Source organism: Oncorhynchus masou, chromosome 24 (assembly GCF_036934945.1).
Source record: "Oncorhynchus masou masou isolate Uvic2021 chromosome 24, UVic_Omas_1.1, whole genome shotgun sequence".
NCBI classification, from domain to species: Eukaryota; Metazoa; Chordata; class Actinopteri; order Salmoniformes; family Salmonidae; genus Oncorhynchus; species Oncorhynchus masou.
The window spans coordinates 65,864,048-65,977,752 of NC_088235.1; the positions used below are offsets into that span (position 1 = coordinate 65,864,048).

General features: G+C 42.4%; 3 protein-coding genes across 4 annotated transcripts; 2 read left to right on the forward strand and 1 right to left on the reverse strand.

The window, feature by feature from the left end:
* Positions 1–4,393: 4,393 nt before the first annotated feature.
* On the reverse strand, positions 4,394–15,491 carry LOC135512506 (histidine protein methyltransferase 1 homolog). Its single transcript, XM_064934596.1, has 2 exons — positions 15,291–15,491; positions 4,394–7,000 (listed from the first exon to the last, which is right to left on the reverse strand). The coding sequence occupies exons 1-2, from the start codon at positions 15,390–15,392 to the stop codon at positions 5,987–5,989; spliced, it is 1,116 nt and encodes a 371-aa protein (XP_064790668.1). The 5' UTR covers positions 15,393–15,491; the 3' UTR covers positions 4,394–5,986.
* A 38-nt stretch (positions 15,492–15,529) lies between these two features.
* On the forward strand, positions 15,530–37,590 carry LOC135512507 (palmitoyltransferase ZDHHC16A-like). Its single transcript, XM_064934597.1, has 11 exons — positions 15,530–15,670; positions 31,600–31,858; positions 32,357–32,551; positions 32,665–32,753; positions 32,986–33,014; positions 33,163–33,296; positions 33,495–33,578; positions 33,856–33,941; positions 34,403–34,526; positions 34,603–34,673; positions 34,830–37,590. The coding sequence occupies exons 2-11, from the start codon at positions 31,607–31,609 to the stop codon at positions 34,930–34,932; spliced, it is 1,167 nt and encodes a 388-aa protein (XP_064790669.1). The 5' UTR covers positions 15,530–15,670; positions 31,600–31,606; the 3' UTR covers positions 34,933–37,590.
* Positions 37,591–54,038: 16,448 nt separating this feature from the next.
* Positions 54,039–70,242, forward strand: LOC135511681 (ubiquitin domain-containing protein 1-like). Of its 2 annotated transcripts, XM_064933161.1 has the most exons (5): positions 54,039–54,090; positions 55,459–55,545; positions 66,277–66,504; positions 67,566–67,751; positions 69,043–70,242. In XM_064933161.1, exons 1-5 carry the CDS (start codon positions 54,039–54,041, stop codon positions 69,264–69,266), a joined length of 777 nt encoding a protein of 258 aa, XP_064789233.1. In that variant the 3' UTR covers positions 69,267–70,242. The 2 variants fall into 2 exon arrangements, with proteins under 2 accessions (XP_064789233.1, XP_064789234.1); XM_064933162.1 differs by lacking the exons at positions 54,039–54,090; positions 55,459–55,545 and adding an exon at positions 57,373–57,445.
* Positions 70,243–113,705: the final 43,463 nt, after the last annotated feature.

A 113,705-nucleotide genomic window follows, 5' to 3' on the forward strand; every position in this document is an offset into this window, starting at 1 on the left:
TGGATCAGAAGTTTACATACACTAAGTTGACTGTGCCTTTAAACAGCTTGGAAAATTCCAGAAAATTATTTTTAGAAGCTTCTGATAGGATAATTGACAACATTTGAGTCAATTGGAGGTGTACCTGTGGATGTATTTCAAGGACTACTTTCAAACTCACTGCCTCTTTCCTTGACATCATGGGAAAATCAAAAGAAATCAGACAAGACCTCAGAATTTTTTTTGTAGACCTCCACAAGTCTGGTTCATCCTTGGGAGCAATTTCCAAACGCCTGAAGGTACCACGTTCATCTGTACAAACAATCGTACGCAAGTATAAACACCATGGGACCACGCAGCCGTCATACCGCTCAGGAAGAAGATGCATTCTGTCTCCTTGAGATGTACATACAACAGCAAAGGACCTTGTGAAGAATCTATAGCCACAGTAAAACGACTCCTATATCGACATAACCTGAAAGGCCACTCATCAAGGAAGGAATCACTGCTGCAAAACCACCATAAAAACCCAGACTACGGTTTGCAACTACACAAGGGGACAAAGATTTTTTTTAAGTACAATGTCTTGGTCGCAAATGGGTCTTCCAAATGGTCAATGACCCCAAGCATACTTCCAAAGTTGTGGCAAAATGGCTTAAGGACAACAAAGTCAAGGTATGGAGTTGCCATCACAAAGCTCTGACCTCAATCCTATAGAAAATTTGTGGACAGAACTGAAATAAATCAAATCTGAAATAAATAATTCTCTACTATTATTCTGACAATTCACATTCTTAAAATAAAGTGGTGATCCTAACTGACCTAAGACAGGGGATTTCTACTATGATTAAATGTCAGGAATTCTTAAACTGAGTTTAAATGTATTTTGCTAAATTGTATGTAAACTTCTGACTTCCACTGTACATCTGTAAAATTATAGTCTAGAAACTAAAGCTTTGGTTGTCTTCCATGTCTTCTCCCTGGACCTCCTCAATGACCACCTCTTGAACAACAGACTTTGAGAACTCACTGTCCCTTTCCAACCTTGTTGAGGATGGCTCATTGTCAAGCTCAAAAAGCCTCAAATTTGCTCAGATGGCCATCGATTTTTCAACCCTTGTATTGGTCAGCTTGTTGCGTGCTTTGGTGAGTGTGATCCCAAACAAGGACCAGTTAGCTCGCTGAGGCGGCTGATGTTGGTGGGATTTGGAGGATGATGAAGGCAACAGGGGAAAGAACCTCAGATCCACAGTCTCTACCACCAGGTGGCTGATGAGATATGTTTGCACGACTGCCATATTGTATCTGCATCCCAACGCCCTTGCTTGGAAGTGTACTTCGCCAGACTGCCAAGAACGTTGCCCTCATCCAGGCCAAGGTGGCGAGATACGGTAGTGATGACACCATAGGCCTTGTTGATCTCTGCACCATCATACAGGATGCTCTTGCCAGCATACTTGGGGTCCAACATGTACCTGCGGCGTGTATGGGCTTCAGGCAGAAGTCTTCACGCTTTTTGATGTATTTCACAACTGCAGTTTCCTCTGCTTGGAGCAACAGTGAAGTGGGCATGGCAGTATGGATTTCTTCTCTTACACCTGCAAGCAGAGTCTGAACATCCGACAGGGTGGCATTGTCTCCCTCAATCTGTGCAATGCCTACTGCTATAGGTTTCAGGAGTTTCGGGCTGCTTACCACTCTCTCCCAAAATACATAATCCAGGAGGATCCTCTTGATGGAGCTGTCCATATCGGCAGACTTTGATATGGCCATTTCTTGGAGAGACCAGTGTTGCCAACTAATTTTCAGTGTAAGTTGCTAGAGGAAGGTTGATTAGTTGCTAAAAGTTGCTAAATGACGTTGTCATGTCATTGCGTGATAACGTAAAACTGCGTCATTACGTAGAATACACAATAACGTTACTCAAATTGACTGGCCATCTCGGCAAAAAACATGATTTGATATTTGTTCAGGTACAGACTCCCACTCTTTTCTGTACTTCTGGCTGTACATTTTTGATTGAGGCATGTTGATTGATGTTGTAAGTTCTGTTCAAGATCAAACATTCGTGACCAACTATATGGAGTTTGGCTCGTCGAACCCGTAATACTCCTGCTGCAGTCAGCCAACAACAACTTGCAATTTGCTGAAATTGCTGCTGCCTGTGCACAAGCTGAGCGCCTGCTGCTGACATCACTCACAATGCACTTTTGCAGCCAGGCACGTGTGTTGTGACTGAGTTTGTGACAGAGAAAATCATGCGTGTGTCATTTAGAGGGGAAATGCTTGCATTTTAGCATTTGAGTCACTTTTCAAACGTTGCTAAAAAGTTCCAAACACAAGTAGCTAAATTAGTTGCTAGGTGATGTTTGGAAAAAAAGTTGCCAAGGTAGTCTGAAAAGTTGCTAAATCTAGCAACAAAATTGCTAAGTTGGCATCACTGGGAGAGACTCCTTCCCTCCAGGAGACTGTCAAACATGATGACAACACCACCCCAACAGGTGTTGCTGGGCGGCTTCAATGTGGTGCTCTTAATTCTTCTCACTTTATAATTTGATGATCCTTCACATGCCTAACCATTTCCTTGGATCTCTTGTAGTGTATCCACTGTTTTCAGTGCCATGATGTCCTTGAGGAGCAGATTCAAATCATGAGCAGCACAGCCAATGGGTGTGACGTGAGGGTAGGACTCCTCCACCTTAGACCAAGCAGCCTTCATGTTCAGAGCATTGTCCGTCACCGGTGCAAATACCTTCTGTGGTCTAAGGTCATTGATAACTGCCTTCAGCTCATCTGCAATGTAAAGACTGATGTGTCTGTTGTCCCTTGTGTCTGTGCTCTTGTAGAATACTGGTTTATGTGTAGTTAATTATTTCTTGCCCACGAACATTCAACCACCCATCAGAGAAGATTGCAATTCAGTCTGCTTTCTCTATGATTTGCTTGACCTTCACTTGAATTCTGTTGAACTCTGCATCCAGCAAATTAGTAGATAAAAACATGTCTGGTTGGAGGAGTGTATGCTGGGCGAAGAACATTCAGAAATCTCTTTGAATAAACATTGCCTGTGAGCATCAGAGGTGAAACCGTTACAGACACAGCTCGAGCAAGACATTCATCAGCATCTCTATGTTCCTCCATTGAGTCAAAAAATTTCCAGGAGGACCATGAGCTGTTACTATCGATAAGGTGTGATTCATAATTTTCACCTTCAATAAAAGTAGAGGGACTTTTGTCAGAGGTTGCTTGTTGTGAGCGCAGAGGGAACATTATGCACTTGGCCAAATGATTCTGCATCTTTGATGCATTCTTCACATATTATTTGGCACAGTATTTGCAAATGTACACAACTTTTTCTTCTACATTAGCTGTAGTGAAATTTCTGCACACATTTGGCATTTTCCTGTAAAGATTAGAAAAATAATTGTAAAAAAACAAATACAATTCCATGTACAGATAAATAGTTAAGCAGTTAGATTAAACAACTCCTTTGTAAGATATTGTTTTTAAATGAAAAGGGTAAATTAACACTCCTCAGTTAGCAGGCTCAAGCAAGCTAAAAACCCACATGGTAGCAAAAACTAACAAGCAGAAACTGTTAACAAGTTAGAAATTATTTAAACACTTTGTTGAAGGCTAGTATTTACTAGTTAACAAAAAATGATCTGTGTCATAAAAGCTATTCACCTCACCCAGTGTTGTAATTAAAACTTACCAGAAGGCATGTAGTCATTGCCTCAGTGTAGTCGTGTGGGCTCAATAGCATCTCATTAGTGTGCAAGATCTTGAGAATCAGCTGTATGTGTAATGGAAGAGTGCACTGCACATGATGGAAAAATGAACTGTGCATGCAAAGGGTTGCAATTCCATTGAATTGGGGATAGTTTAACCAAAATATGCCACAAGACCTAGAATTGCCTTGTGTAACCCACAAAAAAAGTTCACTGTTATAAGATAATTTTTTGATGAATTTAAGGAAAATTCACAAAATTCATGGGCTTAACTTCCCATGGAAAATTTCCCAGAAAGTTTCTGACCCTTTGCAACCCTAATGGCAAGACCTGAAAACAGTTGTATAGCAATGATCAACATTTCCATGACAGAAGTTTAAGAATTATGAAAATAATAAATGGGCAAATGTTGCACAATCCAGGTGTGGAATGCTCTTAAGAGACGTACCAAGAAAATAGGTGCTTCTAAAGTTTATGGATGAAATTTTTTTTTTTTTTTCTAAAAGCATGTTTTCACTTTGTCATTATGGGATAGTGTGTAAATGGGTGAAAAATGTATTTAATCAATTTTGAATTCAGGCTGTAACAACAAAAATAGGAAATAAGTAAGGTGGTATGAATACTTTCTGAAGGCACTGTATGTATATCTTTCTGAGGGGTTGGTGGAAACAGGGGAAGTCAAATTTCAGTTAGAATTGACCAATAAAGTCATCTTAATCTTATTGGATGAAACAGGCCACTCGAGTTGTGCAAGTGTCAACAACTGGAACAGATTAGTCATACATAGAGATCAATGTGAAACACAGAACACAGATGAAAGTGTACACAAACTATCAGTAAGTGGAAGTTGACACATAAGATAACCGTAAAAAAAAACATGTTAATCCTTCTTCCTCATGTTACATTGACACCAACACAGGTGTAACCCGCTTAGGTGGTGCTGCCCTGTTTATTATTCTTCCTAGGATATCCCCCTTTCTCTCCCACCGGTTTTACTGTGCATTATCCTCCCTTCTCTCAGTCTGTGTTACAGTATTTCCACAAGCTTTAGATTTCCACGACAGAGCTAAAAGGGAATTCCACTTCTAGCTCCACCACTCTGTCACCATGCTTAAAAGAATCTACCCTGGTTTGTTCCTACTCATAGATTTACCGTAATAAGTTAAGTGAATATTTTACATTTAAAAAGTTTCAATCATGATTTGTGACACTTTATAATATTTATTCGATGACATCCAATATGGTCACCCTTCTAGAAAATTGCCACATAAGACATTTTGATATGCGTCTATCTTTGATAACAAGTCTTTAAAGTGTATACAAAATAATACTGATGGGCAACAAAATGTGAAAAGGTGAACTAGGAGACAGAAACCACAAAGCCCTACTGCAGAATAGATGTGCTACACTTACACTCCACTTTCAGACCTCGTCCTTACGCAGATGAGATAAGTCGCAATTGACATTTTGCAGCAGACTTCAGAAACAAGTCTAGCTTTCATGGTGCTATTTGAACAATTTGGGAATCACCTGCAAAGGTCACTGAGCCTATTTCCTTTCCTCCTCCCTACCCCCTATAAAATACCTTAATTTCCTTTCCACCTTTCTCATACACTAGCCCTATTCTAAATAAATATAGAAAGTTAGAGAGATGTGAACAAAGGGTAAAGTTGACCTGAAACGGTATCTTCTTTCGGGTACTATATTGCACCTACTTCAACTACCACTTATGTCCTGTTAAAAACCGACCTGCACCAAATACACTTGCCAAAATAATTTGAAATACTTGAGGTACGCTTGATATTGGCCTAGTTTGCACACTACAATGGAATATCTGCTCATCTCTTCAATCTTCATTCTCAGACTTCTGCTTCTTTCCCTCCATTAGTGCAGCTATCCTGTTGTCCTCTTCAACTGGCGAATATTCAAACTCCTCCTTAATCTACATTCTTTGTGAAGCACATCTCCAGTATTTGACATACAAGGTTTTACCACCAAGGTAAAATAAGCCAGACTGACAGACCTACAGAAAGTCTTAAATATTCTATGTCTTTTCATTATCTGTCAAACAATCAAACATACGGTCATTTTAATTGTGTGAAAGTCCTGTTTCTTTGTCCCAATTGACACAGGTGATCTTTATTGGAAAAAGTTTATTTGAAACTGACTGATGTTAGCACACCTTAGGTAGCATAGAAGTTCCAGGTGCATTGAGTAGAAATTAACTTTAAAAACATTATCCTTTTTAGTTCTTTGAAACTACACAAAGTAAAAAGTCAAGACTTGTTTGTTGTTTTGAAGTGCATGGCCACAACATGTCTCTGTAACCCCTGGTCCACGTCCCACAGTTTCTCCATATCAAACACTCCCTTGTCCTCTATAAATTGTTCAAATAGGAGCAGCCCACCCCCCACCCCAAAGTAGTGGGCCTTGGTGGCCAGGTAGACCACTCCCCTCGGGGCCAACAGTCTGTGGAGGGTGTCGTGAAGAGCTGAGTAGTACGCCGTGTTGTAGATGGTCTCTGAGGTGAAGATGATGTCATATTTAGGGAACAGGTCTTCCTTGAGGACCAGCGCTAGGAACGTTGTCCAGTCGCCCGAGAAGAAACGACAGCAGGTCAGCTTCGAATGCTGGGATAGGTCCAGGGCTTGCCTCTTGGGCGACGGGCTGCCATCCTCTCCCTCTTTTTTCTGTTCATTCTTCTTCTCATCGGACTTTGCCTCTTCATCCTTTTTCATTTTGTCCTCTTCTATAATTGTCTCATCGTCCTCCTCCTGCAGCCCCCGTTTCTTTCCCTTCACTTCTTCCTCCTCCCCTTCCACCTGACAGTTGAGCAGTGCGTTAGGCAGTGTGAGCTGTTCTATAACAGTACTATTATAGTCCTGGAAATGGACCTGACTTGCTCCGCTCTTTAGCGCCAGTAGGCCCAGCAGTCCAGCACCACAGCCCAAATCCAGAACCATCTTCCCCCTGAACGTCTCCCCCCCCCTCTCTAGCAGCTCCAGGAGGTCATAGGTACACTCCCACACCTTCAACCCTCCCTCGTACACTCCGGAGATGAGATCCGAGCTCTGGGCGGCGGTCCGCGACAGGATCCTCTCGTCGTCATCTCGCTCGCTGGCCGTCCGCTCGAACACAGACTCATTCAGGAAGTGGAGGGGTGGAAGCGTTCCTATGGTAACAGTCTCAGAGACAGCATCGTTGAGGAGAAAGTGGGGATCTGCAGGGGGATGGTGTTCAACAGCTGCTTTGACAGTTTCTGCTGGAGTGGTGGTGTTGTTGCCAGGCACCTGTTGATTACACACAGGTAAAAGATGCCCATTGTCATGTGCAATGCAAAGTACAATCTGCATGCATACACAAGTGTTGTAACTGTCTTGTCTCCTGGTAGTCAACTACATACACATGAATATAACAGACATAGTGTGAAGAAAAATTGTGTGAACCCTTTAGAATGACCTGGATTTCTGCATAAATTGGTCATAACATTTTATCTAATCTTCATCAAAGTCACAACTACAGACAAAACACAGTCTGCTTAAACTAACGCACAAACAATTGTTTCATATCTTCATTGAACACACCGCGTAAACATCCACAGTGCAGGCTGGAAAAAGTATGTGAACCCTTGGATTTAAGAACAGGTTGACCCTCCTTTGGCAGTAATAACCTCAACCAAATGTTTTCTGTAGTTGTGGATTAGACATGCAAAATGGTCAGGAGGAATTTTGGACCATTCCTCTTTACAAAACTGTTTCAGTTCAGCAATATTCTTGGGATATCTGGTGTGAACCGCTCTCTTGAGGTCATGCCAATCGGGTTGAGGTCAGGACTAACTGGGCCACTGCAGAAAGCGTATTTTCTTCTGTTCAAGCCATTCTGTTGATTTACTTCTGTCTTTGGGTTGTTGTCCTGTTGCGTCACCCAACTTCGGTTGAGCTTCAATTGGCAGATAGACATTTTGCAGGAGACTGTTGGGCTAAACTACGATGATAGCAAGTTGTCCAGGCCCTGAGGCAGCAAAGCAGCCCCAAACCATGATGCTCAATTTGTCTTACCCTGTACTGACTGAGATGCATAGATCTGGCAACCATTCTTAATCTTAAGTATTCTGAGATCTCTTTTGTTTGAGGCATGGTTCAGGCAATGCTTCTTCTTCTTTTGGGGGCAGGGCAACTCTCACCAACATCTCCGATCTCGTCTCATTGATTGGACTCCAGGTTAGTCAACTCCTGACACCAATTAGCTTTGGAGAAGTCAATTAGCCTAGGGGTTCACATACTTTTTCCAACCTACACTGTGAATGTTTAAATGTTGTATTCAATATAGACAAGAAGTATACAATAATTTGTGTTATTAGTTTAAGCACACTGCTTGTCTATTGTTGTGATTTAGATGAAGATCGGATCAAATTTTATGTCAAATTTATGCAGAAATCCAGGTAAATCCAAAGGGTTCACATACTTTTTCTTGCCACTGTAGCAGCATCCTAATGCTTACGCACAAGCAAAGATGCCTAATGTCATGAAGGACACAGAATAACACGGACTCCCTCTTGTGGTTGGCCGCATACTGTCCCAGTATCTGTGTGTTAGAGATGTTGATGAGTATGACGCATCTAGTCTCTAACACCCAGGAAGCTCAGATTCAAACTTCCACTCAAATTTCTTTGGATGTACATCGCCAAACTCCATATCTGGTGAACAACAAACTAATTTTGACAAAACTTGCAGAGCTGTCTAATAGGAGTTTGAATAAGAAAACCAATAAAATAAAATAAATTCTAGGCAGAGACAATATATCAGGCTTTTATTGGCCTTTTCTAGTCTATCGGCTTTGCCAATATTCCCGCTAAATAGCAAAGCTGCTGCTATGCTAGCCTCCACTCACGTCTGAGCCACGAGCATTGCACAATGCCGTGGAATGTCTAGCTGGGAAAAATCAGCAGCAGCAAGCTCGCTCATTTTCCAACAGAAATAGAAATTAATGGACTTGGATGAATGTACAGTGACCAAAATTGAGCTCCTGTTGCAAATATTAGTTTAGTTAATTCACTAATAATGCTTGCGTTGACGTGCCCGGACATGCATACAATAAGCAAGCTAGATAAGCAGATATCCTAATATTTGAAAACAGATCACATAGCTAACTAATCCTTTCATCTGTGGTGTTAGCTAGCTATATAATTTATCCTATCCGTAAATTGACAGCTGATTGTCTTGACCTGGAAAGGAGGAAGCGTTTTAGCTACAGTGGCTTCACACCCCTTGACGTTTTCCACACTGTTGTGTTAAAGTTGGTTTAAAATGGATGTCCTTTTTTTGTCAACGATATACACAAAATACTCTGTGAGAGTGTGAGAAAAACTTGAACATTTGTAAAAGAAAAAATGAATATCTTGATTAGGTAAGTATTTAACCCCAAGTCAATCCATGTTAGAGTCAACTTGGTAGCAATTACAGCTGTGAGTCTTTCTGCCTAAGTCTCTAAGAGCTTCCGCACCTAGATTCTGCAACAGTCGCCCATTATTCTTTTCAAAATTCTTCAAACTCTGTCAAATTGGTTGTTGATTATTTCTAGGTCTTGCCATAGATGTATGTCAAAACTAACTTTATCACTAAGGAACATTCAGTCTTCTTGATAAGCAACTCGTGTAGATTTGGTCTTGTGTTTTTGGTTATTGTCCTACTGAAATGTGAATTAATCTCCCAGTGCCTGTTGGAAAGCAGAAACCAGGTTTTCCTCTAGGATTTTGCTTAGCTGCATTGTTTATTTTTTATCCTGAAAAACTCCAGTCCTTAACGATTACAAGCATACCTACAACACGATGCAGCCACCACTATGCCTGAAAATATGGAGAGTGGTACTCCATAATGTTTGTATTGGATTTGCCCAGCTAATTCAAATTCTAAACTCATTAATAGACTTTGATGATTTGAGTCAGGTGTGTAGTGATAGGGCAAAAACAAAAAGGTGCCACCCTGTGTGTCCACAGGACCAGGATTGAGAACCACTGCTTTAATAGCTTGTTGCAAACAGGATGCATGTTTGGGAATATTTTTATTTTGTACAGGCTTCCTTTTAACTGTCAATTAGGTTAGTATTGTGAAGTACCTGCAATGCTGTTGATTCATCCTCAGTTATCTCCTATTACAGCCATTAAACGAACTGTTTCAAAAAGTCACCATTGGGCTCGTGGTGAAATCCCTGAGCGGTTTACTTCCTCTCCAGCAACTGAATTAGGAAGGACTCCTGTATCTTTTAGGTGACTGTATGGATACACCATCCAAAGTGTAATTAATAACTGTACCATGCACAAAAGGATATTCAGTGTCTGTTTTTTCTTCTTCTACACATCTACCAATTGTTGTCCTTCTTTGTGAGGCATTGGAAAACCTTCCCGGTCTTCGTGGTTGAATCTGTGTTTGAAATTCCCTGCCTCGACAGAGACCCTACAGATAATTTGTATGTGTGGGGTACAGAGTAGAGGTCGACCAATTAATTGGAAGGGCCGTTTAAAAAAAAACAACCTTTATTTAACTAGGCAAGTCAGTTAAGAACACATTATTTTCAATAACGGCCTAGGAACAGTGGATTAACTGCCTTGTTCTTAACCGACTTGCCTAGTCAAATAAAAAGGTTACATAAAAAAATGTTGACCACCAAAAATCTCAATCGTCTCACAAAAAAACCCATATCGGACATGTCTGGTTTAAATCTGAGTTTACTGGGCGTTAGTGATGAGACCTGTCATACTCATCGTCGACAAGGTTAACTAAAAAAAAATATATACAAATATCTAAAGGGCTATCCACACCAAGGACAATAACTATTATGAAAGTACGGTTGATATTTTATTTATTTATCAGGGGGTAATTCAGGAAGTAGCACCCCTTCTTCCTGTAACTACGTGATCAACAGCTACTTTTTAATAGGCCAACAGCATGCAGTAGGATGCGTTGATCAGTTGATTTACAGGTATACTGCAGAACAATAAATGACCCACTGGTGTGGATACTCACCAACGTTTATAGACTGAGGTAAAAAGAGTTTCAGGTTGGATATTTGTGCTTTCAAACCACAACAGCTTTCAAACCACTTGAGTCAAACTCCAAATAAGTGTCATGATGTTGGAAAAATTGCACAACATTGCAGAGGTCTTATTTTCACGATCTGGCCCTTAATTTGCTTTGCAAAGCTAATAAACATGTGAGCAGCATTTTGTATTCCTATTTGAATTAGTTAGGGAGCGTAAACAAAGTACAAGCTTTGTTTTTTTTTTTTACATTTCAATTTCAATAGCTCCTTGGTCATGAATTCTGCTTCACAATGATAGGAAGATGCCCCACTTTCACGGTCTGTATTCATACTGAAAATCAAAATCATGAGAGCTTCTGCTTTTCTGCTCCACAGGAAGTTTCTGTACTCCCCAAGCTCGCCTTAGGACACCTGCATTACTGTTTGACAGGTGTACCGCCCCAGTCAAACTCACCACCTGCCACTGTCCCTGGAACAGGTCACACCCGGCGCGAGCACCCGGATCTCACATCCCGACCTCACCGGGTAAGTGAAAAAACGATAAGAATAGTGGTATTTCATCGGCGGTCGAGGCCTCCCACTTATTCTACACCCCATGTTTCTTCACAGTGCCAGAGTCAAGATCAGCAAGGACTTCTTTCCCGGCTGATTCAGCAAAGCCCGTTCCCTTGGCTGTGGTTTTGCTAGATAGTAGGCAGGGACAGTGGGAATCGCATTCATCCAGTCATGCGCGTCACTAACTGGATGACGAGGCATTTGGCTACCTCAAGACTTAATTATGTCCCGCCGTTTACCCCCACTTCATCTAATTTCCTTACTTTGACATGAGCCGGTCACAGCCACCCCGAAGGTGTTTTGAGTGCAACCGCAAAGGGAAGCATGCTACGGTCAGATATCATCAAATTGGCATTCATTCGAATCACGCCCGGTGGCATCAGAGGCTTTTTTGTCTTAAACTGGACATCAGTTGCCGCTACTAAACATCAGCGGGCCTTTAACTTGGTTTTTACCTCCAACCGACATCAGGTTCCAGCGCAATCATTTGAGAACCAAATACCCCTCGCAGTATAAAGCTGCGCCATCGGCCGATTGTCGGATGAAGCAACAGAAAATAATCATCCCCTTTCAATCATTTGCTTGCCCAGTCAACCCTCCGGGACAGAGCCATAGGAACCACCTTTACCCGCACTTCAATATTCCTCACTTTGACATGAGTGGGTCACAGTCACTCCAAGGGTGATTTGAGCGCGACAGGTGTGTACACTCCTTTGAATTTCACCAAGTTGACATTCAGTGATCTGTGCCCAGTGGGAACCTAGGCTTCTGCTGTCTGTTTATGGTTCCGCTGGCAAATCAATGGGCTTGGATGGTACTACCCACATCAGGTGTTGGCCTCCCTCCCCAGACAAGCTGGAGATAACTCTCCCCACTTCGTCGGGCATGAGCCAGATCCATGCAATGGCCCATCACTGCAGGGCCAATGGGTTTGGTCTCCTCCTCAAGCCCAGTGAGCGAAGGAGACCCCCCCACCTCCAATGTGTGGAGCCGGCGAGTGCCATAGCTGGGGTGATCTGCGAGAAGGGCCCGGCACGCGTTCCAGAGTTGCTGTCGCTAACCACCGGACCCAAACCCCCACCGGTCCACCTTCGGCCCACCAATGGACACCACCCAAAAGAAACCACACACACAGCCCTTTGCAAGTCAATGCAAGAGAGACAGCGAGATGGGCCGCACAACAAACTTCCAATGTTGGTGAGAGGAGGAAAACGGGAGTGACTGGCCCGAGCTCAGCCCCGCCCTCACACCCCACACTGACTGACCCAGCCCTTAGAGGCAATTCTTATCCCGAAGTTAGGGATCTTTTTTGCCAACTTCCCTTACCTACATTGTTATAACATGACAGAGGCTGTTCACCTTGGAGACCTACTGCGGATATGGGTACGACGCGAGTATTACACCCTCTCCGCCAGATTTTCAAGGACCAGGGAGAGCTCACCGAACGCTGCAACGCTTTCCAGGGCTTGGGCCTCTCTCAGGGCGAACCCATTCCAGGGCACCGTGCCCTTCACAAAGAAAAGAGGACTCTCCCCGGGGCTCCCGTCAGCTTCGCAGGGATCGGTCGCGTTACCGTACTGGATGCCTTGCGGTGCCCATCTCCGCCAGTCCGTGGACATTCTGAAAGTCAGTCGGTCACATTAACAGGTAGCTATTGAAATTTAAAAGTTTACAAAATTAATGTAATAACGTGAGATGAAAATGGACAAACTTAAGGGTATGCAATACAGAAGGGTAGTCAGTGGACATTCTGAACCTTCATTGAGTCCAGTAGGTCACATGGTCAAGGAGCTATTGAAAATATTTAATTTTTAAAAATTAATGTAATGCGTATGCGATGAAAATGGACAAACTAAAGGGTGTGCAATGTGTAGGCCCACTGAGTGTACATTCTGAACCTTGTTTGAAGTCAGGTCACATGACCAAGGGGCTATTGAAAGAAACATCGAAAATTCATGTAATTTTGCATGAGATGAAAATGGACAAACTAAAGGGTGGCAATATAGAAGGGTATTCAGTGGACATTCTGAACCTTGTTTGAGTCCAGTAGGTCACATAACCAAATTAGAGGTCGACCGATTATGATTTTTCAACGCCGATACCGCATTTTGGAGGACTATAAAAGCCGATACCGATTAATAGGACGATTTTTTATTTATTTGTAATAATGACAGTTACAACAATACTGAATGAACACTTTTTTTAAACTTAATATAATACATCAATAAAAATCAATTTAGCCTCAAGTAAATAATGAAACATGTTCAATTTGGTTTAAATAATGCAAAAACAAAGTGTTGGAGAAGAAAGTAAAAGTGCAATATGTTCCATATAAAATATGTGCCATGTAAGAAAGCTAACGTTTCAGTTCCTTGCTCAGAACATGTGAACATGTGAAAGCTGGTGGTTCCTTTTAACATGAGTCTTCAATATTCCCAGGTAAGAAGTTTTAGGTTGTAGTTATTATAGGACTATTTCCCTCTATACCATTTGTATTTCAGTAACCTTTGACTATTGGATGTTCTTATAGGCACTTTAGTATTGCCAGTGTAACAGTATAGCTTCCATCCCTCTCCTCACTCCTCCCTGGGCTCGAACCAGCAACACAAAAACAATTAGCGCACGCTAACTAGCTAGCCATTTCACTTCGGTTACACGAGCCTCATCTCGGGAGTTGATAGGCTTGAAGTCATAAATAGCGCAATGCTTGACGCACAACGAAGAGCTGCTGGCAAAACGCACGAAAGTGCTGTTTGAATGAATGTTTACGCGCCTGCTTCTGTCTACCACCGCTCAGTCATATTATATGCAACGCAGGACACGCTAGATAATATCTAGTAATATCATCAACCATGTGTAGTTAACTAGCGATTATGATTGATTGTTTTTATAATTTAAGTTTAATGCTAGCTAGCAACTTACCTCGGTTTACTGCCTTCGCGTAACTCCTTGTGGAGTGCAACGAAAGGGAGGCAGGTCGTTATTGCGTTGGACTAGTTAAGGTTGCAAGATTGGATCCCCCGAGCTGACAAGGTGAAAATCTGTTGTTCTGCCCCTGAACAACGCAGTTAACCCACTGTTCCTAGGCCGTCATTGAAAATAAGAATATTTTCATAACTGACTTGCCTAGTTAAATAAAGATTAAATAAAGGTGTACAAAAAAGGGGGGGGGTCAAGGCAAATAGGGGCACAAAAATACAGATTTCCGATTGTTATGAAAACTTGAAATCGGCCCTAATTAAAATCGGCCATTCCTATTAATCGGTCGACCTCTAAACCAAATAGCTATTGAAATTAGAATGTTTACAAAATTAATTTAAAACCATGTGAGATTAATAGGGTGTGCAATATAGAGGGGTAGTTAGTGGACATTATGAACCTTGGAGGTCAGGAGGTCACAAATTATTAACATTGGAAAACCATGTAAAATTGTGTGAGATGAAAATGGACAAACTAAAGGATGTGCAATGTGTAGGCTCACTGAGTGTACATTTGGAACCTTGTTTGAAGTCAGGTCACATGAAATGAAGAAAAAAAAATGTAAGTGTGCAATGTGTGTCTATGCCATCGGTCAAAACCAATGGTTAAATGGGGTAATGGTTAAAGAGCTATTGAAATGTGTGATTTGTCACTATGTTGTCAGTCCCTAACTGCCGTTGTGGACGTGTAAGGAAAACTGCAGGCGAATATCCAACCTGAATCGGTCTTTACCTCGGGCGTTCATGTTGCTCTAATTTGTTGTTATAGTTATCATACCTGGTGTGGATGGCCCTTAACGCAGATACAGGGGCAGCTGCACACAATCCCTTTTAAACAAGAATATAAAGCCAGGGTTACCTCTACTTCGTCAATAAATTATATTCAGTTCCACTTAATTAACGTAGTAGGAATTCTGCTCTTAGGTAACAGCCCAAAAAGCCTGGGGAATTCTTTGGGACCTCATAACTAAGGTAGTCGTGGCTCGAGCTAGCTAGCTCTGTAACTCACAGGTTTGACTGCATAATCCTGCTTTCCAGTTTGTGATTGACTTTCTTCACCTTGTTGCCCCTTTGTCGTCAACTGCACGTCGAAGTTGAAATTGAAAGACATAGTTCTGACGAAGCAGTATATTTAACTTGTATAGCTATAAAAGGCAGGGAATAAATTCTGCAACCTACACGCGGACTGGAAGGAAAATGAGTTAGCTAAATACCCAGAACACCTTGCAGCACTGAGTCTGCGCAGTAGAGGTGTAGCGTTTGGCTAAAAACGAAGCCCGCGCCAGAGTATCTATCTTTCAAGTATTCGCCTCCGAATAATTTAAACCTACTTCGGTATAATGGCCAGAGATAACACCTTTCTCGCGGGTGGCGTGCGATCCTAAGAAAGTGAGTAAATACATTCAATGTATTTGTGCAATGGTAGCTTGCAAGCAGCATACAATGCTACTCTCGAAGCTTGTTACTGGTTAGCTCACGACACCGCTGGTCTGTGCCAATGGGTTTATCATTTCAATAGATTATTTTTGGCAGACAGGGCGGTGAAGAAGATGTCAGCGTTTAAATTGATATGAATGTCTGCATATTATTGTTTAGCTATCTTTTATAAATAGCCTTCGTTCCGTCGTGCTGTCACATTGAACCCTCATCCTTTTGTTTTTACACTGCTGCCACTCGCTGTTTTATCTATGTATAGCCACTTTTTAAATTGTCTCGACTACCCTGTACCCCCTGTATAATGGCTCGTTGTTCTGTCATTTTATTGTGTTATATCACTTTAGTTTGTTTTAATAAATATGTTCTTAACTATATTTCTTTAACTGCATTGTTGGTTAATTAAGGGCTTGTAAGTGAGCGTTTCAGCTAAGGTCTACTACACGTGTTGTATTCGGTGCACGATACAAATACAATGTTCAATTGAAATCAAATTGTATCACGAAAAAGCTTTATTATTTCTGTGACAGTGGCAGACCGAGGTAAAGACAGTTTCAGGTTGGTTATTCGCCTGTAGTTTTCCTTACGTCCACCAACAGCAGTTAGGGACCGTCAACATAGTGACAAATCAAAATATTCAAATTCCTATAGCTATTTAACCATTACTCCTAAAACTTTCAAAGCTGGTTCTAACTAACCCGATGGCTTAGACACGCATTACACACATTTATTTTTTGTCGATTTACATGTTGCACTATTTTAAATTTATTTTTTTACATTTTTGAATTTCTATAGCTCATTGGTCGTATGTCCTACTGGACACAAACAAGGTTCAGAATGCCCACTGACTACCCTTCTATATTGCACACCCTTTAGTTTGTCCATTTTCTATCTCACATGTTTTTAAATGAATTTTTCCAAATTTAAAATTTCAATAGGTCCTTGGTCATGTGACCTAGAGACTTCAAACAAGGTTCAGAATGTCCACTCAGGGGGCCTCGACATTGCACACCTGCTAGTTAGTCCATTTTCATTTCAAGATTTTACATGAATTTAAAAAAAAATGTAGGATTTCAATAGCTCCTTGGTCATGTGACCTACTGACTCCAAACATGGTGCAGAATGTACCCTTATTTATTGCACACTTTTGTTTTTGTACTGTAAAATCACGTGGTTTAATGTACATTTTTCGTAGTTTTAAACTTCATGTCAATTACACACCTAAGAAGTGTGCAGTGGATATACACCCATATTGCTTAACCTCGAGTTATGTCTCTTCTATATTGTTGTACATTAATATTAGTATGACAATTAGGGGGTTCAGTCCAGTGTTGTGTTTACCCTTTTCTTTAATATTTATCTATAATTATTGGTAGTTCTAAGTACTTATTTTCCCAGTTTTACTGTGTGTCCCCCCCCCCCCCCCCACAGTATTTAAGACGCACACAATAGGAGAGAGACAGATAATATCTCCTTTCGTCGTTAATATCAACCATAAAGGAAAAGGACAAAGTACGAGAGTCATGCTATTAATTGTCTAAAGCAGGGATGGAGAGTGAGATGGTGAGGTAGGCTGCAGTGAGTTTACTGGTCAATACATATACTGAACATGTAACCACAGTAATGTTGGCTAGTAAGTAAATCAATGAATAAAAATGTAATATTGACAAATGAAACAGAAATTGTAGACCTTTAATCCTTTCCAACATGTCAGACACTTCAAATCAAATGTATTTGTCACATACACATGGTTAGCAGATGTTAATGCGAGTGTCGCAAAATGCTTGTGCTTCTCGTTCTGACAATGCAGTAATAACCAACAAGTAATCTAACCTAACAATTCCAAAACTACTACCTTATACACACAAGTGTAAAGGGATAAAGAATATTACATAAAGATATGAATGAGTGATGGTACAGAACGGCATAGGCAAGGTGCAGTAGATGGTATCGAGTACAGTATATACATATGAGATGAGTAATGTAGGGTATGTAAACAAAGTGGCATAGTTTAAAGTGGCTAGTGATACATGGATTACATAAAGATTACATAAAGATGAGAACATTTCAGTGTTAACTTTCTCTTTATCCCTGGTTGATGTACATTTCAGAGCCTCTTCAGTGTGGATGGGGTATAGCATACATTTTCAACAACAAATACTGCACTTCAAGTTTGTGTTCTCTACTCTGTTTAACTATTTTGTCTTCATCCCAAGTTACGGCACATGGAGCCATCGTTGGCATGCAAAACATTCAATCTAAAACAAAACAAAGCGTAACACGTTATAAATAACATCAAATATCAATGTAGAATGACGAAGTAGCCATCCATTGTGTTACATCATAAATTGTCTTACATGGCGTCACTGTTGTCAAAAGATTATAAACATGTTAAATAATGTTACTAACCCAGTCAGTCTTTGGGCCACATCCAGGTTCTTTATCAGTGGCACACATGAAATAGTTGTTGGCTTTGTTGAACTCTGAAATCATAGGCATGAACTGAACATAGGGCTGTCTGACACAACTACATAAAAATATTGAATTTACATTTACTTTGAATTAAATGTCATTACATACCAGACATGTTTAGTATATCCTCAGCCATTTCTTTTCTCAACTTCCTTGGCCATCTACCGTAATTGCTGGACTATTAAGCGCACCTGAATATAAACCGCACCCACTGAATTATTAAAAAATATGTACTTGGTACATAAATAAGCTGCACATGTCTATAAGCCGCAGGTGCCTACCGGTACATTAAAAACCAATGAACTTTACACAGCATTTAAACGAAACATGGCTTGTAACAAAAATTAAACCATAGCCTACCAAGAAAGTCATTGGTCACTATCTTCCTCCTCCTGTGCACTGAAACCACTGAAGTCATCTCCTTCGGTGTCGGAGTTGAATAGCCTCAGAATTGCTTCATCCGATGTTGGATCGTTTTCATTGTCGCTCTCATCACTTTCATCCAGGGGCAAATACCCTGCTGAGCTCATGCTGCCCCTTCAACACGCAGCAGTCCAAACTTTTCAAAACCCGTTGATGATAGTGGATTTTTTGACAATGCTCCACGCTGTCAGAACCCACTGGCAGACTTGACCAATAGTTGCTCTTCGCATGCGGCCTGTTTTAGTGAAGGATTTCTCCCCACTTGTCATCCAAGCCTCCCACTGAACAAGGAGCGCCACCTTAAATGCACGATTTACACTGATGTCGAGTGGCTGAAAATACTTTGGGCCATCTGCTTTTCTTCCCTCTGAAAGCTTTTGTTGTCTTTTTGCACTGAGTCAGTTCCTCACACTGCTGTTTCCAACGTCTTATCATCGACTCATTAAGGCCAAGCTCCCGTGCAGCAGCTCTATTTCCTTTTCCAACAGCCAGATCGAACACCTTCAACTTGAAAGCTGCATCATATGCATTTCTCCGTGTCTTTGCCATGATGAGGGTGACAAAATTACTACCGTAATCAGAATGATGGGAAGTTTGAGCGCGCTCGATTCGCTCAGTTTTTTGGCGGCATGAATCTTGTGAAAGCGGGAAAGCGAGGTTCAAAGTGTGGGAATAAAGTAGCGGCTTATAGTCCGGAAATTTCTCCTCCATTCCACTTTACGTCCACCCAGTCGTCTTTTCCATGGCAGGATCAGGATCACACACAGCCTAAATTATAGCCACTGAACCAATTACAGGACAATAATAAAAGTAGTATATGGGATCCAACCCTATCACAGAGTGAATAAATGTAGAGCATTTGTAGACTTTTAGAAAAAAATATTAAGTGACCGTTTCATCAGTACGTGCTTAAAAAAAGTCATGACAGTGCCCACCAAATCTATGACTATAGAGAATGAATTGTAAGCACCAAAGTGTGTTTGTAAAAATAATAGCTGAAAATGTCAGTTGTTGAACATAATACTTCTATTCGCAATAGCAATTTATGATATATGCAGTTGAGGAATATTCCATGTACCAACAGTACATGTAGGACAGACAATAGAAATTCCCACATACAGTATTTCTATTCTTTTTTTCTCTCACCTTTATTCATCCAGGTAAGCCAGTTGAGAACAAGTTAATCCCTATCGGCTTTTTTTGGTCCTCCAATAATAGGTATCGGCGTAGAAAAACACATCAGTCGACCTATAATAAGAATTTGTTCTTAACTGACTTGCCATGTTAAATAAAGGTCACACACACACCACACTGACCAAAAAGTTAATTTGTTGGCATTTACGTATGTCCCTACTGGGCATTTACGTATGTCCCTATTACCAGTAAAACATAATCAAAACCTATTTCTTTCACTTACTTGCTGTGCTGTTTTGTTGTTCATTTGTTTTGTCGTTTGTTTTGTCATTGAACTTCCGGCGCCGACAGAGATGGCCGCCTCGCTTCGCGTTCCTAGGAAACTATGCAGTTTTTTGTTTTTTTTACGTGTTATTTCTTACATTAGTACCCCAGGTCATCTTAGGTTTCATTACATACAGTCGAGAAGAACTACTGTATATAAGATCAGCGTCAACTCACCATCAGTACGACCAAGAATATGTTTTTCGCGACGCGGATCCTGTGTTCTGCCTTACAAACAGGACAACGGAATGGATCGCATGCAGCGACCCAAAAAAACGACTCCGAAAAAGAGGGAAACGTGGCGGTCTTCTGGTCAGACCACGGAGACGGGCACATCGTGCCCCACTTCCTAGCATTCTTCTTGCCAATGTCCAGTCTCTTGACAACAAGGTTGATGAAATCCGAGCAAGGGTAGCATTCCAGAGGGACATCAGAGACTGTAACATTCTGTGCTTCACGGAAACATGGCTCACTGGAGAGACGCTATCCGAAGCGGTGCAGCCAACGGGTTTCTCCACGCATCGCGCCGACAGAAACAAACACCTTTCTGGTAAGAAGAGGGGTGGGGGTGTATGCCTTATGGCTAACGAGGCATGGTGCGATGAAAGAAATCTACAGGAACTCAAATCCTTCTGTTCACCTGATTTAGAATTCCTCACAATCAAATGTAGACCGCATTATCTACCAAGAGAATTCTCTTCGATTATAATCACAGCCGTATATATCCCCCCCAAGCAGACACATCGATGGCTCTGAACGAACTTTATTTAACTCTTTGCAAACTGGAAACCATTTATCCGGAGGCTGCATTCATTGTTGCTGGGGATTTTAACAAGGCTAATCTGAAAACAAGACTCCCTAAATTTTATCAGCATATCGATTGTGCAACCAGGGGCGGAAAAACCTTGGATCACTGTTACTCTAACTTCCGCGACGCATATAAGGCCCTGCCCCGCCCCCCTTTCGGAAAAGCTGACCACGACTCCATTTTGCTGATACCTGCCTACAGACAAAAGCTAAAAAAAGAAGCTCCCACGCTGAGGTCTGTCCAACGCTGGTCCGACCAAGCTGACTCCACACTCCAAGACTGCTTCCATCACGTGGACTGGGACATGTTTCGTATTGCTTCAGATAACAACATTGACGAATACGCTGATTCAGTGTGCGAGTTCATTAGAACGTGCGTTGAAGATGTCGTTCCCATAGCAACGATTAAAACATTCCCTAACCAGAAACCGTGGATTAATGGCAGCATTCGCGTGAAACTGAAAGCGCGAACCACTGCTTTCAATCATGGCAAGGTGTCTGGTAACATGACTGAATACAAACAGTGCAGCTATTCCCTCCGTAAGGCTATCAAACAAGCTAAGCGTCAGTACAGAGACAAAGTAGAATCCCAATTCAACGGCTCCGACACGAGGCATGTGGCAGGGTCTACAGTCAATCACGGACTACAGGAAGAAATCCAGCCCAGTCACAGACCAGGATGTCTTGCTCCCATGCAGACTAAATAACTTTTTTGCCCGCTTTGAGGACAATACAGTGCCACTGACACTGCCTGCAACGGAAAAATGCAGTCTCTCCTTCACTGCAGCCGAGGTGAGTAAAACATTTAAACGTGTTAACCCTCGCAAGGCTGCAGGCCCAGACGGCATCCCCAGCCGCGCCCTCAGAGCATGCGCAGACCAGCTGGCTGGTGTGTTTACGGACATATTCAATCAATCCCTATACCAGTCTGCTGTTCCCACATGCTTCAAGAGGGCCACCATTGTTCTTGTTCCCAAGAAAGCTAAGGTAACTGAGCTAAACAACTCCCGCCCCATAGCACTCACTTCCGTCATCATGAAGTGCTTTGAGAGACTAGTCAAGGATCATATCACTTCCACCCTACCTGACACACTAGACCCACTCCAATTTGCTTACCGCTCAAATAGGTCCACAGACGATGCAATCTCAACCACACTGCCCTAACCCATCTGGACAAGAGGAATACCTATGTGAGAATGCTGTTCATCGACTACAGCTCGGCATTCAACACCATAGTACCCTCCAAGCTCGTCATCAAGCTCGAGACCCTGGGTCTCGACCCCGCCCTGTTCAACTGGGTACTGGACTTCCTGATGGGCCGCCCCCAGGTGGTGAGGGTAGGTAACAACATCTCCTCCCCGCTGATCCTCAACACTGGGGCCCCACAAGGGTGCGTTCTGAGCCCTCTCCTGTACTCCCTGTTCACCCACGACTGCGTGGCCACGCACGCCTCCAACTCAATCATCAAGTTTGCGGACGACACAACAGTGGTAGGCTTGATTACCAACAACGACGAGACGGCCTACAGGGAGGAGGTGAGGGCCCTCGGAGTGTGGTGTCAGGAAAATAACCTCACACTCAACGTCAACAAAACTAAGGAGATGATTGTGGACTTCAGGAAACAGCAGAGGGAACACCCCCCTATCCACATCGATGGAACAGTAGTGGAGAGAGTAGCAAGTTTTAAGTTCCTCGGCAAGTTCCTCGGCATACATCACAGACAAACTGAATTGGTCCACTCACACAGACAGCATCGTGAAGAAGGCGCAGCAGCGCCTCTTCAACCTCAGGAGGCTGAAAGAATTTGGCTTGTCACCAAAAGCACTCATAAACTTCTACAGATGCACAATCGAGAGCGTCCTGGCGGGCTGTATTACCGCCTGGTACGGCAACTGCTCCGCCCTCAACCGTAAGGCTCTCCAGAGGGTAGTGAGGTCTGCACAACGCATCACCGGGGGCAAACTACCTGCCCTCCAGGACACCTACACCACCCGATGTTACAGGAAGGCCATAAAGATCATCAAGGACATCAACCACCCGAGCCACTGCCTGTTCACCCCGCTATCATCCAGAAGGTGAGGTCAGTACAGGTGCATCAAAGCTGGGACCGAGAGACTGAAAAACAGCTTCTATCTCAAGGCCATCAGACTGTTAAACAGCCACCACTAACATTGAGTGGCTGCTGCCAACACACTGACACTGACTCAACTCCAGCCACTTTAATAATGGGAATTGATGGGAAATGATGTAAATATATCACTAGCCACTTTAAACAATGCTACCTTATATAATGTTACTTACCCTACATTATTCATCTCATATGCATACGTATATACTGTACTCTATATCATCGACTGCATCCTTATGTAATACATGTATCACTAGCCACTTTAACTATGCCACTTTGTTTACATACTCATCTCATATGTATATACTGTACTCGATACCATCTACTGTATCTTGCCTATGCTGCTCTGTACCATCACTCATTCATATATCCTTATGTACATATTCTTTATCCCCTTACACTGTGTATAAGACAGTAGTTTAGGAATTGTTAGTTAGATTACTTGTTGGTTATTACTGCATTGTCGGAACTAGAAGCACAAGCATTTCGCTACACTCGCATTAACGTCTGCTAACCATGTGTATGTGACATAAAATTTGATTTGATTCATTCTCAACCAGGATTTCTATGGAATGCCGTTTGGGTCTTTGCTTGTCAAAAAATATACTATTTGACCAATCAAGACCTGAATATGTCTGCACGTCACATAATAATGTAACGCATTCATTTATTCTTTATGTAGTTATTACACATTGATTACACTATCACTCGTATTTCATATGTCACAACGATTAATCCATACGTATGCTGTGATGCTGGTAATGTTGTCTCGCGCACCTACAATGCTGGTCATTAAAAATAAAGCTAGCTAGCTCATGGATGCAAACAATCTAGGTGTCATCTAAAATAACCCTAATTTATAAGACCGTTCTTATTTGATTAATGGTGGTCGGACCATCTATGTGAAGCTAGCCACAATAAAGATGAGTCACAATAGTGGACTTTGTGTTTAGCCTTCAAAATAAAAGTATGGCATAATTCTACTATTCATATTTATTTGCGTCACTGTCAATGACACTTTTATTTTGAAGGCAAACTGCAAATTCCACTATTGTGCCTAACCCTCATTGTGGCTAGCTTCACAACACATAAACCGGTCCTGTCGAGCCAGCCAGATGAAGTTGGCTGGCTGCTTATAACATAAGCTTTGGGCAACAGGGTTAAGTAGCTGGCTAGCTATTTATTTTCATGAACTGAAATTTAATTTCAATAGGCGAACAACAAGAGGCAACCTAGCTAATACTTGCTCACAAGGATTCCTAAATCATTGCTAAGAATAATGAAACTGACTGCAGTTTCTACTGGTCATTGTTTTCAGGATAGTTGTTGTATTGGTGCTAGGTAGGTACCAAGCTAAAGGTAGCTACCTCAGAAGTTGCGGTCAAACAAATTATTCTTTATTATCAATGCGGTATTGTAAACACATAATTTGTGGCCGGTGTTCGGTTGTTTGCAGACTTTTTTTGTACAGCTTTGAGAGGGCTACTGTATCCTCTGACACCCAAAGACCCAAATGGTGTTCCACAGTATGTTGTGAAGCTAATAGCAGTGACGGTATTACTGTGTAGCTCCGGTAGGGCAACATCTGAAAAATAGCTCAGTTGGTAGTAGAGGTTGACCGATTTATGATTTTTCAACGCCGATACCGATTATAGGAGGTCCCAAAAAAAGCCAATACCGATTATTCAGGCAATTTTAAATTGATATATATATATATATATATTTGTAATAATGACAATTACAACAATACTGAATGAACACTTATTAACTTAATATAATACATCAATAAAATCAATTTAGTCTTAAATAAATTAATGAAACATGTTTAAAAAATGCAAAAACATTGTTGGAGAAGAAAATAAAAGTGCAAAAGGTGCCATGTTAAAAAAGCTAACATTTAAGTTCGTTGCTCAGAACATATGAAAGCTGGTGGTTCCTTTTAACACGAGTCTTCAATATTCCCAGGTAAGAATTTTTAGGTTGTAGTTATTATAGGACTATTTCTCTCTATACCATTTGTATTTCATATACCTTTGACTGTTGGATGTTCTAATAGGCACTTTAGTATTGCCAGCCTAGTCTCGGAAGTTGATAGGCTAGAAGTCATAAACAGCGCAATGCTTGAAGCATAGCGAAGAGCTGCTGGCAAATGCAGGAAAGTGCTGTTTGAATGAATGCTTACGAGCCTGCTGCTGCCTACCACCGCTCAGTCAGACTGCTCTTTCAAATCATAGACTTAATTATAATATAATAACAAAGAAATACAAGCCTTAGTTTCCGGATTTGACCATATTAATGACCTATCATTTCGAAACAAAATGTTTATTTTTTCAGTGAAATAAGGAACCGTTCTGTATTTTATCGAATGAGTGGCATCACTAAGTCTAACTATTGCTGTTATATTGCACAACCTTCAATGTTATGTCATAATTATGTACAATTCTGGCAAATGAATTACGTTCTTTGTTAGGAAGAAATGGTCTTCACACAGTTCGCAACGAGCCAGGCGGCCCAAAATGCTGACTCTGCTTGCGCAGAACGCAAGAGAAGTGACACAATTTCCCTAGTTAAAAGAAATTCATGTTAGCAGTCAACATTAACTTCTTGACGCTACCCATCTTTAGCGGGATAATTGTCATCAACAACAGCTGAATAGCATAGTGCCACATTCACATAATATTATTAAAAATATTTCTATTCATGAAATCACAAGTGCAATATTGTAAAACACAGTTTAGCCTTTTGTTAATCCACCTGTCGTCTCAGATTTTGAAAATATGTTTTCCAGCGAAAGCAATCCAAGCGTTTGTGTAAGTTTATCGATCGCCCAACAAAACATTATGTACAGTTAGCATTAAGTAGCTTGGTCACGAAAATCAGAAAAGCAAATTAATCGCTTACCTTTGATGATCTTTGGATGTTTTCACTCACAAGACTCCCAGTTACACAATAAATGTTCCTTTTGTTCCATAAAGATTATTTTTACATCCAAAATACAGTGCGGCAAAAAAGTATTTAGTCAGCCACCAATTGTGCAAGTTCTCCCACTTAAAAAGATGAGAGGCCTGTCATTTCATCATAGGTACACTTCAACTATGACAGACAAAATGAGAAAAGAAAATCCAGAAAATCACATTGTAGGATTTTTAATGAATTTATTTGCAAATTATGGTGGAAATAAGTATTTGGTCACCGACAAACAAGCAAGATTTCTGGCTCTCACAGACCTGTAACTTCTTCTTTAAGAGGCTCCTCTTGTCCTCCACTCGTTACCTGTATTAATGGCACCTGTTTGAACTTGTTATCAGCATAAAAGACACCTGTCCACAACCTCAAACAGTCACACTCCAAACTCCACTATGGCCAAGACCAAAGAGCTGCCAAATGACACCAGAAACAAAATTGTAGACCTGCACCAGGCTGGGAAGACTGAATCTGCAATAGGTAAGCAGCTTGGTTTGAAGAAATCAACTGTGGGTGCAATTATTAGGAAATGGAAGACATACAAGACCACTGATAATCTCCCTTGATCTGGGGCTCAGTGCAAGATCTCACCCCGGTGTGGTCAAAATTATCACAAGAACGATGAGCAAAAATCCCAGAACCACACAGGGGGACCTAGTGAATGAAGTTGAGACGTGGCTGGGTCTTTCAGCATGACAATGATCCCAAACACACCGCCTGGGCAACGAAGGAGTAGCTTCGTAAGAAGCATTTCAAGGTCCTGGAGTGGCCTAGCCAGTCTCCAGATCTCAACCCCATAGAAAATCTTTGGAGGGAGTTGAAAGTCTGTGTTGCCCAGCAACAGCCCCAAAACATCACTGCTCTAGAGGAGATCTGCATGGAGGAATGGGCCAAAATACCAGCAACAGTGTGTGAAAACCTTGTGAAGACTTACAGAAAACGTTTGACCTCTGTCATTGCCAATAAAGGGTATATAACAAAGTATTGAGATCAACTTTTGTTATTGACCAAATACTTATTTTCCACCATAATTTGCAAATAAATTCATTAAAAATCCTACAATGTGATTTTCTGGATTTTTTTTCTCATTTTCTTTAAGCCTCCAAATTTGTCATTTGTATCTGGTCAAGAGTCTGTCCCGACTTAGGCGCAGATCAAGTTCTCTCCACTTAATCATATTGTTTGTGTGTTCAGGACTACCCTCCTGGTGTTTCAGAATGGTGTTGATATTTGACCAGTCATTCACGCCTTTTATTATTTTGTAATCTTTTGTAGAAAAGAGCTTGCAGCAAAAACAATACACAGTTGTTTTTGAGTATGAAAGCCAGCTTCTGGTAATCTTTTCCCCATTTGACAGCTGTCTGTAATAAGCCTGAATGGAAACCTATTCTATACTTGTTTTTAGGGTTTGAGTGCGCAGCGGTCCATTAACTCGGTCCTCATAAAGTCTGTTAAGACTGGGGCCCAATCTGCTGGGTCATTTGATGGAACATAAACTGTTCTAGAATGGTCTGAACTGCTTGTATCTGATGCTGGCTGTACACCTCTGGTTGCGCTAGTACTGGATGAGGTTGCCTGTACTTCACCTGGGTCTGTGTTAGTTCTTGCTGAAGACTGCTGTATTGGGTCTGTGTTAGTATTTGCTGAAGCCAGCTGTACTGGGTCTGTGTTAGTACTGTACTTGCTGAAGCTGCCATTACTAGGTCTGTGTTAGTATTTGCTGAAGCCAGCTGTACTGGGTCTGTGTTAGTACTGTACTTGCTGAAGCTGCCATTACTAGGTCTGTGTTAGTATTTGCTGAAGCCGGCTGTACTGTGTCTGCGTTAGTACTGGCTGAAGCTGGATGTGGATTACCTGAGTCTGTGCTTGTACTGGCTGATGATCCAGCACCTCCTCTACTGACACATGTAAGCATAGCACCTGTAAATTATAGTTAACAATACTATTATACATTTTATCAGCTGTATCAGGCCCATTTTAACTGGCTCCCCCAGATTTCTTTTATACACTTTTTAAAATATAAATACTATTTATACTATGGCTTGGCTGAATACTTGATGGTTATTATTTACTGAGAGATGTGCATCCATATTGCCCAGTATTCCTAGCTAGCTAATCAACATTTTTTTAATTCAATATATAAATCAATAGTCAATGTCAATCCATTGCTTTCCATCTTGCATTAGCCCAGAGTTTAAACTAAACCTTGACAGAGAGACTAAATAATAATTGCCTTGTTTTAAAATTCTGTACACCTATGAGTGCCATCACGCCCATATATTGTCTGGACTGGTACCCACAGAGGTTGCTGCTGGAAAGCACGAGTTCCATTTCATGAACGCATGTTCACACGTGACGCGGTTATCTTTTCCGAGCTGCAGTTTACACCGTTAACGCTTATCAAACGTAATAAATAGTTGTATTTCACTCTCACTTTGGTCAGGCACAAAGTCACAGAACACAAACCTGGAAGTGGCTGGAAAGCAAGCAAGACAGAAGGACCAAGAGATGCACTGTCCAGCTAGGTTAGCAAGACAGACAGACTAGAGAGGGATGCACATCAACTTAACGTTACTGTTATTTGCTGACATCAAACTTGGAGAGAACACAGGTTTAGCTGATTGCTGTTCCCGCAATTCACTCTCATGGTGTTTTTTTCTTCTTGTTTTGTGACCAGAAGGATAGTTCCGCTCATCCTCTCATCGAAGTTGTAAACATTGACACCAACTTTGACATGAGGGGGAGGTGAGGCTCTTGCGTAATTTGCGGGCCCAACGCAACTTGCGCAATGAGCGTATAAGGGCCACTCTGCTCTGACTGGGAATACAGATGTGCATCTGGTCATATATACCGTAAAAAGAAAGTAGGGGCATGGATCAGAAAACCAGTCAGTATCTTGTGTGACCACCATTTGCCTCCATGTAGCGCAACACATCTTCGCATAAAGTTGATCAGGCTGTTGATTATGGCCTGTGGAATGTTGTCCCAATCTTCTTCAATGGTTATGCGGATTTCCTCTATTGGCGGGGACACACTGTCGTACACGTCGATACAGAGTAACTGAAACATGCTCAATGTCTGGTGAGTATGCAGGGCATGGAAGAACTGGGAAATTGTCAGCTTCCAGGAATTGTGTACAGATCCTTGTGACATGGGGTTGTGTATTATCATTCTGAAACATGAGGTGATGGTGGCAGATGAATGGCAGGACAATGGGCCTTAGGATCTTGTCATGCTATCTCTGTGCATTCAAATTGCCATCTGTAAAATACAATTGTGTTAATTTTCCGTAGCTTATGCCTGCCCATACCATAACCCCATCGCCACCATGGGACACTCTGTTTACAACGTTGACATCAGCAAACCCGCTCATAAGCAAGGCCTGTGATTGTGAGGCAGGTTGTACGTACTGCCAAATTCTATAAAATGTTGGAGGTGGCTTATGGTAGAGAAATTAACATTAAATTCTCTGGCAAAAGCTCTGGTTGATATTCCTGCAGTCAGTATTGAGTTGTGTGACAACTGCACATTTGTGTCCTTTTATTGTCCCCGGCACAAGGTGCATCTGTGTAATGATCATACTGTTTAATCAGCTTCTTGATATGCCACACCTGTCAGGGGGATGGATTATCTTAACAAAGGATAAAATGCTCACGAACAGGGATGTAAACAATTTGGTTTCACAAAATTTGAGAGAAATTAGCTTTTTGTACATTTTGGAATATATCTAGGATATTTTATTTCAGCTCATGAAGGCATGTTGTGTTTTTTAATAATTTTGTTCAGTGCATTTTTTTGTTTGTTACTCAGACACCTGTGACCCTTTTTAAAATCTTGGTTTGTGACCCACAAGTTGAGAATTGCTGATTTTTAAATACCTAAATATACTTGCATTCACTGAGTATTTAGTATTTGAAAGTCAAACATTAATTTCCCAACTGCTTTTTCTATAATCCTACAGGCTCTTTATCATTCTCCATACCTTATATTCTAATGCATCCAACATTATGCACGCTCACCATGGTATAGGGATGCTGCTGGTTTAGAACTCTGGTTTAGAACTCAAACTCTGGATTTCTTATTGCAGAGCTCATTGTACAACTGTTTTTAGAGAATATTGTATTGCAAGGTGTGCTATATGTGTAGGCTATGCCATACGGATTGGTTAATATGCATTTCCAGCTGTCGTTTTTAAATCTCCATTCTAGCATACATAACACAAAGCCCACTGCTAGTTTTCAGTTTCCTCCATTTTTCTTCAGAAATGGCTCTTGCTAGAATCTATTTTTGTTACTTTTTGATTGTTTTCAATCACAGTACGGTACTTACTTGTTACCCCAAAATTATTTGATATTGAGATTAAAAATGGCTTCATTGGGCCTTTTAAGAACATCTGGATATTGGAGAGGAAGAGGCGAAGCGAGAGGGTTTACTCCGCCCAAAATCTGCCCACAAACATAAGACTACAATGTGAGGCTTATTTGAATAAAAGCTTCCTGGTGGTTATGTTGTTACGAATGCACTGATATAAGTTGACGCATGTGGCATTTCGACAACTTTGAGAAAAAAACAACTTTATATCGGAGTTCTCATTGGCGTGAATGGTTTCACCTGATCTCGTCGTTTGTCTCCTGCCTTCCATCTTTAAGGACATGTATTGACATTTTTAGCGCGTTTGGAATGCAGAATAGCAAGAGCTGCTGTAAATTAAGTGTTGTATTTTTTTTACAGCACTAGGCCTAGCAGTTGGTGGTTCAATCCCAAATCTACCCAATACACTTTGATTTGACAGGTGTTAGCAATTTGGTAATAGTTCCAATTTGGCCTCTGATAGGCTAGGTGGAAGTTTCACCATATTGCTTTGACCGATCAAACTATCTCCACAAGTGCATTGAGCAGAGGGTCAAGTGATCGGTTTGGAATTGGGCCAGTGATTTATAAATGTACATTTGACCTGTTTCCACATTATTCCTTTACGGAGTCCCCTTTTGGGGTGCCAGATAGCCTAGTGGTTAGAGCGTTGGGCAACTAACCAAAAGGTTGCTTGATCGAATCCCCGAGCTGACAAGGTAAAGATCTGTCATTCTGCCACTGAACATTGCAGTTAACCAACTGTTCCTCGGTCGTCATTGTAAATAAGAATTTTGTTCTTAACTGACTTGCCTAGTTAAATCAAATAAATTCATTTGGACTGTTTTAATCGAGATTTCATCATTGATTATTCTGCACGTTGTAGTCAACCCCCATCTGAAAAGGATGTGAAAGTATGAAACAACACTACTGCCACAGTTTATTTTATTTCCAAATGGCTGGAATGTAACTTCCCATCCAATGGCAGAGATTAAATGTGATGTCATGGGGTGGGGGGTGGTTTAATCTAATCCTAAATTGGAATCGCGGGTAGGCAGAAGGGCCAGCCAACTGTTCCAACATATGCCGTTATTCACAGGGAGCCAAAGGAATGTGGGAACATAGATCCCAAAGTCATAATTGCTACGTCCGGCAGATGACAAGAGAAGGAATAGGCCTGAACCCAGAACCAATACCATTCCTTACACCCATGTGGTCTTTGTAGCTGTGTGTGTGTACATTCATCCCTGTGTGTGTGTGTGTGTGTGTGTGTGTGTTTCAGGAGCAGAATGCGGCCGTGCCCCACCTTCCTGCTGGTGCTGCTGCGCTGGGTGCGGTTGCGCATGTGCGCCAGACGGTGGCGCTACAGCAATGGCAACAACAGTAGACTACCGCTGTGTGTTAGACAGAGATGGGCCTACCTCAAACTGATGGTTAACTCCCTCTATTACAACTCCCTCACCAACTCTGATGTCGTCATGGACTCACTGATGGAACCCATCTTCTGGATCGTGGACCTACTTACCCGCTGGTTCGGGGCGGTAAGTATGTGTGATAGTTGCACAGATGTTCTTGCTCATGAAACAATTTCTCCATCTCTTCAATTGATTCTCTGGTACCTTTTTTGTATACTTTTTAGCCAGTAGTTCTGAAAGTAGAGCGGTTCCCGACAATTACGTACTACATCACATTATGTGCACCATGTCATTGTTCTCTTGCTCTGCAGTGGGTGCATGATATACCTCTTGCTAGATATGGCGATGGGCTGAAGCTCTTCGGGAGAAATCAAATTGCTAGGGGGTGGGCCCATCTGGGGGCAAATGTAGGGAAAATGACACAGCACAGCTTTCAGAAAAAGAGTCGCTTTTCAAACCACTATTTTATGGCTAATTAAGACTAATTCTGCTCATAGATTATGCATGTTTGAACTATACATTGACACATCCAGCCCAAAGCGGGAGGTTTAAAAAAATACTAAGTAGTCGCCAAAGTTCCGGATCATGTCTTTAATTACTCGATCAATCTCTCCATTTCTCCAGGTGTTTGTCTGTCTGGTGGTGATACTGACCAGTTCTATCCTGCTGATAGCCTACGTGGGTCTGCTGCCCCTGATTCTCAACACCTACTCTCCACCCTGGATAGTCTGGCACATCGGTTATGGACACTGGAACCTCATCATGATTGTCTTCCACTACTATAAAGCCACCAAAACCGCCCCAGGATACCCCCCTACGGTACACACACACACACACACACACACACACACACACACACACACACACACACACACACACACACACACACACACACAGGGGTGGAATAAATATCTGTGTTGTGTTTATTCCAGGTAAAGAATGACATTCCATTTGTGTCCGTGTGTAAGAAGTGTATCATCCCCAAACCAGCCAGGACTCACCACTGTGGAATCTGCAACACGTAAGACAAACTCAGGTTGCCCCTAACCACAGATCTAAGATCAGATGACCCTATCGCATATCCTAACCATAACCACTATGGGGATGAAATAGCTGACCCTGGGCCAGTGGTACGGGAATTACTACCTACCTATCTACCTACTCGATAAACTCATAATCCTGCTACAGTATGGTAGCAGGGTAGTATGGTAGCGTTGTAGGCCAACGTTAACATGACATCGTCTACTTCACAGGTGCATTCTGAAAATGGATCATCATTGTCGTATCCTTTAAATGGAGTTGGAGAGTGGAGATTATGATTGGTAATGTCAAGTTATCAGGGATGGGTGACACCATTTATGGTGTGGATGGGTGTTATGAGGATGGGTGTTACTGTTTTTGGTTTCCTCCTTAACTCCCGTTCCCTCCAGCGTGGCTGAATAACTGTGTTGGCCATTTTAACCAGCGCTACTTCTTCTGCTTCTGTCTCTCCATGACCCTGGGCTGTGTCTACTGCAGCATCAGTGGCCGGAACCTCTTCCTAGATGCTTATAGTGCTATAGAGGTACACACATACGCTTGCAAACTCTTTGAGAGAGACCAGAGCCTGCTGGTCTGCTATCTCCTCCATTGTGGGGCTTCTATTGTTGAGAGGGTCATGTTCTACTTTAACAGTCTCTGTGTTCAGTTTTAACTCTTGAAGTGTTTCTGTTTATCTCTAACTCTTGGTTGTCTTGGTGTGTGTTTTTGCATTGTCCCATAGCGCTTCAAACACATGGACTTGGATAAATCAGGTGTCCCGGTTACAGGGATGGGGCAACTCATAGGAATCTTACCTCCTGGGCAGGTAGTACGCTTACACACGCACACACACACACACACACACACACTACCCCTTCCACGTCATTCTGCTTCTCGTAGTTACTTTCTTGTTCTTAGTGGTGGTAGGTCAATGGATAACTTAGATTTAAAGGGTGATATTGTTCATACGATCTTTGATCTTATATTATACTTATTATTGCATACTCATGAAACCGGTTACTTAAGCACAACCTCTGGTCCCGATTAGGATATGTTTTACTGTTTAGGCGTTTGTATGACCTCTGTATGTTGTTGTCAATCAGAGCACCTACCAGACCCCTCCTCCTCCCTACACGTTCAGAGACAAGATGTTCCACAAGAGTATCATCTACATGTGGGTATTAACTAGGTGAGATCTACTTCACAATATTACTGTTATTATTACTGTAATATGTAACTTTTTGGGTGACCTGACCATGTTCACATGGAAATGTTAGTTATAGATCTGTAATTGTCATTGAAAGGAAGTCTAAGAAGCAGTAGAAATGTTCTTTGAGCTATTTCTGTGCTTCCCATTCTTCCCGTAATGTTTTTGTCTTTTACTTTCGGTTTTGTACACCAGTTTCAAACAGCTGAAAATACAATATTTTTTGTTATAAAATATATTTCAGTGGTTTAGATGGTACAATTATTCTTTACACAATACCTGCTTGTTTTGCCACATTAACTGAAATAAGGGGCGAAAATAATAATTTTTGCAACCAAAGTACATTATTTTCCCGTAATGAAATGAATGAAAGAACAGCCTCACCGTACCGTGTGTGTTGTCATTGGTTGTTTTCCCCCAAAAACTGTGATTGGTCATTTTAGCACGGTGGCCGTAGCTCTGGGGGGGCTGACTATCTGGCACGCAGTGCTGATATCCCGAGGAGAGACCAGCATAGAGAGACACATCAACAACAAGGAGGCCGAACGCATGGCCAAACATGGCAAGGTGAGTACAAACACGCCACTTGTCTTAAAGTTGGCGGACACAAGCTATTTAAACTGTATTCTCCTCTTTCTCACAGGTGTACAAGAACCCCTTTAACTATGGCAGACTAAACAATTGGAAAGTCTTCTTTGGTGTGGAGAAGAGAAGGTTAGTTACATGCTTGTCACCAAGCAGTGTGAAGATCTGTTGCTCTGTGCAGATATTTAACACGCACATTATGTGACTGTTGTGGTCAGAAATAAAACACTATTAATAAATATTATTATTTCGTTGAGGTAACCTCTAGCACTCTTCTCTCTCCAGTCATTGGCTGACGCGAGTCCTCCTGCCCTCTGGACATGCCCCCTATGGGAACGGCCTGACCTGGGACATCTGTCCAATCAGAAAAGACATGATTCCCGTCTGAGCCAAATAGAAAATAACTGACTTGAGACATCTACCCAATAAAGAAATACCTGATGGCTGTCTGAACCCTGACCACACAGACTGTCTACAGAGAGAACTACATTTCCCTGTTGCCCCTGTTCCCTACAGGTGCTGAAGACCGATGACCAGGTTATATAGATGAGAAGTGGAGTTCTGAGCTGGAGAGTGAATACTCAAGAGAACTACAGGGATGGCCAGCAGGGAAGAGATGGGGAATGTTTGCAGCGCCCAAGTGAAACAAACCTGGTCATTTCCATGTAAAAGGACCCATGAGCACCAACATGTGAAGTTCATAGGAGCATGTCAAATTTGGTGTCAAATGAAAGCTATGAGTCAATATTTTTGAGAAATGAATGCATATATACAGTTGAAGTCAGAAGTTTACATACACTTAGACTGGAGTCACTTAAACTTGTTTTTCAACCACTCCACAAGATTCTTGTTAACAAACTATAGTTTTGGCAAGTCGGTTAGGACATCTACTTTGTGCATGACACAAGTAACTATCACAATTCCAGTGGGTCAGAAGTTTACATACACTAAGTTGACTGCCTTTAAACAGCTTGGAAAATTCCAGAACATGTCATGGCTTTAGAAGCTTCTGATGGGCTAATTTACAACATTTCAGTCATTTGGAGGTGTACCTGTAGATTTATTTCAAGGACTACCTTCAAACTCAGTGCCTCTTTGCCTGACATCATGGGAAAGTCAAAAGAAATCAGCCAGGACCTCAGGAAAACAAATTGTAGACCTCCACAAGTCTGGTTCATCCTTGGGAGCAATTTCCAAATGCCTGAAGATACCACGTTCATCTGTACAAACAATAGTACGCAAGGATAAACACCATGGTACCACGCAGCCGTCATGCATCTCAGGAAGTAGACTCATTCCGTGTCCTAGAGATGAACGTATTTTGGTGCGAAATGTGCAAATCAATCCCAGAACAACAGCAAAGGACCTTGTGAAGATGCTGGAGGAAACGGGTACAAAAGTATCTATATCCACAGTAAAACGAGACCTATATCGGCATAACCTGAAAAGCTGCTCGGCAAGGAAGAAGCCACTGCTCCAAAACCACCATAAAGCCAGACTATGGTTTGCAACTGCACATTGGGACAAAGATCGTACTGATGAAACAAAAATAGAACTGTTTGGCTATAATGACCATCGTTATGCTTGGAGGAAAAAGGGGGAGGCTTGCAAGCCGAAGAACACCACCCCAACCGTGAAGCACGGGGGTGGCAGCATCATGTTGTGGGGGTGCTTTCCTGCAGGAGGGACTGGTGCACTTCACAAAATAGATAGCATCATGAGTGAGGAGAATGATGTGGATATATTGAAGCATCATCTCAAGACATCAGTCTGGAAGTTAAAGCTTGGTCGCAAAATGGGTCTTCCAAATGGACGATGACCCCAAGCATACATCCAAAGTTGTGGCAAAATGGCTTAAGGACAACAAAGTCAAGGTATTGGAGTGGCCATTACAAAGCCCTGACCTCAATCGCATAGAAAAGTTGTGGGCAGAACTGAAAAAGCGTGTGCGAGCAAGGAGGCCTACAAACCTGACTCCGTTACACCAGCTCTGTCAGGAGGAAAGGACAAAATTCACCTTGTTTAACTTGTTGTGGGAAGCTTGTGGAAGGCTACCTGAAACGTTTGACCCAAGTTAAACAATTTAAAGGCAATGCTACCAAATACAAATTGAGTGTATGTGAACTTCTGACCAACTGGAATTGTGATGACATAAATAAAAGCTGAAATAAATCATTCTCTCTACTATTATTCTGACATTTCACATTCTTAAATTAAAGTGGTGATCCTAATTGACTGAAGACAGGGACTTTTACCTAGGATTAAATGTCAGGAATTGTGAAAAACTGAGTTTAAATATATTTGGCTAAGGTGTATGTAAACTTGCGACTTCAACTGTAAATGTTTAAATGATTTTACATCCTAAAAATGTGGAATAGGCAAACGCTTTGATTTTTTTGTCAAACAGATGGAAAAGGAGTCTTGGAAGACATCTACCAGAAAAAGTCTTAAAATGTATTAGAAATATATCAAAGGACAATACTATTGAAGTAAAGACCCCTGCCAACTAATGGCAACACATTTTTAGCTTAGGATAACTTTTTCTGCCTTCTGTAAGTTTTAAGAAACATTGCCTTTTGCCTTGAAATTCCTTTACCAGAAACCCACATATCTTTAAAATATTTAAAACATTTCTCCTTTACTTGTTACTCCTTCCAGAAGTAACAGGTAAAAGTATAACTATCAATTAGTGATAGTGTTTTTACTTTATGAATTAAGGTATTAACTTTTAATTCTGTTACCAAATTGGTAACAGAATTTCTGCAATTTAATTGGCTACAATGGGAAATCATAGTATTCGCATACCAAAGTTGTGTCACCTGCTACTGTCCTCCTTTCCACTGGCATACTTTTATGTTCAGCTTATAACTGTTTTGTTTTTGTCTAGTGGCCAAAGTCACTAGACAGAAATTAATTGTAACCTCTTAACAGCTTTTACTGACACCTACCCATGAGTCCTCTCTTTCCATTTACTGAAACCAGCCTCTTCTACTGAGCATCGGATGTCCATGGACGTAAAAAGTAGTTAAAATTTGGTTCAATCTGCCCTGGCCTTGATTTCATTGCCCACAGATGTTTTTGGGTCCGGACCAGCCTTGGTTTCAACATCCACAAACGTCTGGAACGGCCTTCATTTGACCCAAACATAGTGTTTCACAAGTTTGAACAGTACACTACAGTAGAGTATCGTTCAGTACATTACAGCACCGTAGGTGAAGTAAAGTATACAGCACCAGTCAACGGTTTGGACACACCTACTCTTTCCAGGGTCTACATTGTAAAATAATAGTGAAGACATCAAAACTATGAAATAACACATGGAATCATGTAGTAACCAGTTGTTAAGCAAATCTAAATATATTATATTAGAGATTCTTTAAAGTAGCCACCCTTTGCTTTGACAGCTTTGCACACTCTTCGCATTCCCTCAACCGGCTTCATGAGGTAGTCACCTGGAATGCATTTCAATTAGGTGTGCCTTGTTAATTTGTGGAATTTCTTTCCTTAATGCGTTTGAGCCAATTAGTTGTGTTTTGACAAGATAACCCTATTTGGTAAAAGATGAAGTCCATATTAGAAGTGACAGTCCGTCATTACTTTACGTCATGAAGTCCAGTCAATCCTGGGAAAATGTCAAGAATTTTAAAGTTTCTTCAAGTGCAAGTTGCAAAAACCATTAAGCTCTATGATGAAACTGGCTGTCATGAGAACCGCCACAGGAAAGGAAGACACCAGGTTATCTCTGCTGCAGAGGATAAGTTCATTAGAATAACCACCTCAGATTGCAGCCCAAATAAATGCTTCACAGAGCTCAAGTAACAGACACTTCTAACATCAACTGTTCAGAGTAGACCGCATGAATCAGACATTCATGGTCGGACCACTACTTAAGGACAGTAATGAGATGGTTGGACCACTACTAAAGGACAGTTTAAAAAAAATAAATTTTACCTTTATTTAACCAGGCAAGTCAGTTAAGAAAAAATTATTATTTTCAATGACGGCCTGGGAACAGTGGGTTAACTGCCTGTTCAGGGGCAGAACGACAGATTTGTACCTTGTCAGCTCGGGGGTTTGAACTCGCAAGCTTCCGGTTACTAGTCCAACGCTCTAACCACTAGGCTACCCTGCCGCCCCAAATGAGTAATGAGAAGAGACTTGCTTGGGCCAAGAAACACGAGCAATGGACATTAGACCAGTGGATATCTGTCCTTTGGCCTTGATGAATCCAAATGTGTGATTTTTTTTTTTGTGATATGCCATCCCATCTGGTTTTGACTTTGTGGGACTATCATTTGTTTTTCAACAGGACAATGACCCAAAACACACCTCCAGGCTGTGTAAGGTTTATTTGACCAAGGAGAGTGATTGAGTGCTGCATCAGATGACCTGGCTTCCACAATCACACGACCACAACCCAATTGATATGGTTTGGGATGAGTTGGACCACAGAGTGAAGGAAAAGCAGCCAACAAGTGCTCAGCATCTGTGGGAACTCGAGAGGAAAAGCAGAGTGCCAAGAGTGTGCAAAGCTGTCATCAAGGCAAAGGGTTGCTACTTTGAGGAATCTAAAATATTACATGATTCCGTTGGTGTTATTTCATAGTTTTGATGTCTTCACTATTATAATAAAAATTTAAGAAAAACCCTTGAATGAGTAGGTGTGTCCAGAGTAGGTGTGTACTGAACTACACTACCGTTCAAATGTTTGGGGTCACGTAGAAATGGTCCATTAAAATAACATCAAATTCATCAGAAATACAGTGTAGACATTGTTAATGTTGTAAATTACTATTGTAGCTGGAAACAGCTGATTTTTAATGGATATCTACATAGGTGTACAGAGGCCCATTATCAGCAACAAACACATGTGTTTCAATGGCACGTTGTTAGCTAATCCAAGTTTATAATTTTTAAAGGCAAATTGATTAGAAAACCCTTTTGCAATTGTTAGCACAGCTGAAAACTGTTGTGCTGATTATAGAAGCAATAAAACTTGTCTTGTTTGGTGGCATCGCTCATTAAAATAATAGCCAAGTATGCAAAGAATGATATTGCATATTTCTACCTTTTGGTCTAACTATTTAGGATACATCACCATGAACAGAATTGCATCCATAATTTTTCAATTATGTGAAGTACAGATCAGGGACCCATGATAAAATTATGTTACCAGGTGTAAATCCACTTCGCTTATTGTAATTCCAAACTCAAGCTGTTATCATAGCTGACACCACATTCTTTCTGCAGACATTGAATCTAGATATTTAAACGTTTTTGAAAATGTGGTCATGTAAAAAACTGAGGGAGATTTTAATGAAATTATGTTACCGAAATTTGCACCTGCACAGTTCATCCAGTAAATGTGTTTTTGTCAAATGTTCAGTGTAAATTGTTGAAAGTTGTCCTTATGCATAGATGTGTATGGTTTGTTAAACTTTGGAATCAATGGTTTTTGTTTGGCATAGATTTGAAATGTAAAATCTGACTGAGCACAATTCAGTTTACCGTGGAATTGCCCCCTACAAAATGTTTAAAACCTGGTCCTCTTAAAAAAAATAAAGGAGAGCCGCACACTCTAGGAGCTCGGATGCAAAAAAAATATTTATGTCCAACGTTTAGACAGACAAACTGTCTTCATCTGGGTATAATGACAAACACTGCGGGATGACTAATTTATAGTGTCAAAAGACACACGTGTCTGTAATCATGGCCGGGTGGAGCCTGATATCATTGGTTAATTCTCATATAGTAAAATAGCATTAAAAAAACAAATGGGTAGCGTACAATCATAGATACAATTTGGCTACATGAGGTGTATCAGATTGCATAGTAAATCACAGATGCGCAGAACAGGAGTTAAGAAAAGCATGGAACGCCTGGAGCTGTTTTGCATCCCTCCACAGAACAAAAATATCATCAATCTACCGTTTCCATATAATGATATTAGGCAAGAAAACATTTGTTTCTCCACGTAACCCACATACAAATTAGCATAGTTAGGAGCCAAGGGGGATCCCATAGCAGTACCCTTCGTCTGAATAAAGAATCTTTTAGGACCATGAAGTGTGTGAGTACTATTTCAGCCAATGTTATAATGCATGCACTGGAAGGTTCCGGTTGGAGTTCCGGTTGGAGCGAGCGGTCGCATCTACACTTCGGTCCGCAGGTAGTATAACTTTTCATTACATTTCATTACATTTCGTTATAGTACAACGGTTTGATTTGCCTAATCTTAGCAATTTCTTCTTAGCCAGCTACATAGCCGTCTTTGTATCAACGACAATTGCATAATTATCGTATTTGCCGTCCTAACGTATCTGCCCAGCAGCTAGCTAAGCAGCTAGCTAACATCCACTGTCCACTAGCACTGTAGAAACTATTACACTCTACTGAACGACTCGATTAGCGTAGTGTCAGCTAGCTACATAGTTGTCTTCGTATCCAAGATAATTGTGCAGTTTAGAGTGTGTAGACTTAGAGTGATTATCTTAATTTACCGAGGTTAGCTAGCCAGCTATTTGTCGTCCTTAACGTAGGAAATGCTGCTAGCTAGCTAGCCAACAGCTAGCCAACCTCTACCGAATTGAACTCCAACTACCCGGTCAACATTCCGCGTCGCTCCACAGGTAGTATCACATTTTCATTTCACTTCATTACAGTACAACGGTTGATTTGTTTGATCGTAGCTAGCCAGCTACATAGCCGTCTTTGTATCTAAGACAATTGTGTAGTCTAGAGCGATTTTCTAGGTTAGCTGGCCAGCTATTGTCGTTCTTCTAACGTAGCTAGCCAGCTAGCCCCCGAATAGCAGCACTGTAGTAACTATTACAGTACAACGGTTTGTTTTGTTTGATCCTAGCTAGCTACATAGCCGTCTTTGTATCTAAGACAATTGTGTAGTCTAGAGCGATTTTCTAGGTTAGCTGGCCAGCTATTGTCGTTCTTCTAACGTAGCTAGCCAGCTAGCCCCCGAATAGCAGCACTGTAGTAACTATTACAGTACAACGGTTTGTTTTGTTTGATCCTAGCTAGCTACATAGCCGTCTTTGTATCTAAGACAATTGTGTAGCCTAGAGCGATTTTCTAGGTTAGCCAGCCAGCTATTGTCGTTCTTTTAAAGTAACGGAACGCAATCAACCTTGCTAGCTAGCCAGCTAGCCCCGAATAGCAGCACTGTAGAAACTATCACACTCGACGGAACGACTTGATTAGTGTAGTGTCAACATCGCAGCCACTACCAGCTAGCCTACTCCAGCAGTACCGTATCATTTCAATCATTTTAGTCAATAAGATTCTTGCTACGTAAGCTTAACTTTCTGAACATTCGAGACGTGTAGTCCACTTGTCATTCCAATCCCCTTTGCATTAGCGTAGCCTCTTCTGTACCCTGTTAACTATGTGTCTATCTATCCCTGTTCTCTCCTCTCTGCACAGACCATACAAACGCTGGCCACCTAATCTGGTGGTCCCAGCGCGCACGACCCACGTGGAGTTCCTGGTCTCCGGTAGCCTCTGGAACTGCCGATCTGCGGCCAACAAGGCAGAGTTCATCTCAGCCTATGCCTCCCTCCAGTCCTCGACTTCCTGGCACTGACGGAAACATGGATCACCACAGATAACACTGCTACTCCTACTGCTCTCTCTTCGTCCGCCCACGTGTTCTCGCACACCCCGAGAGCTTCTGGTCAGCGGGGTGGTGGCACCGGGATCCTCATCTCTCCCAAGTGGTCATTTCTCTCTCTCCCCTTACCCATCTATCTATCGCCTCCTTTGAATTCCATGCTGTCACAATTACCAGCCCTTTCAAGCTTAACATTCTTATCATTTATCGCCCCCCAGGTTCCCTCGGAGAGTTCATCAATGAGCTTGATGCCTTGATAAGCTCCTTTCCTGAGGACGGCTCACCTCTCACAGTCCTGGGCGACTTTAACCTCCCCACGTCTACCTTTGACTCATTCCTCTCTGCCTCCTTCTTTCCACTCCTCTCCTCTTTTGACCTCACCCTCTCACCTTCCCCCCCTACTCACAAGGCAGGCAATACGCTCGACCTCATCTTTACTAGATGCTGTTCTTCCACTAACCTCACTGCAACTCCCCTCCAAGTCTCCGACCACTACCTTGTATCCTTTTCCCTCTCGCTCTCATCCAACACTTCCCACACTGCCCCTACTCGGATGGTATCGCGCCGTCCCAACCTTCGCTCTCTCTCCCCCGCTACTCTTTCCTCTTCCATCCTATCATCTCTTCCCTCTGCTCATACCTTCTCCAACCTTTCTCCTGACTCTGCCTCCTCAACCCTCCTCTCTTCCCTTTCTGCATCCTTTGACTCTCTATGTCCCCTATCCTCCAGGCCGGCTCGGTCCTCCCCTCCCGCTCCGTGGCTCGATGACTCATTGCGAGCTCACAGAACAGAGCTCCGGGCAGCCGAGCGGAAATGGAGGAAAACTCGCCTCCCTGCGGACCTGGCATCCTTTCACTCCCTCCTCTCTACATTTTCCTCCTCTGTCTCTGCTGCTAAAGCCACTTTCTACCACTCTAAATTCCAAGCATCTGCCTCTAACCCTAGGAAGCTCTTTGCCACCTTTTCCTCCCTCCTGAATCCTCCTCCCCCTCCCCCCCCTCCTCCCTCTCTGCAGATGACTTCGTCAACCATTTTGAGAAGAAAGTCAAACGACACCGCTGGTTCTGCTCACACTGCCCTACCCTGTGCTCTGACCTCTTTCTCCCCTCTCTCTCCAGATGAAATCTCGCTTCTTGTGACGGCCGGCCGCCCAACAACCTGCCCGCTCGACCCTATCCCCTCCTCTCTCCTCCAGACCATTTCCGGGGACCTTCTCCCTTACCTCACCTCGCTCATCAACTCATCCCTGACCGCTGGCTACGTCCCTTCCGTCTTCAAGAGAGCGAGAGTTGCACCCCTTCTGAAAAAACCTACACTCGATCCCTCCGATGTCAACAACTACAGACCAGTATCCCTTCTTTCTTTTCTCTCCAAAACTCTTGAACGTGCCGTCCTTGGCCAGCTCTCCCACTATCTCTCTCAGAATGACCTTCTTGATCCAAATCAGTCAGGTTTCAAGACTAGTCATTCAACTGAGACTGCTCTTCTCTGCATCACGGAGGCGCTCCGCACTGCTAAAGCTAACTCTCTCTCCTCTGCTCTCATCCTTCTAGACCTATCGGCTGCCTTCGATACTGTGAACCATCAGATCCTCCTCTCCACCCTCTCCGAGTTGGGCATCTCTGGCGCGGCCCACGCTTGGATTGCGTCCTACCTGACAGGTCGCTCCTACCAGGTGGCGTGGCGAGAATCTGTCTCCTCGCCACGCGCTCTCACCACTGGTGTCCCCCAGGGCTCTGTTCTAGGCCCTCTCCTATTCTCGCTATACACCAAGTCACTTGGCTCTGTCATAACCTCACATGGTCTCTCCTATCATTGCTATGCAGACGACACACAATTAATCTTCTCCTTTCCCCCTTCTGATGACCAGGTGGCGATCGCATCTCTGCATGTCTGGCAGACATATCAGTGTGGATGACGGATCACCACCTCAAGCTGAACCTCGGCAAGACGGAGCTGCTCTTCCTCCCGGGGAAGGACTGCCCGTTCCATGATCTCGCCATCACGGTTGACAACTCCATTGTGTCCTCCTCCCAGAGCGCTAAGAACCTTGGCGTGATCCTGGACAACACCCTGTCGTTCTCAACCAACATCATGGCGGTGGCCCGCTCCTGTAGGTTCATGCTCTACAACATCCGCAGAGTACGACCCTGCCTCACACAGGAAGCGGCGCAGGTCCTAATCCAGGCACTTGTCATCTCCCGTCTGGATTACTGCAACTCGCTGTTGGCTGGGCTCCCTGCCTGTGCCATTAAGCCCCTACAACTCATCCAGAACGCCGCAGCCCGTCTGGTGTTCAACCTTCCCAAGTTCTCTCACGTCACCCCGCTCCTCCGCTCTCTCCACTGGCTTCCAGTTGAAGCTCGCATCCGCTACAAGACCATGGTGCTTGCATACGGAGCTGTGAGGGGAACGGCACCGCAGTACCTCCAGGCTCTGATCAGGCCCTACACCCAAGCAAGGGCACTGCGTTCATCCACCTCTGGCCTGCTCGCCTCCCTACCATTGAGGAAGTACAGTTCCCGCTCAGCCCAGTCAAAACTGTTCGCTGCTCTGGCCCCCAATGGTGGAACAAACTCCCTCACGACGCCAGGACAGCGGAGTCAATCACCACCTTCCGGAGACACCTGAAACCCCACCTCTTCAAGGAATACCTAGGATAGGATAAGTAATCCTTCTCACCATCCCCCCCCTTAATGATTTAGATGCACTATTGTAAAGTGGCTGTTCCACTGGATGTCAGAAGGTGAATTCACCAATTTGTAAGTCGCTCTGGATAAGAGCGTCTGCTAAATGACTTAAATGTAAATGTAAATGTAAGGTAGTTCATTATGGTCACGTTGTAGAAGAAAATGTTCCATAGCCTCAATACTGCCCTCTTGTGGAATATTTGTGTATAACGACTCGACATCAAAAGTAACTAACAAAGTATTATCTGGGAAAGGATCAAGAGATTCAATAATAGAGATCATACTGCTGGTGTCTTTACAAAGGAGGGGAACTGTTCTGCGAGTGGTGTAATTAAAAAAGGCAACAAAAGTCAATAGAGGGGCCGTTACTGCATCAATGCCCACTACAATAGGGCGCCTTGGAGGTTTTGTAATTTTGGCAAAGTATAAAAAGTGGCAATTTTAGGATGTTGAATAGCCAAAGTCATGTTTGGTTATCTGACCAGAACTTAAATACCCATTTAGGACAGTAAAGATCGTGTTCTGAAATTGGGCAGTGGGGTCACTTCTGAGTTTCTTGGAAAAGGTGTTGTCAAACAGTAGTCTATGACACTCATTTACATAAACTGGCCTATCCATGAGTACAACTGATCCACCCTTATCGACATGGGCAGTGGGGTCACTTCTGAGTTTCTTGGAAAAGGTGTTGTCAAACAGTAGTATATGACACTCATTTACATAAACTGGCCTATCCATGAGTACAACCGATCCACCCTTATCAACATGGCAGGTAAGGACTGACGTATCGGATTGTAAATCAAGCAAAGCTTGTTTTTCATCCTTAGGTAAATTATGGAAAGATATGTACTTCTGTTTGTTCTTAAGGAGATTAACAACATCTTTTTGAAAAAGTCTGCAATATGTCTTGAGTGATTGCGATTGGCTGGAGGTACAAAATAACTCTTACTTCTAAAAGGAGTCAGAGTATGTGAGCAACCTACATGTTCAATAGAAATATCACGATTAGGGGAGCTAAACTATTTCCTTAAATGGATGTTTCTAAAAAATCTTAAACATGTCTACCTTAACACCAAAATCATTGCACTGAGTTGTAGGCACAAAAGATAACCCTTTATTAAGCAAGGAGATATGGACAGGGCGCAATATCTTGCTTGATAAATTAAAAACACTCAGTCCCGTGGGTTCTGGGACTGTGTGAACGGTCCCCTTCTTCTTACCCAATCGGGTGCGGCATCTCGTCGGTCTCTTCAATCGTATTATCAATTTCAATAAAATCCTTTTTCAACTGGTCAACAATTAATGTAATTAAATCAATAGAGCATTTGTTCAGGATGGCACACCTGCGCTCACATAAATCATCTGTGCGTTGTCCCAGCTCTTGGGAGCTGCCCTCCCGTAGGTGGGAGCTGCCCTCCCGTAGGTGTGAGGGCCAAAAGACCAGAGGTGTCAGAATGGAGTGCTCTGGTTGGGGTGTAGAGTTTGAGCATAGCCTGAAGGTAGGGAGGGGCAGTTCGTCTTGCTGCTCCGTAGACAAGTATCATGGTCTTGTAGTGGATGCGAGCTTAGACTGGAAGCCAGTGGAGTGTGTGGAGGAGCATGGTGACATGGGAGAACTTAGGAAGGTTGAACTCCAGGCAGCCTTCAGTATTTTGTATAAATTGCAGGGATTTGATGGCACAAGCAGGGAGCCCAGCCAACAGCGAGTTGTAGTAGTCCAAAAAGGAGATGACAAGTGCCTGGATTAGGACCTGCGCCGCTTCCTGTGTGAGGTAGCGTCGTACTCTACAGATGTTGTAGAGTATTAACCTGCAGAAGCGAGTCACTGCTTTGATGTTTGCTGAGAACGACAGGGTGTTGTCCAGGGTCACGCCAAGACGCTCCGTCTTCTTGAGGTTGAGCTTGAGGTGGTGGGCCAAGCTGAGATTTCTGCGAGGCACACAGAGATGCGTGTTTCCACCCGGGTGTCAGAAGGGGTGGGAGGAGAAAAGTAGTTGTGTCATCCGCATAGCAATGATAGGAGAGACCATGTGAGGACATGATGGAGTCGAGTGACTTAGTGTAACTAAGGACATGATGGAGTCGAGTGACTTAGTGTATAGAGAGAAGAGGAGAGGGCCTACAACCAAGCCCTGGGGGACACCAGTTATGTGAGTATGTGGTCCTCTCCACGTCACCTGGTAGGAGCAGCCTGCCAGGTAGGAATGCAATCCAAGAGTGCAGAGCCTGACACTCCCAGCCCTGAGAGGGTGGAGGGGAGGATATGATGGTTCACAGTGTCAAAGGCAGTAGATAGATAGAGATTTTGCTTTGACAGACCGGAGAGCTTCTGTGACACAGAGAAGAGCCGTCTCAGTTGAGTGAACCGTCTTGAAACCTGACTCATTTCTCTCTCAGAAGATAGTTCTGAGAGAGAAAGCGAGAGAGTTGGTCAGAGACCACATGCTCAAGTGTTTTGGAAAGAAAAGGATTACAAGTCTGTAGCTTTTGAAGTCAGATCATTCTAGTCTTGGTTTCTTGAGGTGGAGCGACTCGGGACATTTTTAAGTCAGGGGGACCGCAGTCAGTGGTCAGGAATGAGGAAGTTAGAAATGGGAGAAGGTCTCCAGAGATGGTCTGGAGAAGGGAGGAGGGAATGGGGTCGAATGGGCAGGTTGTCGGGCGGCCGGGCCTCACTCGTCAGGATTTCATCTGGAGAGAAAGAGGTCAATGCGTAGGGTAGTTCTGTGTGAGTGTATGAGAAGTGGATGTTCTCAACCTTTTTTTCAAAGGGGTTGACAAAGTTGTCTGCAGAGAGGGAGGAGGGAGGGGCAGGTGGAAAAGAGTTTCCTTGGGTTAGAGGCAATAGCTCGAAATGTAGAGTGATAGAAAGTGGCTTTAGCAACGGATACAGAGGGAGTGGAAGGATGGTAGGTCCTCCGGAAGTGTAGGTTTCCTCCATTTTCACTCAAGCTTCCTGCAGACCTGTTCTGTAACCTCGCAATGTGTCACTCAGCCACAGAGCAGGAGGGCAAGGCCAAGCCGGCCGGGAGGAAAGGGGACAGTGCGAGTCTTAGGATGAGGAAAGGGAGAAGAGTAGGGTTGAGAAGGCAGAATCAGGAGGGAGAAGGATTTAGCAAAAGGGAGAGATTAATGGGAGAGCGAAGATTGCAACAGCTCATGGCCATCTGGGTAGGGGCTGAGTGGCTAGGGTTGGAGGAAAGCGAGACAGAAAAGGAAACAAAGTAGTGATCAGAGACCTGGAGGGGGGTGGCAGTGAGATTAGTAAGCGAACAGCCTCTGGTAAAAAAGAGGTCAAGCGTATTGCCTGCCTTGTGAGTGGGAGGGGACTGGGAAAGGGTGAGGTCAAAAGAGGCAAGGATGGGAAAGAGAGTTGGAAAGAAACAAATCGAATGCAGATGTTGGGAGGTTGAAGTTGCCAAGTACGAAGAGAAGTGAGCCATCGTCAGGAAATGAACTTATCAAAGCGTCAAGCTCATTGATGAACTCTCCAAGGGCCCCTGGTGGGCCAGAGCGCTAAGAACCTTGGCGTGATCCTGGACAACACCCTGTCGTTCTCAACTAACATCAAGGCGGTGGCCCGTTCCTGTAGGTTCATGCTCTACAACATCCGCAGAGTACGCCCCTGCCTCACACAGGAAGCGGCGCAGGTCCTAATCCAGGCACTTGTCATCTCCCATCTGGATTACTGCAACTCGCTGTTGGCTGGGCTCCCTGCCTGTGCCATTAAACCCCTACAACTCATCCAGAACGCCGCAGCCCGTCTGGTGTTCAACCTTCCCAAGTTCTCTCACGTCACCCCGCTCCTCCGCTCTCTCCACTGGCTTCCAGTTGAAGCTCGCATCCGCTACAAGACCATGGTGCTTGCCTACGGAGCTGTGAGGGGAACGGCACCGCAGTACCTCCAGGCTCTGATCAGGCCCTACACCCAAACAAGGGCACTGCGTTCATCCACCTCTGGCCTGCTCGCCTCCCTACCACTGAGGAAGTACAGTGCCCGCTCAGCCCAGTCAAAACTGTTCGCTGCTCTGGCCCCCCAATGGTGGAACAACCTCCCTCACGACGCCAGGACAGCGGAGTCAATCACCACCTTCCGGAGACACCTGAAACCCCACCTCTTCAAGGAATACCTAGGATAGGATAAACCAATCCTTCTCACCCCCCCCCCTTAAATGATTTAGATGCACTATTGTAAAGTGGCTGTTCCACTGATGTCAGAAGGTGAATTCACCAATTTGTAAGTCGCTCTGGATAAGAGCGTCTGCTAAATGACTTAAATGTAATGTTAAATGTGGGCGATAGATGACAACAATGTTAAGCTTGAGTGGACAAGTGACAGTGACAGCATTTAATTCAAATGAGGAAATGGACAAGTGAGAGAATGAGAAAATAGATGTGATTTAACTTTTTAATTGAGTGATTTATCAACATGTACACACAATGTCTGTGGGACTTAAAATGCACTCTATTTGTGGTATTACCCATGTACACTGTAGGAGGAGATGGAGTCTTTCATGTCCCACAAACTATTACGAACACCAAGGGCCTGTAATTGGACCCTATTTCCTGTATAATGCACTGCCTTTGGCTGGAACCTGTTTTAGCAGAACCTTTTTGGCATAAGGCCAAATGTAATCTGATTCTAATCATCCATATCAGACTGCCAACATGGTAGAGAAGCTGTGCTTCCACAATATCTGAATGTTTATCTGTATTTTTGATCTTTAAATTAAATGTTTTTTACCCTGTTTTATTTACATCATTAAAGAGGTTTGTTTTTTCTTCTCTGGCCTTTTCTCAAAAGTCCATTCACTCCTCCGTCCTCTTCTTGGGTGATAACTGACCAATGCAAGGGTGAAGCTTAAAGAGTTTAGGGGTAAAGCTTGACTAGTGCAGGGTTGATATCAAATAATACTGTATTTTATTTGTCATATGCACCAAATAAAACTGTTGTAGACTTTACTGTGAAATGCTTGCTTAAGAGCCCTTCCCAATGATGCAGTTTAAAAATAATAATACAAATAAAATAGTAACACGAGGAAAAACATTTAATAGACAATGGAGCTATATACAGAGAGTACCAGTAGCAGATCAATGTGCAGAGTTACAAGGTATTTGCAGTAGATATGTACATGAAGGCAGGGTAAAGTGACTAGCCATCAGGATATAAAATGATGAGTAAAATAAAGAACAGAGTAGCAGCAGCAAATGATAAGTGTAAAAGTGTGTGTGCGTGTGTGTCATATGTATGTGTGTTTGTGTTGTGTCGGTATGTGGGTGTGCGTATGTAGTGTATGTGTGTGGGTTTTGTGTGGGAGTGTCAATGTTGTGTGTGTGAGGGAGTGTATACAGTGCATTCGGAAAGTATCCAGAACTTTTTACATATTTTGTTACAATACAGCCTTGTTTTCTAAAATGTATTCATTTTGTCATCAATCTACACACAATACCCCATAATGACACAGTGAAAACAGTTTTGTAATTTTAGCAAATGTATTAAACATAAAAAACAGAAACCTTATTTACATAAGTATTCAGCCCCTTCACTATGAAACTTGAATTTGTGCTCAGGTGCATCATGTTTCCATTGGCCATCCTTGAGATGTTTGTACAACTTGATTGGAGTCACACACCTGTCTATATAAAGGTCCCGCATGAGGTCAAAGGAAGTGTCAGTAGAACTCCAAGACAGGATTGTGTTGAGGCCAACCGAGCAATCGAGGGAGAGGGGCCTTGGTCAGGCAGGTGACCAAGCACCCGATGGTCACTCTGACATGGCTCCAGAGTTCCTCTGTGGCATTGGGAGAATCTTCCAAAAGGACAAATATCTCTGCAGCACCCCACCAATCAGGCCATTATGTTAGAGTGGCCAGACAAAAGCCACACCTCAGTAAAAAGGCACATGACAGTCCTCTTGGAGTTTGCCAAAAGGCACTTAGAGACTCTCAGACCACGAGAAACAGGATTCTCTGGTCTGATGAAACCAAGATTGAACTCTTTGGCCTGAAATCCAAGTGTCCCGTCTGGAGGAAACCTGGCACCATCACTACGGTGAAGCATGGTGATGCCAGCATCATTCTGTGGGGATGTTTTTCAGCTACAGGGACTGGGAGACTAGTGAAGATAGAGAGAAAGATGAACAGAGCAAAGTACAGAGAGATCCTTGATGAAAACCTGCTCCAGAGCGCTCAGGACCTCAGACTGGTGCGAAGGTTTACCTTCCAATAGGACAACAACCCTAAGCACACAGCCAAGACAAAGCAGAAGTGGCTTCGGTACAAGTCTCTGAATGTCCTTGAGTGGCCCAACCAGACCCCGGGATGCTGGCCTTCTAGGCAGAGTTGCAAAGAAAAAGCCAGAATCTCAGACTGGCCAATAAAAATAAACAATTAAAATGGGGAAAAGAACACACTGGACAGAGGACCTCTGCCTTGAAGGCCACTGTTGACAAAGAGACTGGTGTTTTGCGGGTACTATTTAATGAAGCTGCCCGTTGAGGACTTGTGATGTGTCTGTTCCTCAAACTAGACACTCAAATGTACCTGTCCTCCTGCTCAGCTGTGCACCGGGGCTTCCCACTCCTCTTTCTATTTTGGTTAGAGTCAGTTTGCGCTGTCCTGTGAAGGGAGTAGTACACAGCGTTGTACGAGATCTTCAGTTTCTTGGCAATTTCTCGCATGGAATAGCCTTCATTAAACAGAATAAGAATAGACTGACGCCTCCCAGGTGGCGCAGTGGTTAAGGGCTCTGTACTGCAGTGCTAGCTGTGCCATCAGAGACTCTGGGTTCACGCCCAGTCTCTGTCGTAACTGGCCGCGACCGGGAGGTCCGTGGGGCGACACGCAATTGGCCTAGTGTTGTCCGGGTTAGGTAGGACTTGGCAGGTAGGGATGTCCTTGTCTCATCGCACACCAGCGACTCCTGTGGCGGGCCGGGCGCAGTGCACGCTAACCAAGGTGCACGGTGTTTCCTCCGACACATTAGTGCAGCTGGCTTCCGGGTTGGATGCACACTGTGTTAAGAAGCAGTGCAACCTGGTTGTGTATCGGAGGACACCTGACTTTTAACCTTCATCTTTTCCGAGCCCGTACGGGAGTTGAGACGATGAGACAAGATAGTATCTACTAAAACAATTGGATATCACAAAATTGTGGAGAAATAGGGGTAAAATTTAAAAAAAGAAAAAAGTCTGACAAGTTTCAGAAGAAAGTATTTTGTTTCTTGCCATTTTGAGCCTGTAATCAAACCCACAAATGCTGATGCTCCAGATACACAACTAGTCTAAAGTAGCTTACGTTTTATTGCTTCTTTAATTAGAACAACAGTTTTCAGCTGCTTCTAAAGAAGCTTATGTTTTATTGCTTCTTTAATTAGAACAACAGTTTTCAGCTGTGCTAACATAATTGCAAAAGGGTTTTCTGTTTATCAATTAGCCCTTTAAAATTATAAACTTGGACCACACCCCTGTAAACTGTCTCATCACCGTCGGTGATCAGGCCTTCCACCATTGTGTCGTCAGCAAACTTGATGATCAGGTTGGAATCGTGTGTGGCCACGCATTCATGGGTGAACAGGGAGTACAGGAGAGGAGGGGGGAGGGTTGTTGAGACTTTACTAAGTGAGGGGTGAGATCTGAGTAGGAGGAATGACAAGGTTCCTAATATACAGGTAACTGCCAAAATAAAGGAAACACTAACATAAAGTGTCATAATAGGGCATTGGGCCACCACGAGCTAGAACCGCTTCAATGCACCTTGGCATAGATTTTACAATTGTCTGGAACTCTTTTGGAGGGATGTGACACGATTCTTTCACGAGAAATTCCATGATTTGCTGTTTTGTTGATGGTGGTGGAAAATGCTGTCTCAGGCGCTGCTCCAGAATATCCCATAAATGTTCAATTGGGTTGAGATCTGGTGACTGAGACGACAATGGCATATGGTTTACATCGTTTTCGTGCTCATCAAATCGTTCAATGACCACTCGTGCCCTGTGGATGGGGGCATTGTAGTTTTATGGGGAATAATTTATCTCAAATGTTCTTCATCTAAATAAAAATCAGGAAATATATGGTCTGAACAATTTTCTATTTGATGTAGGGTTCTTAATGAACTATATTTACATACATGCATGTGTACCATTTTATGGCTGGCTGTTTTAAGAGAAATGGTTGATTTAGCTAGATATTTCTTGCTGCTGCTGTTTATACTGCGCATGCGTTTCCGATTAATTTGTCGTTAGGACAGTGAACGCCGAGTGAAAGGCGATTAAATCTATAAACAAGCTGCAGATTGATTGCATGGATGAATCCACATGTTTACCTTATCAGACACGGCGCAGGGCATTTTCAATCTATTGCAAGTACATCAACTCTAGTTTTTATACCGCGGCCTTTTTTATTCGAACGAAAAGATAATCTAGTTTTGGGACGCAGGGGTCAGAGCAGGCACAGTCTTGGGCCCGTGTGAAGCTAGCCACAATAAGGATTAGCCATGCTAGTGGAATATGCGGTTTGCCTTCAAAATAAAAGTTGCCTCGTTGAAAATTATTCAAACGGATACAACAAATAGTGGAACCATTCCATATTTTGACCAGATAACGCTTAACAAGGTCGGAATGTTATAAATTTAACAAAATGCAATAATGTGTAGATTGAGGGGAAAAAACTACTTAATCAGTTTTAGAATAAGGCTGTAACGTACCAAAATGTGGAAAAAGTCAAGGGGTCTGAATACTTTCCGAATGCACTGTCTCCAATGCAATTTTAAAGTCTAATACATCCAGAGTACTAATTCAACGGATGTTTTATTTTTTGTGTAAAATTAACTAATTATTGTCTTTCGTTGAATTTTTATAGAACATTCCGACCTTGAGCATGATCTAAATAAATATTTTTTTTATTTAACAAAAAAATCTAGTCCATGATTCCACTATTTATATCCGTTTGAATCACGTTCAATGGGGACTTTTATTTTTAAGGCGAACCTCAAATATCACTATTGTGGCTATTCCTTATTACGGCTAGCGTCACACAGGTCAGGTTTGGCACAGCGGCTGTGAGAATAGGCACCTGTTGGCGCAAAGGTGACAGGACAGACACAGCGCAAAGCTGCTGACTCGTGTCTCATCTCACGTATCACTGCAGCTGAATCCAGAACTAACTTTGGATTTTAAGTTATTTGGATGTGGCAAACCAACTGCAGACAAATGCTGAGTTTAACGAACTGGATATCTGGTAAATGAAAACCTGTTTTGTTGAATTGATTGTTTACCAATGCAATCATTGCAAATAACAGCGCTGACAGAATTGTTTAATGTGTGTAGTTTTTAAGCTACGGTTGCATTGATTTGATAGATACAAAACCAAGACATGTGGAAACAGACTGAAGACCCGATATCGAATTGCATTCAATTCTACGTTGGGCATAAATGAGCATGTATGTGGATCAGAAAAATTCCTCTCAATCCCACAATCCAGAATGTTGAATGAAATTTGCCTGGGAAGCCGCTAGTGGTTTTATGGATCTTTACTATCATCTTGGCTTGATGTGTACAGCTGGTGATACACTTGTGACCCCCCAGCGACCGGTTCGTACATAGACCATTCTCCATTCATGCAAGGCTTCGATTTCCTCCATAACTAAATTTCATTTTGAAAAGGCAGAAAAAAGTGAGTACTATGCTTACTTTCTTCCCCTTCAGTTTGATGCAACCGGATTGTCTGAATGCGACATGCAACATCTGGGACTAGCATTCCGAGGCTCGTCTTTAGTGGCTGCCCAGGCTAGAATACAATTATATTGTAATTTACTTTACTGGTTGTCTGTGTGGTTTGTCATTTTGCAGGTATGAATGTGAGACAATATATCCATAGGACAATATAATTACATTAACGTTTCAAAGTACTATGCGTTCAGATTTATATCATCTAAAGCATCAGCAGGAGCTCGTGCATGTGTTTATATGTTTCTGCAGGTGCTTCAGGTGACTACCAGTGCTTTCCAAAGGTTAGTGTAATCATACTTTCCTGTGGATATATTGTCTCACATTCTTACCTACAAAAGGACCAACCACGCGACAACCAGTAAAATATAATTTTATTAAACATACTGGGTTTGTAGAGGTTGAGAGAGAACTTTCCTGATCCAAATGCTCATTTATGCAGAATGTTGAATCCAATCCAATGCAATTCAATGTCAGGTCTTCAGGCTAATGGAAACAGCCATCTTGCTATCTTAATTGCAGTTTGTGAGCTCGAGCTGTCAGACACGTTGACAGCTCATGGTAGATGTGGCATGTAAACGTTGCCATTACAGCATTACCAATTAAACAATGAGCCAATGTCATTGACCATTCAAATCTGAGATGTGTTTTGCAGGTATATATCATACTGACAAGTATTGTCTTTGGATGAATTAAAAAAACACAATGTTTATGATTTGTTTTGTTTCTATATTTCAATAGCTCCCCTTACATTTGTTTGGCAACATTATAACTGACTGATAACTGTTAATCTTTTATCTCTTTCCTGTGTGTGTGCGTGTGTGTGTGTTTTCCTGATGTTATGTAGCTACTGATGTTATGTAATTGTATGGCTCTGCAGAGACAGTCATGGGCGGGTGTGTGGGGAGGGATCAGCTAGACGGACCAGGGCCTGCCAGGACCTCTACATGGAGCAAAAAACGAGGAGGTAAGAAATTCTGACTGTATAATGCTCTGCAGACAGTGGTGTAGTGGAGGGTATACGTCATATACCCACTTTTCTTCCGTGGGCATTGTGTATACCTCACTCAAAGTAGCCTAACGTAACCAGGCAGAATGATATCATGATTATTTGCATCAATCCAGTGGCTATTTGTTTTGCAAACTCCATCTCAATTGTGTTACAGAAACACCGTAACTAGGGCTGTTATGGTGACCATATTACCACTGGCAGTCAGTCATTACCGCATTGAAATTCCACGTGACCATTGAGTCACAGTAACTAGACTTCTCCAAAACTGTGCTCTAATGCTTCCGATGGTCCTTAGTAGTAGCCTACCAAACTTGCTAACTGCCAGTTGCTAGTGTCCCTCTAATCACTCTGACATCAATGCAAATGCAATCGGAAATCAAATCAAACACTTCATTAGAGCCCTGTTATTCAGAGTTATAGCAGAATATGATCACCTGTTGCGCAGCGAGAGCCAGCTCCTCATAGCTGGTTGATGCATAAGATTAAATGTGTTCCTGTTTTGCAACATTTCTATAGGCTGTGCCATGAAAAACTGTGAGAAAACAGAGTTTTGATGGCATCTTAAAAAGAGAAGGAACCCATCAGCTTTCAAACAGGGTTTAAACTTTGATCCCCTCTAATTCCTAAATATTTTGGCATTCAGGTCAAAAAAGTCCCTTTCTGACCTTCTATGGGCAAACACGTATTGAAAGTTTTGTTTAAATGAAAAGGGGTGTGGGCAAAAAGTGATTTAATTCAAATGGATTTACCTATATACTAGATTATTTGTTTACAATGTCACCTATGATAACAAAAACATTTGGTCCTTTTTGTTAGGATTATCATATGATTGTACGTGGTCCTCTGTTGCTCAGTTGGTAGAGCATGGCGGTTGCAATGCCAGGATAGTGGGTTTGATTCTGTGGATCACCCGTACATAAAATGGATGCGCGCATGACTGTTAGTCACTTTGGATAAAAGCGTAATTGGCATAATATATAAATGATGGTTAAGCTAATGTAAGAACCTTCTACAGAAGCTATAGTCTCTGGTCTAGGCTGGTCTGCAATGGATCATACCTGGAACTTTCCAAGGCCAAGTTTGTTTCTTAACAAACAGGTAACCTATACATTGGATTATACCAAGAAGTAGCCCCCTCCCCTCCCCCCAAAGAGATGTACAATGGATTCTACCTAGAACTGCCCATCAACAGGTGCAATCCCATTCACAGCAGATTAGCATGGTCTGACCAGAGTTTAAAGTCTATAATGGGGTTGTGGTGTTGACTTGGGTTATTCTTGACCTCTTCCCCTAAATAGCTAATTGGATTTGTGCTGTTGTGTAAGCATTAGCTGCCTACCTAGCCAATCTGGATAGGATACTATTGATAGATGCTGTTTATGGCATATGCAGCCAGATATTCCATCTGTCATATATTGATCCTGTGGTATTTTGGGTGGCTGGGTGTGTGTGTGTGTGTGTGTGTGTGTGTGTGTGTTATTAAGGCATTCGTTAGTAAAGAACTAGGGAAGTGTCACAACGGCTAGCTAACCTAGCTCAGACTCCACAAGGATAACTGTAGTCGTCACGGATAGCCAAAGAATCTCGTCCAGGTGGTGGGAACATACCCTTGACCACTGCAACCTTAGACGTAAGCTTACATTTCTGGTTGGAGTCTCTGAAGGGCTGTTTTTTTCTGACGCTGAGTCAGTGTTGTGTTTGATTTAAACAACGGTATCTGGAACTAAGAGATTGTGTGTCTGACACACACATAAAATCTCTGGGAGAGAGAAAGAGAAGAACATGGGAGTCGCTAACTCTAGGGACTACCATCCGTACCACCCCTCACAGTCTCCCATTAAGGTGGTGCTGAAAAGTGAGTATGGATGCAGATGGACTATGGATTGTTGGAGTGCTGGATGACTGTGCTAGTGAGCCTCATCGTTCTAGAGCTTCAATTGCCATTAACATACAAGTATTAAGTCTATGTGTAGTTTGTTTTCCAACATGTCAAGTTGAAGAAGTGTAAGATGTGGTCATTTAGATATTAGTAACAACTTGTTATTAGGTTGTAATATATCTGTCTTAAGCTATAGTGTGACGTGTTAATATAACCTACCTCATTTCATGAATTCAGTTAACGGGACAGGGGATGTTTATGAAGGGAAAGGGAAAGGGGGATAGCTAGTCAGTTGTCCAACTGAATGTATTCAACTGAAATGTGTCTTCCGCATTTAACCCAACCCCCCTGAAGGGTTATGAGGGGAAGGAAGTGTGTAGTGTAAATAAGGGGATTTAGACTAATAATTACGGAAATATACTGTAGTAGTATCAGGAGTCAAACGTGTGTAATAACTATATTATAGTGACTATTAAAGGGCAATTCCACCACTTTTCAAACTAGTTTTCATTATCTCAAACATAATACCAGTATCTAAATATGTGAAAATGGCACATTTCTACCTTTTGTAGGAAGAAATATAAATTTAAAAAGTTCTACCCCATGACATCATCAAAAGTTAAAACATGATTTTAAAACACTATGAGATCCACAGTGATGTGGGGAGCAACAAAATACCATCCCTCTTGCTAATCCTACCCTGTGGTGTCAGAGAAGCATTTTTTAGGACCTTCTTATTTTCTTTTAAACACAGATCATAGAAAGGCTCTGTTTTCACATATGTAGGCACTGATTTGGTGCTGGAGATAATGAATGTGAGGTTGAAAGTGGCGGGATCGCCGTTAAACTCAGCCTAACCTGCTGCACACAAAGGATTTGTATGTTTTCCAGTGATGTTTGACTGTTGATGTATTGTGCACCATATGTCAGGGCTGGAGACCAGCATCAAACTTCCATTATAGCCACTGCCTGTATGAGGGAAACATAAATTCTTTAGATTTGCATGAAATATGAGTGCATTGATGCAAGGATTTTTGTTGACTGGTATTCAAGGGAGTCACAGATTTAAACTTTAGGGGTCATTGTGCTTTTGGCTGTGCAGTAAGTACTATCCCATTCATCAGAACCTCCAGTTTCTGATCTACTCCTCTAATCTACTTCCTGGAAAGGGTTTGGTAGACGGGCTGAAGTCCAGGTGGCTGCCCTGGGATCATTCTGTTAGCTCTGACCTCTCTCCTGTTCTACTATACCAGTGCCATCACCCAAGGCATTGTAATGCCTATTATGTGATTCTAGGGGCAAATCAGTACTTTGTTCAGTGTTTTGCAGTCCCCGATAGACACTCCATAGCATTCACTATGTCCCTTTTATGAAATAGTTACATTTAGATTTGTCCATTACATAATAGGAGGCCATGTCTCAAATATGGCTTTTCAGACAATCATATTTCACAGCGTTTAGAAAGTTCTCACAGAGCTTGTTTTCCCACTCACAGTTGTCCGCCAGTGTTTGTTATGAAGTTAAGATTTTGATGATGCCCGAATAGAAGTGTCTTGAGTTTTATTTGCTAGTTCTTACGTCTTGTGAAGATAGGGGTGTGATTGGGACAAGCGACGTTACATGTAAAATATGCCTCTACATCAGATCGTCTTGAAAATGTCTCTTATAAAGCTCTCTTTCGTCAAGGTTTTATGTGGTTTATAATTGTTCTCTTTTTTTCAGTATCCTTTTTCAGCGTTATGATATCCGTAACATCCATAACGGTTGTGGATGTGATGGATATGGATGTATCATATCTTAGCTTCAGAAGCATGTGCATTCACCACATTTTGTCTGCTTCTTCTGAAATGTATTCTTTAGACTTACAGTGGGGCAAAAAAGTATTTAGTCAGCCACCAATTGTGCAAGTTATCCCACTTAAAAAGATGAGAGAGGCCTGTAATTTTCATCATAGGTACACTTCAACTATGACAGACAAAATGAGAAAAAAAATCCAGAAAATCACATTGTAGGATTTTTAATGAATTTATTTGCAAATTATGGTGGAAAATAAGTATTTGGTCACCTACAAACAAGCAAGATTTCTGGCTCTCACAGACCTGTAACTTCTTCTTTAAGAGGCTCAGTATAAAACATACCTGTCCACAACCTCAAACAGTCACACTCCAAACTCCATGGCCAAGACCAAAGAGCTGTCAAAGGACACCAGAAACAAAATTGTAGACCTGCACCAGGCTGGGAAGACTGAATCTGCAATAGGTAAGCAGCTTGGTTTGAAGAAATCAACTGTGGGAGCAATTATTAGGAAATGGAAGACATACAAGACCACTGATAATCTCCTTCGATCTGGGGCTCCACGCAAGATCTCACCCCGTGGGGTCAAAATGATCACAAGAACGGTGAGCAAAAATCCCAGAACCACACGGGGGGACCTAGTGAATGACCTGCAGAGAGCTGGCACCAAAGAAACAAAGCCTACCATTAGTAACACACTATGCCGCCAGCGACTCAAATCCTGCAGTGCCAGACGTGTCCCCCTGCTTAAGCCAGTACATGTCCAGGCCCGTCTGTTTGTTAGAGAGCATTTGGATGATCCAGAAGAAGATTGGGAGAATGTCATATGGTCAGATGAAACCAAAATATAACTTTTTGGTAAAAACTCAACTTGTCGTGTTTGGAGGACGAGGATTGCTGAGTTGCATCCAAAGAACACCATACCTACTGTGAAGCATGGGGGTGGAAACATCATGCTTTGGGGCTGATTTTCTGCAAAGGGACCAGGACGACTGATCCGTGTAAAGGAAAGAATGAATGGGGCCATGTATCGTGAGATTTTGAGTGAAAACCTCCTTCCATCAGCAAGGGCATTGAAGATGAAACGTGGCTGAGTCTTTCAGCATGACAATGATCCCAAACACACCGCCTGGGCAACAAAGGAGTGGCTTCGTAAGAAGCATTTCAAGGTCCTGGAGTGGCCTAGCCAGTCTCCAGATCTCATCCCCATAGAAAATCTTTGGAGGGAGTTGAAAGTCTGTGTTGCCCAGCAACAGCCCCAAAACATCACTGCTCTAGAGGAGATCTGCATGGAGGAATGGGCCAAAATACCAGCAACAGTGTGTGAAAATCTTGTGAAGACTTACAGAAAACATTTGACCTCTTTCATTACCAACAAAGGGTATATAACAAAGTATTGAGATAAACTTTTGTTATTGACCAAATACTTATTTTCCACCATAATTTGCAAATAAATTCCTAAAAAATCCTACAATGTGATTTTCTGGATTTCTTTTTCTCATTTTGTCTGTCATAGTTGAAGTGCACCTATGATGAAAATTACAGGCCTCTCATCTTTTTAAGTGGGAGAACTTGCACAGTCGGTGGCTGACGAAATACTTTTTTGCCCCACTGTATAAGCATTTGTTGATATCTTGAAAATTATGTGATATCTTAGAGAATACAATATATGCAGAAATACATTGCTCAAACATGGCATTAGTGGGGTTTTTTATGTTAAGATGAAAATAGTGTTTATCCGCAATCTGTGAACTGTCCTGGAGTGTCTTATTCAAATGAAAACCCCCAAAATCTGCTGACTTTTGTGGTGCTTATTTCTTTATCAAATGAGGAGAGACAAAGTTATCACACAAGTCAGAGTTATACTAATAATAAACTAAATATTTACTCACTTATTAATACGGAGAGTATGTCACACACACACACACACACACACACACACACACACACACACACACACACACACACACACACACACACACACACACACACACACACACACACACACACACACACACACACACGTGAATGATGTGAGTGCTCTGCATTAACGATGGCTAGTCGACAAACCACCCTTAGATGATTCATTGAGAGCCCTGAGACAAAGAATACAAACACCATTTATAGCAAAGATACACTCCCTTAGTCTACATGACAAACAACAGATGTGTGGAATGGGTCACAAGGTGAGACGCATTAAATAATTTTATAATTCACAGCAGACAGTATCTGCCGTAAAGACTGTTCTGATTGTGTGGAAAACAGGGTCTGGACCCCAAACAAGGCTCCCCTCACAATTAACCATACCCGAGCCATCTCCACCCTGGTACCTCCCGGGACACACAAACACCAACTCATGCAATGGAATGCTGTCTTTATGTGTTATCACCAAGGCATCGTAAATCCACTGCCAGCATTAAGCCCCAAAGGCCCAACTCACACACAGAGTGTTCTAAGAAACCTATTCTATTCCATAAAACAACCATTTGATGCAATAACATTATTATAACATGATCTTGTAATTTTGCTCTCACACTTCATTTAGTGTCCAGAGAAGTGGTTTGGTGGTATAAGGCACATTTACAGTATATTTCCTCATTTACATACTTAAATATAATATTTCAGAAATGGTGTAATAAAAAATAAAAAAATTAAACTGGTAAAGATCATTTAGGTATAAACAGTGCATTCGGAAAGTATTCAGACCCCTTGACGTTTTCTACATTTTGTTACGTTAGAGCCATATTCTAAAATTGATTTCCCCCCTCATAAATCTACATACAATACCTGTAGTGACAAAGCAAAAACAGTTTGTTAGATTTTTTTGTAAATGTATTAAAAATAAACTACTGAAATATCAAGTTTTCAAAAGTATTCAGATCCTTTAGTCAGTACTTTATTGAAACACCTTTGGCAGTGATTACAACCTCAAGACTTCTTGGGTATGACGTTACAAGCTTGGCGTGTGCTTAGGGTTGTTGTCCTCTTGGAAGGTGAACCTTCGCCCCAGTCTGAGGTCCTGAGCGCTCTGGAGCAGGTTTTCATCAATGATCTCTCTGTAATTTGCTCTGTTCATCTTTCCCTCAATCCTGACTAGTCTCCCTGTCGCTGAAAAACATCCCCACAGCATGATGCTGCCACCACCATGCTTCACTGGGATGGTGCAGGTTTCATCCAGACGTGACACTTGGCATGCAGGCCAAAGAGTTCAATCTTGGTTTCATCAGACCAGAGAATCTTGTTTCTCATGGTCTGAAAGTCCTTTAGGTACCTTTTGGCAAACTCCAAGCGGGCTGTCATGTTCCTTTTACTGAGGAGTGGCTCCTGTCTGGCCACTCTAGCATAAATGCCTGATTGGTGGAGTGCTGCAGAGATGGTTGTCCTTCTGGAAGGTTCTCCCATCTCCACAGAGGAACTTTGGAGCTCTATCAGAGTCACCATCGGGTGCTTGGTCACATCCCTGGCCAAGGACCTTCTCCCCTGATTGCTCAGTTTGGCCGGGCGGGGACTAGAGCTGAACTGGCTGTGGTATCTACTAGCTAGCTACAGTGGTTCTAACTTTAAAAGTTGTGTCATACTGCAGCACACCTTGCAAGTTGCCGCAGAATTCTATGGCACGTTATTTAATTGTCAGCCACTGTTACCATTAATGCTAGTTAGTGCTAGTTTGATCACCAGAGGGCAGATTTGTGAAGCATTTGATGCTTCAAATTCAATTGCTTCGAACTTCAATAGGCTTTTTAAATAAATAATATCTACACCACATTACTCAACACTAGTGATACTCATGTCACCTACGGTAGGCCTACAGAATATCTACAAATATTTGATTCAATGACATTTAGAGGATTGGAAGATTCTAAAATAATATCTAAGAGCCATTTGTCCACCCTATGGGACTTTCCAATCACGGTCGGATGTGATACAGCCTGGATTCAAACCAGAGATTGTAGTGAATCCTCTTGCACCTTAGACGACTGCGCCACTCGGGAGCCGTGATCAACATGACCAATATATATATTGTCCTGTTAATAGCCCGTCCTAGAAACATTGTTTGCAGAATTCACAGCCTGATACATTTGTGAAAAACAAGGGTTAATATTAATTATAATACTTTTCCCCCTTACACTTGTTAAAGGTTCCAATTGCTACAGTTTTTTTAATCAATTAGTATGTTTGAGTTTAACCACAATTTTTGTTGTATTATTTGTTCGGTCTTTTCTGGTGGATTAAACTGAAATTGCAACCAACTTTCTGTGGCTTGTTTAAAAAATAACGAGATTTTCGAGATTTTGTTTTCAAATAATGTAAAGTGAGCGAGGAAAATGGCCATCCTTGAACATGGGGTGAGACATTGTTATTAATTTGTAAATAAAGCCAGTTTGTTATTTAGAATGATTTATTTCTGTTTTTAAAGGGAGAGAAACCAAAATCTACCATCACCTCATGGTATTTTTCTGGGTGTGCACTCAGTCATGCTCAGCACTGGTAGCAACGCAGTTTGCACTCTGATGCAGTGTCTTATACCACTGCACCACTCGAGCTCTGTACAACGTGACTGGTCGGGAGTAGGCTGCAGTACTACAGTAAGCGCAAAATAATCACCCTAATTGAAGTCTAAGTTTATCTTAGAATAAAAACCTTAGTGTAACAACAGTTTTACTAAGTAATACTGACAAGTAGTAACAAAAAAAAGTGTATTTTTCTGGGTGTGCACAATCAGGACAGAGGAATAGCAATTCTTACGCTATTGTTCTAAATTCAATCACTTTCTTCATCCTCATCATTCAGTTAATTGAAATTCAGTTTTGAAGTCGTGCACAATTATTAGTTTCTATTTGGTGTATGTCGCCCATTCATTGTCAGTTAGTCAAAGTAGCGCCATGGGACCCAAAGGCATAATCAGTGCTCTAACTAACTCCCCCTTGCTCTGGCCTGGAGTAGTGACGCAGGGTACCGTACTAAACCACAACTTACCTCTTAAGTCCTGCAGCATAATCACAAAATGTTTAATTGAGCAATCACAGTAGTTCATTCTCTTGAGACACAACTTCAGTAGAGAGGGGATGAAACATTACTGTAGCAACGTTACGTTTCTGTTACACTACTAGCTCAGCAGGGGGTATAAATGTTGCTTCCCCTATCATCGCCAAGCCTATCTCTGACCTTTTTACCTTGTCTCTCCTCTCTGGGGAGGTTCTCATTGCTTGGAAGGCAGCCACGGTGCGACCTTTATTTAAAGGGGTAGATCAAGCTGATCCTAACTGTTTATTGGCCAATTTCTATTTTGCCCTGTTTATCAGTGTTGGAAAAACTTGTCAATAATCAACTGACTGGCTTTTTTGACGTTTATAGTATTCTCTCGGGTACGCAATCTCGTTTCCGCTCAGGTTATGGATGTGTCACTGCAACCTTAAAGGTCCTCAATGATGTCACCATTGCCCTTGATTCTAAGAAAAGTTGTGCTGCTATTTTAATTGACTTGGCCAAAGCTTTTGATATGGTAGACCATTCGATTCTTGTGGGCCAGCTAAGGAGTATTGGTGTCTCTGAGGGGTCTTTGGTCTGGTTTGCTAACTACCTCTCTCAAAGAGGGGGCGGCAGGGTAGCCTAGTGGTTAGCGCATTGGACTAGTAACCGGAAGGTTGCAAGTTCAAACCCCTGAGCTGACAAGGTACAAATCTGTCATTCTGCCTCTGAACAAGCAGTTAACCCATTGTTCCCAGGCCATCATTGAAAATAAGAATGTGTTCTTAACGGACTTGCCTGGTTAAATAAAGGTAAAAAACAAAAGAGTGCTGTATATAAAGTCAGAACATCTGCTGTTGCAGCTACAGACTGTAACAAGGGAGTATCTGGGTCATGTCCCCCCTGTTCCCAGTGATAGTTGCACCCCTGGTTGTATGCTTTTCATTCCCATTTCAGGTTAATGTTCGTTGGTGATCTAAGAAATATGGATTTGCAGTTATCATCATTTTCAGGTCCGTTGAGTCACCTGTCAGTCTCCACTCAGCACTCACCTCTCAGAGCAGTGCATTGTGGGATAGCAGGAGCTAAATCCTGTTATGTGGTGCCTGATTACTGTGGTAATCCACTGGACTGTTGTCCACTAAAATGAGTGTGTGTGGATATAACTCTGGATAGTCCACGGCACTATACATAATCACTTTGATTTCTCTGAATCAAAGTGACCTTAGTTTCCTGTACTGTATACTCCACTATGACCACAATTACTACCACTATTATAGTCTCTACGCTGAAGATGCTTACAGAGGGGTACACACACCTCTTCTTGAGATGTGCTTCAGCAGTATAATGTTAAGCCCCAGATATATCTGAACTCCGGCCAATCTTTAAACCTTGAGAGACCTAGGGACCGAGGCCAACCTAACAACCACAGTGAAGATTTACTCAAAGGTTTCTGGTTCTCTCAGAGGCAGGCATTAACCGAGTGTCTAAATAACTATTCCTGTTGAGGATTACTTTCTGCCTCGTTACATTTACTTGTCACCTTTTTATATAATGATTGGTGTTTATTGTTATTCTGGGGTTCTGTCCATCTTGTAAGCTGATTGTTATCCACCTTGAAGATGAATGCATCTGATCTTCATGTTTCATGCAAAGTTTTGTTTTTCTAGAATGTGGTGTGCTTGCATGTTGAGGTCCAGGACTATTCACTTCTGTCCTATTTTGTCAAATTATACAATTCTGCTTTGGTTGCTTCTGTTCTCCCTATATGTTTTTTCACTCACTGTTTATCAATTGATGTCCTACTTCTGAATATAGACAAGCCCCCTAATAATCCTTTATATAATGGCTAGCTCCAGCCACACATGATTGGCATTTAAAAAATTACAATGAATGAGAGCTAGTAAGCTACACTCTGTAATAAGTGTTCTATTACATGATATTCAGAGGAATGGCAGTGTACATTCAGATCGAAACGCTGAATTGAATATCCTCATTAAATATACGCAACCTGATGTATTTACTTTTTCTTTATTTCCATTCAGGACGCAATGAGCCCCTTAAGAAGGAGTGCCCTAAATGGAAGAGTGAGTACCCTATGACTGAGGGCCAGCTGAGGAGTAAGAGGGATGAGTTTTGGGACACGGCTCCAGCCTTTGACGGCAGGAAGGAGATTTGGGACGCGCTCCGAGCGGCAGCAGTGGCTGCAGAGGTTAACGACCTGGAACTGGCTCAGGCCATTGTGGATGGAGCCTGCATCACACTACCACACGGTGAGACGCGCATACACACACACACACACACACACACACACACACACACACACACACACACACACACACACACACACACACACACACACACACACACACACACACACACACACACACACACACACACACGTTCCATCTTAATAACTAACTTGTAACATCTAACTAATATAAAATGAGTATTTATAACATTTGGCACCAACCTGACAGACATTATAATGCTATATCGATCCTATGCCTAAACCCAAATCGACCCCAAAAGTGTTCTCCGGCTGTCCCCATAGGGGAACCCTTTTTGGTTCCAGGTAAAATCCTTTTTGGTTCCAGTTAGAATAATTTTTGATTTCATGTAGAACCTCCCTGTGGAAAGGGTTTTACATGGAACCCAAAACGGTTCTGCTTAGAACCAACAAGGGTTCTTCAAAGGTTTCTCCTATGGCAACATCCAAAGAACCATATTAGGTTCTAGATAGGGAGTGTAACTCCCTATATGCACTTGTGGAGATCTGAATGGATTGCACTGGCATCAATATAGTAATCGCTCCACCATGTATTTTTATAGCCTGTGTGATGTGTCCTGATGGAACCAGCCTGATCACATGACAGAGGGCTTACCATTTATGTTTCACTTAACACTGCGATCGGTCTGGTTCCACCAGGCTACGGGTGACATAATTCATGACCAGTTAGCTGATTTGAGATCTGTGTGTCTCTGGTTGTCAGATTACTGCTGTGTAGTTATATAATAGTCCTGGGCAGCATGACAAGACCTCAGGGATTTAGCTACATAGACATTATGGACACAGCAGAGGGGGAAAGCTCCTCTCTAATGTATGTGCATGTTTGACATGTGGTATTGCATCATTCTAGTATTTTTTTCTAAACAGATCATTGCAGAATCGGGTGTGTTTCAGCAGGGCTAGAGCAAAAGCCTGTGCTGTAGATCCGGGCAGAGGGTTGGCCACCTCTAGTCTAGGGGTCCCTAGATGCTGGGGGTTAATTTCAGATAGGACTTGTCACTGAGTGTTACTGAAGTTTGTTTTGTGTCTATCTGTCCCATCCAGGTACGCTGACAGAGAGTTATGATGAGCTGGGGAACCGCTACCAGCTTCCTGCCTACACTCTAGCCCCTCCCACGAACCTCATCACTGAATGCACCAATGAGAGCCAAGCTCCCAATCTAAAGGAGCAGAAAATGCCTCCCCCTCCTCCTAAAGAGGAGTTCCAGCTACGAGTACGTCTCTCGTGCGGTAAGAGATACCCTATTCCTTTTCTCTTTTATCATTTAGTTGTTCAATTTCTCTCTGGGGTTCTTCATTGAGATAAGAGTGGTATACTATGAATCTAGATCAATGTACTAAGGCTTTTCTGAAATTAGCTACCTTCAGTTAACTTCCCATTCAAGCTCAGGCTTCATTCATGTTACAAAGGTAAATATTGATCAAACATTGCGTGTTCATGTCGCACATGACTAGTTGCAAGTCAATTCATGGGGGAGTCAGTGCCACATTTTCATTTTTGCCCAAATCAAAATGAAAGAAAAGTTAACCTGCAAATTCAGCAGACTATGGGGTGAAATGTGCTATTAGAAGTTTTACTGGGTGTGATGTTTCAAATACATCCTATCATTTCTAACTGTGTCGTGTGATATGTATTTGAATATGACTATTAAAAAAAAAATATTCCTCAAATATGGTCCAGAGAACGAAGGGATGGTGATGCACTCTTTGCGAGAGGGAGGGAATCTAATTTGATTGGTCCTCAACTCACGGCTCAAAGACTTTTGTCACCGGTTATCCCGAGTTGAACTCAGAGTTGACCAAAGTTAGCTCGCTTACTCCTCTATCTAGATTAGAGTAGTACACCACCCAGGATATAAGTCTATGCCCAATCCCCAGGGTCATTCCAATACTAATAATGTGGAGTGTGAATGTCAGCCCCTCAGGCCTAGTTATTATCATCTTTTTTGACAGTCTGTTTAAAGGGGGCCTGAAGCTCTAGATTTGGCCTTGTTTTTTCGGCTTGGTCATGAAGAAGTACAGCTGCCATGACTGAAGCCCAACGAGAGTTTGGGGGGGTATAATGTGGGTGTCTCTTGTGGATGTGGCAAGTCTTTGTACATTCACTCTGCCAAAAAGGTACACAGTTAGTCACTCACTCTTTTAGCTAACTTGACGCCATCTAACCAGGTTTTGGGTCTTGAAATCGCCTATGCCAGGGGTTCTCAAACTTTTGTGATAGCAAATTCATCAGGGACCCCCTCGTAACTTGAGTGGGATACAAAATAGCATACAAGGAGGTTAACTATGACTTCGGCAGTGTATGGCTGGGTGAACCAAGTCTCGGCCCTGGGAAGGAACTTTTTAAAGGCTCTCCTCTTGCTAATTTCCTGCGATTTTACAGATTTTGCCATGAGGCAGAGAGAAATGTTGCAGTTTTAAAGCTTGAAGCTAGAGTCCTTAATTGAAAGACGCCATTCTATATTCCTGAACAGACCCCTGATTGTATAAGTAACTTGACCATTGTCTTTCTCCTCCACAGGTAAGGACCTACGTATAAGCGCCTCCATGTCAGACTCCATTTCCCAGCTGAAGACAGCCCTGGAGGGGCAGGAGGATATTGAAGCGGCCCACCAACGCTGGTTCTTTGCAGGGAAACTGCTAACAGATAAGACCCGGCTCCAGGACACTAAGATACAAAAAGACTTTGTGGTCCAGGTCATCGTGAACAACTACTCACCCGTAACCAAACTCATACCAAACTGAGAGAGAGAGGTGACGCAAGGCCTTGTTTCACTCCTCTGGAAGTTAAGAACACCAGGGTTGTTTTCATTAGCGCACACTGTAGGGAAACGTTTTGCAACAGAAAACAAACATGTTTTTATTGTACATGTTCAGATAGTTCCCCCAAGTTTCGGATCACTTTCTTACATTTCACGTCTAGTGGACACTACCCTGAACTGTTGGTTACTGCAAAGGAATTTGGGGTATAATATTTGATGATTAGTTTACATTTCCTATCCTCTTTTTGTATTTCCCAATTTCCTAATAATCTCACATTGTTAATGTGTGTATTTTCACTCCGTATGTGTAGCCTGGCAAAGAACGGACAAACTGTAGACGGAACTGGAAGAGAATCATGGCATGAGGAGAATTTACTACAGTGTGTCTGTCTGTCTGTCTGTCTGTCTGTCTGTCTGTCTGTCTGTCTGTCTGTCTGTCTGTCTGTCTGTCTGTCTGTCTGTCTGTCTGTCTGTCTGTTTGTCTGTTTGTCTGTTATCATCCACTTCCATTACACCTCTGTCCCCGACAGTATATAAATGATTTTCCTTGTGATTGTGTCCATCTGGAACTTTAAACTATGAATAGGGTTGGACAGTGGAAAGTATCCTGCCTGACGATACAAATATTCTGTTGGATCTCCATTTATACTGAAAGCCATTCTATTTGTACTATTTCTATTGTCTGATTGTTACATAATGGTAAAGAAGAATATTGACAGATTTATGAAATAATGTTTACATACTGTTTCAATGTGTGTTTAAGTGTGAGTATTTATATATTTAATAAGCAGAAATGTATTTTTAAGTGAAAATGTTCATGAAAAGTCAATGTGATGAACAAGTGAAAATACTGGTTTATAAGGTGGAAATAGCTGATTTGAATTTCTCTATTTTTCCAATCAGGTATGGATAACATGCTGTAGTTTTGTATGCTCCGAAGTGCACTAAAAGTGGATGAATATTTGTGAATGAATTTATGAATAAACATTCTAAATGAATCAAATCAAAATTCATTTAGAATTTTGTGTATAAAGGCTCTCCAAGTTTTTTTTTCATGAAGTAGGTAGATTCATAAATGCCTTCCTAACCCTAAATAATCTACAAGATTAGATGTTTTTAAATCTACTAAATGTCTTCATAAGGTAAGTCTGAATACCAAATACTGAGTGCTTAAATCAAAACGCTTTAAAAAATCATACATTTCCTCAGTCCGAATCGTCCTCTGAGTAATAACAAAGTGTAACTACAAATGGTAACAGTGTTAAAAACAGTTTTTATGGTAGTCAAGTGTATACATTTAAATTACTAGTGTAGAAAAATTGGGGCTAGTAGTAGAAGTAGTGACTGTACTACAAATATACTGAACAAAAATATGCGCTGGTTCCATGTTTCATGATCTGAAATAAAAGATCCCAGAAATGTTCCATAAGCACAAAAAGCTTATTTCTCACAAATATGTTTAAAACCCTTTCAGTGAGCGTTTTTACTTTGCCTAAATAATCCATTCACGGGACAGGTGTGGCATACCAAGAAGCTGATTAATCAGCATGATCATTACACAGGTGCACCTTGTGCTGGGAGCAATAAAATGTGTATTTTTGTCACACAACACAATACCACATATGTCTCAAGTTTTGAGGGCTTGCTGACTGCAGGAATGTCCACCAGACCTGTTGCCAGAGAATTTTATGTTAATTTCTCTACCACAAGCCACCTCCAACGTAGTTTTAGAGAATTCGGCAGTACGTCCAACTGGCCTCAAACAGCAGGCCATGTGCAGGCACTGTATCTCTGAGAGATTTGATATCCAAGGAGAGTCTTGGAGAGAAGGGGCTGCAGTTTGGAGGGCTTGTCTCGATTTTGGTCTGTGGAGAAGCTTCATGTACCTTTGCTTCTTCTCTTAGGGAAGTCTTCCTGGCTGCTTTCTGACCCCAGAACCATGACGGTGCCATTATGGTAGTCGTTAACGGTCAGGCTGGGGCAGTTTTCATCATTGTCCTCACTGATTGAGATCGGTCCTCCTTTTCCAATACCATTCTTTCAATGTTTTGGCTATTTTGTGCACAGGGCAGAAGGGGCTCACAGTATGAAATAAGAGATTTGTTGTTCTTTCCCTCTAGTATTGGTAAGTCTACCACCATCTCATTCCCAAGCTTTGTCTGCTTTATTCAGTTCACAGATTGTTTTTTTTACTGCAACAGCATCTCAAAAAACTTAAGCCAAAATCAGCAGCTCTTGTCCTAATTCAATTAAAAAGAAAATTAGTACAAGTAGCAAAATTAACGTTTTTCTCAGCTATTTGATAGCCTTCTCTGTTTGAGCTGTTAGCTATAGCTAAAACAAACAATTGATTGTGCTGATGATGGTGTTGCTATGGTAATGATGGTAGCTTGCTAACTTGCTAGCTTCTTAGCATAGATTAGCTTGCTGAAGTACAAAGTACTGTGTGTATATATGTTGTTGTTTTTTTACAAATACAATCAATAAATCCAAATTGTGCAGCGATTAATGGAAACAGACTTCTGATACAAAACATAAAACACTTTTATGACATTCGGAGATTGCCAAGCGTTCGATACTGAGTATACCTACAGGGCAGGGAGGGATGATTTTTCTGTTTTTGTCGAGATTGACAGTCTTTTTATTATGGTGTTGAAAACTCAAACCATGATATTGAAGAGCCGGAAGTCAGTATGCTTTGTTTATTTGTTGTGTTGCATTGGCACAGAAAACTTGATGCAAAATTCGTTGCATATATTTTATCTGATTTTCAACATTTTGAAGTCATATTTATAATTATTTATATTATTAGTAATTATAAATATGACTTCAAAATGTTGACAATCAGATTTCCCCTAGCTTGATCATTATCTGTAGCTTGCTCTGAAACTAGTGTAATGATACAGGCAGGTGGTCGTTGAATTCTCAACCTTAAGGCCCATAGCCCTCTGTGGCATCGACTGTGCCACAAAAGCATGTGGAAGTGGCAAAGTCGATATCCATGTTTATAAATACAGGGTCATGACAGTTATTTATTTTGAGGTAATTCTATGAGAGGGGAGGGTGTGCAATTTATTTTACAGTACAAGGGGAAAGTTCATGTGAAAATATTTTTAACATTGGGGAGAGGAGTGCATTTTTCTTTATGACACCTTGAGTGGGACCAGGCCCCCCACCCCCCAGTAAATTTATATCTGTCCCTTAGAGCCTTATTGCAAACAGGATGCATGTTTTGGAATAATTTTATTTGGTACAGGCTTCCTTCTTTTTACTCTGTCATTTAGGTTAGTATTGTGGAGTAACTACAATGTTGTTGATCCATCCTCAGTTTTCTCCAATCACGGACATTACACTCTGTAACTGTTTTAAAGTCACCATTGGCCTCATGGTGAAATCCCTGAGCAGTTTCCTTCCTCTCTGGAGGGAGGGACGGAGCAGGAGGGAGGTATTGGACCTTATTGGACATTTGACAATAGTTCGGCAGCCTCTGCCACTTTTTAGCCAGGGTGCTTGTGAAACACCCCTCTGTTTTATGCAGCACTCCAGATAAGTTACTCCACTCTCGGGAGAAATTATATATGTTAACTGCATGCAAATGAAAGTTGTTTCGCTACCACACCCACAATGGAATGTCTGAATTCGACCCAAAACCAACAGTCCCACGCAACAAAGCTCCTCACAACTCTGTTTACGCATCATTAACTGGGCAGAATACAACTCTAACTCTCTCATGTGGGGAGAAATCAACTTTTGTTCCGAGGAGATAATTGCTGTCGGCGTGGTCTACATGGTTGTGTCAGGGCATGAAAGACCACAATGACCTCTGTAACTCTTGTAATGCTGTATTGTTATGAGGGAGCCAGTACCGGACACAAAGACACAGTTCTGTGAAAAGACAAAGTATTATCTAATCTTTCTGTGTCTTTGACCTTAAAGAGTCATCCTCCAGGGTTTTATTCATGCATGGGGTTTGTGTCTTTTTTAAATTGTCATACACCTTAACCAAGCACAGCAACAATGACAAAACAAAATGACAAAAGGCACAATGACAAAAATCGCTACAAAAATGACAAAAGCACACCGTTGAAAAGCACAGCAACAACGACTAAAAGCACAACTACAAAAAGACACAGCAATAACTACCAGCAAAACAATATAACACAAAACACTAAGGCATCTAGATCAATTTCGAAGATCTTCCATCTCTGACAAACACACACACATCTCACACTCCCATCTCTCCACATTACTCTCACGCCAATGGGCCCATGAATGGCGTTCAAGTTCATTGTAAGTTGAAAGGTCACATTTTCCCCTGATGGCCCTGTCACACAGTGGAGAAGAGAGAGGGAGGAGAGGCCCTTGTTTATTAAAGAGTCAAATGAGGACCTCCCATCCCTCCCTCTCACCACCACCAAACTCAGAGGAAGGTCTAGCAAAACAGATACATCTGCAGAATTTGTTCTGGTCTATGGATAGTGTGTGTAAGTGGATCATTGGTTGTGTGGAGGAGGGATATTTTACAGTTGCCTCCGAAGTGTGTTTGAGTGGAGTGCGTGAGTGGATCGTTTTAATGTCATGGGAAGTGACAGGCAAAGCTGTCAGGTCAGATGTGTGTCTGTCTGTTTCTTGCTTTCTTCTTCCCTTCTCTTTCTCTGTCCTCTGTCTCTCTCTGCTTAGCTGTAATGGAAGCTATTTCACGTGAAACCACAGCTGTGTGTGTGTGAGTGAGAGGCTGGGTATCCTGGGGGTTGTATGGAGAGACTATGGCCATGACTAAGGATTCCGGATAGCATGGCCCCAATTGAGTCTCAGCAACAAGGGAAAAGTTGGTGGTTGTATTCGCTAAAAGTTTTTATTAAAAGTACGAATTTCAGCACCCCGCAGAAGGACTGCAATTGTACAGGACAAACATAGGTACAGGTAAGCGTTTTCAGAATCGACTGATGGTGTGACTCAATGTTATTGCTAGCAAATCCCGTGACCAGTCATCAAAACTCAACTCCGCCTTGATATATACTGAACAGAAATATAAATGCAACATGTAAAGTGTTTGTCCCATGTTTCATGAGCTGAAATAAAAGATCCCAGAAATTTTAAATACAAACAAAAAGTTTATTCCTCTCAAATTGTGTTCACAAATTTATTTACATCCCTCTTAGTAAGCATTTTTGCTTGCCAAGATAATCCATTCACCTGACGTGTGGCATATCAAGAAGCTGATTAAACAGAATGATCATTACAAAGGTGCACCTTGTGCTGGGGACAATAAAAGGCCACTCTAAAATGTGCAGTTTTGTCACACAATTGCGCAAATGTCTCAAGTTTTGAGGAGCGTGCAATTAGCTTGCTGACTGCAGGAATGTCCATCAGAGCTGTTGCCAGAGAATTTAATGTTAATTTCTCTACCATAAGCCGCCTCCAACTTAGTTTTAGAGAATTAGCCATGAAATCCAACAGGCCTCACAATCGCAGACCATGTGTATGGTGCCGAGGGGGCGAGCGTTTTGCTGATGTCAATGTTGTGAACAGAGTGCCCCATGGTGGTGGTGGGGTTATGGTATGGGCAGTCATAAGCTACGGATAATGAACACAACTGCATTTTATCAATGGCAATTTGAATGCAAAGAGATACCGTGATGAGATCCTGAGGCCCATTGTCGTGCCATTCATCCGCCACATTCACCTCATGTTTCAGCATGATAATGCACGGCCCCGTGTCGCAAGGATCTGAACACATTTCCTGGAAGCTGAAAATGTCCCAGTTCTGTCCCAGTTGGTCTGCATACTCACCAGACATGTCACCCATTGAGCATGTTTGGGATGCTCTGGGTCAACGTATAATGCAGCGCGTTCCAGTTCCCGCCAATATCCAGCAACTTCGCACAGCCATTGAAGAGAAGTGGGACAACATTCCACAGCCCACAATCAACAGCGTGATCAAGTCTATGCGAAGGAGATGTGTATCGCTGCATGAGGCAAATGGTGGTCACACCAGATACTGACTGGTTTTCTGATCCACGCCCTTGATTTGGGAAATCATCTTTTTTTAAGGTACTGTAACAAAATCAAATCAAATTTATTTATATAGCCCTTCGTACATCAGCTGATATCTCAAAGTGCTGTACAGAAACCTAGCCTAAAACCCCAAACATCTGTATCTTTGACCAATAGATGCATATAGGTATTCCAAGTCATGTGAAATCCGTAGATTAGGGCCAAATTAATTTATTTCAATTGACTGATTTCCTTAAATTAACTGCAACTCAGTAAAATCTTAGAAATTGTTGTATGTTGAGTTTATATGTTTGTTCAGTATAAGAGAATGGAGTTGAGAGTTACTCAGCTAAATGGGGCCATACTTTGAATTTTTGCTAAGACCATGGTTTAAACCATTTGTCTAAAATGGCTAACTGGTAGCTTTTCTCATTGGCCAAACTGACCAAACAGCTGAGCAGATAATTACGTTACACATTTTTTCTCAGCCAATTAAAATCGTCCAAGTAGTTGGACATATTCCAACATCTTTTCACAATAGCATCTTTACCAGAAGTCCACTTGCACATTATGATTCTCAAACTAACTGCACTTGCGAGGTACAGTACCGGCAAACGTTTGGACACACCTGCTCATTCAAGGTTATATATATAAAAAAAACTATTTTCTACATTGTATAATTGTCACACCCTGATCTGTTTCACCTGTCATTGTGCTTGTCTCCACCCCCTCCAGGTGTCGCCCATCTACCCCATTATCCCCTGTGTACTTATACCTGTGTTTTCTGTTTGTCTGTTGCCAATTCGTCTTCAAATCAAATCAAATTGTATTAGTCACATGCGCCGAATACAACAGGTGTAGACCTTACAGTGAAATGCTTACTTACGAGCCCCTAACCAACAATGCAGTTAAAAAAATATGGATAAGAATAAGAGAAAAAAGTAACAAGTAATTAAAGAGCAGCAGTAAAAAAAATAACAATGTATATAGGGGGAGTGCCGGTACAGAGTCAGTGTGCGGGGGCACCGGTTAGTTGAGGTAGTATGTACATGTAGGTAATGTTATTAAAGTGACTATGCATAGATGACAACAGAGAGTGGCAGTGATGTGGGGAGGGGGGGGGTAATGCAAATAGTCTGGGTAGCCATTTGACTACATGTTCAGGAGTCTTATAGCTTGAGGGTAAAAGATGTTTTGAAGCCTCTTGGACCTAGACTTGGCCCTCGGGTACCGCTTGCCATGCGGTAGCAGAGAGAACAGTCTATGACTAGGGTGGCTGGAGTCTTTGCCAATTTTTAGGGCCTTCATCTGACACAGCCTGGTATAGAGGTCCAGGATGGCAGGAAGCTTGGCCCCAGTGATGTACTGGGCCGGTCGCACTACCCTTTGTCGTGACTTGTGGTCGGAGGCTGAGCAGTTGCCATACCGGGCAGTGATCCAACCAGTTGGTTCTACAGCTCTCGAGCTGTAGAACCTTTTGAGGATATGATGACCCATGTCAAATATTTTCAGTCTCCTGAGGGGGAATAGGTTTTGTTGTGCCCGCTTCGACTGTCTTGGTGTGCTTGGACCATGTTAGTTTGTTGGTGATGTGAACACCAAGGAACTTGAAACTCTCAAGCTGCTCCACTGCAGCCCTGTCGATGAGAATGGGGGCGTGCTCGGTCCTCTATTTCCGGTAGTCCACAATCATCTCCTTTGTATTGATAACGTTGAGGGAGAGGTTGTTGTCCTGGCACCACACGGCCAGGTCTCTGACCTCCTCCCTATAGGCTGTCTCATCGTTGTCTGTGATCAGGCCTACCACTGTTGTGTCATCAGCAAATGTAATGATGGTGTTGGAGTCATGCCTGGCCGTACAGACATGAGTGAACAGGGAGTACAGGAGGGTGCTGAACACGCACCCCTGGGGGGGCCCATGTGTTGAGGTTCAGCATGGCAAATGTGTTGTTACCTACCCTTACCACCTGGGGTGGCCCGTCAGGAAGTCCAGGATCCAGTTGTGGAGGGAGGTGTTTAGTCCCAGGGACTTTATTGATGAGCAGCTTATTGATGAGCTTTGAGGGCACTATGGTGTTGAGCACCTAGCTGCAGTCAATGAATAGCACTCTCACATAGGTGTCCCTTTTGTCCAGGTGGGAAAGGGTAGTGTGGAGTGCAATAGAGATTGCATCATCTGTGGATCTGTTGGGGCGGTATGCAAATTGGAGTGGGTCTTGGGTTTCTGGGATGATGGTGTTGATGTGATTCATGACCAACCTTTCGTAGCACTTCATGGCTACAGACATGAGTGCTACGGGTCGGTAGTCATTTAGACAGGTTACCTTAGTGTTCATATTGCAGTCTGTGCTTGCAAAACAGTCCTGTAGCTTAGCATCTTCTTCATCTGACCACTTTTTTAATTGATCTAGTCACTGGTGCTTCCTGTTTTAATTTTTGCTTGTAAGCAGGAATCAGGAGGATGGAATTATGGTCAGATTTTCCAAATGGAGGGTGAGGGACAGCTTTGTATGCATCTCTGTGTGTGGAGTATAGGTGGTCCAGAGTTATTTCCCTCTGGTTGCACATTTAACATGCTGATAAATCAGTTTTCCCAAATTTCTACGTTTCCCTGCATTAACTTAGGGCTAGGAGGCAGTATTAGGAAGTTCGGATGACTGACGTGCCCAAAGTAAACTTCTTGTTACTCAGGCCCAGAAACTAGGATATGCATATAATTGGTAGTATTGAATTGAAAACACTCAGACGTTTCTAAAACTGTAATAATGTCTGTGAGTATAACAGAACTGATATGGCAGGCAAAAATCCGAGGAGAATCCATCCGGAATTTCTTTTTTTTTGGGTCACCAACCAACACTTGTCTATAGGATATTCAAAGGAAATCCTCCCAAATTGCAGTTCCGATGGCTTCCACTAGATTTCAACAGTCTTTAGAAAGGGTTTCAGGCTTGTTTTTTGAAAAATTAGCTAGAATCTGTAGTTTTTCAAGGTGGCTCTCATTTGGACTGTAGTCTGGCGTGGATGAGGGTGCACACTTTGTTATTTATCTCTGGTATTGAACATACTATTCTCCGTCTTAAATTTGATCGTTTATTTACATATCAGGGTACCCGAGGATTGATTAGAAATGTTGTTTGACTTGTTTGGATGAAGTTTATTGGTAACTTTTGGGATTGCTTTGTCTGCATGTTGAACGACTGGAACGGGTGGATTACTGAATCAAACGTGCCAACTAAACTGACCTTTTTGGGATATAAAGAAGGACTTTATCGAACAAAACAACCATCTCTAATGGTTTGGAAAATGTTTTTAATGATTTTGTATGTGGAACGCTCTCCTCAGATAATCGCATGGTACGCTTTCGCCGTAAAGACTTTTTGAATCTGACAAAGCGGCTGGATTAACAAGAGGTGAATCTTTTAACCGATGTATGACACTTGTATTTTCATGGATGTTTAATATTACGATTTTTGTATTTTGAATTTCGCGCTCTGCAATTTCACCGGATGTTGTCGAGATGGGGCGCCAGCGTCCCACCTATCCTTAAAATGTCCCCGGCTACTAGGAGCGCCGCCTCTGGGTGAGCGTTTTCTTGCTTGCTTTGGCAGAAAACATCTCATTCAATGCTATCTTTGTGCCAACCTCTGACTGAGCTGGTCTGTAAACAGCTACGAAGAATACAGATGAGAACTCTCTCAGTAGGTAGTGTGGTCTACAGCTTATCATTACAGTGGGGCAAAAAAGTATTTAGTCAGCCACCAATTATGCAAGTTCTCCCACTTAAAAAGATGAGAGAGGCCTATAATTTTCATCATAGGTACACTTCAACTATGACAGACAAAATGAGAGAAAAAAAATCCAGAAAATCATGAATTTAATGAATTTATTTGCAAATTATGGCGGAAAATAAGTATTTGGTCAATAACAAAAGTTTCTCAATACTTTGTTATATACCCTTCATTGGCAATGACAGAGGTCAAATGTTTTCTGTAAGTCTTCACAAGGTTTTCACACACTGTTGCTGGTATTTTGGCCCATTCCTCCATGCAGATCTCCTCTAGAGCAGTGATGTTTTGGGGCTGTTGCTGGGCAACACGGACATTCAACTCCCTCCAAAGATTTTCTATGGGGTTGAGATCTGGAGACTGGCTAGGCCACTCCAGGACCTTGAAATGCTTCTTACGAAGCCACTCCTTCGTTGCCCGGGCGGTGTGTTTGGGATCATTGTCATGCTGAAAGACCCAGCCACGTTTCATCTTCAATGCCCTTGCTGATGGAAGGAGGTTTTCACTCAAAATCTCACGATACATGGCCCCATTCATTCTTTCCTTTACACGGATCAGTCGTCCTGGTCCCTTTGCAGAAAAACAGCCCCAAAGCATGATGTTTCCACCTCCATGCTTCACAGTAGGTATGGTGTTCTTTGGATGCAACTCAGCATCCTTTGTCCTCCAAACACGACGAGTTGAGTTTTTGCCAAAAAGTTATATTTTGGTTTTATCTGATCATATGACATTCTCCCATTCTTCTTCTGGATCATCCAAATGCTCTCTAGCAAACTTCAGACGGGCCTGGACATGTACTGGCTTAAGCAGGGGGACACGTCTGGCACTGCAGGATTTGAGTCCCTGGCGGCGTAGTGTGTTACCGATGGTAGGCTTTGTTACTTTGGTCCCAGCTCCTTGCAGGTCATTCACTAGGTCCCCCCGTGTGGTTCTGGGATTTTTGCTCACCGTTCTTGTGATCATTTTGACCCCACGGGGTGAGATCTTGCGTGGAGCCCCAGATCGAGGGAGATTATCAGTGGTCTTGTATGTCTTCCATTTCCTAATAATTGCTCCCACAGTTGATTTCTTCAAACCAAGCTGCTTACCTATTGCAGATTCAGTCTTCCCAGCCTGGTGCAGGTCTACAATTTTGTTTCTGGTGTCCTTTGACAGCTCTTTGGTCTTGGCCATAGTGGAGTTTGGAGTGTGACTGTTTGAGGTTGTGGACAGGTGTCTTTTATGCTGATAACAAGTTCAAACATGTGCCGTTAATACAGGCAACGAGTGGAGGACAGAGGAGCCTCTTAAAGAAGAAGTTACAGGTCTGTGAGATCCATAAATCTTGCTTGTTTGTAGGTTACCAAATACTTATTTTCCACCATAATTTGCAAATAAATTCATTAAAAATCCTACAATGTGATTTTCTGGATTTTTTTTTCTCATTATGTCTGTCATAGTTGAAATGTACCTATGGTGAAAATTACAGGCCTCTCTCATATTTTTAAGTGGGAGAACTTGCACAATTGGTGGCAGACTAAATACTTTTTTGCCCCACTGTATATATTCAACATTACATTTACATTACATTTAAGTCATTTAGCAGACGCTCTTATCCAGAGCGACTTACAAAGTGGTGAATTCACCTTCTGACATCAGTGGAACAGCCACTTTACAATAGTGCATCTAAATCATTTAAGGGGGGGGGGGTGAGAAGGATTGCTTTATCCTATCCTAGGTATTCCTTGAAGAGGTGGGGTTTCAGGTGTCTCAGGTGTCTCCGGAAGCCCAACATCAGGCGAGGAATAGCTCGAGACATCCTTAGATATAGGACACCAGCTGTTATTTACAAAAATACATAGTCCGCCTCCCCTTGTCTTACCAGTAGCCACTGTTCTATCCTGCCGGTACATCGTATAACCAGCCAGCTGTATGTTGATATTGTCGTCGTTCAGCCACAACTCTATGAATTATAAGATGCTACAGTTTTTATGTCCCGTTGGTAGTTTAACCTTCCTCGTAACTCGTCAATTTTATTGTCCAAAGATTGCATGTTTGCTAGCAGAATTGAGGGAAGTGGGGGTTTATTCGATCACCTCCGAATTCTCAGAAGGCAGCCCGCTCTCCGGCCTCGCTTTCTCCACCTCCTCTTCATGCAGATCAAGGGGGTCGGGGCCTGTTCCCGAGGGAGCCGTATATATCCTCCAACTCGAGCTCGTCGGAGTTGTGAAAGAAGAAAAAGGATTCTGCTAGTCCGTGGTGAGTAATCTCAGTCCTGAAGTTATTTTCAGTCATAAGAGACGGTAGCGGCAACATTGTGTACAAAATGAATAAAAAAATAAGTTACAAACAACGCAGAAAACGAAAAAAAACCATAATCGGTCTTGTTTCTCAAGCATACTGGCGTTCGTCCTGTCAGATCCTGTCTTTTCCCAGCCTCTCCTTTTCTTGTCCTCCTGGTTTTTGACCCTTGCCTGACCTGACCATGTACCTGCCCGCCTCACCTGCCTGCCGTCCTGTACCTTTGCTCCACCTCTAGATTACTGAACTCTGCCTGTCCCTGACCCTGAGCCTGCCTGCCGTCCTGTACCTTTGTTCCTACTCTGGATTATCGACCCCTGTCATCCTTGACCTGTCGTTTGCCTGCCCCTTGGTTACAATAAACATTGTTACTTCCCACAGTCTGCACTTACCTTACCTTGATTCCTGATAATAATAATAGTGAAGACATCACTACTATAACACAAATAACACATATGGTATCATATGGTATCATGTAGTAACCAAAAATGTGTTAAACAAATCAAAATATATTTTATATTTTGGATTCTTCAAAGTAGCCACCCATTGACTTGATGACAGCTTTGCACACCCTTGGGATTTTCATAACAGCTTCACCTGGAATGCCTTTCCAACTGTCTTGAAGGAGTTCCCACATATGCTGTAGCACTTGTTGGCTGCTTTTCCTTCACTCTGCGGTCCAACTCGTCCCAAACCATCTCAATTGGGTTGAGGTCGGGTGACTGTGGAGGCCGGGTCATCTGATACAGCACTCCATCCTTCTTGGTCAAATAGCCCTTACACAGCCTGGAGGTGTGTTGGGTCATTGTCCTGTTGAAAAACAAATGATAGTCCCACCAAGCCCAAACCAGGTGGGATGGCGTATTGCTGCAGAATGCTGTGGTAGCCATGCTGGTTAAGTGTGCCTTGAATTCTAAATAAATCACAGACAACGTCACCCGCAAAGCACCCCCACACCATTACACCTCCTCCTCCTCCATGCATCAGGGTGGGAACCACAAATAGATCATCCGTTCACCTTCATCTTCAAAGACACGGTGGTTGGAACCACAAATCTCAAATGTGGACTCATTAGACCAATTTCCACCACTCTAATGTCCATTGCTTGTGTTTCTTGGCCCAAGCAGGTCTCTTCTTCTGATTGGTGTCCTTTAGTAGTGGTTGCTTTGCAGCAATTCGACCTGATTCACGCAGTCTCCGGTGAACAGTTGATGTTGAGATTTGTCTGTTACTTGAACTCTGATGCATTTATTTGGGCTGCAATTTCTGTGGCTGGTAACTCTTAATGAACTTATCCTCTGCAGTAGAGGTAACTCTGGGTCTTCCTTTCCTGTGGTGGTCCTCATGAGAGCCAGTTTCATCATAGCGCTTGATGGTTTTTGAGACAGCACTTGAAGAAACTTTAAAAGTTCTTGAAATGTTCTAGATTGACTGACCTTCATGTCTTAAAGTAATGATGGACTGTCATTTCTCTTTGCTTCTGTATACCATCACAACACAACTGATTGGCTCAAACGCATTAAGAAGGAAATAAATTTCACAACTAAACTTTTAACAAGGCACTCCTATTAATTGAAATCCATTCCAGGTGACTATATCCCAAGATGGCGTAGCAGTCGGCGTGTGTGTTTTTCTTTGTCTTATCCTGTGGCTTATCCTGTTTAAATAGCAGTTTTAATCTTAATCTCCCTTTCTATCTATGAACTAAATATACTTTACTGCAACCTGCCTCACCCAATGTGGTACGGATCTGCTATTTTTATTCCTTATAACTGGAACCTCCATCAGGAGCTTGCCAGCTATTTAGCTACTAGTCTTTGTTAGCCACGGCTACCTGTCGGCCCCAGCCTCAAACTCAGGTCCTGTATGTACCTAAATGTCCCGCTCTGCCCATTCATCGCCATTTACCCACTATTGTCTTAGCTCTCCTGATCAACACCTGTGATTGCTTTATGCCTCTCTCTAATGTCAGTGGTTCACTCCAGACTTGACTGCCCTTGACCAGCACAAAAACATCCTGTGGCGTATTGCATTAGCATCGAATAGCCCCCGCGATATGCAACTTTTCAGAGAAGTTAGGAACCAATATTCACAGGCAGTTAAAGGCTAGCTTTTTCAAACAGACATTTGCCTCCTGTAGCACAATCTCCAAAACGTTCTGGGATACTGTAAAGTCCATGGAGAATAAGAGCACCTCCTCCCAGCTGCCCACTGCACTGAGGCTAGGAAACACTGTCACCACCGATAAATCTACGATAATCGAGAATTTCAATAAGCATTTCTGTTAATGGGATATGTTTTAATGAATGATTAGAATATTACACTCTGAATCATATCATCAATCATCAATCATATGATTGTATGAAATTGATTAGAATCATTAGATTATTATAATGCTGTGTGTGGTTTTAGTCAGTACAATTATATATCCGGGAGTGTAGTTTTTAGTCAGAATTAGGGTATAACAATATATCTGTAACAATATGTCTAGTATCTTGAAAACAGACTGTCTGAGCAAGATTCGGTGCTGACCTTGGCTGGGGGCACTGATAACTTCCCAGGGTCTCCCTATCTTGAGGGAGTGCCGGGAGTGATTCTCACGGACTCCCCTAATCTCTGTTGGCTGGGTAGCGGGACTGTCACACCCTGACCATAGTTTGCTTTGTATGTTTCAATGTTTTGTTTGGTCAGGGTGTGATATGAGTGGGCATTCTATGTTACATGTCTAGTTTGTCTAGTTCTATGTTTGGCCTGATATGGTTCTCAATCAGAGGCAGGTGTTAGTCATTGTCTCTGATTGGGAACCATATTTTGGTAGCCTGTTTGGTGTTGGGTTTTGTGGGTGATTGTCCTTGTTTCTGTCTCTGTGTTACTTTGCACCAGTATAGGCTGTTTAGTTTTTCACGTTACGTTTATTGTTTTTGTATTGATTCGTGCTTCCATTGTTTTGTTAAACACGAATCTCAATAGCCACGCCGCATTTTGGTCCGACTCTCCTTCACCTAAAGAAAACCGTTACAGGGACAGTGTGTCCGTAGGATGCCTAATGTTTTGTGTGGAAGTATGTGTGTCGCTATAAAATGAATGTCTATGTATTGTGGACTCCAGAATGTTCCTGTGAATAAACATTTGACTATTGTGGACTGGGCCTCTGTCTGTTTTCATTCCAACCTTTATCTTACAAATCCTGGTCACAGACTGAGTAGTTTAATTGAATTGGTTTATGAACGTTGAGAACATAATTCTCATAACAATTTCTCTACAGTTGGCCATGCTTTCAACCTGCCTACCACTTCTCCGGCCAACAACTCTGCACAGCCCAGAGCAACTTGCCCAAGCCTCCCCAGATAGCTGATGTTCTGGCGTGTCACTTCGCACTGATACCCTGTCCAGTAAACAGTAGCTATGGCTGTGTAGGGTAGGCTACACTGTGTAGGCCACTCACAGTGATAATATTCACTAGCCAATTTGGCTAGCAAAGACAAGTAAAATGGTCAAACAAAGCTCACTGTTAAAGGTTTTCAAGAGACATAAAAGAAGATGTTGGTGCATTTGACAAGTTATTTGATATCAGTGATTTCGCTATGAAGCGCCTCCAGTCCCCCTTTATATCAATCACTGATTGCATTGAACTAACCGAGTAATTTCAGTACATTCAGAGACTGATCATCACTACAACGCTGTTATTATTCAACACTTTTAGAAATCATGCGACATGTTTAGGAATGTAATTGGAAATATAACTTTCCCTGTGCTTCTCCGTCCATGCACTAGTTAGGCCTTATAGGCTATTGTTCATTTAATTGATTTCACACAATATAATACATGCTGTCAATGAATATAAGAATTAGTTCTTAACTGACTTGCCTAGTTAAATAAAGGTTAAAAAAAATATTTTAAAAGGTAGGCGCATTTGATCTCCCGCACCCAGCAAAGAATTACACTAATTTTGACTCAAAGTGATTTTGACTAAGAAAAGGTTGGTGATCACTGTTCTAGTCTATATAGGCAATGGCCTATTATTATATGTATTACCATACTGTTAGGCTATAGTTTAAGAACATTAAAATCAAAATGAGAAGATATTAGACAACAATATAATAAAGTGACAATAACCTTTCAAGACGACAGACAAGAATGTACAGTGGCAAGAAAAAGTATGTGAACCATTTGGAATTATCTGGATTTCTGCATAAATTGGTCATAACATTTGATCTGATCTTCATCTAAGTCACAACAACAGACAAACACAGTCTGCTTAAACTAAAAAACAAACAAATTATTGTATTTTTCTTGTCTTGAATACATAATATACAGTAAGTGTAGGTTGGAAAAAGTGTAGGTTGGTGTAGGTCACAGTGTTGGTTGGAAAAAGTATGTGAACCCCTTGGCTAATGGCTTCCCCAAAAGCTAATTGGAGTCAGGAGTCAGCTAACCTGGAGTACCATCGTTGAGACGAGATTGGAGATGTTGGTTAGAGGTGCCCTGCCCTATGAAAAACAGTCACAACATTTGAGTTTGCTATTCACAAGAAGCATTGCCTGATGTGAACCATGCCTCAAACAAAAGAGATCTCAGAAGACAGAAGATTAAAACGTCTTGGTAACAGGGGGGCAGTATTGAGTAGCTTGGATGAATAAGGTGCCCAGAGTAAACTGCCTGCTACTCAGACCCAGTTTCTAATATATGCATATTATTAGTAGTATTGGATAGAAAACACTCTGAAGTTTCTAAAACTGTTTGAATGATGTCTGTGACTATAACAGAACTCATATGGCAGGTGGAAACCTGAGAAAAAATCCAACCAGGGAGTGGGAAATCTGAGGTTGGTCGTTTTTCAACTAATTCGTATTGAAGATACAGTGGGATATTGGTCATGTTGCACTTCCTAAGGCTTCCACTAGATGTCAACAGTCTTTAGAACCTAGTTTGATGCTTCTACTGTGAAGTGGGGCCGAATGAGAGGGGAATGAGTCAGAGGTCTGGCAGAATGCTTTGAGCTCGTGATGAGCGTTCATGTGAGAGGTAGCTCTCGTTCCATTGCTTTTCAACAGACAATGGAATTCTCCGGTTGGAACATTATTGAAGATTTATGTTAAAAACATCCTAAAGATTGATTCTATACTTAGTTTGACATGTTTCTATGGACTGTAACGGATGTTTTTGGACTTTTCGTCCGAACTTTTGGCTGGACTTGCACGTGCGTTTGGATTTGTTTACCAAACGCCCTAACAAAGGAAGGTATTTGGACATAAATTATGAACTTTATCGAACAAATGAAACATTTATTGTGGAACTGGGATTCCTGGGAGTGCATTCTGATGAAGACCATCAAAGGTAAGTGAATATTTATAATGCTATTCCTGACTAATGTTGACTACACAACATGGCGGATATCTCTTTGGCTGTTTTGGTCTCTGAGCGCCGTACTCAGATTATTGCATGGTGTGCTTTTTCCGTAAAGTATTTTTGAAATCTGACACAGCAATTGCATTAAGGAGAAGTTTATCTAAAGTTTCATGTGTAATAGTTGTATCTTTTATCAATGTTTATTATGAGTATTTCTGTAAATTTATGGCTCTCTGCAAAATCACTGCATGTTTTGGAACTACTGAACATAACACGCCAATGTAAAATTAGATTTTTGGATATAAATATGCACTTTGTTGAACAAAACATATATGTATTGTGTAACATGAAGTCCTATGAGTGTCATCTGATGAAGATCATCAAAGATTAGTGATTCATTTTATCTATATTTCTGTTTTTTGTGACTCCTCTCTGGCTGGAAAAATGGCTGTGTTTTTCTGTGACTTAGTGGTTAACTAACATAATCGTTTGTGGTGCTTTCGCTGTAAAACCGTTTTGAAATCAGACACTGTGGCTGGATTAACGGGAATGGTATCTTTAAAATGGTGTAAAATACTTGTATGCTTGAGGAATTTTAATTATGAGATTTTTGTTGTTTTGAATTTGCTCAAGAGCTCCAGTGCGCCTGCACAGTCCGGTCTATCCAGTGCCACCTCCACACACCAGTCCTCCGGTGGCAGCTCCCCGCACCAGGCTTCTTGTGCGTGTCCTCAGCCCAGTACCACCAGTGCCAGCACCACGCATCAGACCTACTGTGCGCCTCGCCTCTCCAGCGCTGCCAGAGCCTTCCTCCTCTACAGCGCTGCCGGAGTCTCCCGCCTGTTTAGCGCAGCCAGAGCCTTCCTCCTCTCCTGCGCTGCCGGAGCCTCCCGCCTGTTCAGCGCTGTCAGAGCCTTTCTCCTCTCCTGCGCTGCTGGAGTCTCCCGCCTGTTTAGCGCAGTCAGAGCCTTCCTCCTCTCCTGCGCTGCTGGAGTGTCCCGCCTGTTTAGCGCAGCCAGAGCCTTCCTCCTCTACAGCACTGCTGGAGTCTCCCGCCTGTGTCGCGCAGCCGGAGATGTCAGTCTGCATGGAGCAGCCAGAGCTGTCAGTCTGCATGGAGCAGCCAGAGCTGTCAGTCTACATGGAGCAGCCAGAGCTGTCAGTCTTCATGGAACAGCTGGAGCTGCCAGTCTGCATGGAGCTGTCAGTCTGCATGGAGCAGCCGGAGCTACCAGTCTGCATGGAGCTGTCAGTCTGCAAGGAGCTGCCAGTCTACAAGGAGCTGTCAGTCTGCAAGGAGCTGTCAGTCTGCAAGGAGCTGTCAGTCTGCATGGAGCTGCCAGTCTGCATGGAGCAGCCAGAGTTGTCAGTCTGCAAGAAGCCGCCAGAGCTGTCAGTCTACATGGAGCAGCCAGAGCCGCCAGTCAGCATGGAGCAGCCAGATCCGCCAGTCAGCCAGACTCTTCCAGATCTGCCAGTCAACCAGATTCTTCCAGATCTGCCAGTCAACCAGACTCTTCCAGATCTGCCAGTCAGCCAGCATCTGCCAGAACTGTCAACCAGCCAGGATCTGCCGGATCCAAATACCTGGCTGAGCTTCCTCTCAGTGCTGGGCTTCCTCTCAGTGCTGGGTTTCCTCTCAGTGCCAGGCTTCCTCTCAGTCCCGAGCTTCCTCTCAGTGCTGAGCTTCCCCTCAGTCCCGAGCTGTCTCTGCCCCGAGCTGTCTCTGCCCCGAGCTGCCCCTCTGTCCCGAGCTGCCCCTCTGTCCCGAGCTGCCCCTCTGTACCGAGCTACCCCTCTGTCCCGAGCTGCCCCTCTGTCCCGAGCTGTCCTTCAGTCCCGAGCTGCCCCTCTGTCCCGAGCTGCCCCTCAGTCCCGAGCTGACCCTCAGTCCAGTGGGGTTCTGGGTGAGGACTACTAGGCCATGGTCGGCGGCGAAGGTGGACTATCCTAGGACGCGAGGAGGGGGGACTAAGACATTTATAGAGTGGGTTCCACGTCCCGCGCCGGAGCCGGAGCCGCCACCATGGACAGACGCCCACCCGGACCCTCCCTATTGTTTTGATGTGCGTCCGGGAGTCCGCACCTTAGGGGGGGGTTCTGTCACGCCCTGGTCGAAATATATTATGTTTATTCTTCATTTATTCGGTCAGGCCAGGGTGTGACATGGGTTATTGTGGTGTGTTTTTGTCTTGGGGTTTTGTGGGATGTCTAGCGTTAGTCTATGGCTGCCTGAGGCGGTTCTCAATCAGAGTCAGGTGATTATCGTTGTCTCTGATTGGGAACCATATTTAGGCAGCCATATTCTTTGTGTGTTTCGTGGGTGACTGTCTTTAGTGTCCTTGTTCCTGTATCTGTGTTAGTTTACACTAGTATAGGCTGTTTCGGTTTTCGTTACGTTCTTTTACGTTCTTTTACGTTCTTTGTTTTGTAGTATTTGTATTGATTCGTGTTTACGTTTGTTCATTAAACATGGATCGCAATCTACACGCTGCATTTTGGTCCGACTCTCCTTCACCGCATGAAAACCGTTACAATAGTATATAATTCACAAGTGATAATATGTGACTCTTTTCAGGACACTAGGCGTATGTCGCGTATCACTACTACACAGGAGCGCCATTTGAACGTCAACTTAAAAAATATATACAAAATTGCCCCTTCTGGAACATGTGAACTTTCATCTGCCTTAATAACAAACGTGTATGCCATATGCCAAATACGCATAAAATTGTTCAATTATGAGCCTAGTTGGTTAAGCTACAGAAAAAGACAGCAACTTTCCCACTAGCCATGATTGGTTGAGATAACGAGTGGGTTAGACATGCTGAGAGATGAGTTCGGATTGGTCTGCCATGTAGCGCACTTCTGTCTATAATATGAGCTCGTCAGTATGTGTAGGTAATCCTTTAACGCATCTTTTTTTAAAGATGTCACGTAGAAGAAGTGCATAAGTGTTGCTCTCCACTTTCTGGAGGACTGAGTTTTGAAATCAGTTTGAAGTATGATAGCAAAGGAGATGGAGATAATTCTGCCGTTTGATTTCAAATAGTCAAAATGAGAACACACAGAAGGCTGTTGTGTCAGCCCACTAAGCTAAGGACCCTGGGACTTAACACCTCCCTTTACAACTGGATCCTGGACTTCCTGATAGGCCACGCTATCCTCAACATGGTGGCCCCTCAGGGGTGCTTGCTCAGTCCCGTCCTGTACTCTTTGTTCACCCATGATTGCATGGCCATGCACAAATCCAACACCATCATTACGTTTGCCGATGACACAACAGTGGTAGGCCTGATCACAGACAACGATGAGACAGACTATAGAGAGGAGGTCTGTCATGTGTCAATGTGCAGCGGTTAGGACGGAGTCAGGCGTAGAACACAGAACTGAGTAAAATACCTACTTTACTCGAAGAGAAACAACAAAGTTTCCACGCAGAGAAAACACACCAGCTCACAGAAGTCTTGAACACTAAACAAAGAACAAACACGCACAAAACCATGTGGGAACTAGAGGGTTAAATAGGGAATAATAACATACACATCAGGTGAGTACAATCAAGACAAAACAAATGGAAAAATAAATGTAGATCGGTGGCAGCTAGAAAGCCGGTGACGACGTCTGCCGAACGACGCCCAAAAAAGATGAGGCACCAACTTCGGCGGAAGTCGTGACAGTACCCCCCGACGTGCGTCTCCAGCAGTGCCCTGACACCAGCCTTGGGGACGACCCGGAGGACGAGGCTCAGGGCGATCCGGGTGGAGACGATGAAATTCCTGTAGTAAGGAAGGGTCCAGGATGTCCTCCACCGGCACCCAGCATCTCTCCTCCGGACCGTACCCCTCCCACTCCACGAGGTACTGAAGGCCCCTCGCCCGACGCCTTGAGTTCATGATGGCTCGCACAGTATACGGCGGGGCCCCCTCGATGTCCAGAGGGGGCAAGGAACCTCCCGCACCTCAGACTGCTGGAGCGGACCAGCCACCTCCGACCTGAGGAGAGACACATGGAACGAGGGGTTAATACGGTAATCAGGGGGAAGCTGTAACCTATAACATACCTCGGAGTTTAAGTCTTTCAAAATCTCCTCAGGACTTTAAATGGCCCCACAAACCGCGGACCCAGCTTCTGGCAGGGCAGGCGAAGGGGCAGGTTTCGGGTCGAGAGCCAGACCCGGTCCCCCGGGGCGTACACCGGGGCCTCTGTAGTGGCGGTCAGCGCTCGCCTTCTGTCGCCTGATGGCCTGTTGCAGGCGCACATGGGCAGCGTCCTATGTCTCCTCCGAGCACCGAAACCATTCATCCACCGCAGGTGCCTTGATCTGGCTCTGATGCAACGGTGCCAGGTCCGGCTGATGACCTAGTACACACTGAAACGGAGACAGGTTAGTGGAGGAGTGGCGGAGGGAGTTTTGGGCCATCTCTGCCCAGGCGATGAAAGCCGCCCACTCGTCCTGGGAATAGGACCGCAGAAACCTACCCACATCCTGGTTAACTCTCTCCACCTGCCCATTACTCTCGGGGTGAAACCCTGAGGTCAGGCTGACCGAGACCCCCAGACGTTCCATGAACGCCCTCCAGACTCTCGATGTGAACTGGGGACCCTAATCATACACTATATTCTCAGGCACCACGTAGTGCCAGAAGACATGTGTAAACAGGGCCTTCGCAGTCTGTAGGGCTGTAGGGAGACCGGGCAAAGGAAGGAGATGGCAGGACTTAGAAAACCGATCCACATTCGACCAGAATCGTGGTGTTTCCTTTTCCGGAGGAATATCCGTCACGAAATCCACCGATGGGTGTGACCGCAGCCGTTGTGAAACGTTGTGATGACTCTCATGTAAAGGGGGGTCGAATGACACAGGAAATAGTCACCACTGCCACGAGTTGATCATGCATTCACACTATGCGCGTTCACAGATGAAGGACCTGCGTTCCATCGCTCATCTGAAGTCATTCTAATTCTCTGGTTGGAACGTTATTCAAGATATATGTAAACAACATTCTAAAGATTGATTCAGTACAATGTTTGACATGTTTCTACTGACTGTTACGGAACTTTTGGACATTTAGTCACGTTATAGTGGAGACGCTTTGTGACCTTGGAATTGTTTACCAAACGCGCTAACCAAAGTAGCTAATTGGACAAAAACAAATCAAGCATTTATTGTGGACCTGGGATTCCTAGGACTGCATTCTGATGAAGTTCATCAAAGGTAAGGAAACATTTATCATGAATTTTCTGGTTTCTGTTGACTCCAACATGGCGGCTAATTTGGCTTCTGTTCTGAGCGCCGTCTCAGATTATTGCATGTGTTGTTTTTTTGAAAACCTTTTTTGAAATCTGACACAGCGGTTGCATTAAGGAGAGGTATATCTATAATTCCATGTATATAACTTGTAGTATTATCATCTACATTTATGATGAGTATTTATGTTGAAACGATGTGGCTATGCAAAATCACTTGATGTTTTTGGAACAAGTGAATCTAATAAGCCAATGTAAAAAAATTTGGATTTTTGGATATAAATATGAACTTTATCAAACAAAACATGCATCTATCGTGTAACATGAAGTCCTATGAGTGTCATCTGATGAAGATAATTCAAGGTTAGTGATTAATTTTATCTTTATTTCTGTTTTTTTTTAATGGTATATTTCGCTGGAAAATGGGTGTGCTTATTGTGGTTTGGTGGAGACCTAACATAATCATTTGTAGTGTTTTCGCTGAAAAAGCCTATTTGAAATCGGACACTTTGGTGGGATTAACAACAAGATTACCATTAAAATGATATAAAACACATGTATGTTTTAGGAATTGTAATTCTGAGATTTCTGTGGTTTGAATTTGGCGCCCTCTATTTTCACTGGTAGTTGTCACATCGATCCCGGTATTGGGATTGCAGCCATAACAAGTTATATCGATTTTATTCAGAACTAAAGTTTTGTTGCTAAGGATTCCACGACTCTGCTAGCCTTTGCGGCTGGGAATGCAAGTTTATGTTCCATTTTTTGGTGGATTCCGCGAGTGCTAGCTGGCTGTACTACAGACACCTGTCGTTGTCGTGGGAAAGACTCATTGTCATCTTTTTGTAAAACAACTGGTTGCAGTAAAGAACCAACCTGGATACTAAGTAGATCCTGAGGGAAATCAACGAGTACCAACAGCTTTACGCTATGGAGGAACAACATACTCCATCATGGAAAGATCCGACTACCTCACAAAATAACCTTAACACGACAAAAAAAGAAGACACGGACAATTGACTTACTGTTGAGGCAGAGGCTAGTGCTCTGGCTGGAATCCATGCAACACTGGAAAAGTTGTGTGAGGAGGTAACAGGGCTGAGGGGGAGTTTGGTCAGATTGAAATTCTCACGCTCCAAGCAGAGAACAAGGCACTCACAGCCAAAGTAAAAATCCACGTTTCGAACATGGATTGTCTACTCAGGGAAAACAGGGTGATGAAGGAGTCGTTACTAGACATACAAAGTCGTAGCATGTGCGAAAATGTATTATTTTCCGGGATTCCTGAGGATGCATCCAATAATCCAGAGGGCGCGATCAGAGAATTCATGCCATCCACTTTAAAACTTCCTATAGAGACTGTAAACAAGATGGCTTTCCACCGAGTACACAAACGAGTACACAAGCTCAGAGCGACAAGTCCAAGGGTCCCTGACCGATCATCGCAAAATTTGAACACTACCAACGAAAGGAGCTGATCAAAAGCAGGGGAAGGGAGTTTAAAGGGATCAAATTCGGTCTCAATTACCAATTTCCAAGGGAGATAAATGAACGTCGTAAGAGACTGTATCTGGTACAAAGGCAACAGAGGGAGAAGGGTAAGTGAACCTTTCTCATTGTGGACAAACTCTTCATAGATGGGAAGCTATTCCGAGACAGCTCCATAACACCATGGCTGTACTAAATTCTACAGGGACCTCAGGTTATGAACAAAAGAAAGTATGGGAACTGTAAAAATATCTAAACACTATGAAGTTGACATGAATGCACACGTACTCAATTACATGCTCGCTTACATATACAGACTTATTCACACACACACACACACACACACACACACACACACACACACACACACACACACACACACACACACACACACACACACACACACACACACACACACACACACACACACACACACACACACACCTGACCTCACTCTCTTCTCTCACTCTCTCTATTTTCGAGAACTGTTTAATAATTTAATGTTTCTTCTTTGTCTATCTTTTTTATGTATTTGTCTACAAGTTTATATATGTTTACAACAAGCAAGGGGAAGATATCGTGAAGCCGTCTCTAGAGTAATGCAAGGTCTCTTTCATGATCATGTGAAATGTCAATTGCTATGGAAATGTTGGGATGTGTTTTTCAATGATGTTAAAGGTAATTATGATGCAACTATGATGGTGATACGATATGGATTACAATTATCAGCATGACTATTAAGGCTATACTCACTTCATGTTACACACAGACACTCAACCATGCAAATTGGCCGAGTTATTATTTATTTGGAAAGCACATTATTGTCTTAATCTTATATGGACAACATACACACTCACACTAAATCACATACAATATCATACACATCAACCTACTCAGATTTACTGTATCTTGTCTCAATTGTCTTACAACTGTGGCACTGGCTCACAGGCAAACAGGCAAGGGAATAAAACAAATATTGCTAGAACCTATTTCTTGAATTATAAATATCAGAAAGCTCTAATTTTGTCTGTCATAATACCTCTGATGGCAATAACTTTACAAGCACTAATTATGGTCAGTTTAGACTGAGAATAGTATCTAGTTATGGTAAGGGGTAAAATAAGTGTAGCCAGTTATAATGGCGAATATCACATTTCAAAACAACTTTACCACAGTAACTAATGGCCACATTAAAGTTCATGCCAGGCTCCCTCCTACTCACTAAATTGAATTTAAAAAGTTACCATATACAGTATATATATATAGCATAGGCCACACTGTTTGAGGAAATATATGATTAAAATAATTTTAATGACAACAGGTAAGCAGTAACGGTGCATGGGTAAAAATCATTGGGGAAGCCAAGCCCCCCCCATATTACAACCTGCGTGTTGTGATAATTGCATTGTTTGCTCTATAACCTGTTATATCACAGTCGCAAGGCATATGAATTATAGGCCTGAAGGCAGAGACAATAAGACAGTGGCAGAATATCTTCAACCACATCTTTGTTTTATCACAAAACCGGATAGCAGCTTCTGTCCAGGGAAGTCCACAAAGCATATTGCATGTACAATAACTTGACCTACAGCATGGTCAAGCAAGTTAATGTTTTACATTTTTCGGACCACTAAACAACTATTGATTTAGAACCACAGAGTTATCGCAAGTCGCAAAGAAAATAGGAACTGCCTCCACTATTTAAGCACCATTTCAACTTTAAAATCACTTGTGCTTAGTCCATTACAGAGACAACTAAAAGATACCTAAAAACAATTGTCCAATAAAATTAAGCTAAATGTGGCTATCCATGGTCCTGATTTCTGTGGGCGTTCACGCACGCACACACACAAAAATCAGAACCATGGAGAAACGCCAATGCCATACTCTTTCATGTTGACTAAACTGTCACAACAATGTATGAATTAATGGTTGGATCAGAATCCCAGTTATAATCAATGACCTGTATGGAGAATTAAGTAAAACCACAAGTCCAAATCCCCATCTCCATCCATAGCTAATTTGGGAAAGGGACAATTTTAGCTAGCTATTCACCAGAGGACAACACAACCAGAAGCAACAATTCAAGTTTCTGTCAATGAGGTATGCTCTCAATGGGATTTTATAGGAGTGACATCAAATCCAAGCTGGCTACCCACTTTTTTTTGGTGCGCCAGGACCATTCCCAGTTGAACACAAGACTGATAGGTCATTTTTTAAATACTTTGTCAAGAGAGCCCAGATGCTCAGCCGGTAACAACGTCATACTCGTTTGGACCAAACAGCATCAGATAGCTGGCCTACAGAGAGATACTGTTTCGCTCGCTTGGATGCTTTATCCTGGGAGATACATTCAGCCTTTTGCGAATTGAAGGGAAACTATGAAACAGGCACATTTATTTATTTTTTGTGGGGTGAAGCCTGGCTTCCCTTGGCATCCATAAATACTTGCCACTGCAGAAAAGTTACTGGTGGCATAGCTTGTCTCAGGGAGGTTTTGTAGATACAGTATGCTAGAATTAATTGGGAAACCAGCCTTTCTGCTCCGGCAGCAGACCAGTTTCCAAACTATTGGATGGGTTCCATGGCGATATGCAGTGGGGAAAAGGAAAATAACGGACACTTGTCAAGGTCAAAGTATAGGTCAAAGGCACGATGACACTTCTGATGACGTCTGACACTGCAGGGCAAGGGAAGAATGAATTAATCTAAATGGACCGCTCTTGCCCGGAAATGTGTCACTCGTTCATCTCAAAGGGTGTGTTTTTAGTCATTATGGATCTGTTGTGTGTTTCATAGCTTGGCTAGAAGGCAACGCATCCGCAGACATCCTATTATATCAGGTAACTTGAAAATTACAATGTATAAGTGTGATGTCTGGGAAAGTTGTGCGCAAGTTACTGTTTCCAAAAGCTAACCAAACAAAAACATCATTACTTTTATGATACGTGTCTGAGCCGTCATGTACATTAGTAGCAAAATGTCTAACTTATTTACATTCGTTTTTACTTACACTTGTATGTTAACCTCCATATTAATGTTGGTTTTAAGTTTTGGCAGACTTTTCTTAGCGAATATACAATCATCACGAATTGAATTATGGGGCATTTTAGGCCCGGAGTAAACATAATTGTACACTCGCAAACTCTATAAAAAAACGAGGGCTGAGGGGCATACAGTAAGTTCCCAACTTATCTTGCTTGGCTAATCATTTGGACAGACAACAAATATGGCCGCGGGATTCCCAAGGGCAAAGGATTCAGGGCCGAGGGCTGTCTACTTTGAGTTTGAAACGCAATCCAGGGCTAAAGACACACGAATGGCAGCTCTCCTCATCTTTCCGGGACAGTTTTGTTGACTAATACTGCAAACCAAGTCCCTCTTTAGCTCGGCTTCCTCGCCCCAAGCATCCCCTGATGGAATTGTGGAGGACAGGACTCAGCTCAAGATAGGAAGGCAACAGCCAGCATATTTCCTTTTTTCGGTATAAAAACTAATCATGTGAAAGACAAAAATAGTAAATGAAAATCCCAAAAAGCCTATACCACAGTCGGAAGTTAACGAAATGTGTGTAGGCTATTTAACTATCCACGACATTGATTTTAAATAAAAAACATGGAGGGCACACCAGTTAGCGGCAGTGGCTAGGCACACACCACAGGGCACAGCGTTAATGGTCACCAATTACTGTAATCAAGGTGAAAGCAGTGTTGGAAATGTGTCATGAGATTTTAATTATACTGGTTAGTGAGAGCAACTTTCTGGTGAAACGTTCATAAGACTACTCAAATGTTAATTATTGATTCATCCACAATGTCTGAAAATAAGGATGCTGAATTGATTCGATTGTAGCCTATGGATGTAAAAAGTTAAATACATATTCCATACATTTTATAAATCTTCCTATACACTTTTGTTGAAATATGACATGCATGAAATTAACTAAATAATGATTGGTAATGATAGTAAATTTGAGTTTCAGGAAATGCATTAGCTCTGTAGAAGTTACAGTACATTGCATAGCAGAGAACCACAATTTGGCCTCACTGGGGTGATAATAATGATAGGCTACTGAGGGGCTGTACAATGTTGCATTATCTTATCCAAGGGGTCCAGCCTTGCCATTGGGCAATTATACCGGAACGTTTTATAAAATCAAATGAGGATTTAGTGGATTATTCTGCATCAAGGGTTTAGTTGGGGTACATTGAGTAATCTCTTCCAGGCTGAGGAATTAGTGAAATAACTACCTACTAGTACAATGAGGGTTATTGTCAAAATTAATTTTAAATTCTTATATATTTTTCCACTATCCCTCATACATAGGGCATACTTTTACATACAGTTGAATGTAAAGCAATTTTTTACATAAGACCACTACGAAATATTGTGGCGAGTGTTCGTTCTGTGGATTTGAAATAGCATTCTTACGCAATCGAAGGTATATTTATAGTAATCAAGCATTTTCTTTGAGTGACATTTTCGAAATTCACGGCTTTGGGCATACTTTTGCATACAGTTGAATGTAAAGCAATGTTTTACTTAAGACCACTTCGAAATATTGTGGCGAGTGTTCTGTGGATTTGAAATAGCATTCTTACGCAATCAAACGTATATTTATAGTAATCAAGCTTTTTCTTTGAGTGACATTTTCGAAATTCACGGCTTTGATTTGTCAAGGCAGAGCGCGTGTGCGTGTTAGCACGCCTCACTGCACCTTCTGCTGATGGGGATAAGTGTGTGTGAGAGCAGAGGCAGTAATGAGGCAGACACTTTCGAGATCACTCACTCTCAGATGCTAACAGCGACCAAAGGAAGGAAGGAGAATCGTTATACCGGTCACCGTCAGAGTGCGCCTGCGGATGACCAGCCTCCTCGCAGACAACACACGCTACTTCAACGACCAGCGGGTATGTGATATGCACGTGCAACACAGTTCTGGAGTCTCTTGGATGAGTTGTTTAGCTTTTTTACCTTAAAAGGGAAAGTGTCATTTTTACCAAAGCCTTATGCCAAGACAGGTGTTTGTGATAGAACATCCTGTCTTACAATGTTTATCGGAAAACTTTACTAAATGTATTGGAAATAGACCTAAACCCCAACATAAGTGTTATTTAATGTGTAGTTTCATATATCCAGAGGAAAAATTACTTATTCATCAAAAGCCTATCGCCTACACTAAAATGGGCATAACGTCCAACCCAAGTGAATAGACCAACACATGTGAATGGACATTGTTTGCAACAAAACTGCAGACGCGTGTAGACAAGAGGCAGCTGCAGTGCAGATGGGAAGACAATGAAACAAACCGACAACCTGAGACAAAGGACTCTAGAAGTCAAGCCCATATGACTGCTCAATATTTAGGTAAGGGTCAATTTATTTGAATTATATAAATTAAGAATTTGCCACAAAATCATTGATAATGTTGAATAAAAACATATGGCATCGCTCTCATAAACCAGCTCACCCGTGAAAGTCAGTATAATCTCCATCCTTGTTTGAGGATGTTGGGAGATTACGTGGAAACCGGCCACTTAGGAGCAACATTTAGTGTTGTTACCTTCAAGTAGGTTTCACTTTAGCTAGGGTGGAGGATAGGCATAAGAATCTGCATCTGACCCCAAATTTCAATCCAGCGATATAAAGTTGTTTGAGGTTTTTGTTATAAGCCTATTCACTTAACCATTCAAAGTTAATCCCTAAACGTCACAATTTTACATTTGAGAAACATGGATGAATGTCTAATTCTGACGTGCGATTGAGCGCCAGTTGCTGGGGATATGAACTCTCAAATGTGGTTTTAGAAAAAAAGTTATAACATTGAATGATTCAAATGCTTAATACGGACATGATTAATTCAACACAACATTTTCCTTTAGGCCTATTTTTATCTGGAGTCTGCACTATTTGCTATAAAAAATTAGGAGATTTTATGGAAAACAATGAATATTTTGATAAAATGCATATTTATTCAGATAAATAAATCAACTTCTACTCACCACTTTAATAGATATACCATTTAGATCCCAAGGAAATGGAATAGATGATACACTAGGACTTTTCTGTAATCTCAGTGAAAAATTGTAGAATGCACAGTAAAATACCTTAAGTGTTTTACAGAATTAATGTAATTGGAAACCTGTAGAAATGACCAATATACTGCATTTCTTTACAGTGATAACTTATGCCTATTTCAAATGTTTAGTTTCAGGTGCCAACCTCATGCTGTCAGAACATTGAGGGGGAAAAAAAATTCCACCCACAAATTTATGTAATGATTAGGCTTCACTATACCACAGCCTCTGGGTGCCATAGTGAATCAACTGAGCTCAATAAACTGATTTGTGACCGCTATGTTTGCACCATTACTACAGAGAAAACGGCTTGCTTCTAGCCCAAAGATATGACCCATATTGTTGGGTTTTCCTCTCTAAATCTTGTTTTTACAGTATTCTACAATAAAACAGCAATGTACCATATTTATTTACAGTAAATTGCAATGCCCTCTGGGTGACTTCAGGTTTAACTGGTAAATGATACCATAAATTACAATGAAATGTTGGTTTAACAGTATATTGCTTTAAAATAGTACTGTATTCCACCACACATAATACAGTACCTTACTGTCTTTTTGGATTGCCAAAATCCTTTTGTCCAATATAGGGTGCATGGTCTTGTTTCTGGCTCGTTAACATATTGAGGAGTGCCTTGTAAGAGGCTACAATTGTTGCAACTGTGAGTGAAAGTGCTGTAGTAGTTCCCCAACAATGACATTTTTATAGGGGACAGATTGGCATGGTAGCAAGCCTCAAACCTATTTGCTATGTCCTTGGTCTGTTTTACCTTGTAGTCACTACAAGTTTTGAAGCCTTTGTTAAGGCCTCTAGAAGTGCAAGTGATTCATACATATTTGATATATAGTACCAGTCAAAAGTTTAGACACAACTACTCATTCCAGGGTTCTTTATTTTTTACTATTTTCTATATTGTAGAATACGTGTGAAGACATCAAAATGATGAAACAACATGTATGGAATCATGAAGTAACCAAAAAAGTGTTAAACAAATCAAAGTATATTTCATGTTAGATTATTCAAAGTAGCCACCCTTTGCCTTGATGACAGCTTTGCACACTCTTGGCATTCTCTCAACCAGCTTCACCTGGAATGCTTTTCCAACCGTCTTGAAGGAGTTCCCACATATGCTGAGCACTTTTTGGCTGCTTTTCTTAAACTCAGTGATCCAACTCACCCCTCTCCATCTCAATTGGGTTGAGGTCGGATGACTGTGGAGGCCAGGTCATCTAATAACACTCTTTCACTCTCCTTGGTCAAATAGCCCTTACAGAGCCGGGAGGTTTGTTGGGTCATTGTCCTGTTGAAAAACAAATAGTTCCACTAAGCCATGCTGGTTAAGTGTGCATTGAATTTAAAACAAATCACTGACAGTGTCACCAGCAAAACACCCCCACACCATCACACCACCTCCTCCATGCTTCGCGGTGACAACTACACATGCAGAGATCATCCGTTCACAAAGACATGGTGATTGGAACCAAAATTTGGACTCATCAGACCATGAGTCATTGGACTCATTGACCCAAGCAAGTCTCTTCTTCTTTTTGTCCTTTGGTAGTGGTTTCTGTGCAGCAATTTGACCATGAAGGCCTGATTCACGCACTCTCCTCTGAACAGTTGGTGTTAAGATGTCTCCTACTTGAGTTCTGAAGCATTTATTTGTGCTGCAATTTCTGAGGCTGGTACCTCTAATGAACTTATCCTCTGCAGCAGAGATAACTCTGTCTTCCATTCCTGTGGCGGGCCTCATGAGAGCCAGTTTCATGACAGTGTTTGATGGTTTTTGCGACTGCACTTGAAGGCACTTTCAAAGTTCTTTACATTTTCGAGATTGACAGACCTTCATGTTTTAAATGAATGATGGACTGTCGTTTCTCTTTTCTTATTTGACCTGTTCTTGCCATAATATGGACCTTGGTCTTATACCAAATAGGGTTATCTTCTGTATACCCACCTATCTTGTCACAACACAACTGATTGGCTCAAATGCATTAAGAAGGAAAGAAAGTCACATCTGTTAATTGAAATGCATTCCAGGTGACTACCTCATGAAGCTGGTTGAGAGAATGCCAAGAGTTTGCAAAACGGTCAATTTATTTGTTCCTTTATTTAACTAGGCAAGTCAGTTAAACAACAAATTCTTATTTTCAATGACGGCCTAGGAACAGTGGGTTAACTGCCTGTTCAGGGGCAGAACGACATATTTGTCAGCTTGGGGATTTGAACTTGCAACCTTCCGGTTACTAGTCCAATTCTCTAACCACTAGGTTACCCTGCCACCCCTATTCATTACATGTGTGTCCAAACTTTTGAATGATACTGCATTTATATTTGATATGCTGTAATATGAAAACACATTACCTAGCAGCCAACCTTCTTGCACCAATCCCATGCAATTAGAGTAAAATACAGTAAAAACCTAAAAAATTAAATAAATCCATTACAATTACTGTAAAAATATTACAGTAAGAGTTTTGTACTATAAAATTGATAATGGTAACACATTTACAGCATTATACTGGCAGAGTTTCCAGTATATTACAGTAATTATATAATACAGCTGTTTTTTTATTTCACCTTTAGTTTACCAGGTAGGCTAGTTAAGAACAAGTTTTCATTTCCAACTGCGACCTCGCCAAGATAAAGCAAAGCAGTGCGACACAAAGAACACTGTTACACATGGGATAACCAAACGTACAGTCAATAACACAATAGAAAAATCTATATACAGTGTGTGCAAATGAGGTAAGGCAATAAATAGGCCATAGTGGTGAAATAATTACAATTTAGCAATTAACACTGGAGTGATAGATGTGCAAAAGATGAATGTGCAAGTGGAGATACTAGGGTGCAAAGGAGCAAAAAAATATAACAATATGGGGATGAGGTAGTTGGGTGGACTATTTACAGATGGGCTGTGTACAGGTGCAATGATCGGTAAGCTGCTCTGACAGCTGATGCTTAAAGTTAGTGAGGGAGATAAGTCTCCAGCTTCAGTTTTTTTGGGGGTGGTTTGCAATTCGTTCCAGTCATTGACAGCAGAGAACTGGAAGGAAATGTGACCAAAGGAGGAGTTGGCTTTGGGGGTGACCAGTGAAATATACTGCCATTGAAGCTCGTCTGGAGGTTTGTTAACACAATGTCCAAAGAAGGGCCAGAAGTATACAGAATGGTGTCTGTGTAGAGGTGGATCAGAGAATCACCAGCAGCAAGAGTGACATCATTGATGTATACAGAGAAAAGAGTCGGCCTGAGAATTTAACCCTATCAAGTTTGTCACGTGTGCATAGTACAGCAGGTGTAGACCTTTCAGTGAAATGCTTACTTACAGGCTCTAACCAATAGTGTAAAAAGGTATTAGGTGAACAATAGGTAGGTAAAGATAAAAAACAACAGTAAAAAGACAGGCTATATACAGTAGCGAGGCTATAAAAGTAGCGAGGCTACATACAGACACCAGTTAGTCAGGCTGATTGAGGTAGTATGTACATGTAGATATGGTTAAAGTGACTATGCATATATGATGAACAGAGAGTAGCAGTACCGTAAAAGAGGGGTTGGCTGGTGGTGGATGGGACACAATGCAGATAACCCGGTTAGCCAATGTGCGGGAGCACTGGTTGGTCGGCCCAATTGAGGTAGTATGTACATGAATGTATAGTTAAAGTGACTATGCATATATGATAAACTAAGTAGCAGTACCGTAAAAGAGGGGTTTGCTGGTGGTGGATGGGACACAATGCAAATACTCCGGGTAGCCATTTGATTACCTGTTCAGGAGTCTTATGGCTTGGGGGTAAAAACTGTTGAGAAGCCTTTTTATCCTAGACTTGGCACTCCGGTACCGCTTGCCATGCGGTAGTAGAGAGAACAGTCTATGACTGGGGTGGCTGGGGTCTTTGACAATTTTTAGGGCCTTCCTCTGACACCGCCTGGTGTAGATGTCCTGGATGGCAGGCAGCTTAGCCCCAGTGATGTACTGGGTCGTACGCACTACCCTCTGTAGTGCCTTGCGGTCAGAGGCCGAGCAGTTGCCGTACCAGGCAGTGATGCAACCGTGCTCTCGATGTTGCAGCTGTATAACCTTTTGAGGACCTCAGGACCCATGCCAAATCTTTTTAGTCTCGTCGTTGTCGGTGATCAGGCCTACCACTATGTGTCGTCAGCAAAATTAATGATGGTGTTGGAGTCGTGCCTGGCCACTGCAGTCGTGGGTGAACAGGGAGTACAGGAGGGGACTGAGCACGCACCCCTGGGGAGCTCCAAGGTTGAGGATCAGCGTGGCAAATGTGTTGCTACCTACCCTCACCATCTAGGGGCGGCCCGTCAGGAAGTCCAGGATCCAGTTGCAGAGGGAGGTGTTTAATCCCAGGATCCTTAGCTTCGTGATGAGCTCTGAGGGTACTATGTTGTTGAACGCTGAGCTGTAGTCAATGAATAGCATTCTCACATAAGTGTTCCTTTTGTCAAGGTGGGAAAGGGCAATGTGGAGTGCAATAGAGATTGCATCATCTGTGGATCTGTTTGGGTGATATGCAAATTGGAGTGGGTCTAGGGTTTCTGGGATGATGGTGTTGCTGTGAGCCATTACCATTATTGAAAGCACTTCATGGCTACGGACGTGAGTGCTACAGGTCTGTAGTCATTTAGGCAGGTTGCCTTTGTGTTCTTGAGCACAGGGACTATGGTGGTCTGCTTGAAACATGTTGGTATTACAGACTCAATCAAGGACATGTTGAAAATGTCAGTGAAGACGCCTGCCAGTTGGTCAGCACATGCCCGGAGCACACGTCCTGGTAATCCGTCTGGCCATGCAGCCTTGTGTATGTTGACCTGTTTAAAGGTCTTACTCACGTCGACTACGGAGAGAGTGATCACACAGTCGTCCGGAACAGCTGATTCTCTCATGCATGCCTCAGTGATGCTTGCCTCGAAGCGAGCATAGAAGTGTTTTAGCTCGTCTGGTAAGCTTGTGTAACTGGGCAGCTTGCAGTTGTGCTTCCATTTGTAGTCTGTAATAGTTTGCATGCCTTGCCACATAAGGGAAGCGTCGGGGCCGGTGTAATATGATTCAATCTTAGCCCTGCTCTCCCTGTGGCATCCCCATAGAGACTGCCAGAGGTCCGGACAACAGGCCCTCCCATTTGACACACTGAACTCTCTGAGAAGTAGTTGGTGAACCAGGCGAGGTTCACCTGGTTCGAATAAGCTAGCCTTAGCTTTCCTAAATGCCTGTCTATATTGGTTTCTAACTTCCCTGAAAAGTTGCATATCGCAGGGGCCATTCAATGCAGTTTTAATTTTTTAAATTAAATTTTACCTTTATTTAACCAGGCAAGTCAGTTAAGAACAAATTCTTATTTTCAATGATGGCCTAGGAACAGTGGGTTAGCTGCCTGTTCAGGGGCAGAATGACAGATTTGTACCTTGTCAGCTTGGGGATTTGAACTTGCAACCTTTTGGTTACCAGTCCAACGCTCTAACCACTAGGCTACCCTGCCGCCCCGCAGTATGCCATAGGATGTTTTTTGTGCTGGTCAAGGGCAATCAAGTCTGTAGTGAACCAAGGGCTATATCTGTTCTTAGTTCTACATTTTTTGAATGAGGCATGCTTATATAAGATGGTGAGGAAAGCACTTCTAAAGAATAACCAGGCATCCTCTACTGACGGAATGAGGTCAATATCCTTCCAGGATACCCGGGCCAGGTTGATTAGAAAGGCCTGCTTGCTGAAGTGTTTTAGGGAGTGTTTGACAGTGATGAGGGGTGGTCGTTTGACCATGGACCTATTACGGACGCAGGCAATTAGGCAGTGATTGCTGAGGTCCTTGTTGAAGACCGCTGAGGTGTATTTAGGTGGCAGTTTGGTCAGGATGATATCTATGAGGATGCCCGTGTTTATGGATTTATGGTTGTACCTGGTAGGTTCCTTAATAATTTGTGTGAGATTGAGGGCATCTAGCTTAGATTGTGTTGAGCATGTTAAGCATATCCCAGTTTAGGTCACCTAACAGTACGAACTCTGAAGATAAATGGGGAGCAATTAATTCACATATGGTGTCCAGGGCACAGCTGCGGGCTGAGGGGGGTCGAGAACAAGCGGTAACAGTGAGAGACTTATTTCTGGAAAGGTGGATTTTTAAAAGTAGAAGCGCGAACTCTTTGGGCACACACCTGTATCGCTTGACAGAACTCTTCAGGCTATCTTTGCTGTAGATTGCAACCTCACCTCCTTTGGCAGTTCTATCTTGGCAGAAAATGTTGTAGTTGGGGATGGAAATGTCAGAATTTTGGAGGTCTTCCTAAGCCAGGATTCAGACACGGCTAGGACGTCAGGGTTGGCGGAGTGTGCGAAAGCAGTGAATAAAACATACTTAGGGAGGAGACTTCTGATGTTAACATGCATGAAATCAAGGCTTTGACAGTTACAGAAGTCAACAAATGGTAGCGCCTGGTGAATAGGAGTGGAACTGGGGGCTACAGAGCCTGGGTTAACCTCTACATCCTCAGATAAACAGAGGAGGAGTAGGATAAGGGTATGGCTAAAGGCTATAAGAACTGGTTTTCTAGTGCATTGGGGACAAAGGAAAAATGGAGCAGATTTCTTGGCGTAGTAGAATAGATTCAGGGAATAATGTACAGACAATGGTATGGTAGGATGTGAGTACAGTGGAGGTAAACCTAGGCGTTGAGTGACGATGAGAGAGGTTTCATCTCTGGAGGCACCAGTTAAGCCAGGTGAGGTCTCTGCATGTGTGTGGGGTGGGACAAAATAGCTATCTAAGGCATGTTGAGCGGGACTGAGGGCTCTACAGTGAAATAAAACAATAAGAACTAGCCAAGACAGCAGTAGACAAGGCATATTGAAATTAGAGAGGGGAATCAAGAAATCACAGGAGTTGATCAGGAGAGCTAAGACAACAGTATGTAAATGGCGATGAATGGGCAGAACGGGTCAGTCAGGTAAATACAGGACCTAAGTTCGAGGCTGGGGACGACAGGTAAACAAGATTAGGTACCGTGTTATTGAAACAGTCCAGGGGGCATCAGCTGTGTAACCGAGTGATCATAGGGTCAAAAGAGCAGCATTAGGCGAGTCGGGGTGCCGTTCTGTAGTCACTACTACGCTAGGCGAGCAACGGACACAGCGTTCAGAAAAGCTAGCTAGCAAGCACATTCAAATCAAATCAAATTTTATTTGTCACATACACATGGTTAGCAGATGTTAATGCGAGTGTAGCGAAATGCTTGTGCTTCTAGTTCTGACAATGCAGTAATAACCAACAAGTAATCTAACTAGCAATTCCAAAACTACTGTCTTATACACACAAGTGTAAGGGGATAAAGAATATGTACATCAAATCAAATCAAATTTTATTTGTCACATACACATGGTTAGCAGATGTTAATGCGAGTGTAGCGAAATGCTTGTGCTTCTAGTTCTGACAATGCAGTAATAACCAACAAGTAATCTAACTAACAATTCCAAAACTAATATCTTATACACAGTGTAAGGGGATAAAGAATATGTACATAAAGATATGAATGAGTGATGGTGCAGAGTAGCATAGGCAAGATACAGTAGATGATGTCGAGTACAGTATATACATATGAGATGAGTATGTAAACAAAGTGGCATAGTTAGTGGCTAGTGATACATGTATTACATAAGGATGCAGTAGATGATAGAGTACAGTATGTACGTATACATATGAGATGAATAATGTAGGGTATGTAAACATTATATTAGGTAGCATTGTTTAAAGTGGCTAGTGATATATTTTACATCCTTTCCTATCAATTCCCATTATTGAAGTGGCTGGAGTTGAGTCAGTGTGTTGGCAGCAGCCACTCAATGTTAGTGGTTTCTGTTTAACAGTCTGATGGCCTTGAGATAGAAGCTGTTTTTCAGTCTCTCGGTCCCAGCTTTGATGCACCTGTACTGACCTCGCCTTCTGGATGATAGCGGGGTGAACAGGCAGTGGCTCGGGTGGGTGTTATCCTTAATGATCTTTATGGCCTTCCTGTAACATCGGGTGGTGTAGGTGTCCTGGAGGGCAGGTAGTTTGCCCCCGGTGATACGTTGTGCAGACCTCACTACCCTCTGGAGAGCCTTACGGTTGTGGGCGGAGCAGGTGCCGTACCAGGCGGTGATACAGCCCGCCAGGATGCTCTCGATTGTGCATCTGTAGAAGTTTGTGAGTGTTTTTGGTGACAAGCCGAATTTCTTCAGCCTCCTGAGGTTGAAGAGGCGCTGCTGCGCCTTCTTCACGATGCTGTCTGTGTGGGTGGACCAATTCAGTTTGTCTGTGATGTGTATGCCGAGGAACTTAAAACTTACTACCCTCTCCACTACTGTTCCATCGATGTGGATAGGGGGGTGTTCCCTCTGCTGTTTCCTGAAGTCCACAATCATCTCCTTAGTTTTGTTGACATTGAGTGTGGGCCCTCACCTCCTCCCTGTAGGCCGTCTCGTCGTTGTTGGTAATCAAGCCTACCACTGTTGTGTCGTCCGCAAACTTGATGATTGAGTTGGAGGCGTGTGTGGCCACGCAATCATGGGTGACCAGGGAGTACAGGAGAGGGCTCAGAACGCACCCTTGTGGAGCCCCATTGTTGAGGATCAGTGGGGTGGAGATGTTGTTGCCTACCCTCACCACCTGGGGGCGGCCCGTCAGGAAGTCCAGTACCCAGTTGCACAGGGCGGGGTCGAGACCCAGGGTCTCGAGCTTGATGACGAGCTTGGAGGGTACTATGGTGTTAAATGCCGAGCTGTAGTCGATGAACAGCATTCTCACATAGGTATTCCTCTTGTCCAGATGGGTTAGGGCAGTGTGCAGTGTGGTTGAGATTGCATCGTCTGTGGACCTATTTGGGCGGTAAGCAAATTGGAGTGGGTCTAGGGTGTCAGGTAGGGTGGAGGTGATATGGTCCTTGACTAGTCTCTCAAAGCACTTCATGATGACGGAAGTGAGTGCTTCGGGGCGGTAGTCGTTTAGCTCAGTTACCTTAGCTTTCTTGGGAACAGGAACAATGGTGGCCCTCTTGAAGCATGTGGGAACAGCAGACTGGGATAGGGATTGATTGAATATGTCCGTAAACACACCAGCCAGCTGGTCTGCGCATGCTCTGAGGGCGCGGCTGGGGATGCCGTCTGGGCCTGCAGCCTTGCGAGGGTTAACACGTTTAAATGTTTTATTCACCTCGGCTGCAGGGAAGGAGAGTCCGCATGTTTTCGTTGCAGGCCGTGTCAGTGGCACTGTATTGTCCTCAAAGCGGGCAAAAAAGTTATTTAGTCTGCCTGGGAGCAAGACATCCTGGTCCGTGACGGGGCTGGTTTTCTTTTTGTAATCCGTGATTGACTGTAGACCCTGTCACATAACTCTTGTGTCTGAGCCGTTGAATTGAGATTCTACTTTGTCTCTATACTGACGCTTAGCTTGTTTGATTGCCTTGCAGAGGGAATAGCTGCACTGTTTGTATTCACAATACACATTTACAAAAATACATCCTTTTATAAAATGTAATAATAATATGGTAACCAAGACAAGTTCATTTCAAAATATAATATAGAAATATAGATTGTTTTTATTGTTTCTTCCACTTACCTGGCAGGCTTGAAATATTAAGGAGGGAAATAAACAAATTAATTCCAGATCTTTACTATTCACTTGAAGGTCATTTTTTTTAGTTGAACAAAACTTCATAAATAATTTTTACAGCATAACAGAAACGTCCCTCAAACAAATACTGGTATGTACTCAGTATGCATAACCTTATAGAGTCACTAGAATGCATCTGTATGGCGTTCTGTGTTTTAGTACTGTGTAAGCTGCCTATATAGAATTTTGATTTTATATATTTTTATTTAATCTTTAACTAGGCAAGGTTGAAGGACCTTCATTTTACTGAACAGTCTTTTACCATCATTCTAGCTTGAGTGACCAATGTGTCTGGGCCAATAAAACATTTAAAACATGAACACAAACCATGAGGTCCATCCATTTGACATCCTTGTGCGCATCGTTTGGATAGAGGGAGGTATAGGGATGTACAGTGCATTCGCAAAGTATTCAGACACTTTGACTTTTTCCACATTTTCTTAGGTTAAAACCCTATTCTAAAATTACATTTCCCCCCCTCATCAATCTACACACACATCATGACAAAGACAAAACAGTTTTTAGACATTTCTGCAAATTTCTGCAAAAAAAACCCCAACTGAAATATGACATTTGCATACCTATTCAGACCCTGAACTCAGTACTTTTTGAAGCACCTTTGGCAGCAATTACAGCCTCTAGTCTTCTTGGGTAAGACGCTACAAGCTTGGCACACCTGTATTTTAGGAGTTTCTCCCAGTCTTCTCTGCAGATCCTCTCATGCTCCTTCAGGTTTGATGGGGAGCGTCGCTGCACAGCAATATTTAGGTCTCTCCAGAGATGTTCGATCGGGTTCAAGTCGGGGCTCTGGCTGGGCCACTCAAGGACATTCAGAGACTTGTCCCGAAGCCACTCCTGCGATGTCTTGGCTGTGTGCTTACAGTCGTTGTCCTGTTGGAAGGTGAACCTTTGTCCCAGTCTGAGGTCCTGAGCGCTCTGGAGCAGGTTTGCAGTTTGCTCCGTTCATCTTTCCCTCGTCCTGACTAGTTCCTCAGTCCCTGCAAACTCCAAGCGGGCTGTCATGTGCCTTTTACTGAGGAGTGGAGGAGTTTCCACCTGGAAAAGGCCTGATTGGTGGAGTGCTGCAGAGATGTTGTCTTTCAGGAAGCTTCTCCCATCTCCACAGAGGAACTCTGGAGCTCTGTCAGAGTGACCATCGAGTTCTTGGTCACCCCCCTGACCAAGGCCCTTCTCCCACGATTGCTCAGTTTGGCTGGGCAGCCCGCTCTAGGAAGAGTCTTGGTAGTTCCTAACTTCTTCCATTTAAGAATGATGGAGGCCACTGTGTTCTTGTGGACCTTCAATGCTGCAGACTCGCCTTTTTACTTCCCTTTTTTGTCCTTTTAGAAATCAGTTACTTCAGAGAGGACCCAGGCCTAAACCCTGAAAGAGTAGGCAGAGGCACAGTGAAGCCCTATAGTGGGAAGAAACCTTGAGTGGAACCATACACTGGAAAGGGAACCCATCATTCTCTGGCTTTTATAGGAGAGTATTGAAGAGGGGAAGTCAGGAGGGAGATGATTTGGATTGACTAAAGAGATATACATATTTTTGTTGTTAAAACTCCCTTAACATCTCTCCTTAGAGTACATGTTTTCTGCAGGAAAAACACAACATGTATAATGATATGCTATCTTAGAACATAATTTTGAGTCAATGTCGGGCTGTTTTGTCCTATAAAAAAATAAATGAAGCGCAACTGTGCGCTAAGGCTTCATAATCCAGCCCAGGATACAGTCGCCTCTTGAGGGAAATAGAGCGGCCTTGATTTGGCACATTATTGGTGTCCCGTCTCCTAGTTACCTCATAGATTTCATAGCTGGCAGCACCGGCGCTTGACTTGGGGCGAATCCTACACACATTCTTTGCGCTTCTGCGGCAGCAGGGCTATACACTACAGCTGACACTGAGATCTGCCCCTGAATGCTGTCCTAAAAAGCACTCATTGGCAGATGGTTCCAAAACAAGCCTACCTATTTGGGCAGCCTTGTCTCAAAGACTAGCCTTTTAATATTAAATGTAAATCCGGGCATTCAAATTAGTATGATATGTTATGTTTAATACGGTTATATAAGACAGATGGTTACTCAAGGCAAAGGTTGCAAGTTCGAATCTCATCACTGACAACTTTAACATTTTAGCAACTTTCAACTACTTTTTAGATGCTTTGCAACTACTGAGCATCTCCTACCCCTCCTAACATTAACCCCTAACTCCTAGCTTAACTAACGTTAGTCAGTTAGCTAACATTAGCCACCTAGCTAGAATTCGTAATATATCATACGTTTTGCAAATTCGTAACATATTATACCAATTGTAATTGGTAATGTATAATACGAAATGGGTGATGGACATTCACAAATGAATACATATGATATTAGGGGGTAACTGGGCCCACCCTGTACTTCAGATTAAGACCACAAGATAATTATTTTCCCAACTCACTTTGGCTGCCATTGCTCAACAAAAAATGTCCTCTGTGTAATCACAACTTTTGGAGATATTTCAACAAAACAATTTTGCGGTAAGTTAATTAAAAAAAAGACATTTTGAAATAGTTGTACATATATTTCAATGAAGTTAGATCTATAATTGTTTTTTAAATATACAAGTAGGAAAGTGTGTTTCCTGTCATGTAAACAATGACATACCCAGTTAGTGGTAGTTTATGCTAACTTTCTAGCTAGCAACTTCACTACCAGTTTTTTATTTTATTTATTTTTTATTTCACCTTTATTTAACCAGGTAGGCCAGTTGAGAACAAGTTCTCATTTACAACTGCGAACTGGCCAAGATAAAGCAAAGCAGTGCGACACAAACAACAACACAGAGTTACACATGGAATAAACAAATGTACAGTCAATAACACAATAGAAAAAGTCCATATACAGTGTGTGCAAATGGCGTGAGGGGGTAAGGCAATAAATAGGGCATAGTAGCGAAGTAATTAAAATTTAGCAAATTAAAACTGGAGTGACAGATGTGTAGATGATGATGTGCAAGTAGAAATGCTGGTGTGCAAAAAAGTAAATTAAAACAATATGAGGATGAGGTAGGTAGATTGGATGGCTATTTACAGATGAGCTGTGTACAGCTGCAGCAATCAGTAAGCTGCTCAGATAGCTGATGCTTAAAGTTAGTGAGGGAGATATAAGTCTCCAGTAAATAATAGCCATCTAGCTAGTTAGCATAAGCTGCTAGGAGTGCTAGCTAGCAACTTTACTGCCAGATCGTCTGAGGTAAAATACATTAAAAAGATAACGTAACTTAATTGCAGTTGTAAATGTTTCCCCAAGTGACTGATAGCTTTGCAGTTAATGTTACTTCATAGCCTTTTAACTATTTTACACAGCATTTAATAAGTATTGTCATTTTAAAGACTTCTGGGATTTAAAATATTGCATCATTCAAATAATAATTAGTGCAATTATACAAAATAGATTTTATGGAAAAGAAAGAACAAAGAAAATTGATGTGCAGGTGAGTTAAAAAGAGGGACTTTACATCAAATCTTTTCATAGTGCGGATATTAATGGTGACATGTGCAACATCAATTCCCCCCATATTTTATAAAAACAATTTAAATAAGACAACTAGACTTAGCTTGTAAGTATTACTTACTTAAGAAACCGTATGCCATAATCTTCTAACGGGGTAACTGGCACCCCATGGGGGAGGGGTCAGTTACCTGGTATAAAAAAAAAGAATAAAAAAAAAAGTAAGTTTATAGTTTATTCGCCTAAGCAAGACCTTCATCCACATTTTTTTCCCAAACGTTGCTTTTTTTGTGTCAGCCATTAGACATTGTTCTTAGGGGGGACTAGTTACCCATGAGTACCCTACCAAACTAAACATATCACACTAAATGAGTGTCTCAGATTTACATACAGAATAATACAGGAGGGAGTTGGGCGACATTGATGTTGATGTTGTATTGAAAAAATAAAACATTGGGTTGTTATACAATAACAACCATCACCATATCTCTGTAAACGAAGAAGACACCACCAAGTTGCATTTCTCTCAGTGCCAATCTCAACAGCACAGAGAAATGTTTCTTACTCTGTCTGAGAACAGATATACAGTATGTCTCCAACACTCATATGTGCATCTCAATAATTGAGGAACCACATCAACACTAATTTATCTAAATTTTTCTCTCCAGCATCTGAACAATTATGTTGGACGTGTGAATTTCCCTTTTCTCAATGTTCATCATAGACATCCATAGGCCTTCCACAACCACACTCACCTTGGCTGGCTCTGAAACTCCTGACAGTGTTTCCCTCTACGAGTTGGTTCAGTTCTCTGTTGTATTTCTCATACAGCCTGTGCATGTGCTGTGAGACCACGTCATGATCTGCGCTGTCCCGGTCAAATGAAGACTCTGTACCATCTCTGACCTGTCCCTGCACGATCCTTGGGTTTCGGCTCGCGGTCCGACCCTCCAAAGCTCCAAGACAACTCCCCAGCAATAGAAAAAACTCAAACCAGACTGCTATTTCAGAAGGAAACGCAAAATCCTAGATCC

Excerpts from the sequence above, each read along its gene's own strand:
- LOC135512506 (XM_064934596.1), bottom strand. The coding sequence starts at position 15,392 with ATGTCTTTCAATTTCAACTTCGACGTGCAGTTGACGACAAAGGGGCAA. Across the intron at positions 7,001-15,290 it reads AGGATTATGCAGTCAAACCT|GTGCCTGGCAACAACACCAC; the intron begins GTGAGTTACAGA and ends TGTAATCAACAG.
- LOC135512507 (XM_064934597.1), top strand. The coding sequence starts at position 31,607 with ATGCGGCCGTGCCCCACCTTCCTGCTGGTGCTGCTGCGCTGGGTGCGG. Across the intron at positions 31,859-32,356 it reads TTACCCGCTGGTTCGGGGCG|GTGTTTGTCTGTCTGGTGGT; the intron begins GTAAGTATGTGT and ends CCATTTCTCCAG. Across the intron at positions 33,942-34,402 it reads TACATGTGGGTATTAACTAG|CACGGTGGCCGTAGCTCTGG; the intron begins GTGAGATCTACT and ends TGGTCATTTTAG.
- LOC135511681 (XM_064933161.1), top strand. The coding sequence starts at position 54,039 with ATGTGGCAAACCAACTGCAGACAAATGCTGAGTTTAACGAACTGGATA. Across the intron at positions 55,546-66,276 it reads ATGGAGCAAAAAACGAGGAG|GACGCAATGAGCCCCTTAAG; the intron begins GTAAGAAATTCT and ends ATTTCCATTCAG. Across the intron at positions 67,752-69,042 it reads ACGAGTACGTCTCTCGTGCG|GTAAGGACCTACGTATAAGC; the intron begins GTAAGAGATACC and ends TCTCCTCCACAG.